Source organism: Canis aureus, chromosome 11 (genome assembly GCF_053574225.1).
Source record: "Canis aureus isolate CA01 chromosome 11, VMU_Caureus_v.1.0, whole genome shotgun sequence".
Taxonomy (NCBI): domain Eukaryota; kingdom Metazoa; phylum Chordata; class Mammalia; order Carnivora; family Canidae; genus Canis; species Canis aureus.
The window spans coordinates 9,475,186-9,618,712 of record NC_135621.1 but is presented as its reverse complement, the minus strand read 5'-3'; the positions used below and the strand labels follow the sequence as shown (position 1 = coordinate 9,618,712).

Genomic DNA, 143,527 nt, shown 5'->3' with positions numbered 1-143,527 from the left:
CTTGCATTTTGACTCCACACTTCTTCCTGCCACATAGGCCTCATTGCCTTTTACCTTCTACACCACATTGACATTGAAGAGTCTTGACTTAATTGCCCTCCTGGAATTTACTTTGTTTTTCCCGTTCTCATCACTACACTTAACCCTCCTCACAAAATTCCTTTAAAAAAAAAAAAAAGTTTTTGTGTGTGTATGTGTGTCATTGAAAAGTGTTTTGTTTAGGGGCCCCTGGGTGGTTTAGTCAGTTAAGCATCTGCCTTCGGCTCAGGTCATGATCTCAGGGTCCTGGGATCGAGCCCCTGCTCAGCGGGGAGCCTGCTTCTCCCTCTCCCACCTGCTTGCACATGCTGGCTTTCACTCGCTCTCTCACTCTCATAAATAAAATCTTAAAAAAAAAAAAAAAAGTGTCTAGAAAAACCAAGCCATCTCATATCAAAAATTAGCAATAGTGACTAAAACAATTAAAAGGTCAAGCTTTTACATTTCTGTTGAAAACAAAAATTTATCACTGAAATACCAGGTGTTCAGAACCGAGTTTCTTAGTTCTTAGAGATCGATGTGGTCTGTGTAGATCTGAGGTATCTTCCCCTTAACATGTTCATTGTATTTGGTTCTTTAAACCAGTAGCAGATTCTTTTTTATAGGTGTTTACACTGAAGAGAAAAACCAAAATTGATACTCAGGCACACCAGTGGGGTCATGGAAGTCCTTAATTTATATGTAATACTCTGTATTTTACCTTCATTTTTTGTAGAGTGAGGTTTCTGACCCAAAAAAAGGGGGTCAGATTGCTTACTGATTGCTGCCATAGTTGGCAAAAGAAATGGTGGTCCAATCCACCACACCAGCTCAGGTCGAAGAATTATAAGCGTTTGTGTGATTGCTGCTTCTCATAGAATCTTTCAGTCACCTTTGAAATTGTCTTTGATGCATCATCATTGTTGCAGACATCATCTGAAGGACTTTAGTTTCTTGGCTTAGGGAACAGTTCCTATTTCTTTATTTTACTTGGATGTTATCATGGTGGGATGGACACACTGTTCACAGAAGCACAGGCTGCTCTTTTTAAAATCATTCACTTTAGAAAAAGTGACATTTGGTCAAAACTTTTAAGGAAATGAGAGATGGAGCCATGATGAAATGTAGGGCAAGAATAGATGATGTCTTTGCCTCAAGCATAGTGATCTTTCACCATTAAAAGAAAAATTAGCCATAGATTATTAGAATCGTTAAAACTTTATTTCAGAGCAGCTATATATATGGGAACCAAAAAAGTAAATGACTCCTTAGGATTTTTATGGAAGGGATGTGCTTTGGATGAGTAAAGTTACCCATATTTGGGTGTTAAGACTGGCTGCTGCTTAAGCAGCGTTGCACAGCCCTGACCTGACCAGCCTTGCAGCTGTCCTTGCTTACATCTTAAAAGATCAATGTTAACGTTCAGGTTAGCATGGACACACACATTTTCAGTACACTGTGTTTTCTTGTTTAAGATTTGTTTAAGCATAGATTATGGTTATCGCTGTCCCGGTGTTAGCAGTATGAAAATGACTGTCATTGATGTAGATTTCTTACTTACACTAAAATCTGTGTTCCCATGCAGCCCTGCATCATTTGCTGGCTCTTGCCTAATGCTTTGACCTTAACTCACCCCACAGTCTCCTTTACTTGCTGTGCTGCTCCTACATTTGCCTTTTTTCCTTTCCTTACGTGCGCCTCTTTCCTTCTCTGGCCGCCCTTGTCCTTGCTGTTATTCACTCAGCCTGGACACATCGTCTCCTGGATCTTTGCATGGCTGACCTCTTCATCATGTGACTCTGAGTATCACAGTTATCTCAGGCCTCCTGAGAGAGGCCTCTCCTGACCACCTATCTAGAGTAGTTTCTCCCTCTCCTCCCACCAGCTGTAAGCATGGTGATGCATAACTCATCCTGATTTATTCTGTTGATAGCACTTCACTGCCTGAAATGATTGTTTACTTGTTACTTGTTTAAATTCCCGAGTACAAAGGTCATGAGATCAAAGACCACCTGTTTTTTGTCCACCTTTGCCTAGATCAGTGCCTGGCATACATTAAGTGGTTAACAAATGGGTTATAATCACACAGTATAGTCTTCTGTAAATCAGAAACTCTTCAGTAGTTTTGCCTATTTGCCAGTTTGAGGATTAAGTCCCATATAATCAACTAACATTAACTCACTTTCCCCACTTACACTTTGTATTCTCGTTTCCCCTCCCTGTGTGTCATCATACCTCAGATTTTTTGGTCAAACCAGTGTTTCACTCAGCCTAATATTCTTTACCTAACGGTAGCACCCAGTGATGTTTTGCGGAGTATCATAGTTGGTGACATTGCTGTGAAGATTAGCGAAGACCTTATATATCTACCTATAGCATCTCCTGGGAGCCTATTATGGATCTATTCGTGAAATTATGAAATGTCTTCTTAAATAAGTTAGGATTCTCATCCTTTTGAGCTTAGGGGTTCCTTAGGTTTTTTACTATCTATATAAAACAGTGAGGGGAAGTCATTTATACAGTATTATAAATAAGACCCTTGTTAACATAGTTACTTAGATTATCTTTAAGGAATTATTGCACAATAAGATATACTTAAAACTGCACTGAATATGGTCTTAATTTTTTTTTTTTTTGATCTTAGATTTCAAAGGTACTTCAAAAATCATCATGAACTGATTAATATGATACAAATAAAATTAGAGTCTCTTCAGTGGTCCTTTCTTACTGTCTGGAATCTGAGTAAAGATTATTAGTGTTCACTTTATTTGTATTTAAACGACATTCTTCATACTTTTATCTCATTCTAGGATTTGAGATCAATTCTCATCTATACTGTTTGCCATCTGGTTCAAGTCCTTACCTGAGGTGGTGATTGGTCTAGTGCACAGGTTTTGGGCATATAGTTGGAAAGTGTACATTTGGATTCCACCACTGGATGTGTGATAATCGAGTTGTTTTCTGGGCCTCCTGACCTTATCTGGCTTTCAGAACCTGAGTGTTATTTTTGTTTTAAAGGGTGGAAGGCTCCTTTCATCTCTTATCCCACTTCCTGCTTCTAAAGATGAATTTATGGAGATTTGCCGTATCTATCTTGTAAGGGGGCTGGTGACAAAAGAGAGCACCAAAATTTAGTTACTTTGAAATCAGCACTGCTAGAATAGTGCTGTCAGCTGTGAACTTTCCCTTCCTGCGGGCATTATGACCCTTTTGATCTTTTGCATGGGACATAACTAATTGTAACCAAACCTGTTTGGTTCATCTCCAGAATCACACAGGACTCTTTTGACATTTCTTAGTGTCAAATGGAGCTGATCATTACGAGTAAGATGCAAAAAACATGAGTTTTGGTCTGCGTGTTTTTGTTTATTGGAGGAAATGGATTAACACATAATTATTTATTTCACAGACACCACTAAAGAAAACCAAGGCTCTCATTGGAGAAATGGGGATGACTTTCTCCAGTGCTGTAAGTTTTGAAGCTGACTTACTTTTGTGAGACTTTCTGTTCATATTCCAAGAAGCAGCACTCTTTTTGGGGTAGTCTAGTGGAATCTGTATGGTTTTTTTTTCCTAGTTAGATGCGTGATCTAAAGGAAGGACTTTATTTAAAGTGACTTAAATTCTTTTAATTGAAATATTTTTACTAATTGAACCTTAATTGTAGGTATTTTCTAAGCCAGTTTGATTTATAGCTCAGAACTAGATAAATTTTTTTTAATTTCTTTTTTTATTTATTTATGATAGTCACAGAGAGAGAGTCGCAGAGACACAGGCAGAGGGAGAAGCAGGCTCCATGCACCGGGAGCCCGATGTGGGACTCGATCCCGGGTCTCCAGGATCGTGCCCTGGGCCAAAGGCAGGCGCCAAACCGCTGCGCCACCCAGGGATCCCGATAATTTTTTTTTTTTTAAACCTCACTGTTTGAGGTTTGAAAATGGACTGTAAGAATTAAGTAACATTCATTTCTATGGAAAGGCACAAGGTTAATCAGAATCCGAACAGGATTTTTTTTAGGCCGGGTAAAGTGATTCCAGATTTATCTGGAATTAGAAGTAGGTTAGAACAATCAAGATTATTTCTTAAAGGAGGAAATTGCCCTTCCAAATAATAAAATGCAATATGAAGATACAGTAAACATTGTGACATTGACCAAAAAATAGGTCAGCAGACAAAAAAGCAAAAGGTTTAAAAGGGTTGCCAATATCTAACAAACTTTAAAAAGCAAAAGTAAAAAATGGCAAGTATTTGTAACATGACTGAATCCTTCCTTAACTCAGATTTTCAGTTATAAGAAGCTGATGCCCCAGGAGGAAAAAATATACAAAATTCATGAACAAATCATTCACGTAAACAGTTGGTCAGTATGCATGTGGAGAATGTTCATCCTCAACAGTATTTAAAAATGCCAAATCCAATTTGAAAGGCCAAAGAAATGCAAGTATTTAAAAGGGATACTATGTAGTTTTGGCAAGAGCATGCTTGCATGAGCATTCCTTCCCTGCTGGTGTGAGTATAAACTAGTGTTCTCCATAAGGTGGCTTGGCAACATGTACTAAGACCTATACAAATATCAGGTAGAAGGGGCTCAGCTATTAGAAATGCAATTAGAGTAGAAAAAAATAATCTGTATCCAGTGTATTAAGTGATGTAGGAAATGTATAAAGCTACAGGTTTTCCTGAAAATGAACCTGTACCTCTCAGCTACATTAGATTCAAGTAGTATTCTTTATCTTTGGTTAAGACCTAGCTCCTAGGGGCACCTAGGTGGCTCAGTTGGTTAAGCGTCCATCTCCTGATCTCAGCTCAGGTCTTGATCTCAGGGTTTTGAGCTCAAGTCCCACTTTGGGCTCCAAACTGGGCATGGAACATACTTTTAAAACAAAACAAAACAAAACAAAACAAAAAAAACCCTAATTCCTACCACAAAAATATTTCTTTAGCAGATGAGATTGGAGTAACTCTTATTCTGCAGAAAGAAACCAACTGAAAAAAAAATCTGTTATCTTGGTTTATCTGGTTTACTGTCTCCACTATGTGACTTAAAGCAGATCTAAAGTGTGTCGTATGTTACCAAAAAAAAAAAAAAAAAACACACACACACAAAAAAAAAACGCAAAAAAACTCTATTCCGTGGGAAACTAGAAATTCAAAGTTAGAATATTAAGTAGCTTTGTTTGCTCTTTTTAGAAATGATGAGAAATCCATCTTTCTTGTGTAACTAGGTTTTTTTTTGCTTCTGTTCCCTTTGTAGTATGTGCCAAGTGCTCTTTGCTGTCCGAGCAGAGCCAGTATCTTGACAGGGAAGTACCCACATAATCATCACGTTGTTAACAACACTTTAGAGGGAAACTGCAGTAGTAAGTCTTGGCAGAAGATCCAAGAACCAAATACTTTTCCAGCAATTCTCAGATCGATGTGTGGTTATCAGACCTTTTTTGCAGGGAAGTACTTAAATGAGGTATGTTGAATGATCTAATTATTCCTTTAGAAAAAAAAGCTTGATAAATGTGAATTAATGTAATTCATGTCATTTTTTTAATTATCCATTTGAGTCATGTTAAAATGTTTTTGGTGTATGTTTTCTCCTAATTTGCTCTTTGAACAATTTACTTACATGAATATATTTATATGATTTAAGTACTGTAGTTATTCTTCCTCTAAATGGCCTCACAGCATTTACTTAAAAATTGTCCTGTGACTGCTGCTGTCTGATGCATCTTCCCCTTTCTTCTTTTTCTTCTTTCTTTTTCTTCAAGAACTTTGCATGTCATGTGGCTGTCATGGTATCTTTTTCTCCATTTCCCCTTTATTAGGATGAGAATGAAGAAGTTTTTCCTCCTGCCACCTTTCCTGCACCATAACAGCTTAAGACTTAACTCCATTTTCTAACCTAAAAAAATGTAAAGAGATCGGTGGTAAAGGGAAAGCACCCAGAGCATGGGCTGTTTGGGCCATTAAAGCAAATGGCTTAGTGGTTGATGTGCTGGCCTGTTGTGCATCTGGGTGGAGGGACACCCATTACAGCCCACCAAGGCTAGATTTCACCACACTAGCCCTAGCTTTTAGTCAAACTTAAGGGAAATAGTTTGAGAGTATCTAGGTTATATCTTAGAGTAAAACTGGGAATGCAGGACAAAGATACACATTTACTTATATACTTTCTCCACGGTTGTTAGAGATACTAATATCTGATCTGAATTTTCTGTTCATACTTTCTCTCCCCACAATAATTGGGAGAATTTGCAGCCTTGTGAGGTTGAAGGAAGATAAGTCAGTTTGAAAAGAATCATGAGAAATAAGTATAAATACTAGGTGAGATAAGTCTGTGGTTCATAAACAGAATTTATACTACGCATATGAAAGACCATTTAATGTGTATACAGAATTAAGAGAAATTCATTAAAATAACAGAGATTTCTCATGGGTTAAATTCTTCCTTAAATGGGCAATACTAAACCTGATTGAGATAAAATGTGATAGTTCTGGGGTCACTTATTCATCTCATCAAATAAATTGAGCTCTAAAAGTAGAATTCATCATCAGGACAACTGAAGTTATAGGCTGAGAGCTCATAATCTGATTATTTTGGCTATCGTTAGGCACAAGGTCAGTTGGAGTATTCAGTTTGTGCCATCAGTAGCTCAGGAAATGAACCTTCTGGCCTAAGCCATGCAGACTTTTTCTGGAAGGAACTAGAGGTAAATATTTTGGGCTTTACAGGCCATACATCTCTTTTGTGATGACAGTAGTTTCCCCCTTGCCTACCTTATCCATGGGGGATACTTTCCCAAACCCTCAGTAGATGCCTGAAACCAAAGATAGTACTGAACTCTATATATACTATGTTTTTACCTGTGTATTTGTACCTGTGATAAAGTTTAACTGGTAAATTCGGCACAATAAGGGATTAACAACTAATAATAACAAAATAGAACAGTTAAAACCATATAATGCAATAAAAATTATGTGAATGATGTCTCTTTCAAAATATTGCACTGTACTTTATGTGATGGTGTGAGATGATATAATACCTACCTGATGAGATGAAGTGAGGTGAATGACAGACATTGCAATGTAGCATTAGGCTACTACAGACCTTCTGACAGGAGTTCCTCTGCTCCTGGACTATGGTTGACCGTGAGTTAACTGAAACCACAGGAAATGAAACTGCAGATAAGGGGGGATTCCTGTATTGGACTCTGCCATTGTAGCATGAAAGCAGCCATAGGCATTACACAAACCAAAATGAGTGCACCTATGTTCCAAAAATCCCTCATCACTGAAATGCCAATTTCCTCTGTCACAAAATATTCCTCTATTGATTGCTGTTGTTTTTTTTAATGGTTGGAAAAAAATCCTTAGCTTGCTAATCATACGTAACAGTTGGCAGGCTAGATTTGGCTTGCTGGCCATAGTTTGCAAACTCCTGCTTCAGAAGTTCCTAGGATTATAGTGTTCTTTACTTGTTGACTGGGTTTTATGTGTTTGGGAAAATAGAGCACCTTGTTTCAGGCCCTGATCAAAAAGGATTCTAAAAGTTTCCTCTTTCTTTCTGATTTGGTCAAGTCTGAGTAATTCTGACGTCCTACTTGTCTTGCTTTTCAGTATGGAGCCCCAGATGCAGGTGGACTAGAACATGTTCCTCTAGGCTGGAGTTATTGGTATGCCTTGGTGAGTGATTATTGAAATCAGCGACAATTATACACAGCCCTGCAGATGTAAAATATGTTTACTCTCTAATTTAGCTCTAATTTTTACATGAGTTGCTTTGCGTTTATGATTAGCTATTTTATCTCCTTAAAGTCTATTGATCTGTGAGTCACTCCTCTGAGGGATGTTTTTCCTGCATCACATAAGGTTTAGTTACGTATTTTGCTGTTTTATCTTATCCACTCGTGGCTCTTCAAACTAGGACATATGATTGAAACTATGCTAGTAGTTAATAAAACTCTAGTCAAAAAATCCAATGCAGTACTAACTTGAGTAATTATATATATTTTTAAATGTCTCCTTTTTTCTTTAAAGATTTATTTGACCCAGGGTTAGAGAGAGCGGTGGTGTGGGCAGAGGGAGAATCTCAGGCTGACTCCATGTTGAGCGTGGAACCTGATGCAGGACTCGGTCTCACAATCCTGAGATCACAACCTGAGCCAAAATCAAGAGTCAGATGCTTAACCAGCCACTCCACCTAGGTGTCCCAGATTGTCTTGTCACTATTTAAACAGTATGGTTTAGCCCAGCACGATTTCTGACTTTTCATTTGGTGTGCTGATCTCTTAACAAATCTTACTTTCCTGTCTAATAGGAAAAGAATTCTAAATACTATAATTATACGCTCTCTATCAATGGGAAGGCACGGAAGCATGGTGAAAACTACAGTGTGGACTACCTGACAGATGTTCTGGTGAGTTATCAAAGCTCTGTCCTCTCATGTGTGGCTCACAGTTGTTGAAACCTCTGCCTAGAAACCCGTTGGACTTGGTCATGTTCACTAACGTGAATGAATAATAACTTCATTTAATTGCCAAAGAATATTTCCAACTGATTAAAGACTCCTGAGGGTGTTTTTCTTTGTATATAAGCTAGGCTCAGAGCTAATGTTCTTGAAATTCCAGCAACAAATCCTTTTCCAAAGGCTAATCTCTGAGACTGTAGAGATTATTTTGAAGAGGTCTTACTTTAGAGGTTCTTACTCTTGACCCCAGTTTCACTCACAAGCTATGAGATGCAGCTTCACTGTGAGGGTGGGGAGCTAGGGACTGGGAGTTCCTAAGGCTTAAGATTTATATCTGAATTTTTATTTATATATATAAATACATACTATAAATTTTATTTATAAACATATATAAATATTTTTATTTTTATACATAAAAATTACTGAAACTGGGTGAATTTAGGACTTGCCTTTCCTGTGTTCCTAATGACAGCCCTCCACAGAGTATTCATTCACCAAATTTTTTAGCACCCAGCATAGCAGGTGTTCAGTGAATGAAGCAAAGTCCCTCTGGGTGATCAGATAGAGAAATAAGACAGGGTATGGGAGTTACTTAGATAACGTTTAAAGAGGTGTGAGTGAGCTGTGTAGATCAGGGGAAAGGGTCCACAGAGAGAGCTACCGGTTGTGGGGGCACTGAGGCAGAAGTGTGCCCAGCATTTGGGGGAACGCACAGCTACTGACATTGCTAGAGTAAGCAGGTGGGTGGGATGGTGAAAGGAGATTGGTTCAGTCAGTACCTTTTGAGTATAGTGATGGGAATAAGTGAAGCTGTAAATCAACTAGAACAATTAAACATGTAGCATGTGTGTGGGATGCTTTCATTTTGATAACATATCTCCAGATAAGCAAATGATGAATGTAAGTCGATATAAATTAAAATCCTGGTGTGATGGATTTGGATTTAGTTTAGCTGTTTTAGCTGGTGTAACTTGGGATGTCTACACTGCATGTATTTTTATAAGATTAAGATAACTTAATCCACTGGTCCCACTGGGTGAATTAGATTAACACTCTCTCTGTATATTTTATATACTTTCAGGCAGTTGTATTAATGCAACCTAATCCTTAAAAGGTCAAATTACTATTTTTTCCTTTATGAGAAGTATTAACAATTGTTAGATCGTGTATAAGATCATTGTAATCTTATTTGTTTTCCTAGGATGCTATGCTTTTCCCCTTTTTTTAAATAAGTATTGCCTAAAACCCAAATATATGTTCCTACAATACACTTGTAAATAACTGTGATGTAGGTTGTGTTAATATTAAGATTGTTAAAAGTGGTTAAAAATTAAAGATTGTTTAAAAGCGGATATGACCCTGTGCCGCCTCCTGTATACCTGAGAATGTGCATCTCTCAAGTTCTCCACTGTTGGGTAGAGTAGAAGATAACAGATCTTTGTGTATCTCAGGCTAATATCTCTTTGGGCTTCCTGGACTACAAGTCCAACTCTGAGCCGTTCTTCATGATGATCTCCACACCAGCACCTCATTCTCCTTGGACAGCCGCACCTCAGTACCAGAAGACCTTTCAGAACGTCTTTGCACCAAGAAATAAGAACTTCAACATCCATGGAACGGTAGCTTCCCCTAATCCTTGAATGAAGCCATACTTGATATAAGTAACTGTATATTATCTTGTCAGGGAACCTTTGAGCCACGTACTTGATTTTCCTTCCAGACCTTCTAAAGGTAATTTTACCTGTCTTAAGTATAAAGATAGTATAACCTTGCTTCAGAAGTACAGATAAGCTTCCTGCCACACATCCAGTTAGCAACTAAGAGAGTCCAGAGGAAATATTAAAGCAGCGCCATCTTTCCTGACTACAGGCTCTCCTGCTAATCTCTGTGCTGGCTCTCCTCCTGCGTGGCGGTGGCTGAGACCTAGCCCTTGGGGCTGAGCGAGGCCTGCAGCAGCTTCCTGTGGGTGGCCCTCGCCGTGCCTTAGGCATAGGAAAGAGGCAGTGACCTAGTGCAATATGGCTGGAAGAGGAAGTTGAATGGAGAAATGAGCCGGAGCGGGGAATATAATTGAAGGCCACAGCCTAAATATTTGCCTCCTACACCAGTTACTTATACTTCCCTTGGCACACAGGGTGGGCTGTTCACTGGTTCAAAGGCAGAAGTTCTCTATTGCCTCATGCGTGTTGCCCAGAAATCTTCATTGCTTGTGAGATGGTAGAATGAGTCTGGGATTAGACTCAGCACTGCCACTTCTGAGCCGAGTGACCTGACCTTGGGCAAGATGCTTAACTTCTGCTTTTTTATCTAAAGTGAGAGATCTAAATAAATAAGGTGGGAGGTCTTACTTCCTCGTGCAGCTACAATATGGACTAAGGAGCATAGAAATATGCAGCATGTTGCCTGGCACACTGTAAGCAAGTGCTTAAGTAGGATTTTAAAGGCTGAGAGAACTGAGTTTTGAACTAGAGGGCCTTTCTCTGTGTTCCAAAAGAAATTAATAGGATTTCCTATGAGCAAATAAGTAGAAATTTTAAATCAGTCACTCTGTTACAGAATTTCTTAGAGTTATTCCTGTTCCAAGATGAATTTCCAACAGGAGGATATACCGTATAACATTTCTCAATACTAAGTAAGAACCCTTTGAGACTGACAGTTTGGGAGATGGTGGCTTAGGACTTTATGAATAGGGAGGAGAAAATTAATGATGTATGGGAATGTTTATGTTTTATTTTATTTTATTTATTTATTTTTTGGTTTTTTTAGAACTGCAAGTGATTTAAATGAGAAGAACCCTCTAGATTTGAGCTTGAGGTTTTAGGAAATTGTAATGATGAGTTTTTTCCCAAAGTTCTAGGACGATCAGTATCTTGGGCAGGAAAATAGAGGGTGTTAAGAATGGTCGCTTATTAGGGCAATACTTAATGGAAGGTAAAATTAATATTTACCCTTTTGTAGTTTGGGTAGTAGATCCAAAGCATAGACTCAATGTTAATAAACTTAGTCTCCTTTTAGCCAATAGTCCTCTAATATCTTTCACTAAATCTTTTAATGCTGATTAATGCTGCTAACAAGGAGCCCAGGCCTTGTTTCATTAGAGAGCTACTGGGAAGAACCTAAGAATCAATGATAATCTATAGAAAGTATTTTTAGGAATATATGGAGCAGGGGAGGGGAGGTCTGAAGTTGTTCAGATGCTCTGGTGAATTCCTTCTTGGTAGAAGTATAAAATGCTGCTTTTCATTATGTATTCTGGTAGTAGTTTATTTGATTGTATTGACTTGGTGCTAACATTTTTTTTTCTTTTAAATTTTAGAACAAGCACTGGTTAATTAGGCAAGCCAAGACCCCAATGACTAATTCTTCAATACAGTTTTTAGATAATGCGTTTAGGAAAAGGTGAGAGCTACTACTTTCTCAATCTGGATGGATGTTACGGACCTTCCAAGTCAGCCCATGAACAGGGGGACTGCACAATGTGGTTACCTTTGAAACAAAATCAGAAGGTAGCAGGTTGGTGGGAGAGACTCCTTGATTGGGAGTCTGCTCCCCCAGAGGTATAGGAGATGGTCTTTGGACTTCAGGACTAATAAAACAATTCATTTGTATAACTTGTTAAAACATAATTGCGAACTGGAGCCATTTGGTACAAAAAATTTTTCCCTGTGTCTGAAGAAAAGATCACTTTGTGAAAAATTAGACCCAATATTTGTATAAGACCCAAAGGCTTAGGGCACCCGCGGTGGCCCAGCGGTTTGGTGCCGCCTGCAGCCCAGGGCGTGATCCTGGAGACCTGGGATTGAGTCCCACGTCAGGCTCTCTGTATGGTGCCTGCTTCTCCCTCTGCCTGTGTCTCTGTCTGTGTGTGTGTGTGTGTGTGTGTGTGTGTGTGTGTGTGTGTGTCTCTCTCTCTCTCTGAATAAATAAATAAAATCTTTAAAAAAATTTTTTAAATTAAATTAAATTAAATTAAAAAAAAAAAAAAGAGCCAAAGGCTTAGAATAGAACAGAATATTTGCACTTGCTTTTGGAATTTTAAGGAATTTCCTTAAGTCAGTTCTTAAAAATCCATTACACTCTCTTAAGATGTATTTAGATTATACCAGGAGTGAGGAAACTTCTGTAAAGGGCCAGACAGTAAATATTATAGCCTGACAAGCCAAATGGTCTTTGTCACAGTTGCCCAGCTTTGCTGTTGGAGCAAAACTAGGCAATATATGAATGAACAATATAAAAACAGTGACTTATTTAATGGGTACAGAGTTGCAGATTTGCAAGAAAAAGTTCTGGAGATCTGTTCCACTGTGTGAATATACTTAATACTAATGATTGTACCCTTAAAATTTGTTAAGATGGTAAATTATATCTCGTGTGTTTTTTACCGCAATTTAAAAACAAACCTAGGACAGCCCCAGTGGTTCAGCAGTTTAGTGCTGCCTTTGGCCCAGGGTGGATCCTGGGGACCTGGGATCGAGTCCCATGTCGGGCTCCCTGCGTGGAGCCTGCTTCTCCCTCTGCCTGTGTCTCTGCCTCTCTCTCTCTCTGTGTCTGTCATGAATAAATAAATAAAATCTTAAAAAAAATACAATAAAAATAAAAACAAACCTAAATAGTGGACAGGCTGTGGCCCATCACTAATTGCTTGCCCACCCCTAGTTTAGATCCTGAAATGTTGTAGTGTGGGTCTGTCTGAATTAATCTGTGTTAATCAGTACTGAATTGACAGCTTTCCCTTCCAGTTGTTTCTGCTCTCATCACTCATTTTAGTAAAGCTAACTGGTTATTAAAAGCTTCACTTCTGGGATCCCTGGGTGGCGCAGTGGTTTGGCGCCTGCCTATGGCCCAGGGCACGATCCTGGAGACCCGGGATCGAGTCCCACGTCGGGCTCCCTGCATGGAGCCTGCTTCTCTCTCTGCCTGTGTCTCTGCCTCTCTCTCTCTCTCTCTCTGTGTGTGACTATCATAAATAAATAAAGGAAAAAAAAAAAAAAAGCTTCACTTCTTTAGAAATGGTTAAATTTGGAATGAACTAATTGTGTTCTGGGATTTTTCTAATTTTTTTTCAGTGAGTGGTCTGAGGAAAGGACATTTGGGTTTTGAGCTTTCCGGGAGTGTGGTTTGGGGGCTTTTGTATTATTTTGATTTGAATTTCACTCCTGCTCTGTTGGCAAGATACATTCCCTCAGCCATTGTTTCTGAAGTCCCCTTGTCACCCTCTGTGTACATCCAGGTGGCAAACTTTACTGTCAGTTGATGACCTTGTGGAGAAACTGGTGAAGAGATTGGAATTCAATGGGGAACTTAACAACACATATATCTTTTATACGTCAGACAATGGCTATCACACAGGTAAGGGACGGACTGGGGTATTCCTGTGACCTTGATGATGTGCCTTTTTCACCTAGTCAGTAGCACTGGCAGGGAGCTCTAGTCCTGTTGTAGCGGTGGACAGACCAAAGGGAGGGTGCCCCCTTCAGGACCCCTGTGATTAGAGGGCCAACACATTCGCCCGTAGAGAGACCAGGTTTCATTATTTGCTATTTCACATGCTAAATTACATGATGTTCGAGGAGTTGGGAGCAGAGTGAGCTTGCTAGATTGGAGGCAGGCAGAAGTAAGAAACTTAACTAGATTTAAAGGGCAAATAGACTTTATAGAATGGAGGTAAGAGATTTTTTTTTAAGTACTCAAAATAGAGACTGATAAAATAATCTCCATTATCCAGCTTCGATTTTCAGCTACCTGTGGCCAGTCTTTTGAATTTTTCCTGCCTTCCCCATGTTTTTGTTTTTTAGCTAGGCAGTATTGGAGAAACTTCAAACATTGTGATTCTGTACATCAACACTACATTGTCCATCTGACTAGTTTATTATGTATCAAAATCTGGACAAAGTCCACATCCTACCTGGTTTTTGTTTGTTTTTTATGTTCCCTGAGGCTGTTATTGCCACTGATTTATTGGAAAAGGGGTTTGTTGTTGTTGTTCTTTAGAATATCTCACATTCTCAAAAAAAAAAAATTTCACATTCTCGATTTGGCTAATCCCAGTCTTGTGATGCCTTGTGTACTTTTAGTCAGCATTTTCTATAGATTGATAGTTATAGAGTCTGAACAGAAATTCATATTTTCAGTGAGAATGCTTTCTTGGTGATACCGATTTGTACTTCCTATCACATCACTTCATGATGGTGTCTGGCTGACCCATTTAGCAATGCTGCTATTAATTGATGGCTCATGTGGTGTCAGTCTGAGCCTGTCCTATGAACCTTTTGTGGCTGAAGCTTCTGTTGATGACTGTTGCTTTAATCTCCTATTCTTTCAAAAATGGCAAAATGTTGACTTCATAACTTTGTCCCTCCTTTTGCATTTATTAGTTGGAACTCCTTAGAGAAGAACTCAACTGTTTGGTTATCTTGAAATGCAGATATAAGAAAGCCTGGATAAATGTTTTTGTCCCTTTATTTACACTTTTTTTGAGTAACCTCATTCAATTGTGGTCAGATTGAGTGTCATCCATAAATTATGTATTTGTGTTTCAGTACTTTCCAGTCATTGTTTTGCCAAATTTGTCCTGTCATAAACCAGAGGAATTCCCCTAGGCATTTGTTTAAAGATGATAAACTCATTTCCTGCCTTGTAGTAATAAGAAACCCAAGCAATTGTAAACTTTCCATTAAGGCACCATAAATAGTATAACAAAGTTGTTTTCATTCTTACTATCGATTAAATGAATGAATGTGTGAGTGACATTTCTATCCTGGCTCCATCTTTATCCTCTGTATTTTGTTTTCAGGACAGTTTTCTTTGCCAATAGACAAAAGACAGCTGTATGAGTTTGATATCAAAGTTCCACTGCTGGTTCGAGGACCTGGGATCAAACCAAATCAGACAAGCAAGGTAGGTGCCTGAGAAACTGATGGTGTTTACAGATAGCACTTGCCTGAGTAAAGAAGGCTGGAAAGGAGGCTGACTAGATTTCTCCTCATATGAGGATGACATCTGATTGGCTTAAGATCTTGTAAGTGTGTATATATAAGCCTTGGAAATACTGGTTTCCTTTTTTATTTTTATTTTTTGAACCCTTGGCCACGTTCTATTAACTGTATTCCCCCCCCATATGCGTATATATACATATATCAGTATGAGTAGTTTTTACTTGACCTTGAAGACTATATAAATCTTTGTCTTGAAGCAGTGACTCCACCGTGGTCCTCATCAACATCACCTTCTGAAATTGTGAAAGGTTCAACATCCAGAATGGTTCTAATGGACTCACTTGGACTAAAATGGGGACCCAGCCTCTGCTTTTGTCCTTCAATCACAGATGATTCTGAGAGGCCACCCAGTTTGGGGCCTACTACCCTGTAGGTCAGAGCTCCTTAGGCGGATCCCCTTGGGTCCTTGTTAAAATTCAGATTCTGAGTCTGCATTTCTGACCTCCCAGCTGATAGCTGCTGCCGATCTGACTCCACTTTGAGTAAAAGGCTATAGAAAGCATGTCTTCTGAGGATTTCATCCCTCTCTTTTGGGACTCTTCCTACTAATGCATTTCTGTTTTACTGATTCTCTCTCCAAAAGTATCATAATATACCACTTTTCTTTTGGAAATGTTGCCATTTCCATTTGATTTCCGTGTCTTTTTCCAAACTTATTATTTAATATTGAGGCATTTTGTTCCTGGAGATTGTGGGCACTCTGAACCAAAACACTTTGGTCTAATGCTTAGAAGATAAGAATTGATAAACTCCACTAGTTATGTTCTCCTCTTTTCTGATAACACAAATCAGTCCCAGCTCTGTGAGACAAAAAAATGAGCAAATACATCATTTAAGCTAAAATTGAAAAATGGGCCAGACTTTCTGGGTATACTGGGTACTTCAGTTTAATTTTGGGGTTTAATGTTTACTTTGTTTAAAAGTCTGCAATTCACTTATATCCTTTTGTAATGCTCATGATAGAATTCTGTTGAAATTCTTTCAGAATGGTAAAATGGCCTTCATAATTTCCCTTTGAGTTTTCTTTTTCTCTTAAGACCTGCTACAGGGGATCCCTGGGTGGCTTAGCGGTTTAGTGCCTGCTTTCAGCCCAGGACGTGATCCTGGAGTCCCAGGATCGAGTCCCACACTGGGCTTCCTGCATGAAGCCTGCTTCTCCCTCTGCCTGTGTCTCTGCCTCTCTCACTCTCTGTGTCTCTCATGAATAAATAAAATATTTTAAAAAATAAATAGCCTACATTTCTAAAGCCAGTCACTTCCCACTATAAATTCAATACCCTGTAAATGGGCCTCTCCTTTCAAAGGGCATAGGTGGGTTTGGAGGACCATTAAGTCTAAAAGTGTTTTATTGATCTTGGTGTTGGGAGTTGACTCAAGAGAACCTGTCAGCAGCTCTGCATTTCCAAGGAGCAGGGCTACCTAGGGCCACTTTTAACCAGTGTAGGGAAGGAGGCTGAATGAGAATAGAATGGAATGTGTCAGCCAGCTGCCCATCGAACAGACTGTTCCTTTTGTCTTCAAGATAACAGTGGCATGTAAATGTTAACATCAGAAAAGTTCACCTATAAGCAGTGTAAATAAAACCTGGTTCTTAGGAAACCATTTCAATAATAATATCTATATAATACTCAGGGCAGCCTGGGTGACTCAGCGGTTTAGTGCCGCCTTCAGCCCAGGGTGTGATCCTGGAGACCCCGAGTCGAGTCCCACGTTGGGCTCCATGCAGGAGCCCTCTGCCTGTGTCTCTGCCTCTCTTTCTGTGTCTCTCATGAATAAATAAATAAAATCTTTAAAAAGTATATCTATATAATCAACAATATCAAAATATCTATTGGATGCTTAGTTTGTGACAGGTGCTGTTCTAAGTGTATTAGCTATATCAACTCACTTAACTTCACAACCTTATAAGATATAGGTACTCTTATCACCCTGCCCCCTCCCAAAAAGATATTGTTATCCCCATTTTACAGATGAGGACACTGAGGTACAGAAGTTAAATGATTTGCCCAAGATAATGTAGCTAAAAAGTATCAGTCTGGCTGCAGAGTCTATACTTAACCATTAGAGTATAACTCAGGAAACATTTAAGTATCTTCTTGCGCCAGCAGCCTTGGATACACAGCATCCAAAGGAGGATTGGTTCTTAACATGTCAGGAGAGCCAGATATTTTAGCTACAGTTGTCAGTGAAAGCCTCTGAGGCATTTGAAAGGAGACCTTGGTGTTGAGAAGGATTTAGTCCCACAGAGATCTGTGGGAGGGCATTCTGAGCAGAACAGTAAATGTGAAGGCACAGATCTGAGAATGAGCTTGGCTTGTTCAGGGAACAGAATGTGGCAACTGTACTGAACTACTTACTTTCAGTAGTTCACTTCTAAGGGAACTATCTCTCTCACCTGGCCTTTGTATGGCTGATTGCTCTTTCTGTTTAGATTGCTTCCCCCTCCCATGCCCCTTCCTCCTTACCGATTGTCCTTTAGAGCTTTGGTTGTGGGCTTCTGTCTGGAAAGTCACTACATACCCCTGCCCCGACTTGGAGTAGGTGCTCTTCCCGTGTTCCTGGTGGGCCTCACACTTACCACACCCTACTGGGTTTGTGCTAAAAGGAATTCCTCAATGGCTAAGCTTAGAATACCCAGCCCTTAATACACATCAGATATCTATGTTGCTTGAGTTATCACCACCAGGGTCACATAGTGGCAGAACCAGGACTGAAAATTAAGAGTGTCTGTTCTCAAAATCCATGTGTGTTGCGCTGCTGTGCTGACAGATGTAGCTTGAGAAGTGTGAAATGCTCGGCCTCCACCTAGCACAAAAAAACGTCAGAGATGGGTGAATCTTCATGTGTTGGCAGTGTAGCTGTCTCAGCGCCAGTTGTCCTATGCGAGTGGCACGGGGTTATGAGTTAGGCATAATAAGCTGAGCTGTCAAAAGATGACGGCCCAAACAGGACCTGTTTTGACCAGCAGGCTTAGCTTTGTGTTAGCTGTTGGAGAGCAAAAGCAGGTGGTTTGTGCGGATGCCAAAGACTGGCTTATCAAGGTTTCCCCCTGACTGGAAGTTAATCTAGCTTTAGATTTGGTAGTAGAAATTCTTCAAAAAGAGTTTTAAGAAAGAAAAAGGTTAGTAGGGAAAAAAATGACCCAGCACGATCTGGGTGAAATAGAACTGTACTAAGGGGCCAAGAAGACAGCATATTGGCTTTAAGACAGGCCGAATAAGCCTGGTTTCCCTATGTGAAAGTGGGAGAATGGTTAAGTGGAAAATTCTCCAGTGTAACTCAGTGACACCCTGGCTTCTTCCTTGTAGGGCATTAATCCAGGTGAAGTAGCCCTAGATGTGGGGAGTCCTCTGCTTTCTTATGCAGTTCCACTGCTTTTCACCACATGGATTTTCTGCTGTGCTTGGAGTCTTTCCTTTGATAACTCTACATGAATTCTTTAAAGATCAAGGCTTAAATGTCTATTTGGAAACCTGATGTATCCTGCTGAGAGCAGTCTTATTTTTTTCCTCAGTAATTCTGTAGCACTGTCATTCTTCTAGAGCTAACAAGCAGCTCCAAGGCACGATATCTCTTGATATCATGCCCCAGAATTTTCTAAGAGGTTTTATTTGATGAGAATACCTACATACATAAATCCTGAGAACATTCCCAAACATCTGGGAGCCTGTGGTTTATGAAATAATTTACTTTTGGTCTTGTTAGGGCTTTTCAAAAAGTTCCAATCCATAAATGAATCTTTAAGTTTATACTTCGTGGTAAAAGCAGTACCATTTTAGGAACTTGAATTGCTAGTATTTCTAGAAGTGCTTATGATCATGGGTCTGTAGTATCCATTCTAATTCTTGTTTGTAAAAACCAGACAGGTAGAAATCTCTGAGTTCTTTTTTTAAAAAGATTTTATTTACTTATTCATGAGAGAGACCGAGGGAGAAGCCGGTTCCATGCAGGGAGCCCGATGTGGGACTCAATCCCAGGTCTCCAGGATCACGCCCTGGGCCAAAGGCGGCACTAAACCACTGAGCCACTCGGGCTGCCCTCTCTGTGAGTTCTTAACTTATACTCTGTATCCACTAGAAGTCTCCTATCTTCTGACCTAGCGTTCTAATTTTGAGATTCTTCTTATTCAAACCAAAGCCTCGAAGGGAAGAGAATTTGTTATTTTTAGGGAAAATGTTATTATTGCAGATATCTGGGAACAAATAGTCCTGGGATAGCGTTTATGGTAGTTGGGACAAGTCTTAGTGATCTTGACTTGTACTGAAACTTACAGACCTTACCCCTCGTAGAGGGGACTGCCGTTGGAGAGAGCCTCCCATCATACAGCTAATGGCTCTTGAGGCAACTCCTGGTGAAATAGGCAGTCACCATTTTATGTCTCTGTGGGTTTTGTTATTTTGGTGTTTCCTTTTTTTTTTTTTTTTTTTTTGTCTCTTATAAAACTGCCTTGGACATCTTAGTAATACCTGTGAATTTGGCTTCATTCATGTTCTAGACCTGACTGAAGATCTTTTAGCGACACATCCGGGTCTTATTACCTTGATCTGATTCTGGAGATTGTCTCTGCTTGTCTCTTCTTGCCTGTGTGATCTTTTCTGTATTCATACCTACTCTGTGAACTATATTCAAAGTGGCTCAGCTTGCCTGGGAGACTTGGAATTAGGAAGATATCTCTTACTCTGGGTCCTGTATAATCCCTAGAGACAACGTTTTTGTGGGGGTTTTCTCAGTAACTTTTATACTTAGTGATAAAAGCAGTACCATTTTAGGAATTTGAATTACTTACTAGTGTCTCTAGAAGTCATTATGATCATGGGCCCATAGTATCCATTCTAATTCTTTAATCTAGAATTAGAAATCTAATTCTAATTTTCTCACTTTTATCACTTAAGTATAAAGGTAAGAGAGGATTGCTTTTCCTATGAGTGGCTTGCCACTGAATAGTAATTTCTGACAGCTGCAAGGTTACCCTAATTGATTCAGACCCCAGATAAGTTTATTATTATGCCTTATAAGAGCCATCGTAGCTGCCAGGAAACCTGACCCCTGATGAACAGTGCTCTAAAGATGTATTCTTGGGACGCCTGGGTGGCTCAGTGGTTGAGCGTCTGCCTTTGGCTCAGGGCGTGATCCCAGATCCTAGGATCGAGTCCCACATCGGGCTCCCTGCATGGAACCTGCTTCTCCCTCTGCCTGTGTCTCTCTCTGTCTCTGTGTCTCTCATGAATAAATAAATAAAATCTTGAAAAAAAAAATAAATAAAGATGTATTCTTGCCTTTTATGTCTGTACTTTTGATTTTGTTTTTAAATGAAAAGTTCCTGGATTAAGTTTTATTTTTTTAATCTCCCCTTGGCCTTGCCTAAGATGCTGTGAGTTTTCTCAGCAGTCCTGAAGACTGTTATATCCTTTCTTTTTTTTTTTTTTTAATTTATTTTTTATTGGTGTTCAATTTACTAACATACAGAATAACCCCCAGTGCCTGTCACCCATTCACTCCCACCCCCCGCCCTCCTCCCCTTCTACCACCCCTAGTTCGTTTCCCAGAGTTAGCAGTCTTTACGTTCTGTCTCCCTTTCTGATATTTCCCACACATTTCTTCTCCCTTCCCTTCTATTCCCTTTCACTATTATTTATATTCCCCAAATGAATGAGAACATATAATGTTTGTCCTTGTCCGACTGACTTACTTCACTCAGCATAATACCCTCCAGTTCCATCCACGTTGAAGCAAATGGTGGGTATTTGTCATTTCTAATAGCTGAGTTGTTATATCCTTTCAGTAAATGGTAGCTTTTCAATTTTAAGCCATTGATTTTGTTTCCGTTACTTCTTTCATTTCCTCATCTGTAAAATGGAAATACTGCATCCTAGGGTCATGGTGAGGATTAATGGATAAACCATAAGGACTGGCCCAGAATAGATGCTCAGTAAACATTAGTTCCCCTGGTTTCCCTGGTGGATTGTCTTCACCACTCTGAAAGCTTTTTTACTAGCCTGTGATTTAAATGACTTTAAGTGTATGCTTAGGTCCTATGTATGTCTGCACTGTCCACTACAGTGGCCACCAGCTACTGTGCCTGTTGAGCCAAAACATATGGGATAGTCCAAACAGAGATGTGTTATAATTATAACATTCCAGATTTCAAAGACTTAGTTCAAAAATAAAAGATAAAATCTCATTAAGTTTTTTATATTGCTTACATTTGAAATAGTGCCATTTTTGACATATCAAGTTAAATAAAATATACATAGTGAATTTCTGCCCCTTTTTCTTTTGACTTTATGTGGTCACTAGACAATTTTAAATTACATATGTGGTCCCATTATATTTCTATAGGACTCTACTGGTTTAAGTCCCAAACAGGATTTGTATATAGAAGGAAAATCATCTCATAAATGAAAGGAATAAGGCAAGGCATAAATGCAGGACAGTAACCTTTTTTTTTTTGCAGGACAGTAACCTTAATTTCTAGAGTTTATTTAGCACATCTAAATTTTGTGCTCTTTAAGGAAACTTTTATCGATGCAGTGTTGGAATGAGTTTTCTCCAGTCTCCAAAGCCATTTGCAGACATTTTTTTTAATCCTCCTCTTCTACCCGCTATTGCAAACATTTTTTAGTAGTGTTATTACTTTGAGAAACTAAAAAAAGGGCTAATATCCTCCTTGGTAAGAATCATTCAGCCTTCTAGGATTTCAAAAATACCAGGAGCCCATTTGAAATCAAGTTTAGTGAACTGTAGAAATACAGGCTATAAATACTTTGTATAAAATAACTAGCCCAACATTTTCTCCTGATCCATCAGACTTCAGGCAGTCCCAAAGAAATTTCGAAAAATGTTTTGATCAATAACAGTATGGGTTGAATAGGTACACAACTTCCCAGGGGCGTGTATTACAAGTCTTATAAACCTTTATGTTTTGTTTTTTGAATTACTATATTTGAATCAATGAATCAGTAACACCTTAGTAAGTCTGGACTGTACAAAAAATAATAATAGTAAATAATAGTTTGTCTCATGGGGTGGGGGGAAGAGCTTTATTATAGATAGAAAAGGAAAACCAGACCAACTGTGTATTAGATATCTTGTTTTTTCCTCATTCTCATAGATGCTCGTTGCCAACATTGACTTGGGTCCTACTATTTTGGATATTGCTGGATATAACCTGAATAAGACACAGATGGATGGGATGTCTTTATTGCCCATTTTGGTGAGTATAAAGCCCTCAATCATGCCTGAGCCAAGACTCTGAAATAAATTCCACATTGTACAAATTTAGAATTAAAAATTTAAATTTTAAACTATGAAATTTGGGGAACAGAGAAAGAATTTTTCTCTGTGGTGGGAAGGAGTCTTCTAAAAGACTGGACCACATATAAACAGATATGTATCCTCCCTTCTTCCTCTTTACCCCTCCTAAAAACCTATCCTAAACAAAGTGAGGGCAGGTGACAAATGGGGAAAATATTTGAGACATATATGAAAAAGGGTACTTGGTCATAATAGATTAATAGATGAGTTCCTAGAAAGCAAAGCTTAATATCCCAGTAGAAAAATGAGCAAAAAAAAAAAGGAACTAATCAACTCACAGAGGATTTAGAAATGGCCACAGTGAATGCAAAAAGAGCTGATCAAAGAAATGCTTAACTGAAGGAGGCCTTTATTGCCTTCAGAACTGGCAAAGACTAAAAAGGTTTATACCCAAGTATTTGCCAGAGTCTGAGAAAATGAAAACTACTCAGTCTGGGTTCATTAAAGTGTAATCATTGTGAGCTATCAGGAGGCTAAATTGACAAGACCTTTCACTTTAGAATTCATATCTTAAGAGGCACTTGGCTGGCTCAGTTGGTAGAGGATGTGATTCTTGATCTTGGGCTTTTGTGGGTTCAGGTTCCATGCTGGGTGTAGAGATTACTTAAAAATAAAATCTTAGGGGCGCCTGGATGGCTCACTTAATTAAATGACCAGATCTTGATTTCGGTTCAGTTCATGAACTAAGGGTCCTGGGATTGAGCTTGATGTAGGGCTCTGTGCTCAGCGGAAAGTCTGTTTCTCCCTTTTCCTCCGTCCCTCCCCCTGTTCTTTCTCTCAAATAAGTAAATCTTTAAAAAATTAAAATCTTAAAAAAAAAATGAATACATACATTAAGCGGTTCCATCTGGAAATTCATTCTAAAGAAAATTAACTCAGGAAATACTTGAGTATCTACTGTGTGCCTCGCACTGCACAGAACTAAGGATCTGTGAAAGGATCAATATTCACTTGAAAGGATCAATATTAAAATATGATAGCCATTTATGATGACTCATTATAGGTGACTATTATTGATTTGTCAATCTGTTAGAATTTATTATTCTATGTTCATGTTCACATGTTCACAGATGCCTAATAATCCATTGTATGAACGCACACAACTTAATTATCTGTTTTCTTGTCAGTCAATAGACCTTTCTGTTATCCTAGTTTTGTTTTAGGAATAGTGCCATTAGAGCCTTTTTATACATGTCTTTCAGTGTACATGTGTGTATACCAAGGTACAGGAACTGCACATTGTTCATTTCTACAGATATTTCCAAGTTATTTTTATAAAATGGTCATCAATTTACACTCCCACAAGCAATGTATGAGAATTCCCTTTGTTCTCTATAAGAAACTTTGAGACAACTTAATTTTTGCCCATCTAGCTGGTAGAAAAGACCAAAATTCCATTTGGTCCTACCATGCATTTCCTTGTTTATTGATGAGATGAATCATTTTAAACAGTTTTTAATTCACTTAATTCATACAATTCACTGAAGTTTGTAATTCAAGTAGTTTTTGGCATATTCAGAGTTGTGCCACCGTACGTAATATAAACTTAGAATATTTTCAGCATCCCAACAGGAATCTGCAGATACATTAGCAGTCTCTCCCCCATTGCTCCCTCTCCCAGCACCAGGCAAGCACTGATCTACTTTCTAGTGCTGTAGATTTGTCTATTGTGGACATTTTGTATAAACAGAATCTTGCATATCTGTAGCCTCTTGTGACTAGCTTCTACTAAGAATAAAGTTTGAGAAATCATCCGTGTTGTAACATGTATCAGTATTTCATTCCTTTTATTACCAAATAATACTCCATTGTATGAATATTCCACATTTGTTTATCCATTCCTCACTTGGTAGGTTGTTTTCCCTTTATTGCTATTATGAGTAATGCAGCTGAGAACATCTTGTATACAAGTGTTTGTGTGGACAAATGTTCTCAGTTTTCTTGGGTACATAACCTATATACCTCATAGAATTGCTAGGTTGGATGGTGATGTATGTTTAACTTTTGAGGAACTGTCCGACTGTTCTAAAGCAACTGCACAATTTTATATATTCCCACCAACAGTGCACAAGAGTTCAAAATTTTCCACATCCTTGCCAACACTTGGTAACTGTCATTTTATTACATTGTAGTGGGTACAAGGTAGTATCTCATTGTGGTTTTGATAATGCATTTTCCTAATGAGTAATGATGATGAACATCTTCTGTGTTTATTGGACATTTGTGTATCTTCTTTGGAGATATATTTATTCGAATCCTCTGCCCGTTTTTTAATTGAAGGTTGTTTTAAAGATTTTGAGAGAACAGGAGAGAGATGAGCAGGGGATGGTGGGTAGAGGGGCAGGAGAGGAAGAAGCAGATTCCTTACTGAGCAGGAAGCCTGATGTGGGGCTTGATCTCAGGACCCCAATATCATTACCTGAGCCAAAGGCAGATGCTTAACTGACTGAGCCACCTAGGCACCCCTTAACTGAGTTTTTGCTCAGTGAATCAGTTTTTCACTTAAGCTTTTTGTATTGCTTCCCTCGTGAAGTGCCGCTTATTGCCCATCCTGTTCTCCCTGTTTGTGACTTGTCTTTTCTCTACATTAAGATGAGAGAACACAGAGCACCTGGGTGGCTTAGTGGTTGAGTGTCTGCGATCCTGGGGTCCTGGGATCAAGTCCTACATCATACTCCCTGCAGGGAGCCTGCTTCTTCCTCTGCCTGTGTCTGCCTCTCTCTCTCTCTCTGTGTCTCTCATGATAAATAAATAAAATCTTTAAAAAGATATGAGAACACAGGAGTTAAATGTATAAATCATCTCTTTTATGGTTTGTGTTCTTTGTATCTTGTTTATAAAATTGCTTCTGATCCTTGAGATCAAAAAACAATTCTCCTAGGTTTTCTTGGAATAGTTTTGTACTTCTACCTCTTACATGAAAGTTCTCGATGTATCTAGAAACCATTTTCTGGTATGGTATGAGTCAGAAATCCAATCTCATTTTTTTCTCCATATCTACTTGGTTGTCTTTTCTGTTCCACAAGTCTGTCTATCCTTTTTACCACTATCATTTTGTCTTATTATAAAGCTGTCTAATTAAATCTTTATAAAGGCAAACCTCTCTGTCCTTGTAGGGATCCTGGCTACCATTCTTCCATATAAATTTTGAAAACGGCTTTTAAAATTAACTGAAAATTCATGTGGGATTTTTGGTTGGAATTGCATTGAATCTATAGGTCCAGTAAGAGGAAAATTTATATCTTTTAATGTTCCCCATGCAAATTTTATTCTATGTGCCTTACTTATTTCTAGTTAGGAAAAAAAATCTTCACTGTGGAAGTGAAATTACGATGCATTACACAGTAAACTACTATGCAGTTGATTCTTGATTGACATGGGTGTAAATTGTGTGAGTCCACTTACACGTAAATATTTTTTGATAAACATTGGAAAACTTTTTTGGAGATATGTGACAATTTTTAAAAACTAGCAGACATACCACATAGCTTAGAAGAATTGAAAAAATAAGAGAGATATGTCACAAATGCATAAAAGTAGAAAGTTAAAAAGTTAGTAGAAAGTTAAAACTTACACAGAATATACACGGCACTGTTCAGTCAAGAGAAATATAAATAAACAATGTAGTATTAAGTCATAACTGCATAAAATTAACTGTAGTACGTACTGTGTAATTTCCTAGCCGCCTCCAATTGCTGAGTTTAAGTGTTGTAGCTGCTTAAAATCCCATGTGATGCTAATCATCTCTGCATGAATGGCTTGTCTCTCCAATAAATTGGGGATCATGGTAAAAAATTCTCTCTTCTGGTTCTCGTGTATTTTTCATTGTATTTTCTGCAATACCATGAGCCTTGAATAACACCATGGAACCGATGCAAAATGCCACTGGGGATGCTGGAAATGCTCCCAAGAAGCTGAGAAAAGTCATGACATCATAAGAAAAAGTTGAATTGCTTGATATGTACTGTAGATTGAGGTCTGCCACTGTGGTTGTTCACCATTTCAAGATAAATTAGTCCAGCATGAAGACCACTGTGGGGGGAAAAAAAAGGAAATTCAAGAAGCCATCACTGTAGCTATGCCAACAGGCGTGAAAACCTTACACTCTTTGCAAAATATCTTTTTATCTTGTATTGAAAATGTAGCTTTCATGTGGAAGCAAGATTGCTATAAGAAAGGCCTATAGATTCTAATATGATTTAAGAAAAAGCAGAGTCCTTATATGAGAACCTAAAGCAAAAGGAAGATGAAGGATCTAAAGATGGAGAACTTAATGCCAACAAAGGACAGTTTGATAATTTGAGAAAGTAGTTTGGCTTAAAAAATGTCAGTGTAACAGAATAAGCAGCTTCTGTTGACCAAGAGGCAATGGATGAGTTTCCCAGATGCCATTAAGAAAACCCTTGAGAGACGCCTGGGTGGCTCATTTGGTTAAGCATCTGCCTTCAGTTCATCTCATCTCAGGGTCTGGGGATCAAGCCCCTGCATCAGGCTCCCTGCTCAGCAGGGAGTTCACTTCTCCCTTCCCCGCACCCCACCCCCCCAACCTGGCTTGTGCTCGCTCTCAAAAGCTAGAAAGAAAGAGAGAAAGAAGGAAAGAAGAAAGAAAAAGAAAATAATTGAGAATGTCTGCCTGAACAGGTTTTTAATGCAAGTAGAAATTCCCTATTCTGAAATATCAGAAAGGGAGACAGAACATGAAGACTCCTAACTCTGGGAAACGAACTAGGGTTGGTGGAAGAGGAGGAGGGCGGGGGGGTAGGGGTGAATGGGTGACGGGCACTGAGGGGGGCACTTGACGGGTTGAGCACTGGGTGTTTTTCTGTATGTTGGCAAATTGAACACCAATAAAAAATTATTTTAAAAAAATAGGAATTCCCTATTCTGGAGAAAAATGCTACAAAGGACATTTATTAGTAAGGAGGAGAAGCAAACATCAAGACTGAAGGCAGAAAGGGAGAGGCTAACTCCTATTTTGTGCACATGCAGTTGGATTTATATCGGGAATACTGAGCCATTAAGGGAAAAGGTAAATACCAGCTGCTAGTCTTTCGGTTGTATAAGAAGACCTGGACAGTGAGGAACCCATTTTCTGGATTGGTTCCATCAATGTTTTATTCCTGAAGTCACGAGAAAATACATTGCTAATAAGGGACTGCCTTTTAAAGTCCTTTTGACATTGGACAGTGAAGATGCCCACCCAGAACCTTGCCCCCAAACACAGTGTCTCTAATTCAGTTTCTAGGTCAAGGGTCATAAAAACCTGTAAGGCTCATTACACACAGTACTCTATGGAAAGGATTGTCAACACTGGAAGAGAAGCCTACTAGTAGAATATCATGAAAGTCTGGAAAGATTACACTATTGAAGATGTTGTTATAGAAAGAGCCATCAAGGCCAAAACAATAAATTCCTGCTGGAGAAAAGTGTGTCCAGATGTGCCTAACTTCACGAGACTTAAGAATAGAGGAAATTGTGAAAGAAATTATGGATATGGCAAAAAGTACATGGGGGTGTTAAAGGGTTTCAGGATACGGATCTTGGAGAATTGACATCAGACAATCTGGCAGAAGGGTTTTGATTATTCAAGACTGCTTTTAACTTCTTTAGTGACAGGACCCTTCTATGTCAATCAGTAGAAGAAGGATTGGTACCATATGGAAACATTTTTAGAGAAATGAAAAGGCAAAAAAGACAAAAATTAGGATGTTTATTTTGTAAGGTTACACTGAGTGCTCCTGCCTCCTCCCTCCTCTGCCAGCACTGGGACAGTGAGACCGACCCTTTCTTTTCCTCCTCAGCCTAGTCAACAAGATGACTAGGATGAGGACGTTTATGGTGGACTGTTTAATAGTTGAACAGTCATCATGCCGTACAGTTAATACGAAGGTCTGTGTCTTTGTGTTTAAAAATATAACTGTGGCAAGAACTGTATCAGCATCATTGCCCAAGTATTCACCATGTAGAACACTGTCTACAAGACTTGTATGGAAGTGGATAGCCTATCCTTACATAGGCGTAAGGTAATTTTATATTTAATATAAAATTAATAATGTGTTAGTTTGCTTACTGTTTTTGCTTTCAAAGAATTACATTACTGTGCCCATGGCTCTCTTGCTCTCTCATAATTGGAGAAACTGAATATCAGCCTATCATCACCGGTAAGAATTTTTTAATGTAATAATGTTTCCAGTGCTATGTTATGAATATGACTATAACACTGTGTGCCATAAATTTCTTTTGCCATAAAAATTTTTATAACCATTCATTGAGCTAGGCTACCATGAAGCAGTTGTGTCACCTACACTAGGTTACCATCAAAAGCAACCATATTTCTGCTTCTTTGTTACCAGTGCATGAATCATTATATCTGTAAATAAACATGAATTTCTTTTTCATGTTTTTTTAATTTTTCATATCTAGTGCTGGCCATATATATAAGATGTGCAGTGCCTTGTATCATGTAAGACAGTATTAATATAGGCACGAAAGAGATCATCTTGTAAACAGAAGACAAACTTACCGGTGTGGGAAATTACAGTACCGTAAATATATTTTCTCTCCCTCGTGATTTTTAAGATATTTTCTTTTCTCTAGCTCACTTACTGTAAGAATACAGTATATAATACATACACCAGACATGTGTTAATTAACTGTGTTATCAGGGAGGCTTTCAGTTCACAGTAGGCTGTCAGCAGTTAAGTTTTTGGAGAGTCAAAAGTTATATTCGGATTTTTGACCACGCGGGGTGTTGTGACATTCCCTTAACCCCTGTGTTCGAGGGTACCCTGTAGTTAATTTCTCTGCATAGTTGTGGAAATGCCATTAGGACTTGGTTCTTTTTTTTTTTTTTTTTTTTAAGATTTATTTATCTATTCATTCAGAGAGAGCGAAGAGAAGAGGCAGACACAGGCAGAGGGGAGAAGCAGGCTCCCTGCAGGAAGCCCAATGTGGGACTCGATCCCCGGTCTCCAGGATCACACCCCGGGCTGCAGGCAGCGCTAAACCGCTGTGCCACTGGGGCTGCCCAGGACTCGGTTCTTTTCCTTGTTCCTGTTTTGTTTTGGAAGTTATTCTAGTGAAAGTACTGATGTATTCTGCAGAGCAGCAGAGTCTGCATTGCCATTACAGCTCTAGCTCTGCCCTGATTAGTAGCTACCAGCCACATGTGGCTATTTAAATAAACTAAAATCAAATGAAAAATTCACTTCCTCCGTGTCACTAGCCACATAACCAGTGCTCAGAAGCCATTGTTTTGATTATACAGATACAGAACCTTTCTATCAGAAAGTTTGACCCTATGGGCCAAAGTTAGCCCACCCACATTTCCATAAATAGTGTTCTATTAGAACACAGCCACATTCTTCCATGAATATATCGTCTAGGCCTACTCTTCTGGTACAACTGCAAAGTTGAGTAGTTACAGTAGAGACCATATAACCATAGACCCTAAATATTTACTGTCTGGCTTTTGACAGAAAATGCTTAATGACCCTTCCAGACCATTAGTCTCAAACTTGGTCCCACATAGTATCACCTGGGAAACTAAAATACAGTAGTCACCCCTTATCTGTGATTTCACCTTCCATGGTTTTAGTTACCCATGGTCTGGAAGCCGATGATCTTTCTTCTGAAGTGTTGTTAGAAGGTCAGTAGTAGCCTGACATTACAGTGTCCGTAATACATCACAGTGTCTTGTGTCATCTTATTTCACATCGCAAGAAGAGTGAATACAGTACAAAATATACTTCAAGAGAGAGACATCACATTCACATACCTTATAGTATAATTGTTTTATTTTGTTATTGTGAATCTCTTATGCCTTACTTATAAAATAAGACTCATAGGTATGTATGTATAAGAACAAGTGGTATACCTAGGGTTCAGTACCCTCCATGGTTTGCAGCATCCATGGAGGCGGGTCTTAGAATGTACCCCCCACAGATAAGGGTGGGGACTGCTTACTTTGCCTGGGTCCCATTCCCAGGATTCTGATTAGTCTTAACATTGAATATAACCTGGCTCTGGGGACTTGTAAAGCTCCCCTAGTGATTTTTTTTTTTAAGATTTTATTTATTTATTCATGATAGACACAGAGAGAGGGGAGAGAGAGAGGCAGAGACACAGGCAGAGGGAGAAGCAGGCTCCATGCCAGGAGCCCGACGCGGGACTCGATCCTGGGACTTCAGGATCGCGCCCTGGGCCAAAGGCAGGCGCTAAACCGCTGAGCCACCCAGGGATCCCCTCCCCTAGTGATTTTAATATGTAGCAAGGTTTGAGACTGCTGCTCTAGACAGATAAGCTGTTCCCCAACTCCCAGCTTCCATGGCTCAGAGTTGGCATAGCGGGTACTTATAGAGGAGCTGTTGGCTTCTGAACTCTCCTGTGACTTAGATTTCTGAGCCCCTGACCTGCATGGGGTTGTTCAGGATTCACTATAGACCAGAGGTTAGGAGATGCGTTCCTTTCTCTGCATCCCGCTTTCCAGGCAGCTGTGGCATTCCTAGGCCTTGTACAGGTTCTCCCTCATGCCTGCTGTGCTCATCAGATGAGTCCACTTACATCCTTAGTGCAGCTTAGCATTCACCAGAAATGGTTTCCCAACTCAACTAGGAATTAAGAATTTCCATTTGCAGTAAGTTTTCACATGATGCTAATGCTGCTGAGGGAGCACCTTGAGAACCACTGTTTCAGTGATGCTTCTCACATTTTACTGTGCATATGAATCACCAGTGGATCTTAGTAAAACGCAGACCCATTACCCATGAAGGAGAGAGTGGGGCCTGAGATTGTGCATATCTAACAAGCTCTGGGGGATTGCTGGTAGACTGCTGTTAAAAATCCAACTGAGTAAATTTAGAGATCAAATTGGCTTCATTTAGTGATTCATTACTTGGGCAGCATCTCATCTGGTGATAGAAAGGAGCTCCGCCAAGCTATTAAAAAACCAAAGGTTTTTAAAGGCAGAAAGGGAGCAGAAAAAATTAACAAAGAATGAATTGTTTCAGGCAAGGTCGCCTCCTAAGTGGAATGGAAGGGCCTAGTGGTCAGATTACCTCAGTAGTAGTGACTGGGTAATTCCAGCTTGACTGATTAAAAATTAAGGAGGCGTGAAGGGGGAGAGGGGTGGTGAAACTGTAATTAGGTTAGGTATTAAGTTTTGGTTTGCTGATGTGGGCTTTAGCACAAGTGACTCCATTTGGGACCGATTATCTCTTTTAACAGTTTACTTCCTTTTGATCAGACTCTCAGCTTAACTGAGAGATGTGATAAGAATTTAAGGCGGCATCAGTGTTGCTCTCAGCTTCTGCTCTAGTTCTCGCAGCTTTTGTCCATCCTTTGTGTGGTATGCACAGGTCATGACGTCTTTTGCTTATTATTCTGATACTTGCAAGCCATGACTTCAGGTTGACCATCTTTAAATCAGTCCTTCTCTTCATCCCATTTCTGACATTCCAATCTTGGGGAGGTTATTTGCTTGATGGTTAGTGGCAATGAACACACACTTGAAGCTTTTGAGAAAGCACAATACGCCAGGAAGATTGTTATTGTTATTATGAACAGGATTAATTCATAATAACTCATAATTAACTCCAATGTTTGGAGTCCCCAAGACCCAGACCAATCAAAATCAGTCAAAGGTGAAGGAGTCACCTTTTTGAGCTAAGTGGCTTACTCAGTAATCTTACATAACTGAGTTTCAACTTCCCCAGAAGTGTTAATCCAGCACAGAAGTTGGTTTTGGCCATAGCTCAGACACCTCGGTGTTCAGCCAAAATATAATCAGGGGCTATTCTATTAACAAGAACAATTTTGGCCAGAGAGTCTAAGGATCTTTATTGGACAGCTTTGTCTTAGCTATGGATTCTGCAATATTTTTGAGTTAAGGAGAAGTTTCTAATCATATTCTAATTTATATTTTCTGAGAATAAGACAAGTATGCCCCTGCCAAAGGAGGTGAATCCTGAGTCATGAATGTCTCCTGGTAATTTCTTTCTAACTTGATGTATAAACCCAAGGGAGTCAACAAATGAGGTATTCATTCATTATGAAAAGTTAGGGGCACAGATAACCTAAAACATTGCCCAGCAATGTGCCAGCTGTCTAGGCATCCATAGGCCTAAGGAGAGTGATAATCACAGAAAAAGACAAACCCTGTCTGGGTTAAAGTGGTCGTATTGATGGATTCATTTACAGTTTGTGACATTTACCCAATCAAGCCAGGGGTCAGTTAGGTTTTCAGCACAGATGGGAAGAAAATCTCCTAGCTTGAAATAGAGTCTTTCTAAATGCCTTGCAACGATGTGTGCTGTTCGTGAGATCTTTGCGTGAAAAGGAACAGGTATGACCTACGTGATCATGAGAACGTGGTGGTGCAGGTGTACTAAGATTTACATAGATACTTGTTTCTGATTGCGCACATAATAGTTATAAATGGAGAAAGGTAAAAAGGCACAGGATAGTCTAACCATAAGATTTGAACTTGGTCAAAGCTTTTTAAAGGGGGTGGGGGGATGGGTAGTAACATTGGGAAGAGAAGAGAAATTGGTCACAGGGAGACCATGGGATCTCTAGCCTCATGGATAGATTAGAATTTTTGATGATAAATCCAGCGGTCTGAAAGGTTATCTTCCTTAGGACTGGCCTGGGAGATAACAGATCAAAGGCATTATCTTTCCAGGTCAAGACCAGAGTAAAGAAAAGAAGAAGGAAAAAAATTTTTCTTTTCTTTTCTTTTCTTTTTTTTTTTGAGAGACACAGAGAGGCAGAGACAGGGGAAGCAGGCTCCATGCACAAAGCCTGATAGGGACTTGATCCCAGGATTCTGGGATCATGCCCTGAGCTGAAGGCAGACAGTCAACCGGTGAGCCACCCAGAAGTCCCAAGAAAAAATTTTTCATGTTCAGTTAAAGTATGAAGTCTTGATCCAGGGGGAAGCAGTGTACTTTGATGTCACCTGCTTCTGTGCTTCTGCAGTTTGATTTGGAAGTCCCTTTTCAGCTAATTGCTATAGGTTAATGGAATCCTTATAAACACCTTTGGTAGCTGAGCATAGAAAGAGATGGTCTGCATATTGTAAAAGGATTGATCTCCCAGGGAACTGGAGGATAATGAAATCTTGATGGAGTACATGGGGATGATAAGGGACCTTGATGAATTCTTGAGGCATGCCTGTCCAGGTGTATTATTGATTGTTTCAAGTAAAAGCAAATTGATACTGGCTGTTTCCAGAGATGCTGAAAAGGCCAAACCGGTCTTCCAACAGTGAACCATTTGAGTCTGGAAGAACTTGTGACAAAAGGGTGTTTGCATTTGGAAGAACTGGGAAATAGGGAATAACTCAGTATGACTCTGAAGTCCCAGACAAATTGCCATCCCCTCCCCATCATGTATCCAGACTGGCAAAATCTGCATGTTGCAGGGGCTGGAACGGGGGATGAGCGACCCTGGGGCAAGGTGTGCATGCCTTAATGGATATTGGGGCAATACAGGAGTAAGTTTAATCCTATCTGTCTGAATTTCTATAGGGTCTGCATTTGTTATTCTCCCAATGTCAGAATTTGAAGTGGCCCACAGATTTTTCAGGCATCTCAGTTAAAGTAAGAGATTTCGAGGATCCCTGGGTGGCTCAGCGGTTTGGCGCCTGCCTTTGGCCCAGGGCGCGATCCTGGAGTCCCGGGATCGAGTCCCACGTCGGGCTCCCGGTATGGAGCCTGCTTCTCCCTCCTCCTGTGTCTCTGCGCCTCTCTGTCTCTCTATGTCTATCATAAATAAGTCTTTAAAAAAAAATAGATTTCTGTTGGAACAATTCTTCATCTGTAACAAAGACAGATTATAAGGAACATCAGATCAGGTTCAGGTTGGTCAGGAGATTCTAAAGTGAGGTCACATTAGCAGCAAAATTTTTTAGCCCTTTTAATTTAGACAGATCTCTATAAATTGGGGCTGTAATGCAGAGTGAAAAAGGAGGCTTTTTAGTAAAAAGTCCCAAAATCATTTATACTGATCAAGATAGAAATTCTGTCTTTATTAGATACCTCTAGTAATAAACCTTTTCACTCTTAAGGGATTTGTTGCTATGAGAGCGGGGTTTGTTGTTTTGTGTTTTTTTAAGATTTTATTTATTTTCAAGAGCACATATGCAAGCAGGGTAGGGGTGCAGAAGGAGAGAGAATTCGAAGCAGACTCCACATTGAGTGCAGAGCCTGATGTGGGGCTCGATCCCACAACCCTGAGATCATGACCTGAGCCAAAATCAAGACTTGGTCATGCTTAACCTACCGAGCCATCTAGGTACCCCAAGAGTGGGATTTAAAATATAAAGTATAGCCCTGATATCTATCAAAATTGAGCAAATTACTTGATTAGTTTTATTTTCCCCTTGGGTGCTTAAGGGTATTACTGATAGCAGTTTACTGGAGGGTCCCTTGGAGCCCTGTCAGTTTTGGGAATGACCCATATAGGAGCTCTTTCTTGAGGACATTGAAGATCTGTGTAGGGCCTTTGAGGACAGTTTCTGTAAAGTGCCCCAGTTGATTACAAATGAGATATTTGGCTCTGGACCAGCCATTTGATGATGGATTTTTCTAGAAGGGTATGATGTGGGAGACCCAGTAAGGCCCTTAGATTGGCAGACCTTTGTTTATGATCTTGGTCCAAATCTTTTCAAAGTGTTTGGCTGAGGTCACAAGTTCAATCAGGCCGGTGGCCTCTCATCCTGTTTTCTTTTTTATTAATCCATTCATTTTAGGAAATAATCCATTTACAAACAGGGCAGCTTGAGCAGGTTGTATGGAATCAGGAGTACATAGGAAGAACACCTCCAAACAGGCTTCAGATTCTGCTGCAGATTCATCTTTTATTTTCATGTTTGAATAACAGACCAATGAGTGTAGCAGGGAAGACTGTAGGAATGGCTGTTAAAATACCAGTTTGTATGTTTCCAGGTTTTTGTGGTCCATAAGAGGACTGTGTTGGTGATTGAGGATCTTGAATATCATCCTTAGGATTATGCCATTCTGCTTCCCAAATACATTTTTGGCCTTCATGAGGTTCTACCAACATGTGTACAAGCTGATAAATCTCTAGCAGCCTGGGGTCATAGACCCTCATAATGATTCTAAACCCCTCAGAAAACTTGGATTTTCTTCCTGAGGTTTAGGAAGTTCTTTTAGCTATGGCCCTTAACTCAGTCTTTGACCAAGAAGTGAAAGAGACCTGAGAAGGATCACTTGCAACCTCAGGTGGTTGTGTTTTGTTTTAATTTTATTTATGCATTTGAGAGAGAGTGCATGCACATACGTGAGTGGGGTGAGGGGCAGAAGCAGACTCCCCACTGAGCAGGGAGCCCAACTCAGGATTCGATCCTGAGACTCCAGGATCATGAACTGAGCCAGAGGCAGACCCAACTGATTGAGCCATCCAGGCGCGCTCAGGTGGTTTTATTTGTTTTTGTTTTTGTTTTTTTAAGGTGGTGGTTTTATTTGTAAAGGTAGCTGGTTAATAGTCTCCTTGGAGTGGAAAGGCATTTTTGACAGAACTAGTAAACACAGGAGTACTCACGTTAAGAAGGATAGAGAGGAGCATAGGAGTCAGTCCTATCATCTTTTATTTTAGATACCTCTCTGTCTTTCATGTTTCCTTGTCTTCTGAAATGAATCTTTTAGTGAGGCTATTTTGGAATCTTGAAACCTTTTGGAAGCCTCTTTATACCGATTAAAATAGGTCTCCCATTCTTTTCATTTAATTCAGGAACCCTTACTTTCAAGTACAATTTTTTTAAATTGAAATATAGCTGATGTACAATATTACATTGGTCTCAGGTGTACAGCATAGTGTTCAACAGTTACATAGGAAACAAAGAGATCACCACAGTTCATCTAGCTACCTTCCATCACCATACAAAGTTACTACATTAATAACTGTATTCCCTATGTTGCACACTGCATCCCTGTCTTATTTATATAATAACTGGTAGTTTGTATCTTTTTATCCCTTTCCCTATTTTATCCACCCCCTCACCATCCTCCTTCTAACAACCACCAGATTGTTCTCTGTCTCTAGGAGTCTGTTTCTGTTCATTCAGATTTTTTTAGATTGTGCATAGAAGTGAAATCGTATGGTATTTGTCCTTCACTGACTTCCTTCACTTCTAATTTGAATGCCTTTTATTTCTTTTGCTGGTCTGATGCGACTAGGACTTCCAATCCTATGTTGAATTAAAGTGGCAAAAGTAGGCATCCTAGTCTTGTTCCTGATCTTAGGAGAGAAGCTTTCCACTTACTACCATTGACTATGACATTAGCTGTGGTTTTGTCATACATGGCCTTCATTATGTTGAAATGTTTCCTGTATACCCACGTTGTTGAGTTTATTATAAATGGATGTTGAATTTCATCAAATGCTTTTTCTGCATCTGCTGAAATGATCATCTGACCTGATCGTGACCTTAGCCAAAGGCAGACACTTAACCAACTGAGACACTCAGCACCCCTGATTCTTATCTTTCTTTTTAGTAATGTGGCATATCATGTTGATTGATTTGCGGGCCTTAAACCATACTTGCTTCCATGGATACTTGACCATGGTGTATGATTTTTTTTTTTTTTTAATGTATTGCTTAGTTCAGTTTACGGATATTTTGTTGAGAATTTTTGCCTCTATGTTCATTAAGGATACTGGCCTATAATCTGTGTGTGTGCATGCGTGTGCATGCATGTGCATAGGTATGGGAGGGGGGTGGTCTTGGTTTTTGGTATCCAGGTAATGCCAGCCTTGTAGAATGAAAAATTTAGAAGCATTCCTTCCTCTTTGAGTTTTGGAAAACTTTGAGAAGGATATGTATTAATTCTTCTTTAAATGTTTGGTAGAATTCATCTGTGAAGCCATCTGGTCTTGATGGGAGTTTTTTGATTACTAACTCAGTTTCATTACTAGTAATTGGTCTGTTTAGATTTCCTACTTCTTGAATCATTCTTGGAAAATTTTATGTTCCTAGGAATTTACCCATTTCTTCTAGATTGTCCCTTTTAGTGTAACTTCTCTTTCACTTCTGATTATATTTATTTAGATCCTCTATATTTTTTTCTTTTTTTTTTTTCTCTATATTTTTTTCTTGATGATTCTTACTAAACATTTATAAATTTTCTTTATTTCTTCAAAGAACCAGCTTTTAGTTTCACTGATCTTTCCATTGTTTTTTAGTCTCAATGTCATTTATTTATGCTCTGATCTTTGATTATTTCCTTTACTAACTTTGGGCTTTGTTCTTTTTTTTAAATTTCTTTAGATGTAAGGTTAGATTGTTTGAGATCTTGGTTTCTTGAGATGGGCCTGTATCACTATAAACTCCCCCCCCCCCCCTTTAAGCATTTTATTTATTTGAGAGTAAGTGTGTGTGTGCGCGCCTGCACAGAGTTGGGGAGGGAGAAGCAGACTCCCTGCTGAGCAGGGAGCTTGATGTGGGTGGGGCTCAGTCCCAGGATCCTGGGATCATGACCTGAGCCAAAGGCAGATGCTTAACTGACCAAGCCACCCAGACACCCCTAAACTTCCCTCTTAAAATTGTTTTTGCTGTGTCTCCTACATTTTGAACTGTTTTACTTCCATTTCCATTTGTCTCAAAGTACTTTTTCTTCCTCTTATTTCTTTGTTGACCCATTGGTTATTTAATATCATGTTGCTTAGCCTGCATGTGTTTCTTCCAGTTTTCATCTTACTTTTGTTGTTGTAGTTGAACCTATTATTAACCTACAAAAATTTATTACTTTTAGGTGCATATCCTAGCGATCTGACATATATGTACATACACTGTGAAATGGTCACCATGGCAAGTGTAGTTACTGTCAGCATTCATGACAGTACTGATTACGTATATTCCATTTGCTGTGCTTTTCATCCACATGACTTAATTATTTTATACTGAAGTTTATCTCTTAATTTCCTTCATCAACTACACTTATTCCCCTACATTCCCCTCTGGCAGCCACCAGTTCTCTGTCTCTATGACTCCGATTCTGTATTTATGTTTGTTTCTTCAATTCCACATGTAAGTGAAAGCATACAGTATGTCTTTCTCTGACTTATATCACTTAGTATAATACCCCCTAGATCCATCTATGCTGTCAAAAATGGCAAGATCTTATTCCTTTTTTATGGCTGGGTAGTACTCCATTGTATATATACACATTTTCTTTGTCCATTCATCTATCAATGGACACTTAAGTTGCTTCCATGTCTTGGCTGTTGTAAATAATGCTGCAGAGAATAGGGGTGCATATATCTTTTCAATTAATGTTTTAAAGTTCTTCGGGTAAGTACCTAGAAGTGGGACTGCTGGAGAGTATGGTAGTTCTGTTTTTAATCTTTGGGGAACCTCCATACTGTTTCCCATAGTGACTACACTTCTTGTAGTTGATTTCTAGTTTCATACCATTGTGGTCAGGAAAGATGCTTGATACAATTTCAGTCTTCATAAAATTCATTGAAACTTGTTTTGTGGTATAACATGTGATCTATACCAGAGAATGTTCTATGTGCACTTGAAAGAATGTGTATCCTGCTGTTTTAGGGCTAGAATGCTGTGTACATATCCATCTAGCCTAAGGTGTCACCTAAGATCAGTTTATTGATGGATGATGTATCCATTTGATGTAAATGGAGGTGTTAAAAGTCCCCTACTATTATTGTATCATTGTCCATTTATATCTTTGTTAATATTGGCTTTATGTAGTTAGGTGCCCTTATGCTGGCTGCGTAAATATTATATGATCCTGTTGGACCGATTCCTTCCTTATTATGTAGTGCCCTTCTTTGTCTTGTTCTAGCCTTTAATTTTAAAGTCTTCCCCTGTAAGTATTGCTACCTCAGCTTTGTTTTAGTTGTCATTTTTGTGGAATATCTTTTTTTCCATCCTTTTGCTTTCAGCCTATGTGTTGTTTAGATTTGAAAGAAGTCTCTTGTAGGCCACATATATATGGTCTTGTTTTTATCCATTCAGCCACCCTGACCTAGGTGTGTTTTTTGATTGGAGCATTCAGTCCATTTGCATTTAAAGTACTTATTAATAGATATGTACTTATGTCATCATCTGTTTTCTGGTAGTTTTTGTAATTGTGTTCTTTCTTGCCCTTGTAATTTGGTGACATTCTTTAGTGTTTGTTCCTTTATTTTTTGTGTATCTGTTACAGGTATTTGGTTTGTGGTTACTATGAGGTTCATGTAGAACATCCCATGTATATGGCAGTCTATTGTAAGTTGATAGTTATGTAAGTTCAACTACATTTTAAAAGCACTACATTTGTAAAACCCCCTCCCCGGGTTTTATATTCTTGATGTTATATTTTATATCTTTTTGTATCCCTTGACTAATTATTGTAGATCTAGATTATTTTACTACTTCTGTTTTTAACCTTTAGGTAGGTAGGTGGTTGAGTCACTATCTTTACTCAGCAGTGAGATTTTGACACTCTTAACATACTACCAGTGACCAAGAGTGATTTACTGGGGACTGGCCAAGAGAAGGCTGTGCGCACCACCAGCAGGTCCCAGTATGGACTAAACCAGCAAACTCCAGCAAATGGGGACTGAGGACTAGAAAGAGATTCCATATAACTGTGGAACTGCAGATAACCAAGGGCTGGGAAATTGAGTCCTGAATGGAACATTCTGCTAGCCCAAGGTGACCAGCTAAGCCCTAGACAGGAAAGCCAATTAGATGAGGATAGCAACCCACAGCCCTCAGAAATGGTGAAAGAACCGTGAACTCAAAAATTAGGTTTGTGAGGGAGCACCTGGTTGGCTCAGTTGGTTGAGCATCTGGTTCTCGGATCTCAGCTCAGGTCTTGATCTTAGGGTTGTGAGTCAAAGGCCTATGTTGGGCTCCACCCTGGGGATGGTGCCTATTAAAAAAAAAAAACCAAAAACAAAAAACGGGTTTGCAAGTATCATGCCAGTGGTTCTCACTGTCCCAGAATGCTGTCAGAAGTTTGGTTGAGCTCCTGGCACTGCCACGCAATCTGTTAAAAATTTATTCAGTGATGAATCAGGCAGCAGCTCCTCTACAATAGAAGGTAGCCTCTGCAGAGCTGTAGAAGAGGGAAAGTTTTTAAGGTAGAAAGGGGGTGCATAATGGAAATTATTAGCAAAGAATGCATTGTTTTGGGTAAGGTCACTCTCCTGAGGGGAACGGAAAGGCGTATGGGGCAGATTACCTCACTTGTGTTAACCAGGCGATTTCAAGTTAACTGGCAAAAGTTACATTCCTGGAGGATTAAAACTGCAACTAGGTTAGGTATTAAGTCCTGGTTTGTTGGTGCGGGTTTAGCACAAGTGACTCCATTTTGGGCTTGCTGTCCCCTTTTTAAAACCACAAATCAGACTTTGATTAGTAAGAGTATAGACCATTTTAAGAGTACATTCTGACCTGATCTCCCTATATTCATCTCTCTACTCCGTCTCTAGATTCTGCTACTAGGATGACCTTTCTAAAGCAGTCTTGAGTGTGTTCCTTCCCCGCTTAAAAGCCTCCCATTGCTTTCCACCATCTGCTCTTCTTTACAGAACAAGTAGCCACAGCAGCCTCCTGTCAGCACCTTTTTCTGTATGGTTACCACGTCTTTCTATTCCTTGTCTGACAGCTGGATTTCAGGAAACTTTCTACCAAGTGTTCTGCTTCCTTCCAGTGTTAGTATTGTCCTTTTATTTTTTTTAATTTTTATTTATTTATGATAGTCACACAGAGAGAGAGGCAGAGACACAGGCAGAGACACAGGCAGAGGGAGAAGCAGGCTCCATGCACTGGGAGCCTGACGTGGGATTCGATCCCGGGTCTCCAGGATCGCACCCTGGGCCAAAGGCAGGCGCTAAACCGCTGCGCCACCCAGGGATCCCAGTATTGTCCTTTTGATACAAAACTTCCTTTATTTCTTTAGCCATTTATGTACCTGTCCTGAACTTTCCCATCTCAAATGCTTTTGCTTCTTTCCTTTCACTCCACTAATGTGCAGTGAAGAATAAATGAGTTCATGTGTGTACAGTATCTTCATTCTAACCAGAAGAACTTTGAACCAGCCATGTTTATTTAATTTTTGTCCTTGAATTAGGCTGTGAATTTCTTCATCAGAGTTTAGAAGAATTTTTTTTTTTAAGATTTTATTTTAGAGGGGAAATGCCCGGGAGTGGAGACAAAGATAGGGAGAAAAACCCAAGCAGACTCCACCCTGAGTGCCAAACCCAATGCAGGGCTCGATCCCACAACCCCAAGATCAGACCTGAGCTGAAACCAAGAGTCGGGCACTCAACCAACCACACCATCAAGGCACCCTTGGAAGAATTCCCAGACTTTATGGCTTCATTGCCAACCTGCTTCACAGAAAGTCTTGGGAAGTAACTATTAAATGCTCAAAGCATTGGACTGTCACTCGTAAGGCTCTGCACATTACGAAACGTGATACTCAGAAGCCTTTGCATCAAGTTCTGCCGTTCTCTTTAGCTACTTAACAGTCCAGTGAGTTTGGACTCCCACATCCCCTTTAGCAGTAAGAATATATAACTTTGTGATCCTTATCACAGTCTGTATGCCTCACAGAAACCACTACTGCTCTTCCTTCCAGAAGGGTGCCAGAAATCTGACTTGGCGATCAGATGTCTTGGTGGAATATCAAGGAGAAGGCCGTGATGTCACCGACCCAACCTGTCCTTCCCTGAGTCCTGGAGTATCTGTAAGTAATGGCTTGAGTTGGCTTAGACAGCTTCCTTAGCAATAGCACAGCAAAGCATTGGTTTAGAGGGGTCAAGAATTAAAACCCTTAATCTGAGTCTCAATCCTTTCACTTGGTCAGTTGACTGTAGAGATTTGTAGACAAACAAGGCAAATTTAATAATCCTGAAAATGTTTCTGACCTATTGTCAGAATGTCCACCTTGACTTCTTCAGTTTCTGTAACAAGTTACGTGTATCTACCCATGTTATTTATTCCCCGTGTTTTTCTACCCTTCCCAAAAGCAGTACCATTGTTTTTAAGGGAGGTTATCAGTGGCATGGAGTTAGAGATGCAGGGTTGCCACAGTTATATCCAAGTGCCATCATACGTGTCTTGCTTGGGGGCAGCGAGGCTGGCCCCAGAGGTGGTAAGGGCAACGTTGGCCTCACTTTGGATAATGGGAAATAGGAAAGTCTGGGAAGCCTAATACCAAAGTGTAAGGAATAGCAAAGAACCAACCAAAAGTTGGTAAGGAAGACATGAAGAATTTACCTGCAGCTGATTCCACAAAGCTCACTTGAGCCTTTTTCTCCAGCCCGTTAATATACCTTAGACATGACTGAATAGGAGATTGCTTTGGTCTCCATCCATTTTCCAGTTGCTTGCTACAACAGATTCTAGTCAGGAGATCAGCAGACGGTCTATACAAACCACCACAAACATGGTCCTTAATCAAGTTAGCCACAAGTAAGGAACAAAGCCCACATCTATTTGTAATTGACTTCTCTGTGGAAGGTTTCCTCATTTCTGTCCAGTGGTAGGTCTGGCTTGAGCCAACTTGATTACCCCTGAAGGCAAGTGGTATTTGTTACTATAGAAGAATTTTCTTGACTTAACTTTTTAAATATCCCTACAGCAATGTTTCCCAGACTGTGTCTGTGAAGATGCTTACAATAACACCTACGCCTGCGTGAGGACCATGTCAGCACGGTGGAATTTACAGTATTGTGAGTTTGATGACCAGGAGGTAAGAAGGCCCTCTGCCTCCCCTGCCCCTGCGTGTCCTAGTGCCAGTGCCTTATTAGCTGGACTTGGCAGCAGAAGAGCAATTCCAGGGATGTTCCCTAGGGAAGATAGGTTTCTTATCTGTACTTCCACTCAGGCTTCCTTCAGTTAAGAAAATAGAGGGGCGCCTGGATGGCTCGTCGGTTAAGCATCCGACTTTTGGTTTTGGCCCAGGTTGTGATCTCAGTGTCCTGCGATTGGGCCCTGCACTCGGCACAGTCGGCTTGGGACTCCCTTCCTCCCTCCCTCCCCGCCCCCCCCCCCCCCCCCCCCACTGCACACACACCCACGCCCTCTCTGTCTCTCAAATCTTAAGGAAAGGAAGAAAAGGAAAGAAAGAAACAGAATTCCACAAAGCCATACTACACCCCTCTAACTGTGCCCTTTCTGGATGAGATTTTCCTCACCCCCACTACCACCCAAACATGCTTTAAACGCACCATCCACTTTTGAGATTGCTACAGGTCTGGTCTGTTTGCTTCCCTAATAGTTTGGGATCAGAGTAAGACACTTCTACTCTATGAAGGTGAAAGGAGTTGGGACATTTGCTAGAAGGCTTACTGGCAACCAGCTTGTTCAGAACCTTATGTCTCCACAGCATCGCAGTCCAGAGCTGCTCAAATAGATAAGCAGGGGGCATCAAAACCAAGACCAGGAGGCCCCATCCATGTAAGAAGGTGGCTTTTAGCTACCAGAGATCAGTATGGATTGTCTGAGGATCTCATGCACTGCAGTCCCTTGTGGTTTCTACTGTTCCTCAGCATGTGCTCATCTGGCAACCCACGTCTTGCCATATGGAGCCGATGCTCATTGTGTTTCTCAGAAATGGACTCACTTGCCACTCGTTTGTGGCTCATGAGCACTTTGGACAGCAGGCAGAAGAGCATCGTTCGGAATCAATTCTTGTTCCTCCTTCTCCCGTGACATTTACCTGTCATCTTCCTAGCGTATCACTTAACTCCAGTTTGGAGAACAAAGTACAGGGGAGGGGGAGAGAATGGTGATACATTCGATATATCTAATGTCAGAAACAATGGGATTGTGTCCTTTCCCAATTGGTGTGGGACATCCAAAACTGCTTTTTAAGACAGGAAACTTCAGCATCTGTACAACACAGGTTAGAGAACTTTCCATATCTAACTTAACAATTCTAAGGCATCAATAAACCTTCAAATGTCAACTCACTTCTGAAACAGTATTACCACCGAGTCTACTTTCTGTGACCTTGCTATTTGAGGGTCCTGCATTCTGTTCTTGCTCTTATAAGGTAGTTTGTCCTCCTGCCCCATTTAGACATAATCCACACAAGGAGTATTTCAAATATAATGCTTGCCCTTTTCTTTCCTCCATCTTTTCATTCTTATAGGTGTTTGTAGAAGTCTATAACCTGACTGCAGACCCAGACCAAATCACAAACATTGCTAAAAGTATCGACCCAGAGCTTTTAGGAAAAATGAACTACCGGCTGATGATGTTACAGTCCTGTTCTGGACCAACCTGCCGCACTCCAGGGGTGTTTGACCCTGGGTAAGTTTCCATCTTCTTCGATGGCTTTGCAAAGTTGTCTGTTGCAGTCATGTCATTCTTGAAGACATTAAGGGAGCCTGATGGCCCTTCTGGCCTTCAGCTAAGCTGTGTTTCTCATTGTTCTGCTTTATAGTAGGAATGCTGTGTCTTAGTGCGTTACCTCTTGTGCTGGGAAGATTTTTGCTCTTCGGTGCCAGTCGCTGCTTTAGCTGCAGGCCTAGCCCTATTCCCTGCCATGTGGGACTCTTCTTCCTCCTCTTCGTCGTGTGATTCTTGTCATGGTACCAACTTGATTGCACTGGTGACCGTGGGGTTTCTTTAAGCCAACCAAGTGCTACCCTGTTCCATAGCACTTCCGAGAGGGGGTATGCCTTCATTTCATTTCGGAGAAAACCCAATTAGACTGAATGCTTGCCAGTAAACTTAATATGCTAAACACACAAAATGAATTAGAAGCTCTAGACTCTGAAATGTTGAAATACGTAAGACCACTGTAGTATATGAAGGCAGAAAAGATTTTTATCACCTACTAGGCCAGCTCTGTTCCTCCCACTCACTCCTGAAATAGGAACTTTTCACCAGTGACATTGGGTCACAGGACACCATACATTTGAGCTGCCTGTGGCATGAAACTTGTCAATTTGTGCTTGAAGATTATGAAACCTCATTATTTCAGTTCTTCTATCAATTATAGGAAAGAGGGGGAAATTCGTGTCCTAAGCTGATGGAAAGTAGTAACTCAATTACTTAGCTGTCTTAGTGTGAAATATCCTCAGTACACATTAGAGAGTAATGTTTGTGACTGAGCAGAAAAACTGTGTATAGACTGTTAAGTTTAGGGGCACCAGGATGGCTCAGCCAGTTAAGCGTCCCACTCTTGGTTTCAGCTCAAGTCGTGATCTCAGGGTCATGTTTTAAGCCCCGAGTGGGGCTATGTGCTCAGCTCAGGGAGTCTGCTTGAGATTCTTTCCCCTTCTCCTCTCGCATGCTCACTCACTCTAAAATAAATCTTTAAAAACAACAACAACAAAAAAATCTTTTGCTTCTAAATGCTATAAATAGAGCCAAAGAGACATGGAGACCAGTAGACTACAATTAGGTAACAGTATAAAAAGACCACATTTTTAGACTTTTTTTTTTAGAAAATCATAATTTTCTATCACTTAAGGGTTTTTTAAATACAGATAACCCTGTTAATGCTATAATTGGTCAGGCATTCCAACTGCCCAGCTTGGAGCTTTCCTCCACATTAGTGAAATGCGTCCTCTTATGCCAGTGTCAGTCTCTAAAATAGTTGACAAATGATGATTTTGCAGTTTGCAACAGTTACTTTGCTCAGAATGTTTTACCAAATAAAATTAGAGCTCTAGAGCAGTCTCCGGATGACTCTTGGAAGAGGGTCAGGTCTTCTACCTCTTGGTGTGGTGTTTGGCCACACGGTCCCTGCCCAAGCTGCTGCTAGAACACGCACCTACCTGCTCTGCGGCAGCTGGTTGGCCGGATGCAGCATCCCCCTTGGTTCTCTTGAGCATCAAGCCGCAAGTGTTAGGACTTAACCATAGAATTTCCATCCAGCCTTTAGAGCCCTTAGGCACATTTGTCCAAGGGTCACCCTGTCAGAAGAGATACAGCAAGACCTCGTGACTCTCAGGCAGGCTTCATTTGTGGTAACTATAATTGTCTTGCTCGTGTTCTAAGAAGCATATTACTGACACTGTAGGTGCTGGCTTCACTAATGTTAGCCTCAGCTATTTAAACCACCTGATTTCTTTTTAAGCTCCTTAGCAGTCATTTATTCTTTCCCACCAAACACTGAGGTCTGTAGGATCCTTTGAAAATGGGGGTCAGCAGGCTAGATCCTACAGGCCCAATCCAGTCACCACTCTTTGAAAACAGCCACAAACATTCGTTTACATACAGCAACGAAGTTGAATGTTGGGACAAAGAGTGTATGGCCTGCCCTTGGTCTAAAATAATGCTAAATAATTTATCCCACAGATTGCAGGTAAAAGTAAAATACGACGTTGTGTCTAGCCTACACGTGTAACATATCTTTGCAGCCAATCTACCTTCTTTAATTTTACCACCCAAGGAAAAGAATAAATGCTGATACCTGACACTTGGCCAACTTCTATGATGTGCCAGATAGTTTACGTGAATTGCATTGCCTTACTATTTTCTTGGTAGCCAGAGCTTAATGACTTCTGTGAGTTCATAATGAGCCAGCTGGAAACATGTCTGGATGTCTGGGGTGCACACCTGTGTTCTTACCTGTCATTCCGTCTGAACTGTGAAAGAAAGGGCTTTGAAGCTGCTGGTAGGGCTCCAGCAAGGGCTAGAAAAGAAAACACCTCAAATCTTGCCTCCTCCTGATGCCTTGAGATTAACCTTGCTTATTTTTCTTCTCTCTGCTTGCTACTGCATTGTTTTGTGCTCGCTTCCTTGGATGGAAACGCTCTCACTTATGCAGTACTTCTGTTTTGTACTGCGGCCTTTACCACTGGATTCCTCTCTGGTGATTTAATTGTTCCTTTATCTGCCTTCTGCCATCCTTTCCACTGAACATTCTGAGTGAAGTGCTCAATGTGACATCCTTTTTTTTCTCCTCCCACAGATACAGGTTTGACCCTCGTCTCATGTTCAGCAATCAGGGCAGTGTCAGGACTCGAAGGTTTTCAAAACACCCTCTGTAGCAACCTCTGCAGTTGGATCCCTGCACGCCTCTGTCTGATGAAGTGATTGTAGTAGGTATCTGTAGCTAGTCCTCAGGACCACGCCTGGAAAAGTTTCTGGACTGGCTCTAAGTCCTGTTGAAAAAGCAACCCAATCAGCTGACTTCCTTGTGCAATGTGTTAAACTGTGAACTCTGCCCTTGTGTCAGGAATGGCTGGCCCTGGTCCCTTCATTCAGCTAATAAGGAATGCTCCTGAGGTCTTTGTCCTCACCATACCCTTTCTGTCCTGGGGTTAGAGTTCTTGATTATTCCCCATGAGGTCAAAGTCTGAATTTGTAAATCCATTCAGATAAATGGCAATACGTAGGGCTGGGGGGCGGGGGGGATATTTTAGAGCTTGACCACTTCACTATCAAAAATACCAACATCACACAGCTTGAGTATCCATCAGAGCAAGAACAAGTACCGCCATTTCCAGATTAGTAGAAATATATTGTTTATAATATCCATCACAATGTGATAAGGTCACAAATTCAAAACTTGCCTGTCAACCAAGCACTGGGTTTTTTTTGGTTGGTTTGTTTTTTGTTTTTTCATCCTGGGCTGGTGCTACACTGAAATAGAACAGTAAGGTTTTGGTAAAGGCTAATTCCAAGTAGTTATTTTTTGGTAAAGACTAATTCCAGGTAGTTTAAAAAAAAAAAAAAAGTGATCTTTTTATATCTCCTTCCTGGTGGCTGCTAACCACAAGAAGGAATGTCTTTTCTCTCGATAACTACCCCTCCAAGATCTGCAAAGCAAAGTGGCTTAGTATCTCAGCAGAGAAAAGAACTTCCAGGGGTGGTGAAGGTCGCATTTTCTGAGGGCCCTGGTAGACAGGGCTCTCGGGGTGACAGGTGGAAGGGCTGTAGTTGGGATATAGTTAAGTGCCTGTCTCGCAGGGAGCCTCGGTTTGTTTTGACTCTCTGCATTTTGTTGACATTCTGTTCATTTGGTATAGTTGGTGCAAAGTTCCAGCTGCTTTACACCCTCCTTTCTTTCTTCCCTTTCAGAGTTCTTTGTGAGTGGAGTCTTGCATATTTTGGGGCCTCACTCACTCTTCCCCTGTCAAAGCCAGATGTTGTTGACATTTCCTCACTGTTCAGAACACCTACAGTTGTAGGTTTCTGGGCTCCAAAACCAATCCCGTTTCTATTGTTTTCTTCACAAGAAAGCTAATCTGTGGTGGGACGGCAGGGCGAGGAGGAAGAGCTGTGGTTTATAACCTGTTCAACTCAGGCAATAGTGATTTTAGCTTTATTTAAGGTCTTAGGTTGAGCTTTAAGCACTTTGTAAGACTTGGCTGTAAGCAGCTTCTCTGTCAGAACTCCAGAGAGCCACGCTGGGTTAATAGCCATTGGGTTTGTTCCTTTACCTCACACAATCCCAGTTAACTGTGGTGGTATTTAGAGGTGAAATAGGCAAGTGAGATGAACACCTCTGCTGTGAATGTTTTAGGGAGAGAAATTCTAAATATTTTGTAACTGAAAGCCAACTACAATGTTAAATATGGGTATCAGCTTTATTCTACACTTTGATTCTTAACATTTCTCAGTCAACTTCTACCTTCATGAAAGTTGACCATAGTTATTCCTGAATAAAAAGAAATCAACTCTTACCAGGTGGTATATTGTGATGTCCTATTATTCAGTTTTATGATGCTGGTTCCTGAGAGCAGGATAAAGTCGTAAGAGTGACACAAGTCAGCTGCCCGTAGTGAGTAACCCTGCCACACTGCTCGTCCATCCAGCGGACTTCTGCGTGGGTGGTAGGGATGGGATGCCTGCTGTGTCTACCTCTCATGTACTTGGTACATCTCCTAACTTGGGAATGGCCTATAATTTGACTTTCTCTTAGACTGGCTTTATTCTGGATATGGGCCATAGCTTAAGAGACTGTAAAACACGCCGAACTTTTCCGAATGTATATGTACAAGGAACACACTGCAAGAGGCTCGGCTTGTTTCTCCCTTAGTTGTACAAACTTGGATTTTGATTACTTTCTCTTTTAAGAAGGCCTGGTCTGGACTGGTTGGTGCCCTTCAGAGTAGAAAACTATATAACCATTAGCAGTGATCCAAGGCCACAGAATGAACAGAGATTTTGCCTTATAAGATGTCCTATTAAAAGCTGTCCTTCAAATACCAAGCGGGGGAGAACCCCTTTTGAGCATCTTTGAATTTGACCAACTGTACTGTTCCAAAGTACATTTTAATTCACAATACCAAGGTTTTTGTACAAAATAGTAACCGTAGCCATGGAAGTTATACCTTGGTCTGTGAGAAACTTGTTTATTTCTGGTGTCTAAGGATTGGTGCTTTAACAAAAGACGATGGATTGCTCCAGGGTCCTCACTAAGAGAACACAAAGGGTATTTCAGCTGGTGTATCACTGAACGAGATGGGAATACTTGGGTTCTTTACTTTCACCACCACTTAGGTCCCACTGACTTCTGTGAATTCCTGTGTTTGTGTCATCTGTTCCTAGAAATTACTCTGCCCTGGCTTTGTGTCATCTCAGTCACCTGACTTAGAAAGTGCCCTTCAAAAAAGACCCTGTTCACTGCTGCACTTTTCAACAAATTAAAATTTATTTCTGTTCTAGTGGGAATGTGTCCTTTGTTTTAGTCCACAAGTAGTAATTTTGACAGGATGTTTTTTTTCTTTCTTGATGCTGGTTAATGTTTGCATTGGTCACCTAAGACTGGAGGATGGGCCATTTCCTCCTTGGGTGCTGTAATCTCTACCCGGAGCATTCTTCTGTACGTGGTCTCCTGCTGACCTGAATGCGTACCACAGAGAAAATAGGCATTTACAGTTTTGCTGGGAAAAAAGGTCTTATCTTGGCAGACTTTTAAATCAGATAAGACTAAGCTGAACTTCCAAGATGCTTTCTTTTGATGTCCACTCATGTGATCCACTGCCCTACATGAAGACAGACTTATTCTTAAAGGAACGTCTCTGTCACAACCATTTACCTCTGCTCTTGGAACACAGAAAGTAGCTCTGGTCAATACGTAAAAGAATATGAGTGGTTGTGCTTGGTAAATGTTATTTACCGAAACAGGTCAAGATTTTGCCAATCCCTGACCTAGGAGGTTGTCACGTATCTTCCAAATTATGAAAACCAGGTAGAAAAAACATGTTAGAGGACACCTTTAAAGTTGCCAAATCTCTATCAAAAAATAATCTGAGGGGCACCTGGCTGATTCAGTTGGTAGAGCATGCGACTTGATCTCGGGGTCATGAGTTTGAGCCCCACTTTGGGTAGAGAGATTACCTAAAATCTTTTTGAAAAAAGAATGCTTAGCTAAATTCTAGAAAAGTAACCTGAGTATATTACAAGGTGAAGCCAACAAAAAACATTTATTTGTATAGACAAAGTAAGGTAAAGTACAGGCTCTGATGGATCAATGTTCTTTAAGATTTTTTAAAGTAATCTCTCCACCCAACAACGTGGGGGGGCTTGAACTCGACCCCAAGGAGGAGAGTTGCATCCTCTAAAATCTTAAAAAAACATTCTCTGAACCTGCAGATCTGATGCTGATAGGATCGGGAGACTCAAAGGATGTTCGTAATCAGTACTTACTGTGCTAGAACACCTCTGCAGGATGGGTTTTTTCCTTATGCTGCATTTACCCAAGCTCACAAAGTTAGAGAATAAGGATTCCAAAGAAGATCTGGCTTCAAAGCCATCTTTCTGCTAAACTCCACTGTCTCTGATCAAAAAAAGGGTTTTTCCCTCTTCTATTACACATCTGAGTGCCTACTGTGCCCGGCAGTGAGGTAGATTATGAAATGGAATTATTCTGTCCATGACATCTAGGAAAGCATATAGACTGACAACAGATAAACTACCAACCAAGAGGACTCTATCCAGCAAAGTTATTCAGAACTGAAGGAAGAGAGTTTCCCAGAAGACAAGCAAAAGCTAAAGGGGTTCATCACCACTAAACTGGCCTTACAAGAAATGTGAAAGGGACTTTTTTTTAAAGATTTTTTTTAAATTTATTCATGAGAGACAGAGAGGCGTGGAGAAGCAGGCTCCATGCAGGGAGCCCCACATGGGACTTGATCCCCTGGTCTCCAGGATCACGCCCTGGGCTGAAGGTGGTGCTAAAGTGCTGAGCCACCTGGGCTGCCCTGAAAGGGACTTTTTTAAGCTGAAAAGGGTGCTAATTAGCAACAAGATATATGAAAGTATAAATCTCACTGGTAAAGGTAGTGGATCAATCTTAAAGCTAGTATAAGGCTAAAAGGTAAAAGTAATAAAAGTAGGGAGGCCTGGGTGGCTCAGCAGTTGACTATCTGCCTTCCAGCTCGGGGCGTGATTCTGGAGACCCAGGATCAAGTCCCATGTCAGGCTCCCTGCATGGAGCCTGCTTCTCCCTCTGCCTGTGTCTCTGCTTCTCTCTCTCTCTCTCTCTCTCATGAATGAATAAAATCTTTTTAAAAAAATAGTAAAAGCATAGGTACAATAAGGGATACACAAGATAAAATATGTAAAATGTGACATCAAAACCATTAAAAGTTGGGGGAATAGTAAAGATGTGTTCAAGTTACCAACATAGACTGGTATAAATATATGTTCTCTGTAAGCCTTGTAGTAAACATCATGCAAAAAAACACTAGTAGCTGTAGAAACCACCACAGAAAAGTCACCAAACCACAAAGCAAGAAGAAATAGCTATAAAACGGCCAGAAAATAACAATTGGCAGGAAAAATAATAAAATTTTTAAAATGGCAGTAAGCACATACCCGTCAATAATTACTTTAAATGTAAATGAACTGAGGCTCCTGGGTGGCTCAGTTGAACATCCCGACTCTTGATCTCAACTCAGGTCTTGATGTCAGGATCTCGAGTTCAACACCCATGTTGAACCCCTATACCCAGCATGGAGCCTGCTTAAAAAAGAAAAAAAGTAAAAGAACTAAATTCTCCAATCAAAAAACACATGACCAGGAATCCCTGGTGGCTCAGTGGTTTAGTGCCTGCCTGCCTTTGGCCCAGGGTGTGATCTTGGAGTCCTGGATCGAGTCCCACATTGGGCTCCCTGCATGGAGCCTGCTTCTCCCTCTGCCTGTTTCTCTGCCTCTCTCTTTCATGAATAAAATCTTTAAAGAAAAAACACACACGTGACCCACCTACATGCTGCATACAAGGAGCTTACTTCAGCTGTAAGGACACAGGAAAGTGAATGGATGAAAAAGCCATTCCATGCACAAGCAACCAAAGGAAAGCGGCAGCTATACACCCATCAGACAAAATGGACTTGAAGCAAAGGCTAGTAGACCAAGCGGCATCACCTAACACTTAAGGGGTCAATCCAGCAAGAGAAGGTAATGTTTCTAAACCTTTCCTTTTTTGTTTGTTTCTAAACATTTCTGTAACATTTGCATACCCAACACAAGCGCATGTAAAGATACAAAGGAAATATTAACTGAATGCAAAAAAAGGGGGAACCTGTCCCCACTACCTGGATTTACAGGGAAACTAGTCCAGACTAAGGGGGAAGTAGCCACAACCGTACAAGTGGTTTCCTATCCCCACTCCACAGCATGGTGGTTGGAGAGGTCAAAACAGCTCCTTTTTCACACCTCCTGTATTTCCAGAACAGCTGGGGTAAGCCAGCAGCCAGGATGGCTCCTAATGATTCTGTGTGGTGCCTTTCCACATGCCAGCTGGCTGGTCCACGCACCCAATAGGGCAGGCATGTGTGGCAGGTACTGGGTGACACCAGAAGCTAATCATGGAAGACCCCACCACTTGTCCTTGTCCTTGCTCGCTCTATCGGATGGCTCGGGAGGAAACCTGCTGCCATATTATGAAGACCCCAAAGCAGCCAGATGGTTGGGTCTCTATGGTGAGCATCCGAGGCCCGTCAGTGAGCAGCCCCGGCTTGCCAGCCAGCCATGCAAGCAAACCACCGTAGTCTTCCAGCCCCAGTCGAGACTTCAGATGCTGACCAGGGCTGCCATCGTCTGAACTACGGTGTCCCAAAGAGACGCCCAAACCAAAGCACCCTCCAGCTAAGCTGCTTCCCAAACTCCTGACCCACAGAAACCATGTGACAGAACAAATGTTTCAGCTGGGGTATGGGGCGGGGGCGGGGGGTAGCTCAGCGGTTGGGTGTCTGCCTTCAGCCCAGGGCATAACCCCGGGGTCCCGGGATCGAGTCCCACATCAGGCTCCTGCAGGGAACCTGCTTCTCCCTCTGCCTGGGTCTCTGCCTCTCTGTGTCTCTCTCTCATGAATAGTCTTTTAAAAAAAAAGGTTTAAGCTGATATTGAAGTAATTCGTCATGCAGCAACATAGGACTCCTATGATGACAAAATCTGGTTTACCAAGTGAGCAACCGAGGCGAGGCAAGCCTTCCGTCAAAACCTACTCAACTGGGCAGTCCCGGTGGCCCAGCGGTTCAGCGCCACCTTCCACCCAGGTCATGATCCTGGAGACCCGGGATCGAGTCCCACGTCGGGCTCCCCGCAGGGAGCCTGCTTCTCTTTCTGCCTGTGTCTCTGCCTCTCTCTGTCTCTCTCATGTATAAATAAATAAAATCTTAAACAAACCTACTCAGCCGAGGGTGCCCAAGAGGGCCATGCTGTCCGGGGCCGAGGCTCACCTGGTGTCCAAGGTGGGCGAGAACCGTGTGTCACATAGAGGAGGCTCCCGGCTGTTGCCCCACAGCCAGGCCAAGGCTTCCTGCTGCCACGGTCGCCTGCCCGGGCTCGGCACACGTCAGGCCGGGGGGCTCCGGCCGGGGTGGGGTTGGGGGGGGGGGGGGGACAGTGCTGCGCGGCCCGTCGTCCAGGCCCGTCCCAGATCAGGGGAACGGCAAGGTCGCTGAGCCCGCGGTCAGCGGGACACCCGGGACTCGCCACCACCCGTCAGGTGGCCTTGGGCCTCTGCGCCTTCGCGGATGCTCCCCCAGCAGAGGAGGCGGGGGTCCCGAGCGTGCCTGGGGAGCACGGTTGGGGCCCGCGCGGAGCCCCGAGCCCGGCCAGGTGCAGAGGACACCTGTTCCCAGGCAGGAGCGTGCAAGCCGAGCCCTGCAGCCGGGACCCCTGCCAAGTGGCTGCAGGCCCGGAGCCGTGCTGGGGGTGGAGGGGCTCCCACCGGGCGGTGCTCGCACCCACACCCACTAGAAAGCAGGCTGAAGGCCCCGGGGGCGCCCACGCCGCCCGTGCTCTGCGTCTCGGCATCACTGGCCTCCGGCAAGGGGCCGGCCCGGGTCTCCCTGTCCCGCGGCTCTAAGGCGTTGCCGGGCAGCGCAGGCGGCTGGGGACAGCCCGGGCTCCCGGGCTCCCGACCTCCCGACCGCCTGGAATCTCGGTGTGTGATGCTCATCTCACGTGCTGCCCAAGGACGGTCTTCAGAAACCGGTCCCCGCTGTGTCGAGCATGTTCACGTAGGGCATGGGACCTGCTAGGCAACGCCTACTCCTCAAGATCTCAGCTCTAAATCGCTTGCAGAAGGCAGGCCTCTCCCACCCGTTAAATGCTCATAAGGCTCTGTACGTCCCCATGACAGCACTCACCAGTTTGTATCTCACATGGTTTCCGTGAAGCAAGGGGCTGTCAGGTTCTTTCCCACCATAATCCACCCAGTACCCAACATCTCCAGGGCGATCTATAGGTAGATGGCGAATGAAAGAAGTTAAAACACTCCGCGTGCTACTCTAACTTTTTCTGCAAAGAACAGAACAAAGCAGTAGAAAGTGAAAGTTTAAAAAAATATACCAACAGGCGGTTAAAGGATATAGATATCGCAGAACCCAACGGGATGTCAGATCGACTCCTTTTTCTCTTTGTGTTATGTAAGCTCTTATACCCAACAGGGGGCTTGAACTTCCAACCCCAAGGGCAAGACTCACGTGTCCTGCTGGGTGAGTGAGCCAGCCAGGTGCCCCAGACTGACTCACTTTTCAAATATAATTAATTCCAAGCTGTTGGCTGGGAAAGGAAAAAAGGGGGAAGCAGAGGGGAAGGAGGAGGGAGGGAGGGAGGGGGAGGAGAGGGAGAGAGAGGGATGGGGCAGGAGGGAGAGAAGGAGCCATAATAAGAATTGTCATTTTGATAAGCCTAAACCGCCTGTAATTCCAATCATACGAAAGGCAAAGGATGTTAGAATATCACTGATCAAAAAAGGGGGGGAATCCCTGGGTGGCTCAGCAGTTTAGCACCTGCCCTCGGCTCAGGGCGTGACCCCGGGGTCCCAGGATTGAGTCCCGCTTCGGGCTCCCTGCATGGAGCCTGCTTCTCCCTCTGCCTGTGTCTCTGCCTCTCTGCGTCTCTCATGAACAAATGAATAAAATCTTTAAAAAAAATTTTTTTTTTTTCAAAAAATTCCAGTTGATCAACAGCCTGTACCAGCCAAAGACTCAGGTAGCCACCGGGCCGTACTGCGCGTACAGCTCCCCTCCAGAGCCAAGGGCCTGGGGTCACGGAGCCTGTGTGCAGCCAGCCCACTACGCTCAATTTAAAATTTGTTTAAACAGGTACCATGTGATTTCACATGTATGTGGAATCTAAAAAAAAAAAAAAGCAAAAAGAGACCCATAAACACAGAGAACTGGTGGCTGCAGGAGGTGGGGGAGGCGGCTTGTGCAAAACAGGCAAAGGGGAGACATGGGCTTCCAGGTAGGGGATAAACAGGTCTGGGGACAAAGAGCCCGCAGGGGGTGCAGTGTGTGGTATTCTAACTGCCTGCGGCCCAGGCCATGACCCCGGGTCCCGGGATTGAGTCCCACATCGGGCTCCCCGCAGGGAGCCTGCTTCTCCCTCTGCCTATGTCTCTGCCTCTCTCTCTGTGTCTCTCATGAATGATCTTAAAAAAAAAAAAAAAACAACCGTGTTCTATGGGGACACACGGTAGCTGCACCAGGGGGACACAGCAGGTGTACTTGTGGGCTCACTGTGCTGTGCACCTGAAACTAACCTAACCTTGTGTCAACTGCAGTAAGAAAGGGGGTTTTATAAAAAGCATCCAGAGGGATGTCCGTGCCCACGGATGTGTCCCTCCAGCCTCTGGATCCCTCGGAGGGCCCGCAGTCAGTGTACGAACAGTTCGGGGCGCTGGTGAGGGCGGCAGATCCTCAGAACCCCGTGCTGGGGGAGACGCAGAACAATCAACTAACAGCAGCACCTCCGGGAGGTGTGGGGACAGTCCATGAAGGGCACGGAAAGCTCATTTTGCCCTGAAAGCTCTTCCTACAGGTCCCAGGCTGCCCTTCCCAGGCGCCAGCTTCCTCCGAGTGCATGTCCTTCCCGAGACCGACTGTACCTCCGCTGCCTTAGGTACAAAGGAACTAATCTGCACCAGTGAGCTGGGGGTGGTGGGCACAGGGCCCCCCGGGGAGCAGGAACGGTGTTCCTGGCCACACCACACCCCTCCAGGTCATTGTCCTCGGCGCTCACACCCCTCCCGGCACAAACTCCATCTTGCAGGAAGGCGACGGCAGGTGGACTCCTCTGAAGGCCCACACCTGGGCGGCCCGGTCACCAGGTGTCTCCAGCGTCTTTCACCGAGGTGGCGTCAGATGCTACCCCGACTGCTGCACCTGAAAATCACCAACTCTGACCATTTTCCGTGAGAGATGACACGTGCAAGACAAGACTTGAGGCGTCCACCCTTCTGAAAAGGATCTGAAGACCCACTGGGCTCAGTGCAAACCACTCGAGTTTTAAGATGTTGCCTTGCGATCAGCAGCAGCAGTAATTCAAGGATGCTAGCAGCTCCAGGGTTCCTAAAATTTAAGTAAATCTTCTTGCATCTGAAAACCAGAAAGCCCTCGGGATGCCCAGGTGGCTTAGTCAGTTAAGCTTCCTAGTCTTGGTTTCAGCTCAGGTCATGGTCTGGGGGAGTGGGGGGGCCGACCCCTGCATCAGGCTCTGCGCTCAGTGGGAAGTCCACTGCTTGACATTCCGTCTCTCTCTAAAGGCGCGGGGCGTGAGAGAAGAAAATCAGAGAGCAGGAGAGCAAAGCCGCCTGGGGCTCCACTTCAGAGAAGGAACTACACAGGATTTCATTAATCCCTCCTGCTAATAAAGGCTGCCAGAAACAAGGGGGCCCCCAGACACCCCCCCACCCAAGACCCAGATGCATTAAAAAACTAAGACTCACGTAGAAAGATGTAAAGGAACTACTCTGGTTGCAGTAACGCCCTTCCAGAAGCAAAGCCAAAAACCCCAACTTCCTTTGAAGTGTACAAAGAGCTCCGGCGCTCCACTGTTTGTGTATAAACATTTAAAAATTCCAATATTCACATTTCCAAGAGGGGAAGGAGAGAGGAGCTTCTGGGGTCCAGCTGCTGCCAAGTCCTACGTGAGCCGCACATGAGTCACAAGTGTCCTTGGAGACTGCTATTTGAGATCAAAAGGGTCTGTCCTCCACCCTGCCACCCTCACCTTGCAGAACTCCAGGGCAAGGGCTGCCCCAAACCAAAATGAAACCAAAAGGCACCAACCAAAAAACGCAAGCAAAACCAACACAACCCCACCGATGACGCTTCACCTGGAAGTGATTTAATGCAACCCGCTCCCATCCCCATCCCTAATCTGTGCACAAGGCTGCTCTTCTGCACACCCAGTTAGGCATGTGGTCAGTCACACCAGACAAGTGTGCACTTTGAGGACCCTGAGTACTTGGTTTCCTGTGCTCCTCTGGAGAGGCTCATCCTGCACCAGGGAGTGGAGCTCCCGCCTCCGCCATGGGAACCCTGCACCGTGGGAACCCTGCACCCCCCCAGCCAGGCTTCTAGTGCTTCGGGGGTACGGAGTGCATGGGGGGTGGGACACACTGGCCCAGCTCCCTGCCCCGTCGGCCCATCCCACACAACAGAACCTGTGGAATGAAAACGCACGTGGATGGTTCAATACCGTGTGACCTGTAATCCCTTGGACGGGATGCTAAATGCACAACCACAGGGGAGGACGGTTGTCCTTTCATGTCCCCAAATCCCCACTGCACCGACTGAGAGGCTGGCTTCCAGACGAACTGCTCGTTCTGGGCTTTTAATTGGCAGGTGACCTGGAAAACTGGATCAGAGCCCCCAGGACGGGGGAGCAGCGGGGCAGGACCAGGCAGGTGGACACCCACCTCACGGGGGAGAAAATGAATGAATACGTGTTATTAAGGTTTTTAGAAGGATCCCTGGGTGGCGCAGCGGTTTGGCGCCTGCCTTTGGCCCAGGGCGCGATCCTGGAGACCCGGGATCGAATCCCACATCGGGCTCCCGGTGCATGGAGCCTGCTTCTCCCTCTGCCTGTCTCTGCGCCTCTCTCTCTCTGTCTGTGACTATCATAAATAAATAAAATTAAAAAAAAAAAAAAAAAAAGGTTTTTAGACTAACGCCCGGCACACCGTCAACACTTGGTTTGAATTCGTGCCACAGTAAAGGGACCTTCCCCTTCCCTTCACACGCACGCACAGGATTGCCATTCACGAGGATTCTGCAAAACAAGGAAATTTAAACAAGTTACCAACTGGTGACAAATTCTGACAAAAAGCCTAGAGCAAGAAGCTAACCAACTCCCTTTAAAAGATAAAAATTCCTAAAAACCCACCGTGTCCTTGGGTAGTAACCCAGGCCCAACTCCCAAACTAGGTTCCCTTGGCTAATTCACCAGAGACCTATACCAAGCCGTCCTTGCTAGCTTGATATTTTCACTTCTACAACAGCTTTGGGGGACACCCCGGTGGCTCAGCGGTGTAGCCCCTGCCTTCGGCCCAGGGTGTGATCCTGGGGTCCCGGGATCGAGCCCCGCATCGGGCTCCCTGCGTGGAGCCTGCTTCTCCCTATGCCTGTGTCTCTGCCTCTCTCTGTGTCTCAAGAATAAATAAAATATTTTAAAAGATAAATTTAAAAATAAAATAAATAGGGATCCCTGGGTGGTGCAGTGGTTTGGCGCCTGCCTTTGGCCCAGGGCACGATCCTGGAGACCCAGGATCGAATCCCACATCAGGCTCCCGGTGCATGGAGCCTGCTTCTCCCTCTGCCTATGTCTCTGCATCTCTCTCTCTGACTATCATAAGTTAAAAAAAAAAATTTTAAAAATAAATAAATAAATAAATAAAATAAATAAAACAGCTTTGTGGGGGGGCACCTGGGTGGCACAGTCACTTAAGCATCTGCCTTCAGCTCTGGTGGTGATCCCAGGGTCCTGGGATCGAGCCCTGAATCGGGCTCCCCGCTGGGGGTCAGGGTCTGCTTCTCCCTCCCCCCCTGCTCATGCTCTGGCTCGCTCTCAAATAAATAATAAAAATCTTTATAAATACATCAATAAAGCAGCTACGGACCCGAAATGCTTTCCCCTTGCCCAGGGCCACAGCCTCGCTCCTGCCCCCAACCCCCCGCCTCCAGGGGCCGTGCAGCCGGACACACGCCGGCCTGGAGCAGGTGCCCAGGTCACCCCCCATGTCAGCACCCGGTGCCCCTTGCTGACCACCACATGCCCCCCATGCCACCACCAGGGACACTCACGCGGACACACACAGGGTGAACCCAGGTGGCTGTGCGTCAAGGACGGGAGGCCTGAAGGCGGGAACGGAGGGCACAGGGCGAGGCCTTCTCAGGAACCCGCAGGTGCCCTCCCGCCACCGATTCTTGGTTCACCCCGACAGACGGAGACCTCACGATGCAACTGTTCAGGCCGCGTCTGGGAGCAGAGCCGCCGCCAGGGATCCCCCCGAGGGGTAAGAAAACAGGAGAGGCAGCACCTGGAGGGCGCGCGGGCCCCCATGCCCAGGACACCCTCCTGCAGCTCGTCCCACTCCCGTGGCCTCCGTTTACCCGGCACGTTATTATCGTAAATAAAAACACACGAACAAACATCAACGAACAACTTCGACTTTTAATAAATGGAAACAATTTGCCATTCCAGGAACAACTGTAGGGAAGAAAAATCTTCCCTATAAAAATAAACTCATCAAAATTATAAATATACTTTTTTTTTTTTTTTTTTAAACTTCTGCGATTTAGATTGCTCCCCTGCAATACTACCCCCCCCTTCACTTAGACAACATTCCGGTACCATCACTTATTGAAGAGAAAACAGTATTACAGCAAAGCTTAGTTTAATTTAACATAACAATTTGTACAATGATTTTTTTTTTTAAATCTCTGGCCATCGTGGCCTTTCTTCTTTTATGCATGAAAAATGCTGCTGCAGGAACCAGTGTTTGGCAGAGAACATCAGTATCGAACTATATTCACTGACAGATTTTTCAATACGGCAAGTTCTCCAAACTGCAACTTGTAGTGCACACGGCAACGAGCGAGGTTCTGGATACTACGGAGGAGGATGCCTATTTTAGACAATCTATTTCAAGTAAAAAAAAAAAAAAAAAATTCACAGATAACCATCAGCTACTACTTTAGGTTCTAACAGTGTCTTAATCTGAGAAACAAATGCTTCACAAAATATAAGCTTACTGAGTGGGCAACCGAAAGACCAGCTGGCTGATAACAGTATACGCAAACCCAAGCCACAGTCTGAACAGTAAAACCAGTATAAAAATCATGAAGGCATTCCCTGAACAATAAAGGTAAAGTGTCGGATGACGATGTCACTAAAACCTCATCAATGCACTAAAAAGAAGTTCCATGCAAAATTAAACAAGATGTGCCATACATATTTTATAGCTAGTTCTACTTTATTTTTTTTTCCAACTCTCCTTAAAATGCTTAGGAAGATATGATTGTCTCAGTAACTCATGTGGCGCCGCAGAACCACGGCTTACACCTGCCTCCACCAGGACGGGCGGTCTCTGAAAAGTCAGAAGCGCCACCAAGAGGGGAACAGAAATGCAATAAAAGGCACAGTTCACTTAAGAGGCAAAGAAATGAAGCACCTTGGAATTTCAAAAAGAATCCATTAGGTGTCACCAGAGTGTTGACAATTCCTTGGGAATTTATAAAACAAAATATATCTAGACTGAAAAGTAGATTATAAGGCCCCTTTAGAACCACAGCACATCTTTCCCATTGTCTTCAGATTGCTGCAAAGAAAATGAGGTTATTTACTGTGCTTTAAAGGAAGGCTTCCATTGCACATGCCTTTCTTTGGTGGGTAGGAACATGCACTTTTGTTAAAGCATTTCCGCAAAGAACCCCTCTTGTGTGCTTGGCTTTTGGGGGCGGGGGGAGTCCTCCGTCCCTGGCCACCCTCCTCTTTACAGACCAGGACTCCTGGCAGGAGGATCTGAAGGCCCTGAGTCTATAACTATATCCTCAGGTAAGCAGAGGGCAGTCGCTGAGGAGGGGGAGGGGGAAAGAGGTGGGAGTGGAGCAGGAAGAGGGGAAAGTGCGAGGAAGAAGGAAAAATAGGGAAAGGAAGGGATTGTGACTGTCACACATGGATGCTATGAGCTCTCTACCTCCATCTCCCAGCTAGCAAGAAAACTGCCACCACCCCTGCCCCCGGACCCAGAATCCTCTTCAACTCAGAAAACAGCTGGGGGGGAGGGGCGCATCACAGGACAGAAGTTAGCAGGTGATCACTGCACCCCCCCCAGGCCGGTCCTCAGGGGGCGACCCGGCTGCAGGGCTCCCCCTCCATCTGGGCCCACGAGCTCCACCTGCCAGAAGGTTCAAGTCTCCGGTCAGCTGCAGACTTCCCATTCCTCCTCTGGGTCCAGCTCCTACTTTCTTTGGCTCTGCTCCCACATTTCACTTACCAGCAAATCCAGCTATCCTACAGCAAGCTTAACCTCAAAACCATAAGCCTTCGCGTCACCTACATGCACCTGCCCTGTGCACCTGCCCTGCCGAGGCCACTGCCTCCACACCTGCTCGGCACCTTCTCGGTCGAGCTCCTAGTCTCCCTTCACAACCTCCTCAGGGTCCCTGGTCCTGGCCTCTCCACTCCCACAGATCGCATCCCCTGACATCTAAAAACAAGAAGAAAAACGTCACCCGGACAGGTAACTTCAACACGGGACAAGTATTCGGATAGATTCCTTGTGAAGCCTGGAAAAAATCACCTGCATATCCTGAAGCTGAACGTCCTCATCACAGAATTAACTAAAACAGAGTAAGGAAATAAAACCCAAAAACAAAAACCCCAGAGTCCCTGCTTCCAAGCAGCCTGGGCGGCTCCGGGCCACACGAGCAGATTCACAGCTTGCCGGGGGGTCGGTGCCGCAGAACCACCGAGAAGCTGCCCGGCAGCGGGCCGCCGAGGGGCCCAGGCGACAGCCGCGATGACAGCCGTGACGACAGCCCCGACGACAGCCCCGCGGCAGCCGCTTCGGACACAGGCCCCGCGTCCTAGTCGGGCTTCCACACCTCGCCCAGGGCTTCCTCCAGCTTGTGTCTGTAGGCCGCGTAGCGCCGCCGCACGCTCTGCAGCTGCTCGGCTTCCTCCTTGTCCAGGATGCGCAAGAAATTCTGCAGCTCCGGGAGGCTGAAGGCTTCCCACTGCGGGGACACAAGGCGGGGACGGAGGGGGCGGCCTGAGCGCGTGGGGGGCGGCCACCCCTCCCGCTCCGGCCCTGCCCCGGGGAGGGCACCCAGGATGGCACCCAGGCCCAGGCCCGGCCCCCAGGAAGGGCACCCAGGATGGCCCCCTGGGAAAACATGTAGGCCCAGCCCCAGCCCCGGCCCCCAGGAGGGCACCCACACAGCCCCGGGCCCCCGGGAGGGCACCCAGGCCAACTCAGGCCTCCCACAGCTCTCCATACCAGCGCTCACTGGGGCCGAGGACAGGCCTCGGGGCCCCAGGTACACTAGACACTTTGGCCTCTGACCTGGCCCCCCTCCACCTGAGCCCAGAAGCAACAGGAGCCACTCCCCCCGCCCTCTCCCTGCAGCCCCCACGGTCACTGCTGCCTCCCCACCCCCCCATCTCACCAGCTCCTAAGTGGCTCTCCAACTGGCCTGCTTTTCTCTGCTACCTCTGCTGCCCCCTCGGTCACTGCCCTCTTCTCCAGGCCCCGGAAGAACCCGCCCCATGACCCCGACTCCACTCTTACATTCCCCAATCTGTTCCTCCAACAGCCAGCCGGACTACTCTCTGGAACACGCAAATCCAGGCATGCCCGGCCCCTGCTATAGCTGTTCGATGGCTTCCCCTGGTTGTTCCTGCTAAGTCTGCAAGACTCTAACCTCTCGGCTCCCCTCTCTCACGCTGTCCTACTCACATTTCCCTCAGTAGCTCTGCCCACGCTCTCCACGCTGCCTGGCGAACTCCTACTCAACCTTCACGTCTCAGCTTAGATGCCACTTCCTCAAAAGAAGTTTTCCACGATTTCCTTCCTCCTTCCCTTCCCACCCAGGACGTGGTCTACTAGAAGCCTGCACTGAGCAATGACAGCCCTGATCACAAGAGATTTAAAAATTATGATGATTATTTGCTTAGTATCTCCCTCACCTACACTTTACCCACGCTGCAGCTGTGGAGCTTCTCACTATCCAGGCTGAGCCTCTTGCCCGAGTCTCTGACTTGTTTCCACAATAGCACCGGGTACACAGAAGGCACAAAATAAACACTGTGGGGTTTAAAATTTTTCTTGATTGGGATCCCTGGGTGGCTCAGTGGTTTAGTGCCTGCCTTTGGCCCAGGGCGCGATCCTGGAGTCCCAGGACTGAGTCCCACGTCAGGCTCCCTGCATGGAGCCTGCTTCTCCCTCTGCCTGTGTCTCTGCCTCTCTCTCTCTCTATCATAAATAAATAAATAAAAATAAAAAATAAATAAAAATTTTCTTGATTGATCAGTAAAGGTCAAGAAAGGTGCTTGCCATCACTAGGGAAGATTTTGGTTTTTTGTTTGTTTTCCAACCACCACATCCTCCCTGGGACCTCCGCTGAGAATCACTGCCTTAACCAGGAACAATTTTTCTCTCTCTCCTTTTTTAAGATTTATTTATTTATTTGAGAGAGAGAGCGTGAGTGAGTATACGCACATGAACAGGGGGAGGGGCAGGGGGCGAGAATCCCAAGCCTGACTACCACTGAGCAGAGAGCACAGACCCCATCCCATGCCAGGCTTGATCTCACAACCCCAAAACCATGACCCAAGCTGAAACCAAGGGTTGGATGCTCAACTGACTGAGTCACCCAGGTGCCCCGGGAACAACTTCTGATGGGAACTCCCAGGGGCGTGAGGAGGGAAAAGACAGGAGACAGCCTAATACAAATGGGACAGATGCAACAGAAAGAATGAAACCACCAAGTAGGCACAATGGCAGAAGGCTTCCTGGAGAAGAATTCTGACCTGGTTATCAAAGAAACATGGAGTAGGAGGAAAGAACTTTCTACTTTCTATTAATTAAAGTAGCAGTCTTCCTAAAACTCCCCAAATCAGGTTGCAACTTACAGATCTAGGACCATAATTTACAAGGCATGTTCACATATATTTTTAATTTGTGACTCAAAACCACCTTTTAAAGTCTTTAGTCCCACTTCACAGATTTCAAACCCGAGGACTGAAAAGATGAGAAATTCTACCCGAGGTCATGCTCCTCAACTAACAAGAGGAACAGTAGGAAGCAGAGGCCCGGTTTCCTAGCTTTTACCCTGGAAACTATTCTCACTGCATCACACAATGTTGCACACGGACAATTCATACCATTTCCTGTTCAGACAGCAGACAGACACCCAGGGCTTACAAGATTGACTCAAGTGTCGTCTTAAAGCTGGCATTTGATCTAGAGAAGGACTGTATGAAGGGCTTTTCTTCCTCCAACTGAACTGGCCTAAATTCAATCCTCCCTGGAGAGAAAATGGCAAATGATGCACATACAAACGTAATTTCTAAATCCCTTTGGCAAAAAAATAAAAATCATTTTGGCAAGAGAAAAAAAAAAAAAGATTCTACAAAGTTTTATGTCCTTCATGGTTTAAAAAAAAAAAAAAAAAGGCTGCATTTCCTTTTTGTGCGTAGGACATTGTACTTTTTGATTACATTTCCTTTCATTTCCCTTCAAACGAAGGAGCCTGGAGAGGTCTGTTAGTAGCAAACATATGGAGAGTATCAACTTTCATGGTTTAGCTGGATTAGGCTAATTTGGAGGTAGAAAGAGTGAAAAGGGCTCTTTGGGTGGGAGGAAAGTTTCTTACTCGCTCTCTTCCCACTTCTGAGAATTACAAACCAAGACAATAGATATTGCAAAAAACGTACAGACCTAGATATCTGTATTTTGTAGATACATTGTAGGCTAACTTTGGGTTCATTTCTGGCAATTCAAAAACACACAGAAAATGGTCCTCTGCAGACCAGCTCTCCCCATCCCAAGAGATACAGACAGACGGCCAGACGTGCGTGCACATTCTCTCTCCTCCTGTTCCCCCTCATCCCCACCCCCCACTGGGAATACAGCAGTAAAACAGAGCCAGCTGCTCTATGTGGTTTAAAGGAAGAACGAACAATCACTTACCTCTCCGATTTCATGTTCACGAAGAACGAAACTCAGTGTGTCTGTCCTGGGCCCAGCTACCAAACGCAGGTAGAGCGGATGTTCCCGGTCTGAGAGCTTGCAGGCATAGACTGCGTAAGGAAGCAAGGAGCCCGTTACACAGCATCGCGCCCTTCCCTGGACCCCACACCCAGCTCTCTATCCCCTCCTCCCGACCCAGGCCACAGCGCACGACACCCAGCCCCCAGGTCGCCCTCCTCCTCATCTTATCCCCTTGAACGGCCGGCAGTGGAATGAAATCTATGCTATTTACGTTCCAGCTGCACAGTATATGCTGTGTCTTAATTAGAAAGGAAATGATTCTCAGGAGTGAATTCAAACAGGTATTAGTTAGTCCCAAGATGGGCTCAGAACGCATTCTGCTGCTCCATTTAGAAAGCAATACGCTTTACACAAGCACCTGCAACCCCTTTAAGAAATAGTAATAAATAAATAGATAGAAAAATAAATAATAAATAAATAAAACAGTAAAAATATACCATCCAAAGAACACAAAATCAGAGCAACTCTCTCTGTAGATTAATTTAGAATTATTAGCAGCTGCAAACAAACCAAGCAGTCGGAACGCAAGCTCTGATGGCTTTAGGCACAGCTGTGCGTGTCTCCTGTGAGAGAGACAGACACACACACACGAGGGACCCAGCACCGCCTGCACTGCTGAAAGAAGCTGCCGCCCAGGAGGGCAGTATTTCCACAGGATGCTCCTGCTGTCCGTCTGTGCAGCTCAAGTCCAGGCGGGCAGGCAGCACAGCCGGCAGGACGCGATGCCACCCGAGCTCGTGCACGTTAGTCCAGCGCTCCTGGAGGGAAGGGCCTCAGAGCTGCGGGCTTCCCTGCAGGTGTAAATCCCCTCGCTTGGAGCCTGGGCCTGTGGCTCTTTGCGTGCTGCAGGGCCCAGGCCGCAGCTGGGGCGAGGTGCACGCTCGGCATCCAGCTGCGCTCGTCCCCGGGCAAACGGAGGACACCTCGAGCGTGTCACCCCAGCAGCTCTTCCTCCCGCAACAGCCCAGGTAGCTGACCGCCGCACACACGGACACACTCAAGGGAGCCCCTGGTGACCAGCGGACCGGGCCTCCACCGCGGGGGACAGCCGCCGCTCAGCGCCTCTTCCAGTGTTGGTTCGCTTAACCGTCTCGGCCTGCCCGCTGAGCGCGGTATGAGGTCAGAGGCCGACGGCAGCCGAGCGTCCTGCATCCCCCGGACGTGCCCCTGGGGAGCCCGATGCCGCTGCCCAGCCCGGGAGAGAGAACGCGGCTGCCTCTGCGCAGCAAGTCTGAGGCCTGCGGGGACGCGCGTGCGCCTCCCCATCCTGGAGGCCCCCGGGGCAAGGCCCCAAGCCATTCCTGGTGGAGTGCGCTCGTGCAACCTCCAAGCACAGAGGCATTCTTTTTTTGTCCTGACGGGCATTAAAGTTAAGGCTTAAAAAAACTCTAAGCTATGCCCCCCACCCCGTGCACACATCACAAAACCCGCCGCAAATGCCCATCATGTGTGGACACCTCGGAGCTCCCCGGAGCCACAACTGCCCGGCTCGAGACTACGGAAGGCCGGGAAGCACTGCCAGGGTACGCCCCAGTCACCGTGGCTTCCCGAATCTGTCCCTGGGCTCTGGGATCCACACACCCAGCCGTGTTCCCTCTGCTGAGGAGGACAAAGACCTGAAAGCAGAGGCCACTTCATCCCAGGCCTGGCAGCGTACCTTGGTCTTCCCTATGACAACGCTTATAAAGTGCAAACTTGGCAGGGCTCTCGGTCACGAGAAACTTCTTGAGCAGGGCCTCGATCACTTCCCCGACGGTGTTCGTGCTGCTGATGTGAAGCGTGTTCATGCAGCCGTTGCTGCTGGGAGCGAGCTTTCCAGAAGTCTGGGGGGGGCTGCAGAGCTCCATCTGGACTTTAATGAAGCCAGTGTAAATCCCATTTGAATTCTGAAGCAGGAAGAAAAAGCGCACGTTGGTTGGGCCGCCCGTGGCCTTCTAGAGAAGGAGGCTAGCAGGACGGAAGACTAGGAGACCCCCTTCCTCTCGATCTGAGATCTGAGCTCCTACAGCCGTAGAGCTTCACTAAAGATTGCCCCTAAGGGCAGGATCTGGGAGGGAGGTCAGCGCCACCGGGCAGCAGGCAGTGCTTCCAGGGACGGACGGAAGGGGTCTGCAGGACAGATGCGGCGACAGACGCTTCCTGGTGCTGCGGGGACCAAGCAGAGACTGACGCCTCTGCGGCCACCGGTGGAAGGTGGGGGTGGCCGGAAGGGTTCCCGTCCCCCAGAGCAGGGGCCTGGAGCAGGGGCCAGAGACTCCCAAGGGGCACTTGTGCGTGGGGGACACGTCGGGGCAAGCTGCTTAGAGCAAACATCTGCAGCTGGGGGCCAGCTATCACCCAGAAAAGGAAGGTCACGGGGCGCCTGGCTGGCTCGGTCAGCTAAGCACCTGCCTTAGGCTCAGGTCCCGATCCCGGGGTCCTGGATGGAGCCCCTCATGGCTGGGGGCGGGGGTGTCCTTGCTCAGTGGGGAGCCTGCTTCTCTCTCTCCCCCTGCTCAGCTCTCTAGAAAAGAAAAGGAAAAAGAAAAGAAGGGGAAAGGGAAAAGAGAAAGAAGAGAAGGTCGCTAGGGTACCTGGAAACAGCCAAGCAAAGCTGGAGGGGACAATATGCAAACAAGCTAGCTCATCCCCCCTCCTTTTTTTTAAGATTTTATTTATTTATTCATGAGAGACACAGAGACACAGAGACAGAGACAGAGACCCAGGCAGAGGGAGAAGCAGGCTCCCTTGGGGAGCCCGATGTGGGACTCGATCCCTGGCCCCCAGGATCACGCCCTGAGCTGAAGGCAGGCGCTCAACCGCTGAGCCCCCCAGGCACCGCACACGGTGTCATTCCTGGTGGCAATAATGGGTGTCCTAAATCAATTTCACTGAAATGTCCAGGCACAGCATTTGTCCCCTACAGCGTGGGGCGCGGGATGATGCATCTCGGGTGCCTCCAGCAGCAAGTGTAAAACAAGTAGAAGCTAGTGTGACCTGTGGATATTCTAAGCCCTTGTCCTTTTTGTCTTGCCCTGTATTTATACCTCCCTTCTGGATACTATTTTCTGTTTTATTGAGGGATGCTTTTTATACAGGAAAACTGCACATATTTAATATACACGACTTGCTGAGTTTATTAGTATTTGTCCTAAATGATGGTAGACTTACGGTCTCTTAGTTGCCAAAAATAATAACGATGGCCTAGTCTTCACTTTTTTCTAAAACTCTTTTTTTTTTTTTTTTTCTAAAACTATTTCTAAATACACATCCAGTGTATTTAGGGGGGAAAAAGTATTCTAATGTTTTATTTTTTTTTTTATTAAAACAAATCATCAGGTGTCATATAGAAATGGGACAGTTAAACTAAAACTTTAAAAAACCTCCTTTTAAGCCCATTTATTTTTCTTCCTTTCCACAAGATCAATTTACAACACTGATTGACTTGCTCGTTCTTGTGCAAAGTATCACACAACACTTAAAACTTCTAGGTTTGGGGATCCCTGGGTGGCCCAGTGGTTTAGCACCTGCCTTTGGCCCAGGGTGCGATCCTGGGGTCCCGGGATCCAGTCCCGCTTCAGGCTCCCTGCAGGGAACCCTACTTCTCCCTCTCCCTGTGTCTCTGCCTCTCTCTTTCATGAATACATAAATAAAATCTAAAAAAAACCCAGTCTTCTAGGTTTGTAATGAGATGCGACCTTGCGTGTTTTAATCTCCACGGGGGAGGGAAGAAGAACCCGTGGCAAGCAGAATAGGTCTCCTTCGATGCAAAATGCATTTGAAACCAGAGAAGCATCACTGCCAGAGTAATGAAGACTAATCTTGGGATCGTGTGTCCGGCTCCCCGCTTTCGGGGGAGTCCCCCTGGGGAGGGATGCTTTCTCACGAGGTTTTATAGGTCATGCTCCTTCCCAAAGGCCTGTCTAAGCGAGTCGCCCGGTCCTCTGCTGAACGGTCAGTTCACAGTCAACGGCCTGAGAGGCAGGAGCCCAAGGGCCCCGGGGACGCACCGAGGGCTGGCAGGTGCAGCCAGAGGCCGAGGCAGACGCCAGGCCAGGGGGAGGCCCGGGATACTCCGGCCTCGCTGCGGGCTCTCCGTCCAGGGCACTAAGGCCTGGGCCTTCTTCCCCCGTACCCTCACTCCCCACGGCCCTCGGAACAACGGTGGGTAGCAGCTGAGGGTTACCTCTGCCATCTTCCAGGACAACCAGCCCCGAGGAGTCTTAGCTCAACTGTATTCTAATCCAGGGCCATGAAGTCCTCTTGCCGCCACTTGCAAATGTATTTGCCCAAGATAAAACTTATCTAAGCCTTACCAGAAGGAGTTACCTCCTGTGTGGTCAACGGGCAACGGCTATACTCAACGCCAAAAATCCTCTGGAGGGGTCACACAACTTTTACAATAAATCTTGCCAGTGTTAACTGATGTAGAGAGAAAGCTACTTCAAGAACAGCTTTAATCTGAGCGCTGCAGAGATACTCCCACGTTACTGTCCCGCGTGCCTTGACCATTAAACTTCTGCAGATGCTGTTCATAGATTTTTTAAGATTTATTCATGAGAGACAGAGACAGAGAGACAGAGAGAGAGAAAGAGAGAAGCACAGAGATACAAGCAGCGGGAGAAGCAGGCTCCACCCAAGGAGCCCTACGTGGGACTCGATCCCAGGGCCCCAGGATCACGCCCCGGGCCAAAGGCGGCGCTAAACCACTTAGCTACCCGGGCTGCCCCGTTCAGATATTTTTAAAACATACAGATGGGAACACCGACGACTGAGGTTTGTCTTTTGACATGTGTCAGCGTAAAGAATACTATGGGTGCTTACCAAGGTCATCTTCAACTTGTCTGTGACTGCTAGGTTGTATTTGTGAACTTTCTCTTGGATTTCCTCTTTGCTGAGGTAATTGTGCGTCTCCTTCTCTTTCTCCACATCCTAGAAGAAAAATAGGCCATGCTGCACATGAACAGGCACAGAAAGAGATGCAGATAAGCTGGGATTCTTTTCTCATCCCACACAAGGGCTCGGAGCACTTGACCTTGAAATCCACAGACACTAACACACATCCCTCCCCCCCCTTCAACTCTCAGGGTCACACACCAAATACAGCTTTCATTCCTCAGGCCAAGTCTCCCCGAGGGCTGTAGAGCCAATAAAACTAATCTGTCAGCAGCTAAAAGCAACACTTCCCTCAACGTGGTCCTTTGGTCAGACCGTCTTTGCTGAATTTCCCTTCTGCACAAGCACCATTCGCTGCGAGCACCTGCAAGACTGGCTATTTTCATTTGAAACGACATTTAAGGACACCTACCGAAAGCTTCTCTAGCACATTCTACCAACTTTATGGTCTTTACAGCTTCATCCCATTTACAAAGCAAAACAAAGCACAAGTCCCATTACAAAGCAGAAGGGGACCTACCGTCCCCCAGTATGGGACTTAATGACGTGACCTGGCACGAAGCAAGGACCTGGTTAAGGACACCCACCAGAGGGTCACTTCCGTTCCAAACAAATCCTCGTGTCCGGATTTCCCCTAACCGCCCATTCTCACAGGCCCCAACCTCTCTCTACACTGCGGGCAGGACGGTATTGGTTGAACCCTCTTACCACTGAAGGATTCGCCAGTGGTGTACGGTCTCAAGAGCTCAACCGGTGTGGGACGTTGTGCAATGGCTAATATGCAGTCACAGGGCCCAAGCTTGTGTGCTACAACCCCCCCGGAGCCAGCTGGACAAGACACCTGGCGTGTACTGCATTTAAGTCTCCCACCAACCTAACCAAGACGACATTGTTCCAGTTTCCAAAGGAGATCAAGTCCTAAGTGAATTCACCTGCTAAGAGAAACTTAGCTGTTCTGTGGCAGTGATGGAACTTACCTGAAGCCTGGTCCCAAAGCCCACCAACCCTCAGTCACTCCCGTTCCTGAGGTGACGTGGCTTGCCGGGGCCAACCCCACTAGTTAACACACCAAATCCAATTTTAATCCAGGTCCTCTAGGGTCTGTTTCCACGAACACAAATAGGTCCCCACTGTTCCCCCATGGGTGTCTGAAAACCTGCAGAAAGGCTATGGATCATACTCAACCCTGAGTAGCACCCAAAGGACGAAGCATCCTAACAACCTTCAAGGCAAGAAGAGGAAGAGTAACTAATATGAACTGATATATCGCCCACAAAACCCCCAGGCAGGTGTCTCTTTTTGGATCATCCTCGCAGCCGGAAGCTACCCACACCAGTCTGTGCCCACCGTCCCCAGGAGCTGGTGCCACAGGCCCCACGGAGTGGCTACCAAGGAACCTGTAGGAACACGTTACAAAAGAACCTAAAATGACTCTAGGGGCGCCGGGGTGGCTCCATGGGTTAGCTGTCCGGCTCTGGATCTCAGCTCAGGTCATGATCTCACGTCATGGGATGGAGCTCCTCATCCCTCTCGCTCTGCCCATGCCCCCTGCTTGCAGGTGCACATGCGTGTGCTCACTCTCAAATACATACAATCTTTAAAAGGAAAAAAGAAAAAAAAGGGTGGGGGGAGGCTCCCTGGGTGGCTCAGGGGTTGAGTGCCTGCCTTGGGCCCATGGCGTGATCCTGGGGTCCCGGGATCGAGTCCCACATCGGACTCCCTGCATGGAGCCTGCTTCTCCCTCTGCCTGTGTCTCTGCCTCTCTCTGTCTCATAAATAAATAAAATCTTTAAAAAATAAAAGAGAAAAAAGAACATAAAATGGCTCTTGACCATTCAGGTCGTGAGTTTCTTGAATTCACACCCTGAACTGGCTGAGGTGTGCGGACTATAAAGTATGTCGGTAACTTCTCAAGTTCAGTGGCATCCAAGTCCAGGTGTCCCAGGGGTCAGTGGTGACAATGCTGGGGAACTAGCACGAGACACCTGCTCGTTCCCTAGCATGAGGAGTGAGCCCCAAATCCCTTGGGGACCATTCTGTCTGCCAACATAAAACCCCAAAGCAATCCTATTTTTGGTGTCAAGGGTTATTAGGAAAGAAAAAAAAAAAGCTATAGATTGAATTTTTCAGAAGCTTCAATGATTTTTTTTTTAAGATTTTATTTATTTATTCCTGAGAGACACAGGGAGAGAGGCAGAGAGACACAGGCAGAGGGAGAAGCAGGCTCCGTGCTGGGAACCCGATGTGGGACTTGATCCGGACCCCGGGGTCATGTCCTGGGCCGAAGGCAGGCACTCAACCACTGAGCCACTCAGGTGTCCCTTCAATGACTATTTCTAAAGAAATTCAAAAATATTGCATCTTTCTGCTTGTCCGGCTCTTTCCAATCCACAATTAGCAGGCCACGAGCCATAGCTGAAAAAAATAATGAGGCTTTGTTCCGACATTTATTTTTCAGTCCAGACAGTCCAAAGACTCTTCAAAGCCAATACTAAAAAGTAGACAGTGAGATGGGGCACGAGGGTGTTATGAAAAGTATGCCCAATACCAGCAAGGCCAGGGCTCCGATCCCAAGTCTGTCGCCAACTAATCCCATGCCCTCAGCTCAGTGACCTGAGTCCACTCCCTCATTTCCGTTCAAATAAAGGTACCAGAGTGAATCATCTCGAAAGTGCTTCCTGGCCTAACAGGAGAATTTTGCAGAGATCTGAGGCTGCTCTCACTCATGTGTGACCTGTAGAGCAGGATGGTGCCATTTAAGGAATCAAGGCAACCAAAGGCCCATCATTAAAGATGTATAAAAAAATTTTTTTAATGTACGAAGATAGGGACGCCTGGGTGGCTTGGCGGTTTAGCATCTGCCCTCCGCCCAGGGCGTGATCCTGGGGTCCTGGATGGAATCCCACATCGGGCTCCCTGCAGGGAGCCTGCTTCTCCCTCCTCCTGTGTCTCTGCTTCTCTCTGTGCCTCTCTCATAAATAAATAAATAAATAAAATCTTAAAAAAAAAAAAAAAGGTATGAAAATAAGGGCACCTGGGTGGCTCAGTCAGTTAAACATCCGACTCCTGGTATCGGCTCAGGTCATGATCTCAGGGTCAGGGGATCGAGCATGGAGCCTGCTTGTGATTCTCTCTCACCCTTCTCCCTTCACTCCACCTCCCCCCCCCCAAAATTTTTTAAACAAATAAATAAAAATGAACAAAATAGCTAACTGCACAAATACTGGAGCATATGTCCAGTCTCGAGGCTTGCTGCCTAAATAAGAGATGATCCTAAAAATGAAAAGGAAGGGGGGATCTCTGGGTGGCTCAGGGGTTTAGCACCTGCCTTCCGCGCAGGGCGTGATCCTGGAGACCCGGATCAAGTCCCACATCAGGCTCCCTGCGTGGAGCCTGCTTCTCCCTCTGCCTGTGTCTCTGTCTCTCTGTGTCTCTCATGAATAAATAAACTCAAAAAAAAAAAAAAGAAAAAAAAGAATGAAGAGGAGGGAGAAGAGTGGTTAAGAGTGAAGAGGCAGGGTCAAGACAATTCAGTAAATTGTTTCTTTGTTTTGTTTTTAAGATTTTTTTTTTCTAAAGCAATTTCTACACCCAGTGTGGGCTCAAACTCACAACCCCAAGATCAAGGGCAGTGTGCTCTACTGGCCAAGGAGCCAGCCAGGCATCCCTGGGGAGTTCTTTTTTATTTTTTTATTTATTTATTTATGATAGTCACAGAGAGAGAGAGAGAGGCAGAGACACAGGCAGAGGGAGAAGCAGGCTCCCTGCAGGGAACCCGATGTGGGATTCGATCCCGGGTCTCCAGGATCGCACCCTGGGCCAAAGGCAGGCACCAAACCGCTGCGCCACCACCCTGGGGAGTTCTTAACTGCAGGTGCTGAGCTCAGCACCCAGGCCTCCCAGGAGCCTGAGGAAGACTGAAGGAGCGAGCTGGCTGGGAAAGAGAAACTCCCCCTGGATCACCCACACAGGCGTGAATGAGACACGCTGGTGCCCCAACTCTCCTTCCCTCTCAGAGATCAAAAGGCCAGGAAAGAGGTGACCCAAGGGACCTCCTAGAGCCTTTCAAGGCAGACCCCTCTCGTTAAAGGGTCAGCTGGAAAGCAGATCCCAGAGAAGCAGCTGACACCTAAAAGGCTGCGACCCTGATTTTTTTTTTTTATTATGAAGACAGAACTGACATAGGACACTGCACGTGTTTTAGGTGCCCTGCGAAAGGACCGGACGGGCGTATGTACTGCAGCGACTGCCACAAGTAACAGGCATCCTCGCCTCACGTGATTACAATTCTTTATCCCTGCCATGAGAATGTTCAAGATCCACCATCTGCTGGGACCCTGCACTGTTCAAGTCCACTGATGTCGCCCAGCACGGCCACAGAGCAAGGCCTGCTGCCCTGAGCAAATATTTGCTGAGCTTCTGCTGGGCGCCAGGCCCTCGCCCAAGCGTGGGGATGTCAGGCACGGCACGTCCACCTGCACGGTGCTTACCGTCCAGCACAGTGGAGTACAAGGGGAGGGAGGAAAGGTGGGGCGGAAGCTTCTGGAAGCAGAGGGACAGGCACATGAGTCCCAAGCTCAGGCCCTGGAGTGGAGAACACTGGTTTCTTTCAGTGTCAGGACTGAAGGAAGTCTCTAGAGCTGGAGAACTTCCAAATCTTTACCCCTTTAAAAGAGACTGCACCCCCCACACACACCAGGAAGAAGCCTCCTGCCCCTCCTCCTGCGGGCACAATGCCTTTGGGAAGCGGCATGCAGCAGCCCAGGAGGCCAGGGCTGGGCACAAGGGTGCAAAGGTGCAAAGGAGGAGGGGGTCTTTAAAAACCTGCATGGGGGGATCCCTGGGTGGCGCAGCGGTTTGGCGCCTGCCTTTGGCCCAGGGCGCGATCCTGAAGACCCGGGATCGAATCCCACGTCGGGCTCCCGGTGCATGGAGCCTGCTTCTCTCTCTGCCTCTCTCTCTCTCTCTGTGTGTGATTATCATAAATAAAAAATTTAAAAATATTTTTAAAAAAATTTTAAAAAATGGGAGTGCAGAAGAGATAAAACAGTACAGACACTGACCTTGACCTGGGAGGGCAGGAAACGCCCGGGGCAGCGTCCCTATTGTTGTCCCGGCCACGCCCAGGTGCTCCAGCAGCCACGGGTCCTTTTTTATTCATGAGACACACACAGAGAGAGAGGCAGAGACATAGGCAGAGAGAGAAGCAGTTTCCATGCAGGGAGCCCGACGAGGGACTCGATCCCAGGTCTCCAAGGTCACACCCTGGGCCAAAGGTGGCGCCAAACCGCTGAGCCACTGGGGCTGCACGGGCTGCCCGGGTCCTCTCTTCTCCCAGCTGCTTTGCTTTCCCAGTCTCCCCACTATACCCTCCGGTACACCCATTCCCCGCCCCCCCCTCGGCGGCGGGGGGGCGGGGAGGGGGGCATAAACCCCAGCCTCGCTAGTGTTTGCCTCCAGCAAGCCCGGGGGCCGCTCTGGGGTTTGCTGGCTCCTGGGGGTCACAGAGCTGGGCTCCCCCGTGGACTTCCCCAGGGCCGCGCCCTGCCTGCGTCCCTATCCCCGGGTTAGAGCCACACACCGCCCCAGAACCTACCCCTCCTACAGCCTGGGCCCAGGGTCTGAGGGCTGTTAATGCCCTTCCTGCTAACTCCTCTGTAACTCGAAATTTTAGCTCAACTTACAGGTTTGAGCTAAAGAGCTAACAACAACCAGAAGCTAAAGCACCCGGAGGACCCGCTGCGCTGCCGCCGCCTGGGATGAGCTAGGTCCTATCACCTCTCGGCCCCGTCCTTGCTGTGTGACCGAAGGCAGGCCTTTCAACCCCTCTGTTCCACCCCCCCGCACGACGAGCAGGCCAGAGCTGCAACAGCACAGAGAACACCAGGACGCCCAGGGGCTCAGCGGTTTGGCACCTGCCTTTGGCCCAGAGCGCGATCCAGGAGCCCCGGGATCGAGTCCCGCATCGGGCCCCCTCTGCCTACGTCTCTGCCTCTCTCTGGATTTCTCATGAATAAATAAATAAAATCATTAAAAAAAAAAGAAAAAAGAAATAAAGAAAAAGAAAATATAACACAACTCATTATTCAACAATTCTACTGAGTGCCCCTGGCGCCCGGCTCTGGGCCAAGCGCCTAAAGCTACAGCACAGTCTTGGGGCCGCGGCCTCTCCCTCCTTTCCGGACTGACAGCCTGATGCAGTTGGTCTTACTCCTGCCCCACCCCCCTGTTTTCTTTAAAATAAAAAAATAAAAAACCACTGACCCTTTATAAACCACCACTAGCATAGTGTCTCTGACTGGGTGGGGAACAACAGAGGCACAGCACCTGACAACGGACGGACAGACGCCAGGTAAACCTCTCTGTCACCACCTCTCTGTCGCTGGTCCTACAGCTCCGTGTGGGGCCGCTCGGGCTCCTGGCTGGGCTGCAGCTCAGCCCATGCCAGTGGAAAAGTGTGTATTTACCTGGCCAACAGGTGCTCACTCCAAGTGAGGTGAGATTCCAAATTCACAAATCCCTACTTTGAATGTCACCCTCCAGATGTGGAAACAGGGCAGTCACCTACTGTGGTCCCAAACGGACTGGGATACCCAGGGGCACCAGCCACGGAACAGGTGCCAGTCTTGGGTACAGAAGAGAAATCAGGCACCCGGCATCCGACCCGTGCCCGGTCTCGGAGCAATGGGCCCCTGCTGCAAACGGGATGCACAGACAGCTCGAGTGGAATGGAGTCTTGATTAATGACTTTTTTTTTTTTTTAATTCATGAGAGACACAGAGACAGAGAGAGAGGCAGAGACACAGGCAGAGGGAGAAGCAGGCTCCAGGCAGGGAGCCCGATGTGGGACTCGATTCCGGGACTCCAGGATCAGGCTCTGGGCTGAAGGTGGCGCTAAACTGCGGAGCACGGAACCCCATGCGGGGCTCGATCCATCCCCAGACCCCACGACCGTGACCTGAGCTGAAGGCAGATGCTTACCCCAGAGTCCCCTGGACCCCTTCTCCCATTTTTATTATTTTTAAATAATCTAAATGTAAATACTGATGTGTGGCCTGGGGGACTCGACTGGACAATGTGAATCTGGACTATAACGTGCACGGCTGCCAACGAAGAGCAAGACAGGGAAACCCTAAAAGGCAGCAATGTAAAATAATAGGTCAATGTAAAAAAGACAACCATTCTGGAGCAAACGGAATTCTATTCCTGAAAAAAGAATAGGAACACTTTTTCTGGGGTGCTCGGTGCTGCTGTTCTTGACCTTAAAAGTACAGGGCGCTGCTTGCTGCCATGGTCTCAGGGCACCAGCGCGGACAGTCGGCCAGATGCCACGTCCAGAAGCTCACGCTTATCTTGGGGCACGGCCATGGCACGCGGATTCACTCTGGCCAGTCCAGTTGCTCCCCCTGCCAGTTGGGAAGATCTTTTATAAATATTGGCTATAGGGCTGGGGCTGAGGGCTCAGGAACCATCCTGCCCGACTTCAGCTTGTAGCCTCTGCGCAGCCAGGAAGGACGTAGGCCGTTCACGTCTCCAACAGCAAGAAAAAGGGAACGATTCTCCCCCCACTCGGCCTCGGGGTCGGGAGACCTGCACCACTGCTAGCTCAGGGCAAGGAAAGGCAGAGGGAAGAGGAGGGGGGTGGCTGAGGGGACACTGCTCCCCAAGCCAGAAGGGCGCCTTCCTCCTCCTCTGCCTCCGCCCTCAGAGGCCCCAAAGCACATTAGGATGCTATAGGATCCGGGAAGACCAGCAGGTTAAAACCAACCGGTATCAGCACCCGGCAGGAAACTAAGAAAACAGACCGGCGCCACTGCTGGAGGTGTGAGCTCATTAATTATGAGCAGATGGAACATTACATAACAACGGACATTTCTCTTATCAATTATTCACCTCGTGAGCGGATTCTGTATCCGTTCGGGGATATTAGCGCACCCGACCCGCACCTGTTGAACTTGACCGCTTTAAACCACCTTTGTCTCAAGGCTACTTGTGAAATAACAAAGAGAACAGCAGAAGGGAGTCTAGGTGGGTGTTTTAGAGGACTTTTTTTTTTCTTTCAAAGGGACTTTGAAAATAGAAGCAGGCAGCAACCTTATAAGGATGGAACAGTGTAGTAGGCCTCTCTTGCACGCACGTGTGCCATCTACTGCCTTTCAAGTCTCCCAGCCGCCCCCCCCCCAGCCTCGCCCCTTCCACTTGTCCAAGAGCACTGCACCACCCCGCGCCTCCCCTGGGACCCCCCTTCTCGGGGTCCACCCCACTAGGAAGCTGTCCTAACCACAGGAGCCCCCACTGCTCTATCCCGGGAGCCCCCAGGCAACCCCATCCATGCATCCCGGGCCCTCCGCGGTGGGTGGGCTGCTTGCGGTGCTCCCTCCTGCCTCCAAGGAACCCGACAGCATCTTTGAATTTTGCACTCGGGGATCCTGTCCTGGGACGGGCTCGATGCCCCAAAGTGGCTGCCACACATTCCTTTTCAACCGGAATCCAGCGGGTCCGGAGCCCACATCTACAAGACTGCATTTGCAATCCAACCCCGCTTGTGTACATTCTTATCAATCTGCATGAGGTTTTTTGTTGGCTTCTCAAAACTAAACGGATCTGCAAGGGCACACAAAAGGCCTTTATGACACCAGACAGAAAGTCTTCTATGCTTCTGTTCCCTGTCTGCACCACCGAAGGGGGAGCCCCTGGCCACCCCCACACGCTCGGGACAGGAGAGCAAGCACGGGCCCAGGGTGTTAATAAGATTAACTGCAGTTGTGAGCCACCCGAAGCGTCCCATCTGGGCCTCCCATGACCTCACTTCTTAAACCCCCCTGGTTACCAGTCCGCAATACCCTATATGGTTGTACTTTCAAAACCGGGTCGTGTGCCAATCGTCAAACAGCCACTCGTTTGTCTGGAGCCAGAAAACAAACTTGGAGGTGGACCAGTCTCCTCGGAGTGCCCCAGCTGGAGAGCCCAACCTCCAGGCATGCCCGACCGCACTCGGACTCAGAAACCCCAGGCTCAGAGGGGATACACTTTCACAACTGGTTTTAGGGCTCTCAAATTCTGGGTGAGCTCGGTGACAGAGTATTAGCAGCCTCAGAGATAAGCACATCCAAATCCAGCCACTCAGCTGTGATCATTAGATCATTAGAATGAGGCCCCTGGGGAGTCAGCACCCCCCTGAGGTTTGGGGCAGAATGGGAGACGCAGTGGACTCTTGGGGGTTTCCAAAGAAAGGTGCATCCTCCTCGAAGGACAGCTTCCCTGATTATTAAAACACCATTGGACTATGGTTCCTGTCCTTTTCCGCACTGAGTTCTCTAATATATATTTTTTAATTTATTTAAGAAATCTGCACACCTACTGTGGGGCTCAAACTCATGAGCCCAAGACCAAGACCCACACATGCTCTTCTGACTGAGCCAGCCCGGCACCCCAGTTTTCTAATGTTCTATATTATATACACCACTGCCCTAATCAAGTACCTACAAAGTAAGGGTATTAGGAAAATTAACTGGAAAAGTAATATAAGGAATCACTGAGAAGCCAGGAAGGAAGTGAGAAAGGCAAAGGCACCACATTGGTAAGTGGTGACACGGTGTCGACCCTAAGTGACACTAAGTTCTAGATTAAAACAGCTCACTGGGGGAGCCCCGGTGGCGCAGCGATTTGGCGCCGCCTGCAGCCCGGGGCATGATCCAGGAGACCCAGGATTGAGTCCCACGTCGGGCTCCCTGCATGGAGCCTGCTTCTCCCTCTGCCTGTGTCTCTGTCTCTCTGTGTTGCTCGTGAATAAATAAACTAATTAATTTTTTAAAAATAAAATAAAATAAAACAGCTCAATGCTCAAGGATCCGAGGGTCATCTGGGCACTGCCTTTGGCTAAGAGCAATTAAAACTGTAGCTCCGGAGATGCCTGGGTGGCTCAGTGGTTGAGCGCCTGCCTTCGGCTCAGGGCCTGATCCCGAGGTCCTGGAATTGAGTCCCGCGTCGGCCTCCTGCATGGAGCCTGCTTCTCCCTCTGCCTGTGTCTCTGCCTCTCTGTCTCTCATGAATAAATAAATAAAATCTTTAAAAAAAAAACTAGCTCCAGAGCCACAGTCCTAGTTCAGCTTAGCCCAGGGACACTAGAGGCTCTTACAAAGGTCAGAGTTTGCCAGTCAGGTCTGTGACCTTCACATCCTTTGATTGGTTATGGAACCTTTGAACCTTGGCTACAAGGGGAGGGAGGTTCCAGAGAAAGGAAATGAGCAGGCTCATTTGGAGGGGAGCCAGACAGGAAGCGTGAGGGACCGAAGGCTGCAACAACCAGGGGGAGGCAGGTGGAGCCGGAGCCCAGGGAAGCTGCGCAGGCGCCGGGTTGCTCCAGCTCCACCAACAGCAGGAATCTGAAAATCCAGGGCAGTGGCTTCCCAGCAAATAGGAGCCATCACCTAATTTGGATGGAGAACGGAGTGTCTCAAGTAAACCAGAAATGTGGGCGCCTGGGTGGCTCAGCCGGTTAAATGTGTGCCTTTGGCTCAGGTCATGATCCCAGGGTCCTGGGATCCAGCCCCAGGTCACGCTCCCTGGCCAACTGGGGAGCCTGCTTCCCAGTCTCCCTCTGCCTGCCCCTCCCACTGCTTGTGCTCTCAAATAAATGGTCTTTTTTTTTAATTATGTAATTTAAAAAAATTAGAAATGTCTATAGGTCAGCACTCCAAGAAAAATTATCAGCAGCAAGCTTCTCCAAAAGATACCTGGCGATCTTCCTTGCCAATTATAGTCTGGAGTCTAGGTTAACACCCCATAAAAAGATGTGAAAGCAACTGGCACCACGAGAGGAAGGGAGAGAATCGTCAGTCCTTTCAGGCCAGATGTCCGGATGAAGAAAGATTTTAATTAGACAAACTTGAAAGTCCGAAGGGGGCCGCAAGGGTTAAAGCTGCTTTCTATCCCTCCAGTTCCCATCCACTCCCTCTCCCAGCAGCCTCCCCACCACTCCAGGCTGCTCTTTTGAGTAAGTCTGTTCAGAGCTCTTAAAAGGCTCCACTGAAGTGTTTGAGGACTGGTTCTTCTACACCACAGGCAACTCGGGATGAAGGACAAAGAGAGAGCCCCCCATTTTTACAAATGCTGCCCCAGGTGAGGAGTCACCTTTTGTCTTCCGACCAAGGAGTTAAAAGTACTCTGGAGTCACTAAGAGGTTAGATCAATTCAAATAACGACTCAGGCGAATTATCACCTTAAAAGCGTTTGACATAAGCAGTCGGTAGACAGTTTTTTCTACAGAAATCCTCCCCTGCCCTCCTGCTTAGTTGCAGAGGGGGTGAGAAATACAGAAGTCACCAGAAGAGGGGCTGTGATCCTGGGATCCAGTCCCCGCAGGGAGCCTGCTTCTCCCTCTGCCTAGGTCTTTCTTTGCCTCTCTCCATGGGTCTCTCGTGAATAAATAAAATCTTAAAAAAGAAATTTTTTTTAAGTCACCAGCAGTGTGTCAGGGATACAAGGCTGGCCACAGTCAGAGGCTTGGGTGAATTAGGTGACACCCAGAGATGATCAGAAGGAGAGAAGCTGGGAGAAGCCCCTGCCAGAAGGATGCCCAAGGGCCTGGTGCACGGCGCCCACCGCACCCACCCACCCCCAGCCCAGACCTACTGCCTCCCCTCTGAGAGCTGCCCTTAGTGAATCTGATCACCAAACTCCAGACTCTGTGCCACCCCCTTCACAACCAGACTCTGAAGTCTTCTAATAACCCTATAACTGGGTACGCCACTATTAGCCCTATTTTGCTGATAAGGAAATGGAGGCTTACGAGGACGTGCAGTTAGTGCAGAAACTAGCAAGTAAGGTTCATAGCGGGTCCGTCCGATTCAAAGCCCATGAAGCCAAGAAAGCAGGAGGAGGAAAGAACCAACCATGAACTTCAGATGATGAAAATAAGAGGAGAGACCCTCGGGTCTATGCACTGCTGGCTTCCAAAGGCTGTTCTGATAACACTGTGTCCAACCTAAAATTTGGAAGAGTGAAAACCTAATACAACTAGCAGTTTATTAGAGAGTCATATGAGAGCACCTGGGTAGCTTGGTCAGGTCACCATCAGACTCTTGACCTCAGCTTAACTCTTTTTTTTTTTTTTTTCCCCCCAGCTCAACTCTTGATCTCAGGGTCATTAGTTCAAGCCCCTGTGTTGGAAAGAGGAAGAGAGAGAGAGAGAGACTTAGTAATCTGGCCAGGACCACAGAGAATTAAAAATCAGAAACTGAAAAAAGAAAAAAATCAGAAATTGTTTCCCCGCATTAAGGAAATAGCTAAATAATACTTCCAAATCTCAAGAGGGGCCATACAGGAGCTGTTAATGGGAACCCTACAGAAGACTTTTTAATGGGAGGAGAAAAAAAAAAATTGGAAGAGAAACCGTAAGACAAACTACGTGCCTAGCTGGACACCAAGCCCAAAGTGGAGTCACTTGTGCTAAGCCCAAGTCCCCAAACTAAGATCAAATACCGAACTTACAGTTGCAGCCTCCCCCCAGGAGTGGAACCTTACACCAGTCGACCCGATTACACCGGGTCAGCACTAGTGAGGTCATCAGCCTGAGAGATCCCTGCTGTCCCCTAAAGGAGGGTGACCTTGCCACAATCTGCCCCTTTTGCTTTTTCTCTCTCGCCACAGTTCCATGTGCCTCTCCCTGCAAGTGCCACCGCCACTGTGCCCACCACCCCAAAATCTTTTCCTCTTGTTACAGCTCTTCAGAGTTCCGATGGGCCAGATGGGATGCAGCTCACTCAATTCCTGAATCACGGACCAGAGCCAGTGAGATCATGGAAGATTGACTCGGCTGAATTTTGTCTTTTAAGGTGTCAACGTGCCCACGGACAAGAGAGAAACAAGCCAAGATGTTAGAACCGTGCTTACGCCAGTCTGCTGAGATTGGAGGTGGGTTTTCTTTCTACACAAAACTTCCCACAAAATTTTCAAGAGCTTCTCTGGAAGTCTGTAGGACTGTTGATCGGGAAAATAAAAAGACTTCCACGCATTAAAAAATTAGATCCTTAAAAACGAGTAAAAACAAACAAGCAATTCAGCACGTATGTCAGCATAAATGGACACTCTGCTCCTCGGCGGAGGGGCCACCTCGAGATATTCGGGGGCCCCTGGGGGGCTCAGGGCGTGATCCCGGGGTCCAGGATCAAGGCCCCCATCGGCTCCTGCAGGGAGCCTGCTTCTCCCTCCACCTGTGTCCTGGCCTCACTGTGTGTCTCTCATGAACAAGTGAATAAATTACTTTAAAAGAGAGAGAGAGAGAGAGAGAGAGAGAGAGAAACAAGTTCAAGAGGAGGTGCAGAGGCTGCAGCACAGCACCGCGAGGCTCCCCGTGACCCGTGCACAGCCCGCCGCACCCACACCCCCGCCTGGGAGGCTGCCAGGGTCGGCACCCAGAGGTGCCAGGTGAGAACAGGCCCTCGGAGGGCCGGGGAGTGAGGGAGCCTCTCTGCGTAAAAAACAAAAGCCAAACTGTTGCCAAAGGCTGTCAAAGGGAAAAGCCAGGTCTTTAACATCACCCCATCAAGGCAACCAATTTCAATTTATAAAATCAAAAAGCTCCCCTCCCCTCCCCTCCCCATCCCCAAAAAACAAGCTACCCTCCCAAAAACTGGCCCGGAAATCCAGCTGCCAGCATGCGGGGGGGGGGGGGGGGGGGGCAGCAGGAGGGGGGCAGGGCGCTGCTGGTGCAACCCTGAGGATTTGCACACCCTCTCGGGCCTGCACAGGAAGTCCCAGGCTGCGAGGAAGTGCCTTCCTGCCCCACCTTTCCTCAAGGCTGGAGATCGCCTACCCCCACACTGCCTACCCCCCCACACCAGCCCAGGGCGGTGCAGGGGGAGCTGCCTGCAAGGGGGAGATGCACACAGGCGCAGAGAGCCCCAGGCAGCCTTGAAGTGGAAAGAAGAGAGGCCAAAGGAGGCTTATTAGCATTAGGGTTTGGGGCAATCCTCCAGCCGCGCGTCTCTAACCTGAAGACCTGCAGGGGGAGGTCAGCACACGCAGCAATGCACGCTGCGGGGTCCCTGGGGGCCGGGAAAGGGACCTCCTGAGAAACGCAGATGTGGGGCTTCATCTTGCACGGTGGACCCCAGGTCCCCAGCACACAGATGTCAAGGTTCCCTCTCTCATCCTTTCTCCCAGCCACCACTCCACTCCTCTCAGGGAGGAAAACCAGGGAAGGTTTTCACAGTCCTCTAACATGTCTAACACACCTTTTAAAACCACCACTTCCAGAATGCTCTAGAAAAGAACACTTGGTGTTGAACAGCATCTGATCCCCAAGGGCCACGCTGTCCAGGCCCGACTACACGACCAATTCCAGGCCAGTCCTATGGTGCGTGTGACATGTGAGAGTCTTCCAATTTAGCACTTTCCTTCCTTAGGAACGGTTTCCCTTCCCAAAAATATCAAAATTTAAATACTCCATTTCCAAGTCCCACTCTGCCGGGAACCCCCTCCCGATCACCGGGTCTCCTAAGGCCCTGAGGCAGGATTAAGAAGAAAGGACACATGGACTGGTACATGCTGGGTAAGCTCTGCACTGCTCCTTAGGACACGGAGTTCTGGGCCAGGTCCAAACATGGGTTACATGTGTCGCCCTCCCCAGAGGGCCCTGACCTGGGAAGGCTGTTGACCCCTGATGAGGATGCAGAGGCCAATGCAAAGGTCACCGGGGCAGCATGCTCCTCCAGGGCCTGGGAGGAAAATCAGTTGCCAACCAGCTTTGTGTGCGACTTAAGAAAGGAGGCCTCGTCCGTCCACCCGTGGGCCACCCATGGGCCACCCGAGGGCCACCTGTGGGCAGGGCTGGAGGGGAAATCGGGTGCGCAGACCTCTGCCCCTCCCTCCGCCCTCACTCAGAGCCACCACTCTGCTCTGAACGCGGAGGGGGGCCACCTCAGCCCAGCCCAGGAGGTCACCCCGGGAAGGGACCTGCCCACAGACACAGGCCACCAGCTCCCTGTCAGCCTCCTCCGCTGTTGGCAAAGAAAGTTAAAGCAAACTTTGGTCCCCATCTTCCTTCCCCACCACCGGATCCAGAACTCAGGGGGGGCACCGGGATGACAGGGGATCCTCCCGGACTATCCCAGCTGGTACGAAATGGGACTATTTCTAAGATAGAGAAATTCTGTTAGTCTCAGACAATGAAAGACCCCTTTTTTTTTCTTTTTCTTTTTTTTTTTAAGATTTTATTTATTTATTCATCAGAGACACAGGCAGAGGGAGAAGCAGGCTCCATGCAGGGAGCACGACATGGGACTTGATCCCGGGTCTCCAGGATCTTGCCCTGGACCAAAGGTGGTGCTAAGCCACTGAGCCACCTGGGCTGCCCTTTTCTTTCTTTTTTCTTTTTTTCTTCTCTTCTTTCTTTCTTTCTCTCTCTCTCTCTCTCTCTTTCTTTCAAGATCTTATTTATTTATTCATCAGAGACCCAAAGAGAGGCAGGGACACAGGCAGAGGGAGAAGCAGGCTCCACACAGGGAGCCCGACGCAGGACTCGATCCCAGGACCCTGGGGTCACGCCCCAGGCCAAAGGCAGATGCTCAACCCCTGAGCCCCCCGGGTGCCCCTAGGACCCCCCCTTCTGTCAAGGGATTTGAAGAGAAAGCACACACACTCCAAGCAACTGAAAAAACGGTTTCAGAAACTGACAAATACAAACCGTAACCTGGGTGCGCCTTTCACAAAATCACTGTGGTTTCCCACCTGAGGCAGATAAGCCACATTTTTCAAAACCTCGTGGTATTTTCAAAACATAAACACACCTTAGAAGTGTCCAGTGCTGGGCAGCCCAGGTGGCTCAGCGGTTTAGCACCACCTTCGGTTTAGCACCACCTTCGGCCCAGGGCGTGATCCTGGGGTCCCGGGATCGAGTCCCACGTGGGGCTCCCTGCGTGGAGCCTGCTTCTCCCTCTCCCTGTCTCTGTCTCTCTCTGTGTGTCTCTCATGAATAAATAAATAAAATCTTAGAAAAAAAAAAATGTCCAGTACCATCTAGGGCTGGCGGAGGAAAGGGAGCTCGGGGCGTGTGCTCAGCCCCCAGGCACAGGCCTCTGCCTCGAGCCCCGCACCCTGACCTCCCACCACCTGGGAGCCGCTCCCAACCTCAACTAGTATTTCTCTCTCTCTCTCTCTCTCTCTCTCTCTGGCTTTTTCTTCAGTTCCCACTTCCTGAATTTGCAGGTCTCTGTCAACACCACCACCAAATCATGTTTTTCCCTTTCTGCTCGGTAAATGCATCAATTCTGACAGTTGACAAATATTTGCCAAGCGCCTAATATTTAGCAAATAGCCGCGCGAGGCCTGGGGTGGAGCAGGGAGCAGAGCACAGGTTCTATGTGCTTGGGGGTCGGGGTGGGACATGGAAAGAGGTATCATCGGGGAAGACGGGGGACAGAAAGGAAAGCAAAGGAGAGAAACAGCTTGGGAAGGCTTCCTGGGAGAGGTGAGATCTTAACTGGATCCAGCCTCAGGTGTTTATAAATTCTTCTGTCAAAGATAAAAGTCATTCCTGGTTTGCTTCCCCATCAAACAAGTTACCCAGAGCCCATAAAACTAGAGAGAGAAGCGGCCAGAGCTCCTAATGGAAGGATTTAGAAAACCAGACGACAGACCTCAAATCAGCTAATTTTAGACAAAGAGAAAATACTTTCTGTGCTGCTACAGGGTATTTTTAGAAGGCTGTTTCAGTTAACCACTCTGAACATCTCATCAGGAAAAAAAAAAAAAAAAAAGAACAAAATTTCAAATTTACAAAGCAAGTTAACGGCTTCCTTTGTGCCTCATGGCTTTCATCCTAAACAGAAAATAAACAATCGGCATTCTGCAACTAATTCCATTCTATGCCTAAACACTCTAAGTACCTGCTAAGCACTTAGGGAACAAAGTTGACTCTAGCTGTTCTTTCTTACTGTATTTCTTAAGGAAACACTGAACAGGGGATCCCTGGGTGGCTCAGCGGTGTGGCGTCTGCCTTTGGCCCAGGGCCTGATCCTGGGGTCCTGGGATCGAGTCCTGCACTGGGGCTCCCTGCATGGAGCCCTCTTCTCCTTCTGTCTCTCTCTCATAAATAAATAAATAAAAATCTTAAAAAAAAAAAAAAAAAGGAAACACTGAACGATGAAGCACATATGAGCAACAGGCAATAAATTAGCACAAAATGCTAAGTTTTCCCTCCCTTCCCAAACCACCCAAACACAGTTTAAACAACACTTCATAAGCAGAGAGCAACGCCAAGCCTATCCACTAGGCTCTTAAAACCTGACTACTGGCTCAGCCTGAGAGCAAATCAAACTCTGAAGTTTAGGATAAGAAGTTCCAGAAAGTTCAGCTTTCACTGCGCACAGTGGCACCTGCTTATTTTCTGCAAAAAATACATCAGTCTTGGAGATTTGGACTGGACCACCCAAGGCCCTGCCACTCCTTTTTCAGATGTTACAATCTCAGCCTAATTTCCTGAAAATACCCATGAGGCACCAAGCAGACTGCCCCTGGGTCTTGGATTCCTGCCAGCCAGGAAGCCTGCAAGGAAAACACAACAAGCTCACTCTGAAATGCTCGCTGCTAAGACCCTCAAATGGTTGTGCTATTCATATTAGTCCCATTCATTCAACAGGTTAACGAGTGCCCAGCCCTGTGCCAGGGCACTTCCCAGATATAGACCCTGCCCTTGAGGAGCTCAGGGAAGGGAGAGAAGCAGGTGGTTTCTTGGGAACGGCTTCCCTCTCAGCAAATACTGTGCACGCTGCCACGTGTCAGGTACTAGTGCAGACACCGTCCTGGCCCCAGTGCACTGAAGTGCACCCCCTGCATGGGGGAGGTGGGGGGGGCCTCATCCATTTATTTTTGTAGAACCTTTTCCAAACTGACGACATGATGACACTCCACATCCTTAAGCATGAATCTCTGAATAAGGCTGTTCTCCTACATCATCAAAACCCCTTTATCATACCTGAGAAAACTGGGAAGAGCTTAATCTCCATTCCGTATTAAAAGTTCCCCATCTGTTCCAGAAATACCTTTTATAGCTGTGTTTGATCCAATCAAGGTGCTCCTATTGATCTGTTAGGTCTCTTTGGTCTTATTTTAAACCACGGTTCAATCCACTTCTGTTTTCACTAAAATGTCAGCGTTCAAAGATGAAATAGGCACAAACATAAAGAGAAAAAATACTGCTGCATTCTAGAACTCAGAATTTTCATTCCCAGGTAACCAGGGTATCAGGTGTATCAAAAGTTCTAGATTGCTAAGTGTAAGGACAGCCAATTGCCGATGCACCCCAAGCCCCCAGCAGCCCAGAGAACCCGAGCGAACGTCAGGCATCCCGAAGGACCATCCGCACCATGAGCGTCTCCGGCCTGCCCAGAGCATCTGGTGACCCAACTGTCTGCTGCGCTGTTCCGGCCTACTCCCTTCCCTGCGCAGAGATTACAGGCTGGCCTCTCAACCCTGGGGGAACTAATAATAACCAGTGGTAAAGCCAGTGATTTCCCAGGTGGACAGATCAGCTGTGAAGAAAGCAAAATTAGACACTTTCTGGGAACTTTCAGCGAGACTCTGCAACCACACCAGACCTTCGGGATGCCATTCAATCGGCCTTCAAAGACCCCAATACCATGGGTGTCCACGTGGCGGGCAGAGCAAGGCCCGGCTTCTGTCCTGCAAAACACTGAAATGCTTCCAGAAGAAAGTTCCCGCTGCCAACTATTATCAGCAACCTCCCGTGACTTTTTAACTCACGTACTCTTGACCAACAAAAAGTGATCGCTTAACATTCCTCTTTCATTACCTTCTAAGTCTCTTCACCTGCTTGTCAGCAAAAAGGATCATCATAAAAATACCTGCCCTCAGAGGGTCCTTGTTGAGAGTAAGGGAGGTAACACACATGAAGCCCTTTCCAGTGTCAGGGCCTACCGTCATCCTTACCACTGCTACTGGCACCTTTTTTAAAAAAATTATATTACTTCTTTAAGCAATCTCTGCACCTAACGCGGGGATTGAATTTACAACCCCAACATCAAAAGCTGTGTGCTCCACTCATGTCTCTCATGAATAAACAAAATCTTTAAAAAATAGATAATCAATCAATCAGTCTAACTTACTGACAGCGCACCTGGGGGCACAGTTGGTATAAGCATCGGGACTGTCGGTCTCAGCTCTGGTCCTGATCTCAGGGGCCTGGGATGCAGCCCTGCCCGGGTCTCTGAGCTCAGCAGGGAATCTGCTTGAGCTCTTCCTCTCCCTCTGCCCGTCCAGCTCACGCATGTTCTACAATAAATTCTTTAAAAAGCAAAAAACAAAAACTGACTTAGTGACAACTATTAAACTGGGGCAGACATAATGTATAGAGAACTGAAAAAATTAGCAGTGGCCTTCAATAAAGTTTAATTTTTTAAAAAGATTTTATTTATTTATGAGAGAGGCAGAGAGACAGAGAGAGAGAGGCAGAGACACAGGCAGAGGGAGAAGCAGGCTCCGTGCAGAGAGCCCGACGTGGGACTCGATCCCGGGACCCCAGGATCACACCCTGGGCTGAAGGTAGCGCTAAAACCGCTGAGCCACCCAGGCTGCCCAGTTTTTTTTTTTTTTTTTAATACCAGTAATAGAACCCATATTCCTTGAACTAAGAAAACCACCACCGAGGAATAATGAGAAACTGAAGGTGTAAATCGCACAGAGCAAGCTCCCATCCCCGAATGGATTCCTGTTAATTCCCAAAACTCGCATGTAGCTGTGTCGTAAGGCAGGGCTCAAGTCGAGGGAAAGCACTGCTTTTGCTGTTCCACCAACCAGCAGGCACCACACCTTCCCTAGGGCTGTTATCCTCTTCTCTTTATCCAAGCACATTTTGTTAGAAACCTGACGGCTCTGAAAACGTGTTTCTTCCTTCTGCCTGCGGACTCAACAGAGAGCAACACAAGATGGTCTTCGTTACGTACATTAACCATGGTTCCCGCCTCAAAATCTATTCCTCCAGATGCCCACAGGGTCATTTCAAAAGGGAAGAAAGGGGAGAGGAGCGGGGAACTGGCGGGAGGAGGGTCCACAGTTATGTCTGGGCTCCAAATCTCACACTTAGGTCATTCCTGCTTCCAGCACTGGGCAACTCCTCCAAGAAAGCAGCCCCTGTGGTTTCTATTTAAAACTTTTGAGTTTTCCCACAGAAGACACAGAATTAGCTAGGCAGCTTTAACCTAGAATAGCTAAAACTTACTAAATGCTTGAACTTTCCAGGGTATACCCAAAGACACCACAAACATGTACCTCTCAAACCCTTTGTTCCTGGAGCCTGCATTCCCAGCCTGCCAGCACCAGGCCCACGCCCTCCCAGAAACATCCAGGGACAGCAGAGTTCCGCTTCAACAAAGAGGCAAGTTTTGGCCTCCAACCGAAGCATAAAGACCCATTACACAGGGCAACACCAGGCAGCTACATTACGGGTTAAATAACTCAGTATTTCCTCCTTCCCCCACCCCAACACACATACACACGCTCCATGCTGTTTTACTCTCTTCTCCTTACCACTACCACTATTTAATATATAATTTAGGCATTTATCTTATTACAGGCTTCCCCACAAGCATCTGAGTTTCTGGGGGACACAGGTATTTTTTGTCCCGGTTTTGGTGTCCAAGACCTAGAGCAAAGCCTGGCATACAGATGGTGCTCAATACACATTAAAAAAAAAAAAAAAAAAAAGATTAATTGATTCATGAGAGACACACAGAGAGAGGCAGAGACAGAAGCAGAGGGAGAAGCAGGCTGCCCAGGGGGAGCTCAAGGCAGGAGTCGATGGGAGACCCGATCTCGGCACCCCAGGATCACGCCCTGAGCTGAAGGCAGATGCTCAACCACTGAGCCGCCCAAGCGCCCCTCCATACACATTTCTGAACGAAAGAAACGAACAGGTTTTGCTGGGCATAACCTCAAAGGAGAGAACACTTTCTGAAAGCCTGCTATGCATCGAGCAAACGCTAGAACTTTACCTAAGAAACATTAGTGCCCTTCCACACGAGAAGCCAAGGCCAACCTGTGGGTCACAGACACAGCTCCACTTGGCAGGAGCAGAATCTGAACCCAAAGCCTCCCACCGGAGGGCTCTTCCCCTGTACAGAAAGCCCCAGAGACAAACCCTGAGAACAGACCTTCCCAAGTACAGGGCTGGGGCAGTAGGTTCTGCTGACTTCTTTAGTTGACATTTTATTTTAAGTAACCTCTACCCCCAGAGTGGGGCTCAAACTCACAACCCCCCCCACCCCCCACGCCCCCCCACTCCCCCCCCACCCCCGCCCAGACCAAGAGTCGCATGTTCCACCCACTGAGCCACCCAGGTGCCCGCTGACTTTAATGTTTAACAAATGCAAAGTAAAGCTTCTTGTGCATCCATGGAGACAGGGGGTAGATGGGGTGAGGCTCCGGGACTGCCTCCCAAATCCTCCGCATTCAAGAGGCCAGAGAGCAGGCAGGGAAAGGACAGTGGTGTCCCTGACGGGCCCTCTGCGCAAATGCATCATCCGAAGCAGAAAGGACGGCTAGTCTGGATTAAAGCAGACCAGCAGGGACGATGCTTCCTCAAAACACAACCAACAGTTATCCTGAAACAGACTGCCTGAAAGGAAGAGAGTTTCCAGAAACTTCTCCAGCTTTTTTTTTTTCTAACTTCCAAGTATTGTGCATTGAGTATGTGTTATCTTAGTCACTGCATCAATTTTAAAAAAAGAAATTTCCCTGCGTTTCAAAGATAAAACAAATGACAGCACCATCACCTACTTAAAATTAAGATCTGGGGATCCCTGGGTGGCGCAGTGGTTTGGCGCCTGCCTTTGGCCCAGGGCGCGATCCTGGAGACCCGGGATCGAATCCCACATCAGGCTCCCGGTGCATGGAGCCTGCTTCTCCTTCTGCCTGAGTCTCTGCCTCTCTCTCTCTCTCTCTCTGTGTGACTATCATAAATAAATAAACATTTAAAAAAAAAAAAAAAAAAATTAAGATCTGATGTTGGCCTCCTCCTTAAAGGTCAAGAAATCAGATTAATGACCTACTGGTAACTTTACTCAGGAAATACGAAGCTGCGCTTGTCCCTAATAGCACCTCTCCAGGTTTGGGCAGCAGTTGTCTTACAAGACAAGCCAACATAAACCTCTCAGGATTCATACCCTTAAACACAATGAGCTAGTTCTTTAAAATAATTTCCTTTTAAATGCCTATTACAACAGCTCGTAAGGTCACTGGTGAAGGATAATGGAATTAGCAAAGAGAGGTATTGCTTTTAGTGGAATTATTTTCCTTTTTTAAATAATTTATTTATTCATGAGAGATAGGGCGGGGGGCAGAGACACAGGCAGAGGGAGAAGCAGGCTCCATGCAGGGAACCTGGGCGGCGCTAAACCGCTGAGCCACCTGGGCTGCCCGTGGAATTATTTTCTAGTGTCCCTTGGGGCGGGGGACAGGATTTGTTTCCAGAAACATTGCTAATAAAAATTTTAAAAACTGGGGATCCCTGGGTGGCGCAGCGGTTTAGCGCCTGCCTTTGGCCCAGGGTGCGATCCTGGAGACCGGGGATCGAGTCCCCCGTCGGGCTCCTGGTGCATGGAGCCTGCTTCTCCCTCTGCCTATGTCTCTGCCTCTCTCTCTCTCTGTGTGTGTATGACTCTCATAAATAAATTAAAAAAAAAAAAATGGGATCCCTGGGTGGCGCAGCGGTTTGGCGCCTGCCTTTGGCCCAGGGCGCGATCCTGGGCACCCGGGATCGAATCCCACATCGGGCTCCCTGCATGGAGCCCGCTTCTCCCTCTGCCTGTGTCTCTGCCTCTCTCTCTCTCTCTCTCTCTCTCTCTGTGACTATCATGAATAAATAAATAAAATCTTTAAAAAAAATTTAAAAAAATTAAAAAAATTAAAAAAAATTTAAAAAAAATTTTTTTTAATTTTAAAAACTAAAAAATTTTTAAAATTTAAAAAAGAAACATTGCTAATAATTCTTAACCCTTAGCATTTGATTTATCTATACTTTCTTTCAAATTTTGCTATATTAAAAACACAAGGGGCGCTGGGTGGCTCAGTCTGTTAGGCATCTGCCTTCGGCTCCGGTCACGATCTCGGGGTCCTGGGATCGAGCCCCATATTGGGCTCCTTGCTCAGCAGGGGGCCTGCTTCTTCCTCTCCCCTGGCCTGCAGCTCCACCAGCTGGTGCTCTGTCTCCGTCAAGTAAATAACTGAATAAATCTTTAAAAGACAAGCAAGATTTGCTGTATGTTGAAAAGGCACACCCCCCATCTCCCCCCACCCCTTGGAAAAGTGACAGGGAAACAGACTCATTTACTTTTATTATAAAATTCGCAAACAGATCAAATCAGGATAAAGTACTCCACAAAAACCGATCCCTCCCGGATCCTAAAGTGAACTGCACGGGGGCTTAGGACAGCCTTGGCATTCAGCCCAAGAGCTAGGGACCCGGTCTCTCTAGGCTTGGCCACTGTGCTTTGACTTCTTCATTACTCAGAGAGCAACCACCAGTTGGGGTTTAATTTAGGAGGAACTAATCTTATCAGGAAATTGCTTTGTATTTCAAACTGTTCCAAAAATATCTCACCCCTGCCTCGCTTCACCTCTCTGCCACCTCCCTCACCTCCTCCTCCCTGGGGAGAAGAATTTATTTAACAGATGGACTGCCTCTGAGAATGAGCTCTCCCTAAAAACATTAACGGCATAAAAAATGTGTTTTGAAACTAGACTGTCCAAGCTCATGGTCGCTGACCCATCGGCCCCTCATGCCTCCCTCGCATAATTTGTTCTTATCAATTTTCAAATAATTCTATTTTGCTCTGTGCTACAGACGGGGTGTTCGCATCCTCCCCAAAATGTGTACGTTGAGGTGCTAATCCCCAGGGAGATGGCATTAGGGGGTGAGGCCTTTGGGAGGTGATAGGGCCTAAAGGGATAGAACCCTCAGAGAAGAGACTCCAGAGAGTTCCCTCGCCCCCGACCACCCAGTGAGGACACAGCAAGCTGTGAGCCAGAAGCAGCACCCGCCCCCCCAGACACCCCATCTGCCAGGCCCCTGGTCTCCGACTTCCAAGACTCTAGAACTGTGAGAAATAAGCTCCTGGGGTTACATGCCACCTTGCCCATGGTTACAGGACCCTCTGTAAGCATGTGCTGCCTCAGGTGGGCATTTCGCTGCCCTCCACTGCCCGGCCCATCAGTTCCTCAAGGAGCTGCCTGGGTTTGCCTCCTGCTGCCTCAGGAATAGGAGCCACCGGATAGCTCGCCTCGTCCTCATCCTGGGGACTCCCACAAAAAAATTCATTGCTCTTCTGGCACCAGAGGATTTTTACCCCCCCTAAGAATTTTCAGGCTGCAAACTCTTATTCTTTTATAGACACGGTCTTTTTAAAGAGTGCATCTGTGGGTATCAAATTTCAGCCATGTATTGATTTTACTACTTTAAATTAGATTTCCAGACACTTCACAGTCAGCCCCCAAATACTACCTAAATAAATAGTGCCACCCACACTTGCACCACAGATGAGCACTATGCAACGTGACACTTTTTAAAAAGCAAATGCATCTCTCCCAAGCTCCCTCAGGATTATCAATGCCTTGGAGCACACTTTCATCTTTCTCCAGTGCAGAGCTCAATTTCGGGGACACGGGAGACGCTCCACAAATGACAGGTGGAAGGATCAGAAGCAAGATTACAGCAGGTGGAGGCCTCACTGAGCATCTGGCTGGTCCCTCACACACACTCAGGGCAGGAGTGGAGGCTGAGCCACTGGAACCGGTGCCCAGTCCGGTAGGGAACCTGGACACCATGTCCCACCCTCTCTGCTCCTAAAGTGAATTTACTTTAAAAAAAAAAAGGGGGGGGGGGATCCCTGGGTGGCGCAGCGGTTTGGCGCCTGCCTTTGGCCCAGGGCCTGATCCTGGAGACCCGGGATCGAGTCCCACATCGGGCTCCCGGTGCATGGAGCCTGCTTCTCCCTCTGCCTGTGTCTCTGCCTCTCTCTCTCTGTCTCTGTGACTATCATAAATTAATTAATTAATTAAAAAAAAAAAAAAAAAGTAAGCTCTTGGGACGCCCGAGTGGCTCAGTGGTTAAGCACCTGCCTTCAGCCCAGCTCCTGATCCTGGAGTCCCGGGATCGAGTCCCATGTCAGGCTCCTTGCAGGAAGCCTGCTTCTCCCTCTGCCTGGGTCTCTGCCTTTCTCTGTGTCTCTCATGAATAAATAAATATTAAAAAAAAGTAAGCTCTATGCCCCAGCGTGGAGCCCAACACTGGGCTTGAACTCAGGACCCTGAGATCAAAACCAGAGTAGAAATCAAAAGATGAAAAAAAAAAAAAAAAAAAAAAAGAAATCAAAAGATGGAGGCACAACCAACTGAGCCACCCAGAACCCCCTCAAGTGATCGTACTCTTGAGTTCCTTTTATGTGTGGTCAAATACACATGACATAGAATTTAACCTTTTACCCATTTTTAAATTCTTTCAAGATGTATGTATTTGAGAGAGAGAGAGAGCATGAGTGGGAGGGGCAGAGGAAAAGAAGAGAATCTCAAGCAGACACCTCGCTGAGTATGGAGCCCGACGTGGGGCTCAATCTCATGACCCCGAGATCAAGGGTCGCACGCTCTGAACCTGCCAGGTGTCCCACACGCTACCCATTTTTAAGTTCAGTGGCCTTGAGCACGGTTCACAGTTGTAAACCCTACTTAATGTGATCACCAACACCCACCTCCAGAATGTTTTCTTATCTCCCCCTCTTCCTCTCCCTCCGCCTGACAACCACCATCCTACTTTACCACGTGGAATCTGACTACTCGAGGCAGCGCAAGTCAGTGGAATCGCAGTCTTCTTCTGACTAAGCTTAATGTCTAAGGTTCCTCCACAATGAGGCAAGTGTCAGAATTTTACTTTAGACAATTACTTTGTTGACAGCCTGCAATGAATGGTCCATAAATTAAAAGGACCAGTATCAGGAAATCCCAGATTTTCCATGGGGCAGACAGGCCCGATTCTCTGATCACTTCTTGCCTGAATGAGCCTTCAGCCTGATTTTTCTTATCACCGGGCTTACAGACGCAGGCTTGTGTAAACAGCTTTCACTGCACAAATTCACCCCCATTCAGCATTTCCCCACCACCAGTAGATAAGAGTGTTTAATGTTCTTTATCTTTCAACTACTTTGGAAGGTCTGGGGCATAGAAAAAGGAAAGCAGGAAAGCACAAGCAATTCTGCACTCTTCTTTGCACTAAAAATTCATTAATAAGATCTCTTTCTTAGAGTTACTTAGATAAGAGTCCCATACCAGGGGCACCTGGGTGGCTCAGCGGTTGACCATCTGCCTTTGTTTGGCTCAGGTCGTGATCCCGGGATCTGAGATCAAGTCCCACATAGGGCTCCCTGCAGGGAGCCTGCTTCTCCCTCCGTCTATGTCTATGTCTCTGTCTCTCTCTCTGTGTCTCTCATGAATAAATAAAATCTTTAAAAAAAAAAAAAAAAAGTCCCACACCATAAAATTCACCCATGTGAAGCATACAAGTCAGTAGTTTTAGTATTCTCACAATATGTACCAACACCCCCAAGATCTAAGTTCACAATATTCTCAGACCCAGAAAGAAACCCTGTCCCCAGGGGCAGCCTGGGTGGCTAAGCAGTTGAGCGTCTGCCTTTGGCCCAGGGCCTGATCCTGGGGTCCTAGAATCGAGTCCCACATTGGGCTCCCTGCACGGAGCCTGCTTCTCCCTCTGCCTGTGTCTCTGCCTCTCTCTGTGTGTGTCTCTCATGAATAATAATTTTTTAAAAAGAGAAACCCTGTCCCCATTAGTACGTGGACCCCACTCCTTCCCATTATGCCACTCCAGAGTTTCTATCTAATAGTCTTACATTCCAGGAACACCAGGCTGGCTATGTGAGTAGAGCACAGTGACTCTTGATCTTGGGGTTGTGGGTTCAAGCCCCACACCGGGTGTTGAGATTACTTTGAAATCTTGGGGCACCCGGGTGGCTGAGACGGTTGGGCATCCGACTCATGGCTTCAACTCGGATCATAATCTCAGGGTGGTGGGATTGAGCCCTGTATCAGGCTCCATGCTCAGCAGAGTCTGCTTGGAGATTCACCCTTTCTCTCCCTCTCCCCCCACATGTGCATGCATTTTCTCCCTCTCTCTCTCTCTAGCTCTAAATAAAACTAAAAATATATATTAGTCAGACTAGTGGCCAGATTATTGTGCCAAGCTAGAAATTACTCCTCCCACTGCTGCTAAATTGATTTTATTGGGTTTTAGAATGGAGAAAACAGAGGGAGAACTGGCATTCTGACAGTGAACAATAACAACACCACTTTCCGAAATAAATTTGCTCTTGACTTGGAGAAGCTCCACTAACAACTGCCCGCTACCAACCTGGTGATGCCTGAGGGTAAACCTGAGCTGGGAATCCATGGTCATCACCCTTAGACATCCTTCCATAGACATGCTGCTGATTGGTTCCTGACGATCCCAAGACTTTAAGGAGAATTATGCTGAGAATTATATACTGAAACAATCAGCTTTCTAAGTAACGAAATCATGAAGCGATAAGTATGTGATTTCTGTGGTAAACCTGACATAAGGTGACCACATATTCATAAACTCTCCTGGAGTTAAGAGGAAGCAAAAGACAATCCTCCGTAAGTCAAAAGAAGTCCCCAAGTCTGGGGGCTGTGCAAGTGCTGGCTTGGAAAATCATCTTTCTTCTACAAAAGACTTAGTGCCCATAAAGCCCTGGTCCTAAAGTGTGTTAAAAACAAAAACATGGGCCCCTGGGTGGCTCAGCGGTTCGGCATCTACCTTTGGCCCAGGGAGGGATCCTGAGGTCCCGGGATCGAGTCCCACGTTGGGCTCCCGCAGGGACCCTGCTTCTCCCTCTGCCTGGGTCTCTGCCTCTCTCTGCGTCTCTCATGAATCAATAAATAAAATCTTTAAAAAAAAAAAAAAAAGCCTGAGGCCTGGCATGAAGCGAGCACCGTACCACAGTGTACACTGAACAATACAGAAGGTTTAAAAACAATGCCTTGGAAGGAGTCACAGATCTGGGTCTACAAAGCAAAACATATGGTCATATTTCCGTATGTCGTCTTCTCAGAAAGCTACACTACTCAAGAAACCTTCAGATGACCACGTTTATTTGTGATTAGCACCTCAGCTCTTTACCTTGTAGCTTCTATTCCACCCTCCTCCATCCCTCTGCACAAAGGAAATTGCTGATACACCGAAAAGCACGGTTATCACCAACTGGTCTACTGTACATTTCAAGCTGCTGCCTTAGCACTTCCAGTAATTCAAAAAGACTGTCTGGGGGCGCAAGGCTGGCACAGGGGGTGACACATGTGACTCTTGGTCTCAGGGTTGTGAGTCTGAGCCCCACATTGGGTGTGTAGAGGTTACTTAAAACTAAAACCTTTAGGGGGAATCCCTGGGTGGCTCAGCGGTTTAGCGCCTGCCTTTGGCCCTGGGCGTGATCCTGGGGTCCCGGGATCGAGTCCCACGTCGGACTCCCTGCATGGAGCCTGCTTCTCCCTCTGCCTGTGTCTCTGCTCCTCTCTCTATGTCTATCATGAATAAATAAAATCTTAAAAAAAAAACTAAAACCTTTAAAATATTTTAAAAAACATGTTGGGGCACATGGGTTTGTTCAGTGGTTGAGCGTCTGTCTGCCTTTTAGCTCAGGGTCATGGTTCCAGGGTTCTGGGATCGAGTCCTGCACTGGGTTCCCCGCAGGGAGCCTACTTCTCCCTCTGCCTGTGTCTCTGCCTCTCTGTCTCTCATGAATGAGTAAAAACAAGTCTTTAAAAAAAAAAAAATTTCCTGTCTTCTCACTCTCCTGCCCGTAGGATGTGAGTGTGTCCTAGAGGTCACAAGACCCACTTTCCTCACTGACTCCAACCTGCAGCAGGGGGAGAACAAGTACGTTAGAATCAACGGAGGCATTTTTTTTTTAAAGATTTATTTATTTATTTATGTTGGACATAGAGAGAGAGAGAGGGAGGCAGAGACACAGGAGGAGGGAGAAGCAGGCTCCATGCCGGGAGCCCAACGTGGGACTCGATCCCGGGACTCCAGGATCGCGCCCTGGACCAAAGGCAGGCGCTAAACCACTGAGCCACCCAGGGATCCCCAACGGAGGCATTTTTAAAAATCCAAGAGGCTCCTGGGCCCCAGAGCCACCAATCAAAGCTCCTGGGCAGACCCACCCAGTACACTTCCAAGAGCTTTTAGGAGCAATTCAGACGCCCACCCTTGGTGAACTCTACTTCTCCAGAGCTCTAGCCAGGAGCCCTGGTCCACTCTCACAGCCACAGCCAGTGGCTGGCCACAACCCTTCTGACCTTCAGCTCTACTGCAATGTCCTTACCACTGCCCCATGCATCTTTCTGAAGAGGGAAATATCTCAAAGGCTTCGTGGCCACAGAATCAAGAAAGCACCTCCAGGACCTAGTCCAGGACTGGGGGCCAGGTTTACACCTGCCACATATCTCATGTGTGCATCAAACACAAGAATCCGTCGGGGAAAAAAAAAAAAAAAGAATCCGTCGGGAGCACAGACCCCACCCCCTAGCCCAACCTCTAGTGCCCCCATGTCTGAGGTCCAGCTGCCTTTCAAAGTACAGGCCTCATTCCTCCTTCTATACAGAGCCTGGTACCAGGACAGCACAGCACACCATCAGGCCCTTTCCTCCGCACTTCCTGTGTCATGGTCAGCCAAGTGCATTTCTTTTTTTGGGTACCTCATACAGCACTCTTGAAAACTGGACCTATTTCCCACTTACTCTGTTTTATACTCCTAGAAGAACCCCCCCCCCCCCCCAGAAAAAGAACAACCCTGTGAATAAAACAAATATAGGCCTCATTTACTTTTGATGAATAATAGATCACATGACATAGCACTGGGCAAAAGACGGCAGCTGCAGAAAGAATACTGAATTATTTCATTTATATAAAAAGTTTGGGATGAAGCAAAGTTAACTCATAGTAACAGAAGTCAGAATAGTGGTTCTAGCCAAGGGGTGAAAGGATTACTGATTAGGAATAGACATGAAAGTGTTTGCTTCAGAAGCACATAAACTTTTAAAAATAAATAAATTTAAAAAAAGGAATGGACACAAAAGAACCTTCTGGGGTGTCAGAAATGTACTGTATTTTGAGCTGGGGGGTAGTTGGTAGGGGAAGGTGGAGAGAAAGAGACCCTCATGAAGCTGTGATGGAGATTTGCACATTTTACTTTATATTAGTTATACCTCAAATTTCAAAATTCAAATACATAAATGAAGATTCTGTGTCTGAAGATAAAACAAGCTCCATTCTTAACCTCAGAAACAACGTGGGGTTTTTTTTCTTCTCTTTTTTCTTTTTTTGGTAAGAGAAGGCAGGCTAGAAGGCTAGTAATAGAGTTTTACTTTATAAAACCTATACCTAAAAAAAAAAAAAAAAAAAAAACCTATACCTAAAAGCACCCAAAAACTTTAAAAATTAAAAAAAAAATTTTAATAAATTAAAAAAAATAAAAAATAAAAATAAATTTAAGATTTTTTTAATTTACTTATTCATGAGAGACACAGGGAGAAAGGGAGAGACACAGGCAGAGGGAGAAGCAGGCTCCACCCCAAAGCGGGTCTCGATCTCAGGACCCAGGGATCACACCCTGAGCCAAAGGCAGACGCTCAACCGCTAAGCCACGGGGTGTCGTTCAAAATGAAAATATTTGTACAGAAAGGATAACTTCATCTGTAACGTCCTGTCCTGTAAAGGACAGTGGGTAACAATGCCAATTCTCACAGGGTTGCTGTGATGCTAATCAACAGAGATAACATAATAAAGCACTGAATACAGTGCCTACTGGTCAGTACAGTATCTACTCATCACTTTATCAACTTGCAGGAATCATCTGTCCATGTCCTTCAATCTCTTTCAGCCCAGCCCTCAAAAGTTCTCAGCCTAGCAGGCATCTGATAGGGGGAGAATAAACTCAGAAGCTCTCTGAAACCATGCAAGCCATAAACAATCCCCACCTGATTCCAGGATACCCAAGCTGTCTAGGCCACACTTATCATACCTGGGTCTATAAAATCCTCTGGGCACGCCCAGGTGTACCAGAGGTCGTTGGGATAAAGCTGGCATATAAACCTGAGGCAGGCTTACTTACAACTCAGAAGAAAACCCATTTATATTTAAGCTGACCTTAAGACTACGTTTGCTAACACACAGCACTGCTGAGAAGTCGTAAGCTCCCAGCTGCAGGCACTGCGAGTGTGGTTCACTGGCCCTCACTCCTCCAGACCCACTCTTGTACTCTTGCTCTCCCCACCTTCATTTCTAGAACAGTTTTAATAGCATGAACACCAGGAATTTAGAATATTCCTGGCTCTCTACCTTAGAAAGCTCTTATCAAGGTACTCATGGCTTTGTAGGCAATTTTAACTGATGATGGTTTAGGCTATTTCCTTGAATTATCAACACCACTCTCTATGGCTTACTGACCCTGCAAAGCAAAATATTTATATTCAGTAATGTCGACATGCAAAAAATCCAAAGAACAGGAAACTACAGTTAAGAAAAACAAAATACCACAATAAGATTAACAAACTATATGCAATTTTAAGGACACCCTTAGGAAGTTGCCTTTGTATGAAAGCATATTTTGGACACAACTGTTTGCATGCCACAATGAATCTTAACTTCATTTAAATGATTAGTCAATCAAGGGGAACAAATGAAACTCTGATAAAGTGAAAAAATTAAATAGTCCTTGTTTAGGACTAAACTGCCAGGAACCTCTGGGTAATTTTTACCCACAGGCACCAAAATAAAATCATATGCAAATTTTTTCTATTACAAAAGAAAAACAAGACAATTACAGGAGGAAAAAAAAAAAAAAAACAGAAGCCAAATGAGATTAACCTATCATCCGAAGAGGTAAAATTTTTGGGGTTTTTTTATTTTCCCTAGTCTTGTATTTAAATTATACATGCTGTTTTTAAAATCTTTTCCGGTTAAAAAGTTTTGTAGTATCTGTGTACTGAATACTTTAACAATCTCTAATGTCTGTTGGTGAAAGGGTACAGAGTTTCTATTCTGTAGAATGAGGGAGTCTAGAGAATGTCCAGGCAGGATAACTATAGTTAATGTTCTACTGCACACAGGAAACATGTTACCACGGTTGCTCTCATCCCACAAAAAAAAAGGTCAATGTGAGATGACACGTTAATTAGCCTGACTGTTAAATAAATAAATAAATAAGAATTAGCCTGACTGTAATAATCCGTACACTGTGGATACCTAGTCATGTTGTAGATCTTAAATATATAAAATTTTTATTTGTTGATTTTTAAGGATTTGAGAGAGAGAGAGCAAGAGAGTGAGTACAAGCAGGGGGAAGCAGGCTCCCCCCTGACCAGGGAGGCTGATGCGGGGCTCCATCCCAGGACCTGGGATCATGGCCTGAGTTGAAGGCAGATGCTTAACTGACCAAGCCACCCAAGTGCCCCATAAAATTTTTATTAAAATAAAAAAACATGTAATAGGGCAGCCCTGATGGCTCAGTGGTTTAGTGCCACCTTCAGCCCAGGGTGTGATCCTGGAGACCTGGGATCGAGTCCCACATCCGGCTACCTGCATGGAGCCTGCTGCTCCCTCTGCCTGTGTCTCTCATAAATAAATAAAATCTTAAAAAAAAAAAAATGTAATAGATAATATGTGAATGTTATTTTGGACGAGGCCCTGTCTATGTTTTTTACATTCATTAACTTTGGTCACATTCAAAATGACCTAAAGAAAGCTGTGATTACAATTATCAGAGCCATTAAGAAACTTGCCCACATGGGGATCCTGGGTGGCTCAACAGTTTAGCACCTGCCTTCAGGCCAGGGCCTAATCCTGGAGACCAGGGATCCAGTCCCTCGTTCAGTTCCCTGCAGGGAGCCTGCTTTTCCCTCTGCCTGTGTCTCTGCCTCTCTCTGTGTCTCTCTCATGAATAAATAAAATCTTTTAAAAGAGTTGTTTAGGGATCCCTGGGTGGCGCAGCGGTTTGGCGCCTGCCTTTGGCCCAGGGCGCGATCCTGGAGACCCACCAGGATCGAATCCCACATCGGGCTCCCGGTGCATGGAGCCTGCTTCTCCCTCTGCCTGTGTCTCTGCCTCTCTTTCTCTCTGTAACTATCATAAATAAATAAAAATTTTAAAAAAATTAAAAAAAATAAATAAAAATAAAAGAGTTGTTTAATCTTTTTAAAAAAATGCTTGATGAGCCTTTATATGACAAATCTTTTCATATATCCATGGGTTTTGGTGGGTTTTGTTGTTTTTTCTTTTAATTGAAGGATAAATTTTGAGAAGTAGAATTGCTAGGTCAGAGGAGAAAGCAAACCACTTAAGAAACCAGGTAAGGGGTGCCTGCCTGCCCCACTGGGTAAAGCATGGGACTTCATCTCAGCACTGTCAGGTCAAGCCCCATGCTGGGCACAGAACCTACTTCAAGTAAAAATTTAAAAAATAAATATATAAGCAGGTGATTTATCAACTTGAGCTTATTTTACCAGCTTACAGGAAGCCTAATACAGTAGAGAAAAGATCATTTGCAACAAATAACTGCAATTTGATGGCTCCAAGTATTGGACTAAAAGTCACTATGTACTTCAGGGAATCAAAGGAGGCTAAAGAGGATGAAGGAAATGCTGTTCACAACACATTACCTGCCCATTAAATCCCCTTGTGTCGGGCAGCCGGGCCGCCTTCAGCCCAGGGTGTGATCCTGGAGACCCGGGATCGAGTCCCACGTCGGGCTCCCTGCATGGAGCCTGCTTCTCCCTCTCTCTCTCTCATATGAATAAATAAATAAATAAAAATTCTATTTTTTTAAGATTTTTTTTTTAATTTTTATTTATTTATGATAGTCACACACAGAGAGAGAGAGAGAGAGGCAGAAACACAGGGAGAAGGAGAAGCAGGTTCCATGCACCGGGAGCCCAACATGGGATTTGATCCCGGGTCTCCAGGATCGTGCCCTGGGCCAAAGGCAGGCGCTAAACCGCTGCGCCACCCAGGGATCCATAAAAATTTTATTTAAAAAAAATATATCACTTCTCAAGCCCAGTCTTGACAACTGTGCACTCGTTGGACCCCACATCCACAGGATTTCCCATTTGTTCTCTATTTTGACCATCACCTGCTTTAAAGTTTGTAGTATAAACTAGCAGGAGAGTGGAGAATCTGTAAGAGGCCCACGAAGCCTCAGATGATCAGTCAGTGACCGACACTAAATCCGCAGGAACGCAAAGCTCACCCCTCATCTCCTCATACAACGGCAAGGAGACCCTTCATTCTGTATTCCTGCACAAAGCCTCTGTCAACAATGACAAGATTCACTGAAGGACTTGTAGCCAAGGTCTTGTCTTGTCATGACAGGATTCATGAGAAGTAGCTCTCTGATTCCTGCCAGAAGGAAATAAAGGTTTGGAGAAACCACTAAACCATAATAGCAAATGGTTTTTGGATGTGACTGAAAAGAGAGCTGCATAGAAGTTCTTTAAAAAGTTGTGGGGGGCGGGGGGAAGGAAACGCCTGGGTGGCTCAGTGGTTGAGCGTCTGCTGTCAGCTCAGGGCGTGATCCTGGGGTCCTGGGATCAGTCCCACATCAGGCTCCCTGCAGGGAGCCTGCTTCTCCCCCTGCCTATGTCTCTGCCTCTCTCTCTGGGTCTCTCTCTCTCTCTCTCTCTCTCTCTCTCATGAATAAATAAATAAAATTTAATAAATAAATAAATAGTTGTGGGGGAAGGAGTGCCTGGGAAGCTTAGTTGGTTAAGTGTCCAACTCCTGATTTCAGCTCAGGTCATGACCTCAGGGTTATGAGACTGAGCCCGTGTCGGGCTCCACATTGGGCATAGAGCCCACTTGGGATTCTCTCTCTCTGCCTCTACCCTTCCCTGTACCTCTATTTAAAAAAAAAAAAAAAAAAAGTCGTGGCGGAAATATCAAAGAACTGATTAGAATCAGCCTAAAGCCAGTCCAACAGGTCTCCTGGAAACCACAAACTAAACCTAGGCAGCCTGAGGAAGACTATGATAAGAAAAAAGAACCCTCTTTCACCCAAAGGGAGCGCGCTAGGTTACTTCAAAAAGATCCCATCAGGATTCATTCCATTCTGCTTGATCAGAGATAGGAGGAGGACAGAAGAGATTTGCAGTACAGCTTGGACACTGAAGTCACTAACACTGTGGCACATGTTTGAAAGTGGCTCAGAGAGTAGCAGCCAAAGTACTTAAGCCCTTAGGTTCTCAGGTCAAGAAAAATCATTCTGTAACAAGGTAAAGTGATTTGATGATCATTTTGTAACATATACAGACACTGCATCATTAGGTCTACACCTGAAACAAATACATGTCAATTATACCTCAATAAAAATGTTTTAGTATTTATTTATTACAAAGAGAGAGAGAGAGAGAGAGAAGGAGAGGGAGAGATAGAGAGCGAGATGGAGAGTATGTGTGAACACACAGAGGGAGAGGAGAAGCAGGCTCTCCACTGAGCAGGGAGCAGGACGCAGAGCTCCTCCATCCCAGGACCCCGGGATCATGAACTGAGCTGAAAGTAGATGCTTACCCGACTGAGCCACCAGGCGCCCCAATATAAACTGTTTAATTTAAAAGACCATCTCAGGGACACCTGGGTGGCTCAGGGGTTGAGCGTCTGCCTTTGGCTTGGGACATGATTCCAGGGTCCTGGGATTGAGTCCCATGCTGGGCCCCCTGCTCGGTGGAGAGCCTGCTTCTCCCTCTCCCTCTGCCTCCCTCCACACTTGTTCCCTATGTTAAATAAATAAAGCCTTTAAAAAAGAAAAGAAAGAGGGGCAGCCCCGGTGGCTCAGTGGGTTTGGCGCTGCCTGCAGCCCAGGGCGAGATCCTGGAGACCCAGGATGGAATCCCACATCGGGCTCTCTGCAGGGGGCCTGCTTCTCCCTCTGCCTGTGTCTCTGTCTCTCTCTCTGTCTCTCATGAATGGATATATAAAAATCTTAAAAAAAAAAAAAAGGGGGTGGGGGCAGGGGATCCCTGGGTGGCTCAGCGGTTTTGCGCCTGCCTTTGGCCCGGGGCACGATCCTGGAGACCCGGGATCGAGTCCCGCCGTCGGGCTCCCTGCGTGGAGCCTGCTTCTCCCTCTGCCTGTGTCTCTGCCTCTCTCTCTCTATGTCTATCATGAATAAAAAAAAATAAATCTTTAAAAAAAAAGACAATTTCAAATAAATTATAGAAAATTTAAACACCACAGAAAATATTATCTAATCCAAAGTCTCTCTTGCCCCACCAAGCCACACGCCATGTCACTTCAGGTGAGCACAGATAACCAAAGAAATACAGCTTAGGAATTTCTTTATAGTCTTTCATTGTAATCCTAGGTGAATATATGCAATCACACAGTATCCATTTTTTTTTTTAAGATTTTATTTATTCATGAGAAACACACAGAGGCAGAGGGAGAAGCAGGCTCCACACAGGGAGCCCGACACGGGACTCGATCCCGGGTGTCCCTGGGCTGCAGGCAGGCTCTAAACTGCTGGGCCACCAGGGCTGCCCACAAAGTATCCAATTAAATGGAACTTTATGCAAATCACCAACATTAGATATCATTAGCACATAATAAATATTACCTATTCTGTATTGCAAAATTTCCTCAAAACACGTATTTCCATAGGTCCACGACAGTTTCAAGAAAATATTAACATACAAATTAAAAAGAAATAATTAAGTCCTCGAGCTTCCCAATGCAAAGACGGAACCGAAGAACCTACCCAACAAACTCATGAAGACACACACTCCCTTCCCCGTGACTAAAGCAAGTCCACTCCTGGGATTATAACCTACAGAAAGTCTCGCGCCCACGTGAAAGGAGACACGTAACGTATTGCAAGGTCATTTATAATAGAGAAAAATGGGAGGAAATAATAATTAAATGTCCATCAACAGAAAAATGGACACACTATCGTGTTCAGCAAGTCAAAAGAATGAACTGGAGTGGCAAGAATCTCAAAAACAAAGTTGAACAATGGAAGTGAGCCACAGAAGAAAACATGGAATATGACACCACAGCCACAAAAAAAAAAAAAAAAAAAAAAATAGCAAAGGAACACTAACTCTGATGATTAATATTTACATAGACACCAGTAATCAAAGTATTAAAGACACGGACAGCAATGGTAAGAAAAGAACTGGAGAGAGAAAGGGGAGAGAACATGGGGCCAGGAAGACCCAGGGGCTTTAACTCCGTCTGCAAGGTGTTCTCTAACGCTGGGTGCTCGGGGCGCCTGGGTGGCTCTGTTGGGTTGTGTCCACTCTTGGTTTCCCCTCAAGTCACGAGCTCAATGTGAGGAGACTGAGCCTCCAGACAAACTGAGCACTCAGTGCAGAGCCTGCTTGGGCTTTTCTCTCTCCTCTCCCCCACCCCGCCCCACCCCCTATACATGTGCAGGTGCACACCCGCCCACTCATTCTCAAATAAAATCTAAAAAATAAATAAAGCTGGATGACAGCTATAAAGATATTCATGCTGCTTTTACATCATTACTGTGTCACCAATTCACTGCATATGCGTCAGGCTGAGTACTCAGCCTGGAGGCCACTTGGGTTTCTCTCCCTGGCCCTCTGCCCCTTCCCCTGGCGCCTGGGTGGCTCAGTTAAACATCTGCCTTGGGCTCAGGTCACGATCCCCGGGGCCTGGATCCCATTCCGGGGTCCTGGGATCAAACCCAGCGTCTGGCTCCCTGCTCAGCAGGGAATCTGCTTCTCTCCCTCTCCTCCCACTCCTCTCTCTCTGTCACTATCTCGGTCTCTCTCAAATGAATAAATCCAATCTTTAAAAAAAAATAAAATCTATGAAAAAATAAATGCCTGTTGATACCATAAAAGCAGGATTTCTCTCTTCTATAGCATTAAATCAAAAAGTAGTACAGACAGTTCAGAAGAGTCTAGAGGCTGGGGGTAAGAATAACCTCAATCACCCACATGTCTATACAAATTCTAGAGCACCCACCACACTGCTAGAACTTCCAAAGGATCCTAAGACTGATTTCCCCCAAAACGGGGGAGGGACCAAGGGGGTGGGTGGTGCCTGGCTGGCTCAGTTGGAAGAGATAGTGACTCTTGACTTCCAGGTCGTGACTTTGCACCTCAAGATGGGTATAGAGATTAAATAAAAATGTAACTTAAAAAATTAATAAAACTTAAAAATAATAATAAAGACTTAACTTCTGTTTATTTTTTTAAGATTTTATTTATTTATTTGAGAAACAGAGGCAGAGACACAGGCAGAGGGAGAAGCAGGCTCCATGCCGGAAGCCCGACGTGGGACTCGATCCCAGCGCTCCAGGATCATGCCCAGGGCTGAAGGCGGCGCTAAACCGCTGCGCCACCCGGGCTGCCCTTAACTTCTGTTTAGTTGTTAACATTTCCACAGATCAGCAATATTACTTGCTTCTACATTTTGGGAAGACAAACAGAAAAATGCCTATTTTATGGCAGATCCAAAGTAAGGGTCTGCAAACCAGTATTTAGCTAAATACAAACTATAATCAGTCTATTTCCTGAAAACCACTTTAGTATGTTATTGTTATTTTTTTAATCTATCTCTGGGGGTACACCTGGGTGGCTCAGTCAGCTAAGCATCTGCCTTCAGCTCAGGTCACGATTCCAGGACCTGGGATTGAGTCCCACCTTGGGGTCTCTCTCCCCAGCAGGGAGCCTGCTTCTCCCTCTCCGTCTGTCTGCCACTCCACCTGCTTGTGCTCTGTCAGCAAAATCTTAAAATATACATATATAAATATATTGTTTATACATATAAATAAAATATATATATATATAAAATCCATCTCTGGACATTGCATTAGAATATCTAATTATTAGGTATCCACTGCTGCCAAACCTGGGCAATAAAACATGGTGATACCACAACTCAAGACAGTGTATTTCATCTTCAAAGATTTTTTTTAAAGATTTCATTTATTTATTCATGAGAGACACAGAGAGGCAGACATAGGCAGAGGGAGAAGCAGGCTCCCTGCGGGAAACCTGATGCAGCCGGGACCCCGGGATCACAACCATGACTGGAAGGCAGATGCTCAACCACTGAGCCCCTTAGGCGTCCCTTCAAAGATATTTTTAAAATACAACTAGTCCCCAGTTTTCTCAAATCTCTCATAAAAAAATATATATATATGTATATATATATTAACAAAGGGATTTCAACCTAATAGAAAAAAATATATATATAGATAGATAGATTAAAACATTTCTATAGGGATCCCTGGGTGGCCCAGCAGTTTAGCGCCGCCTTCAGCCCAGGGCCTGATCCTGGGGTCCCGGGATCTAGTCCCATGTCGGGGTCCCCCGCATGGAGCCTGCTCCATCTGCCTGTGTCTCTGCCTCTCTTTCTCTTTGGGTCTATCATGAATGAATGAATGAATGAATGAATGAAATATTTTTTAAAAAATTGTTTTTCCTATCAAAACCTTCTTGAATTTATTTCCTGACATCTTTTGGTTCATTAATTTTGAGCTATTTGGGGAACACATCCACATTGTGGTCGTCAAAGATTTTATTCTAAGAAAGTGAATAATATACTGAAACGGCCTGAGAAGTTGACGTTTTACAGTCTATATCCACATCAAGATTTATCTTCCTCTTGTTCCTTCAAATAAATCTCAACCACTTCCAATCCAAGGACAATGATCTCATGCTTCCAAATCCGTCTCTTAGGGGATCCCTGCGTGGCTTAGCGGTTTGGTGCCTGCCTTCAGCCCAGGGCCTGATCCTGGAGACCTGGGATCGAGTCCCACATCGGGCTCCCTGCCTAGAGCCTGCTCCTCCTCTGCCTGTGTCTCTGCAGCTCTCTGTGTCTCAAATAAATAAAATAAAATCTTTAAAAAAAAAAAAAAAAAAAAAAACAAATCCGTCAACAAATCCGTTTCTTGCAGAGACCTCCACCCTGAGCTTCCGGCCGGGACTCTAGCTGCCAGCGGGACGCTACACCAGTGTTCTGAGAACGTGCCTGGATCGGAGCTGCCCACCACCTGCCCGGCCTGGCCTCTGGCCCCCGGTCCCACGAGGGCAGTCCCAGCCTCGCCGCCCCACACAGGCCTTCCCCCTCCTCTCCCTCCCCACCTGCTCCACCAGGTGCCAACCCACCTGCCGCCGTCGGGACCCTCAGAGCCCTCCCACTGCAACTGGCCCATCAAGCCCTACTGACCTTCCCCGGGTTACCGCGACGGCCCCCCCCATGACAGCCCCCCAGACGGTGGCCCTGCCCGCAGCTATCGGCGGGATCGTGGGTCGCACCTCACTACTTCTCCCTAAATGCTTCCTCCTTATCCAGAAAAGAAAGTCCAGAGTCCTGGGCCCGGCAAGCAAGGCCTCTAGAGCCTGCCTCCCTCCTGCCTCGCACCACACCCTCAGGAGCCCTTCCCCCTGCTCCACCCTGGGCGCGACCCGGCCCTGGGGAGCTGTGCGCCCCGCCTCTGCCTCCGCGCCCCCGCCTTCTCTGCACACACCTGCCTCGACTCAAGCTGCTCGTCACCACCACCTGTATCAAGCCTGCTCCTCCCTCTGCCTGTGTCCCCATGTCTCTGCCTCTCTCTCCCTCTCTCTCTCATGAATGAATAAATAAAATCTTTTTAAAAAATAAAAAAAATAAAAAAAAAAAAAAAAATAAATAAAAAAATAAAAAAAATAAGGGGATCCCTGGGTGGCTCAGCGGTTTAGCCCCTGCCGTTGGCCCAGGGAGTCCCACATCATTCCAGCCTGACCCTCCCCCCCCACCAGCCACCTCCTTTCCAAGCAGTCCCTGTCCTCCTGGGTCCACGCATCACAGCATCATCCCTTCCGCTGCTGCCGAGGCAGCCGACTGCTTCAAGGGCCCCCACCTCCCGTGTCCTCCAGTCCCCAGCCACTTTCCTTCTACTCAAGGGTCTCATCTAAAAAGGATGCCAGCGAGCCACCGCCTCCCTCATCGGAGGCTCCGAAGCGGGGCAGCCCGTGTCCCCCACCCGAGAGGCGCCCCCAGGGCCCCCTGGCTCCCCTTCAGTGCCTGGCTTCTGTGCACGCTGCACTCGTCCTACTGACCAAGGCCCAGCTCTGGACGGGGCCGTCCCTGGGCTCCCCGAAGGCACTGCCCCGCCCGCCCAACCCTCCAGCCCCGCTCAGGGTTATCTCTGGGGCACACCCTGCGCGGCCTACCGGCACTGTGGGGGTGGCCCCTCGCCTGGTCCCCCCCCTCCAGCACAGGCCGCAGCCGTCTCCCCAGATCTGGCCCTCCTCCTCTCCTCTCCTCTCAACAAACTCCGATGCCCCACGGGCAGCTCAGAGCACTACACCCGGTCCCCTCGCTCATTCATTGGCCGCTGGAGTCAGCACACTGAACGCGTCGCACTCCCAGATCGGAGTTTTCTTCTGTTCCCTTTCTTCTCTATTCCCTCCCTTTCTTCCCTTCTCTATCACCTCCTGAGTCACCCAAGCCAAGAAACCCAGGACTCGGGGGATCCCTGGGTGGCTCAGGGATTTAGCACCTGCCTTCGGCCCAGGGTGTGATCCTCGGGTCCTGGGATCGAGTCCCACGTTGGGCTCCCTGCATGGAGCCTGCTCCTCCCTCTGCCTGTGTCTCTGCCTCTCTCTGTGTGTGTCTCTCACAAATGAATAAATAAAATCTTAAAAAAAAAAAAAAAAAAAAAGAAACCCACGACTCACCCGTGTCCTTTCTCACCACCCCGACACCCACACATCCAGAGCTACCAAAGCCCCCCCCACAGTTCACCAGTATCTGCAGCCTGGGCCTCTTCACTTTATCCCACCTCAGTAACTGGACAGCTGCTGAGCCTGCCCAGAACTCGCTCCCGCGAGCCCTGATGGCCACAAAGCACAGGTCAGTATTTTGAAGCAGCTTTTTAACTCCACGTGTTTACCTTTTTCAGTGACATACATTATACAGCTGGGGGGAATCTATTACTTTATAGTTCAGCCCACATTTTCCCTTTTGATCATTAAAATTGTTAAGAAAAAAAAAACCAGGGATCCCTGGGTGGCGCAGCGGTTTGGCGCCTGCCTTTGGCCCAGGGCACGATCCTGGAGACCCGGGATCGGGTCCCACGTCGGGCTCCCCGCAGGGAGCCTGCTTCTCCCTCTGCCTATGTCTCTGCCTCTCTCTCTCTCTGTGAGACTATCATAAATAAATAAAAATTTATTAAAAAAAAAAAAGAAAGAAAAAAATTCAGTGCCTAAATGAATGTAAGGCCTATATATAAATTCAGAGATACTTCAAATAATGTTTAAAAATGTAACATTAACGAGTCTTGGTATCCTACTATGCCACAAAATGCTAATATAACATTTTAGTTCATATAAGCCATTCTAATACAATACTCCTTTTCATACAGCCAGCATTTCAAATTAAAATGAACACAGACACACAAAAATAAAATAAAATAAAAAAATAAAATGAACACAAAATGTGAGCAGCTACTAAACCTGCCATGTGGGCAGCCTGGGTGGCTCAGTGGTTTAAGCGCCTGCCTTCTGCCCAGGGGGTGATCCTGGAGTCCCAGGATTGAGTCAAGCATCAGACTCCCTGCATGGAGCCTGCTCCTCCCTCTGCCTGTGTCTCTGCACCCCCCCCCCCTCTCCCAGTGTGTCTATCATGAATAAATAAATAAAATCTTAAAAAATAAATTAACCCTGCCATGTGTATTATCACATCACACATTTTCCAAATCTAAAACGCACCACAGAATTTCAGGGACATGAGGACGTGCTTAATGAAAAGAACAGGAGTCACTAGAAAAATACTTTTTTTAAAAAACAAAACTTCCGGGGGATCCCTGGATGGCTCAGTGGTTTGGTGCCTGCCTTCGGCCCAGGGTGTGATCCTGGAGTCCCAGGATGGAGTCCCACATCGGGCTCCCTGCATGGAGCCTGCTTCTCCCTCTGCCTGTATCTCTGCCTCTCTCTCTGTCTCTGTCTCTCATGAATAAATAAAATCTTAAAAAAAAAAATTTTAAAAACAAAACTTCCTAAAATTGCACACTGAAGCATGATCCTTCTAACTAATAGCAGAAAACCTCACTCTTCACATTAAAAGGAACCATTCCACCCAGTACATACCTTTAGAGTTACAGTGAGTCTTCCTAAATTATCAGAAATCCCTCAAGTATTTAAAAGTCCAATTTTAGGGGTCCTTGGGTGGCTCAGCGGTTTAGTGCCTGCCTTCGGCCCAGCATGATCCTGGAGACCCGGGACCGAGTCCCACGTTGGGCTCCCTGCATGGAGCCTGCTCCTCCCTCTGCCTCTCTCTCCCTCTCTCTCTCTCATGAATGAATAAATAAAATCTTTTTAAAAAATAAAAAAAATAAGGGGATCCCTGGGTGGCTCAGCGGTTTAGCCCCTGCCGTTGGCCCAGGGAGTCCCACATCGGGCTCCCTGCATGGAGCCTGCTTCTCCCTCTGCCTGTGTCTCTGCCTCTCTCTATCATGAATAAATAAATAAAATCTTTAAAAAAATAAAAAAATAAAAGTCCAATGTTAAAAGAATATCTTTCCCTATAGGGTCTTGCTGAAGTATCTCCTAAAGTCTGTATGAAATTAGAAACAGATGAATGTTCTAAATGAATTGCTCAGATTAAAAATAACTCTTCTCAGTAAAGACAATAATGAATCCAGTTAACCATCCCACTCACACATCATTCCATACGGCCTCTCTAAAGCAAAGACCCCTAACCCTCAGGAGTTTTCATTCTTGTCAGGAAGGTGATACTTCAAGATTACCTGTAGCAATCAGAGGACAAGACACTGTAGGAAAGAAATGAGCCTTGAACTGGCCATCCATGGATCGGTGAATGGAGAGGCTGAGCGAGGCACTCTATACAGGGTGCGGGCAAGGGGACAGAAGCCTCTGGAAGCCTCACATTTGGATGTATTGTATTAGACAATAGACTCTGATGTTTTTTTGTTTCGTTTTTTAAAGATTTTATTTATTTATGAGAGAGAGAGAGAGAGAGAGAGAGAGAGAGAGATGCAGAGACACAGGCAGAGGGAGAAGCAGGCTCCATGCAGGAGACCTGATGTGGGACTCGATCCCGGGTCTCCAGGACCAGGCCCTGGGCTGAAGGCGGTGCTAAACCGCTGAGCCACCCCCGGGCTGCCCAACTCTGATGTTTTGTAATAGAATTTAACTTGCTAAAAGAAATCTGGAACATTTACCTAGCAACAGTAATGCAGACCAACTGGAATAAAAGAGACACTGGAAACAAAAGACAAAATTTAATCTTCCAAAGGAAATGAATATACTTCCTCACCCCCAAGTAGGAATGCACACCTGCCCACAAGCACTCATTCTTCAGGAAACTGCCCCCACTGCCCTAGCATTCTCCCTCAGAACAGGACTCTCACAAATTCATCCTGTCCTATTTTGAGGAATGTGGCATTGCTGGTGGGCTTTCTTAAATAGTTCTTGACACTGTTTAAAGCTCCTGCAATCTAGAAGTTCAGAACATTTAAGTGTTCCCTTTGGCTTACATGAAACCCATTCTTGGCTGGCACTATACAGGGACGGATTTGATAAACCAGCCAGGACTCCCTTGATTTCTTTCCCAAGACATTTTCCCTCTTTAGGAAAAGAAATAATTCTGAGGATCCCTGGGTGGCTCAGCGGTTTAGCACCTGCCTTGGTTCAGCCAGGGGTGTGATCCTGGAGTCCAGGGATCGAGTCCCACGTCGGGCTACCTGCATGGAGCCTGCTTCTCCCTCTGCCTGTGTCTTTGGCTCTCTCTGTGCCTCTCATGAATAAATAAATAAAATCTTAAAAAATATTTTATCTTGAGGCGCCTGGGTGGCTCAGTCGGTTAAGCATCTGTTTTTAGCTCAGGTCATGATCCCAGGGTCCTGGGATTGAGCCCCAAGTAGGGCAGACCCCCTACAAAGTGGGGAGTCAGCTGCTCCCTCTCCCTCTAACCATCCAGGCTGCTCATACTCTTGTTCACTCGCTCTCAAATGAATAAAAATACTCCTTTAAAAAAAAAAATTCTACATATTCCACTCATTTCTCAAACACCCATGACTAACCAATTCACTTAAGTTCAACCCCACCCAACCAGATATGACCTAATGCAGCCGTTTCCAAACTCATTCATTTGGCATCTCAATACATTTCATGGAATCCCTTTCAAGACTTTTATCCCTTTTAAGACTTACTTTTCCTCCAATCAGGAATTCAGCTCTAGAATCTATTAACCATTAACTTCCAGAGTTACTTCCTTTGGAACAAAGTACAAGCCTAGGACCCAGGTCTCCCCATCCCCAGCCCAGCGTATTTTCCATTTCACCTAAATGGCTCACTTTCACATGACACAGAATTTATTACCATTGGTTTATGATTATATCCCCTGAAATAAACATGTTCCATTGCCTTCACCCAACTTCTTTTTCTTGATTAGGATTCTGATACACATCTGATCAAATGAAAACTAGGTGATCAATTAACGACGACAGGGCACCTGGCTGGCTCAGGGGAGCATGTGACTCTTGGATCTCTGGGCCCTGAGTCAGAGCCCCACATCAGACATGGAACCTACTTTAAAACAAACAACCAGGAGTGCCTGGCTGGCTCAGTTGGCGGAGCATGTGACTCTGGAGCATGGGGAGTTGTGAATTCGAGTCCCACAGTGGGTGCAGAAATTACTTAAAAATAAAAACTTAAAAAAAAAAAAAAATCAAATGGGGCCCCTCCCTGGGTGGCTCAGGTCATGATCCTGCAGCCCCAAGATCAAAGAGACTGAGCCCACACCAGACTCCCTGCTTAGTCTGCTTCTCCCTCTCCCTCTCCCTCTGCCCTGCTCATTCTAATGAAATCTTTTAAAAAACTAATTTTTTTTTTTTTACAGAACAACAGACCTCACTCTATGCCCTGTGACAAGTACCACTCTACAATGAACGTATAGTGGTGAACAAGAGAGACACGTCTGCACTTGTGAAGCTCACAGGATAACAGGAAGGCTTAAGGACCACATTTACTTGAAGCCCCCAACGCATTTGTTCCATAATGAGCTAGAAAATCATCCTTCTCCAAAGCATCAGAGTGCTTCATAAACACCATTCATAAGGTAACTTAAACTTGCTGCTTAGATGTAAAATGTTCAGGTCCCCAAATACAAATCACTACCTCGCAACTAAAAATAGACCTATGTGAATGAGCCAGGGGAATACATTCATTTTTCAGTAACTATCAAGTGTCATCTCCAATACCATAGGTTGAGAATTTATAAGACAATATATATTAAGAAAACAATTTTATAGTACTCTCTAAACACACTGGTGATGTAGTCATATTTGCAATTATAATCTAGGAATATTTCCACACACATTATTTTACTTAACTCCTCTAGAATAACTGTTTTAAAGATTAACAAGCTGATACTCAAGGAACCTGTCCAAAGCTCCCAGATCTGGCAAATGACAGATTCGAATCCAAGATGATTTCCCAATCCACACTATCTTAGTAAAAGCTCCTGCCAAATTGTTTTTAACTAATAATGCAGGGGAAGACTATTAGAAGCCATAGTTAACATTTATTGAGCATGCACTCACATATGGGATTAAAGTCCCAAGTTTTTTATACGAGTGAGGATATTTACATAAAGTATATCAGTAAAATTTACAGTTCAGCTAATTTACAATTCAAGCGATTAAAAATACAGCAGCGGGGATCCCTGGGTGGCGCAGCAGTTTAGCGCCTGCCTTTGGCCCAGGGCGCGATCCTGGAGACCCGGGATCGAATCCCACGTCAGGCTCCCGGTGCATGGAGCCTGCTTCTCCCTCTGCCTGTGTCTCTGCCTCTCTCCCTCTGTGTGTGACTATCATAAATAAATAAATAAATAATTAAAAAAAAAAAATACAGCAGCGTTCAGAATATAAAGCCAGTTTTAGACAATCAATTTATTGTAAGAAACACAACCAAAAGGAAGGGGAGACTGGGGACAGAGAGGGAACAGCAAACCCCAAGAGGCTCACGTGGTCCGAAGGAAGAGGTTTCCCACCAGATTCCAACACTCATGCCAGTTTTATAGAGCATACATGATCTCTGAAGAGTTGGCCAAACAGATCACATGACAATGCCTGTGCTCACACTGTACAGAAGTGGGCTTGTTTCCAAATTGTGGCCTTGGCAGCAGTGCTGACACGGGGTCCGGGTGGGGGGTACTGGGGCGCTGGGACCCCAGCCACTGCAGTGGACAGCCAGACAGCCCTCCCTCGCAGTGAGTGACACAGTTCACACGCATTACCTCATTTGATCTGATCTCATCAAAACCAGAAACAAAACAGTGACTAAGTCCCTAAACAATGAGCACAGGGCGATTTACACTTTCTGGAGGAAAAAGGAAAAGCCCCCAGGAAGAAGCAAAATTGTCACCAGGCCAAGCCAGCAGCCAGTCCTGCAGGCAGGTAAGAGGGGAGAACAGAGGAAGTTCAAAGAAAAAGAAAAAGAAAAAAAGAAAAAGAAAAAGAAAAAAAAAAAAAAACCAACAATTTGGACACCTGGGTGGTTCAGTGGTTGAGCATCTGCCTTCTGCTCAGGTCATGATCCCGGGGTTCCTAGGATCCAGCCCACATTAGGCTCCAAGCTCAGCGGGGAGCCTACTTCTCTCTCTGACTCTCCCTCTCACTCTCTCAAATAAAATCTTATTTTTAAAAAATTAAAAAATAAGAGACGCCTGAGTGGCTCAGTTGGTTGAGCGGCTGCCTTTGGCTCAGGGCGTGGTCCTGAGGTCCCAGGATCAAATCCCCCATCAGGCTCCCCTTAAGGAGCCTACTTCTCCCTCTGCCTGTGTCTCTCCCTCTCTCTCTCTCTGTGTCTCTAATGAATAAATAAATAAAATATTTTTAAAAAAATAAAAATCTAAGGGCAGCCCCGGTGGCGCAGCAGCTTAATGCCGCCTGCAGCCCGGGGTCTGATCCTGGAGACCCAGGATCGAGTCCCACGTCGGGCTCCCTGCATGGAGCCTGCTTCTCTTTCTGCCTCTTTCTATGAATAAATAAATAAAATATTTTAAAAATAAAAATAAAAATTTAAAAACAGCAAACACTTCACTAGTTTCTTAACCTGTACATAAACTCTTTTAAGTAAAAGGGCAGCACTTGCACAGGCCGGATCATCCTCTTCCTGCTGGGCTGGCCTGCTTTAAGGGGAAAAAGAAGTTGGTTAAGATGTTGATAGGTGGCCTCAGGCTTGGTCAGGAGACAACTACCCCTTTACTAGAAAACAAAGGAACTACAGAGAGAATCAAAGCGGCTTTTAAAAAAGGGGGGGGCGGGGGATGCAGCCTCCAGGAATGAAGCTTCTTCCTGAAGAGGACACTGTGGTCAATAAAACCAGAGACACACCTAACTTCGCGCTACCGGTCATTCTTTGGCTTCACATCTCCCATCCATGGTCATTCAGTTCTCCACTCAGCTCAAAACTCAAATGAAGTCTGTGACCACATAGGAAAGAACCTTTTAAAAATAAATAGCTAATTTTTTTTTTAATTTGCTAATATTTATCACAGATTATGTGCCAGGCATTGCTGGACTTGCCCAGAACACCAGCCTGCCCGGATTTAAACCCAGGCTGCCTTACACAGCTGCTTGTCATCAATCAAGAACACACCCCCTTGTAGCCCGTAACAAAATCCAGTTCCCCTTTTTGTTTTCAATAGGCCTCGCCTCAAAAGACCAAGATCCACTGTTAATTAAAATGCTACAGAACCACCTCCAGGGAAAATGAATTTTAAGTTGATTTGCTGATACTGGCGCTATGTTTGCCTTTTTGAAAGGTACTACTTTGCCCTACATGACCTACCTCCACTCCTCTGCACCAAATAGCAGGGATAATTATGCTTTGAGTACAGTTCCTAGAACACATTTCCCCTGCCAGACAGAGACCAACAGGACAGCCAAGGATCAAACCCCATCGGAGCGCAGCAGCAGCAGCAGCCCCACCACCACACTCCCTCCAAAGGCCTGCACCACGGGGCCAATGCTGGTCATTAGAGAAAGCAATTTTCAAACTTCAGAAAGATCTGAAAGGGCAGTAACTTGCCCCCAAAGGAAAACTGGCAAGAAAAAGCTATCCACAAGCCTGTTTAAACAAACAGAAACAGACCTTAAATGGACAAAAATATCACTGTTGCTTTAAACCACCTACATAATATGTACATTTTCCCATAGCTGGGAAGTCACTGACTAGTCAAGGATCCCTGAATTCACCTCTGCAATGCCATTAAAACCTGAAATCTGAAGGTCTAAACCAATAAAACTGTAATTGGTTTAATTTCTCCTCTCCAAATTCTGAGATTAGAATCCAAATAGGGGATCCCCGGGTGGCTCAGTGGTTGAGCATCTGCATGTGGCCCAGGGCATGACCCCGGGGGTCTGGGGATCAAGTTCCACATCGGCCCCCTGCATGGAGCCTGCTTCTCCCCCTGCCTGTGTCTCTTCCTCTCTGTGTGTCTCTCATGAATAAATAAAATCTTAAAAAAAAAAAATTAGAATTCAAATAAACCAACTGCATTTTAATTCCCTTCCTTGGAAAGCTCCATCAACTGTAAAATACCGTGGAATGCTAAACTTCATTTTTAGTATTGGTATTTGTTTCCTCCTATGAAATGCATACAGCTATTCTGTTTTCTATTTTCATACAACTTTTTTGGGTTTTGGTTTGCTGCTTGAGAACTGTGATCAGATACACATAAATTTCTAGGACTTCACTGGCAAAATATCAAAAAATATTCCTTGAAACAAAAATGTATAAGAAATTTGAGTGTATTTGTTTGAGTTGCCTACAAATATGAGGACTGGGGCCCCTGGGTGGCTCTCAGTGGGTTAAGCATCTACCTTTGGCTCAGGTCATGATCTCGGGGTCCTGGGATGGAGCCCCCTCCCTATGGGCTCCCTGCTCAGTGAGGAGCCTGCTTTACCCTTTGCTCCCCACCCCCCACTGCTTGTGGTGTCTTAAATAAATAAATCTAAATCTTTAAAACAAAAAAAAGAATATGAGGATTAAGGATGGCTCATAATCTAAAGTCAGAAATAATGCTTTACATCTCTTTAAAAGATTAATTTAATTAAAATATTCTGAACAAGGGGCATCTGGGTGGCTCAGTCCATTAAGTGGTTACTGGCTGCCTTAGGCTCAGGTAGTGATCCAGGGTCCTGGAGTGGAGCCACAGTCCTCAGCAGGGAGTCTGCTCCTCTCCCCTTCCCTCCCTCTCAAAAAAATAAATAAAAATTTAAAAAAATAAAATATTAACAAGAGAAAAAATTAAATGAGGGCAAACCAGGAGTTAATCAGATTATAAAAGATTAAACAAAAAATTTTCAACACAGGCAAGGCTTAAAGTAGACAGCAATGCCAGATTCCATCTAATTGCAAGGTTTCAACAAAAGACAGTAAGCTTGTAAGTAAACAGTATAAAAATCCTCTTTGTAGGTGGAGTTTTTAGTTTGTCCTACAACCCTTTTTTCAATACCTAGTCTGTTTATAAAACAGGTTCCTCTGAATTCTATCGGGTGGCTGGAAAACTGGCACTAAATTTACTGAAATTCAAAGATAAGCAGGCATGTTCCGGCACTTTTTTTTTTTTTTTTTTTTTTAACATGGTTAGTAACAAAACACATCATCCAGCTCCCACCCTCTGTATTCCACGGTGTATTCTTAGGACACTGATGCTTTCTTAGTAATGCCTTTCCTGTGTCATAATTACAGGAGTAAGGCAAGTTTTCTTTGCTCCAAGTTTCAGTGATGTCAGCCTGAGACACACTCTAAAGTATTTCAAAATGCCAGAATATGTAATGTCCCTTTGGAACAAACAGGGCAAGTCAAAAATAACCTGAAGTTTAGCTGACCGCAAAAAAAGGAGAACCAGCTACCCAGCTAAATATGCACAGGGCTCAAGAACTGTGTTCTCTGGAGACTTCCTGCCCACCTCGAGTGGTCAAAGGCCATGAACAATGCTCAGAGCAAGAGGAAGAGCCACTCAGAAGTACAGAAAGACATTAAATTTACTGTTAAAGGAATACAAATTAAATAAAAATAAGGTGCCTTTACAAAATTTTTCCTCTATGTTTTAAGTATACTGTAGGCCCACTGTGAGGCTTGAACTCATGAACCAAGAGTGGCATGCTCTCTGGACTGAGCCGGCCAGGCGCCCCAGCGTTCCCTCTATTTTAATGACTATACTCAGTGGAGCTAAGGGCACAACAAAACTAGTTATGCTGCCTTCAGCAGGACGTGATCCCGGAGACCCAGGATTGTGTCCCACGTCGGGCTCCCTGCCTGGAGCCTGCTTCTCCCTCGAGCCTGCTTCTCCCTCTGCCTCTCTCTCTCTCTCTCTCTGTCATGAATAAATAAATAAAATCTTAAAAAAAAATCTTTAAAAAAAATGGCCATGCCATCACTGCCAAGCAAAATTCCATTTTGTACATCTATCCTGAAAAGCTAAAATTTCAGGAAAGGATGGAAAAGGTTTCTCGTTCATAATGTTCACCAAATTGTTATGTATAGGAGCAACAAAAAAAAAACAAAAACAAACAACAAAAAAAAACCAGCAACATTTCAGTTTTCCAATATTTGGAAAATAATGCCCGTTTGATAAAATACAAGGCAGGCATGAAAAGGATAGCTGTGCTAGCTGAAATCATTCAGCAAGAGCTCATAATTTTTTTTAAAGATTTCACTTATTTATTCATGAGAGACACAGAGAGAGAGAGAGAGAGAGGCAGAGACACAGGCAGTGGGAAAAGCAGGCTCCACACAGGGAGCCCAACGTGGGGACTTGATCCCAGAACCCCAGGATCATGCCCTTAGCTGAAGGGTGACACTCAACCGCTGAGCCACCCAGGCGTCCCAAGAGCTCATAATTCTAAGTTTAAATAGCAAGATTCAAATTTGCTGGGGCTGAATTTCTTAAAAAACTAAAAATATAATTACCATATGATTCAGCAATGCCACCTGTGGGTTTATACCTGGAAGAGCTGAAAGCAGGGTCTTTAAGAGTTACCTGCATACCCATGTTCATCGCAGCTTTATTCACAACAGCCAGGAGGTGGACGCACCCAAATATCTGCTGACTGATGAATGGATGAGCAAAATGTGGCATATACACGCATACAGTGGAATATTCTACTCAGGGAAGTATCTATCACATGCTACAGCATGAACCTTAAGGATCTTGCACTAAGTGAAGTAGCCGGTCACAAAAAGATCAATACACTGTATGATTTCCCTTATATGAGAGATCTAGAATAATCATAAGCATAGAAACAGAAAACAAAATGCTGATTTCCAAGAGTATTTGCAGGGGAGGGGATCCCAGTTTACTGGAGACAGTTTCAGTTTCCAAGATGAAAAAGTTCTGGCAATTGGAGACATAACAATGTAAAGGTACTTAACACTACTGAACGCTTAAAATTGTCAACAAAAACTGTTTAATGACAAATTTTAGGTTAGGTGTATTTTAACACAATTTTTCAAATGGGATTTAAAAACTCAGTATGATTATATGCACATAAAAAGACAAGAGAGGGGCACCTGGCTGGCTCCATCTATATAGCATGCGACTCCTTATCTTGGGGTCGTGAGTGTAAGCCCCACATTGGGTGTAGAAATTACTCTAAAAAATAGACAAATAGGGCAGCCCTGGTGGCTCAGTGGTTTAGCGCCTGCCTTCAGCCCAGGGCGTGATCCTGGGGACCCGGGACTGAGTCCCACGTCAGGCTCCCTGCATGGAGCCTGCTTCTCCCTCTGCCTGTGTCTCTGCCTCTCTCTGTGTCTCTCATGAGTAAATAAATAGAATCTTAAAAAAAAAAGACAAATGAAAAAACTAGGAAACAATTCTACAAAATAGTATTTGGAATAGGACAGTAAGATATTGGACCATTTTCCTCAAAATTATATGATGCAATTTTTATAGTACTCTTATTATCAAAAAAACAAGCATACTGCTCTAGGGACCCATAAAATCTTAACACATTTCCAGCAAAAATGACATGCTTATGAAAAATTATTTTTAAAAAAGAATTTTATTTATTCATGAGAGACAAAGAGAGAGAGAGGCAGAGACACAGGCAGAGGGAGAAGCAGGCTCCATGCAGGGAGCCCGACGTGGGACAGGATCCCCAGACCCCGGGTTCACGTCCTGGGCCAAAGGCAGATGCTCAACTGCTGAGCCACCGAGTGTCCCATTTTTCCTTGTTTTGGCATATACAAAACAAAGATGGGAGCCAAATTTTGGACTAAGATCTTGTTCTTTACATGGATGAGAAATGACCTATACAGACTACGAGAGAGAGAGAGAGAGAGAGAGAGAGAGAGAGAGAGAGAGAGAGAATATGAGCAATGGGAGGGGCAGAGGCAGAAGCAAACTCCCTGCTGAGCAGGGACTCAATCCCAGCACCTGGGATCATGACCTGAGCTGAAGGCAGACACTTACCTGACTGAGCCATCCAGTGCCCCTAAATCTTTTTTAAAGATTTAATTTTTAGTAACCTCTACACCTAACATGGGGCTCAAACTTACAACCCCAAGGATCAAGAGTCACATGCTCCACTGACATAGCCCACCAGGTGCCCCGAGACTTACAAAGTAAACAGCAGGTTTCTGTTTTGTTCACCAAAACCCCAGCACCAGCCTAGCATATTGAGAATATACCATATACATGGAAATGAATTTAGAAAAACCACCTTCGCGATTTTAACACACACTTTGCCTAACCCACATTAATTTCATGAAAAACACCTTGCTGATTGCTTTCTCAACCTCTCAAACCCAGATCTTCTCAATCTATCCTTCTAGTCTCCAATTCCCAAATTCATCTTTCCTCCTCTAATTATCTCACTGTTCAGCATCTGGGAAAAGAACTGAGCGCTGCAATATATAATTAGTAAATTATTCTTAGCTCACTGAATCATGTAGCAGCAGTTAGCAATTACAGTCCATAAAATGTGGATCACTCTTGCTGTTTTAATATTCTATGAAGTAATGACCCCCACCCTCCGTAAACTCAAGGCAGAGTTGCAGTCTGAAATACCATTAGGACAGTTTTATCCTATCAGCTCATGTATCAGAAAAAAGGGAACTTCCCCACGCACAGGTTTCACAACCTCAAAATGCTGGTACGCATGACCCAAGATAGGGTGAAAAACTATTCCCAACAGTAAAGGGCAAGTTCCCCTTCATGCAGAGAAATCTTCCCAGAGTGCAAACCCATCTGCAGCCACTGGAGGATGGAGATCGAAACCCCTGGCAAGAATTAGCTGCTCCGCTTTAGCAAAAAGCACTGTCCAGCAGAAAACAGAAAGTGGGCCACAGAGATAAAGTTTAAATTTTCCAGTAGCCATGTTAAAAAACAAACAGGTAAAAATTAATTTTATTTAACTCAGAATATCCCAAATATTACTTCAACACGTAAGCAATATTATGATTTTTCTTTTAAGATTTTATCTATTTGCAGAGACAGAGAGAACACAAGCAGGGGTAGTGGCAGACAGGTGGAGAGAGAGAAGCAGGATCCACCCCGCTTCCCCCCGCCTCACCCGCAGCAGAGCGGGGAGCCTGATTCCAGGGCCCTCACTGTGATATATTTATATTCTTTTTCTTTCTCTTGGAAATCCAGTGTAGTTCATACTTACAGCACCTCTCAATTCGGGCAGCCACATTTTAAGTGCTCAACAGCCGCAGGAGGCCAGTTACTACCATACTGGACAGTCCAGTTTTGGAATGATGGTCACTTCTAGGGCTGCGCGAGCGGCGCAGTTAAGCATCCTACTCTTGCTTTCAGCTCAGGTCATGATTTCATGGGTCCTGAGATCCAGCCGCATTCTCAGCAGGGAGTCTGCTTGAAGATCCTCTCCCCTACCCCTCACCCACTTGCACATGGGCTCTCACACACCGCTCTCTAAAATAAATAAATAAATCTAGAATGGTGGGCTCTTCTATTCCTAATATTTTTACACGCTATCACATGTCAATCATTTTTTATGAGCTCAGGCATCTTTCCTACTGCATATCTGGCCCTCTCCATTAAAAAAAAAAAAAAAAAATTACCAAGTAACCAAAAACCATTTGACTAGCCACTGATAGCCAAACCGGAAGTATTAAGAAAAACCTGGAAAACAAACCTCATTTGAAAAAGTTTGGTAAACCCTGGTTAGTGGTATTCATATTAACTCTCTTTAATGCACTTCATATCCTCATGGATGACGAGGTTTCTGTTGGAACACAATCATCTATAGTTTCTGGACAGTTGTCAACAGGAAAATGTGACTTGTTTTACAGGGATACACTTCTCAGTAAACCTTTCCATCTAAACAGATGTACAGCTTTACCACATTTTACACAATAGAGGTGTTCCCTGAAAAACTGTCAACAGCAAGAGTTTCCTTTGCACTAAAGGAGCAGCTCTGTGGGGAAAAAAAGGAGATATTCTATTTGCTAGCTTTTTAAAAATATTACTAAATTGGGGGCACCTGGCTGGCTCAGTCGGTGGAGCATGCGACTCTTGATCTCAGGATTTTGAGTTCGAGGGGATCCCTGGGTGGCTCAGCAGTTTAGCTCCTGCCTTTGGCCAGGGGCACGGTCCTGGGGACCTGGGATCGAGTCCTACATCGGGCTCCCTGCGTGGAGCCTGCTTCTCCCCCTGCCTGTGTCTCTGCCCCAACTCTCTCTCTGTGTGTCTCTCGATGATTTGGGATGAATAAATAAAATATTAAAAAAAAAAAAAAAAGGATTTTGAATTCGAGCCCCACATTGGGTGTAGTATAGTTGGGTATAGTATACTACAGTATAGTATTTTTTATTACTTAAAAATAAAATCTTAAAAAAAAATAAAACAAAGTAGGCATCCCTCCCCTCCTAAAACCCTCTGTTCTTGGGGCACCCGGGTGGCTCAGTAGGTTAAATGCCTGCCTTCAGCTCAGGTCCTGATCTCAAGGTCCCAGGATCCAGTCTGCCTCTTCCTCTCTCTCTGCTACCTCCTTCCCCCACCCCCGACTTATGTGCTCGCTCTCTCAAATAAATAAAAATCTTTAAAAATAAATAAAATCTTAAAAAATAAATTGCACTTTCCCTCCATAGCAAAAATGTTTGTAAAATAAATTCAATAAATTATTGAATGAATGATAGGCTTTCTTAAAATAAGGGGGAAAATATATGAAGTGCATTTTGCCTAAATTAATAACATTTATTAACAATAGCATCTGTTTTTTTTTAAAGGACTACTAATGTGTAAGATACTGTGGAAGCTATGGTCTAGTTGGGAGAGAGGGAAAAATTGTGTACATTTGTGTATAAAGGAAAACTCATGGTACCAAGTACTGTGACTTCCAACCAAAATCAGCAGGCTTTCATTCCTTCAGGCACCTACCTCGATGCTTACATCGAGCATTTCTTTTATGAGCTCAGTGAATATGGCAGTCTCTGTCCCCATTGAACCAAACATATTATAATTTTTACTATGAAAAGAGAGAGCAGGAGCTCCTGGGTGGCTCAGTGGTTGAGCATCTGCCTTGGGCCCAGAGCATGATCCCAGGGTTTTGGGATCAAGTCCCACCCCACAGGGAGCCTGCTTCTCCCTCTGCCTGTGTCTCTGCCAATCTCTCAATGTCACTCGTAAATAAATAAAATCTTTAAAAACAAAAACCAGGGACTTTATCACCAAAAGACAGCTACCTATGTGGGCGGCTGGGGGTAGGCAAGAGCTGGTGCGCAGGGCTGAGTTGGGGACCACGCCACAGTACAAAGCACTCAGTCTGCCTCGGTTTTTTTCTCCCAGAAAATGAATGTTTACAAGTATGACATGCACTGTCTGCCAAAGGAAGTCTAAAAAGAATAAGCACATTATTGGATATTTTTAGCTTTTCTTTTCATAAATGTTTTGTGTCACTGCTTTCTAAATAATTCCAAATCTTGCAAGTTGGCCAGAAGAAGAAATGGGGTAGAGCATGTATTGTTCATAGAAGAAGGGACTAATTTTCTCTTGAAATTGAGTTAAAGGAATGTCTTTGTGAGTCCTGCGCAAACACAAAATTCCAGTGGATTAATATGTACCGTGTAAGAACAGAATTTATCAGACATGGAGATGAAATGGGCAGATCACTGGGCACCAAGCAAAAGGACTGGTGGGAATGTTTGTATTTGACAATATAGGGATTAAAAATTAGTGCAAGAGTTAGTACAGCCAAAAATCTTTGAGGTTGTAAACCATTATTCTTCTACACACACAAACCCACACCTGTGACTTATCACCAAAGCCTCTAATGGACACACGGAATAAAACAGTGCAACTCATTACTGTTGATTCTAGCAGAACCAAACAGCAAGTTAGAAAAATATTTAAATTATAAGGAGAGTAATCACAGGGCGAACTGGAGACCTGCTAAGTGAAGTCTCACAGGCCTGCCTTATTAAACAATTCTTCAGTATAACTTTGTTAGAAGTGTGAGTGGCTCAGAGACAATTTTAAGACTTCTTGACTATTCTGCTAAAGCAAAAAGTGTCTCATTTCCTTATTCCTATTAACTCATGGTGCCATTACTTAACTACCCAAGACTCAGGAAGAAAAGTGTTTACCATAGCTTTGGGGTAAGATTATGCCCCAATAGACGACATTAAATAATTTTGGCCCATTTCTACTCTTGGAAGTCTGAATGTGTAGAAAAGGAGAATTATGAGTTACAGAACCACCCACATTCTTGGTCCCGCATAAAACAGCAGCAGTGAATTCACAAGCGTGAATTATGGACACTGTAATGAATATATATGCAAAAAAAAAAAGAATATATGTGCAGATTGGGGGGGTCAGCATTTTAAGGAACTCCTGAATTAGAAATGTCCATATTTGCAAAGAGAAAATCAAATTTTAAAATTTGGGGGTGGGGGGCTGCCTGGGTAGCTCAGTTGGTTAAGCGTCTGACTCCTTGATTTGGGCTCAGGGCTGGGAGATAGAGTCCCTGGGGGCCTCCCCTCTGGGCAAGGAGCCTGCTTAAGATTCTCTCTATCCCTCAGCCCCCCTCTGTTTGCACACACATCTGCACACATGGGCGCGCGTGCACACACACACACGTGTTTTCTCTCAAAAAAAAAAAAAAAAAAACACGTGGCTGAGAATTAAAAAGGAAAAGTGTGTGGGCCCTTTGGTGAATCACTTAACAAGGCCTCACCTTTCAGTAAGTTAATTTTCCAGGGGGTTCTTGGAAGAATCACAAGACAGGGTGCATCTGAAAACCTGTAATGTGCCAATTATTATCAAACCAGGAAAGCATGCATTCATACAACTAATAATCACTGAGCAGTCACTGTGTGTCTGGTACCAGTGGAGGCCCAAGGTACAGCAATAAACAGGACTTCCAAACTGCCACAAAAAGACCACCTCTCATTCCTGTTTATATCCTCCAGACAGGTTTTTAGGCCTTTTCCTTTTTTTTTTTTTTTTAAGAGGGTACCAACATAAGGGAGATAACAATAACATTTTCTTTATATTCATGATTTTTGTTTTTGTTGGAGACAAAAATTGGGCTAAATTCCTTTGCCTGGCAAGAGAAGAAAAGAAATTCCTCATCCCCCACCCCTTTTTTCTCTATCCTACATTTACCACAAACATCTTGCTTTCTCTGGATACTTTCAGAAGTCCTAGAAACTGAATTTTCCTGGCTTTTTTTTTTTTTTTTTTTTTTTTATTTATGATAGGCACACAGTGAGAGAGAGAGAGGCAGAGACACAGGCAGAGGGAAAAGCAGGCTCCATGCACCGGGAGCCCGATGTGGGATTCGATCCCGGGTCTCCAGGATCGCGCCCTGGGCCAAAGGCAGGCGCCAAACCGCTGCGCCACCCAGGGATCCCTTCCTGGCTTTTTCACCAGGTGGTAAGCACCCCCCAAAAAATTACTATGATCAATAATAGACCTTATGACATCTCCACCTCTCTAGAGAAAGGAGAGGGGATCCCTTGGGTGGCTCAGCAGTTTAGCGCCTGCCTTTGGCCCGGGGCGTGATCCTGGAGTCCCAGGATCGAGTCCCGTGTCAGGCTCCCTGCATGGAGACTGCTTCTGCCTCTCTCTCTCTATCGTGAATGCATAAATAAAATCTTTAAAAAAAAAAAAAAAAAAGAGAGAAAGGATAAATTTCACCTTATGCTGTCAGAAATGCTTATCTTATTCTTATAATCACCAGCATAATAAAATGAATAAGGCAGGGCACCTGGCTGGCTCATGATCTAAGGGTCACAAGTTCAAGCCCCACTGGGGGTAGAGATTACTTAAAATAATCATAAAAAGAAATAAAACAGGCATCTCTATTAGCTTAGGTAAGAGAAGTGTTCTATACTTAGAATGCCTGCTTTTAAATTTGCAAGTTTTATACTTCTTTAACTCACAAATCTTATCAAGAATTTAATGCGCTCATTCAGTCACTTTAACCAAAGAGCCCACAAAAATTCAGTTTCAAATACTTCTGCCACCTGGCAATTAAGTCCTGTAACTCAGTACTTTGCGTTATTATGTTAGGAGGGGTAATACACAGGCCATAAAGCTTTGGAATATACGGAACAAGCCCTTTAAGCCAAGAACTAGGTCTTGCTGTCCTGATTTTCACCACAATCCTTGAGAAAATATTATTACTGTTAGACCTATTCTAAAAGCTAAACAGGTAACATTATTTAATAAAGATGCTAGATTAGTGAGCAGAAACACTGTATATGTAAATGCAAAAAAAGAGATGTTTTTACTTTTCAAAGCACTACAACATTCTCACACAATTTTTTTTTTTTTATGGAACACCCCATACCTGGAGAATCTGAGAACTAGCAAGTTTTCTGGAGGAGAGCCACCTCTGGAATCCACTTCAAACTAGCACAACCACCTCGGTCAAGTTCTAGTCAAAAGGTGACAGTAGTGTAACCGGCAGGAGAAAATACAAAGGAGAGGAGAGGGGAAAAAAAAAAAAAAAAAAAAGGAGAGGAGAGCAAGACAGGGGAGGAGGCCAAGAAAGAAAAAGCCAAGTGAAAGACACACAAGGAAAAGCAATTCTTCCCTAACCAACAGACACGAAACAGTATTTCTGCCTTCTAAGCCTCAGAGCGAACTCACGCTGTTAAAAGACGCCCTACTGAAAAATCAAGAATCAGCTATGAACCGAATGTTTGCAGATCCTCCTTGTAAAATTCAAATGATGAAACCCTAAAAGCAAAAGGACTTGGAAGCGGCACCTTTGGGCAGAATAAAAGGCCACGAGGGTGGCCTCCCACGATGGGATCAGTGTTTTTTTTTTTGTTTGTTTGTTTTTTTAAATTTTCAGGCATTCTTTTTAAGATTTTGTTTTTTATTTATTCAAGAGAGACCCAGAGAAAGAGAGAGAGGCAGAGACACGGGCAGAGGGAGAAGCAGGCTCCCTAGAGGGAGCCCGACGTGGGACTCGATCCCTGGACTCCAGGATCAGGCCCTGGGCCAAAGGCAGGGGCTCGACCTCGGAGCCACCCGGGCGTCCCTATCGGCGTCCTTCTAAGAGGAAGAGGCTGGCCCTCTCCCCGCGGGCCAGCCCTTGCTTCACCGCCAGCAGCAGCCGCCTCCAAGCAGGAAGCCCAGGCAGGAAGGGGCCCTCGCCCAGACCCCAGCAGCCGGCCGGGCCCCCGGACCATCTGCAGCCGCCAGGGCCAGTGCTGCAGCCCCCGGGCCTGCGGCGGGTCACAGCGCCCGGCTACGGGCCCGCAGCCCTAACGTAGCGACCGCAGGGGGCGGCCCGGCGGCTCAGCGCCCCAGCGCCCCAGCGCCCCGGGACCAGGGCCACAGCACCCGCGCCCTGGGCCGCGCCCCCGCCTCGGCTTTGGGACTGAAGAGGGTGAAAAGACTAGCATTTCCGAATCCTAAAAAAAGAAACTTGACCTCAGAAAGCGGTTGGGGGGTGGCGGGCGGGGAATCCCGGGGTGGCTCAGCGGTTGAGCGTCTGCCCCCGGCCCAGGGCAGGATCCTGGGGTCCCGGCATCGAGTCCCACGCCGGGCTCCCTGCAGGGGGCCTGCTTCTCTCTTTCTGCGAATCTCATGAATGAATAAATAAAAAGAAATCTTTAAAAAAAAAAACTTTCTGAAGTCTCCCAATTTGGGAACGCCCGGGGGGCTCAGCGGTTGAGCGTCTGCCCCCGGCCCAGGGCGTGACCCTGCAGACGCGGGATGGAGTCCCCCGCCGGGCTCCGTGCAGGGGCCTGCTTCTCTCTCTCGGTGTCTCTCATGAGTAAATAAATAAAATATTTTTTTAAAAAGCAAGAGAGCGGCTAGGGTTCAAAGGAGTGGCGAGGAAGCCCCGGCGCTACTCCGCCCCGCGGCCCCAGGCCCCCGCTCCGGTCCCGGGAGCACGTCCGCGGGCAGGGCTGGGGCGCGCGTGGGGGCGCCCGGGGGAGGCTCCGGGCCCGGCGGGGCCGCCGCCGCCAGCCTCCCGCCCCGGCCCCTCCGAGCCGCGCTGCCTCCAAAAAAGGAAGACGCCGGCCTCGCGCCGCGCTCCCGCCGCCGGTGGCCCCCGGCCCGGCCCCGGCCCCCCACGTGCGCGGCCTCCGGGCGCGACCCCGGGCCCCCGGCGGCCGCCCCCGTCCCCGCCCCGCCCCGCCGCGCCCTGCCCTGCCCGCGGCAGCCCCGGCGGCCCCCGGGAGCGCGGTCCCCGCCGCGCGGGCCACTCACTTGCTGGCCGGCGCGGGGCTTGCCCTGGGGCGCCCTGCGGAAGAAGGAGGTCCTGGCGGTGAAGAAGAAGTCCTCGGCGTCCTCCTCCAGGCTGCTGTAGCCGCTGCTCATGCTGCTGCCGCCGCCGCGCGCCGCCCGCCGCCCCGGGGCGCAGGCGGCCAAGGCAGGGGGTGCCGCGCCCGCCCGCCCGCCGCCACCCCCGGGCCGCCGTCCCGCTGCAGCTGCGGCCGCCGCTCACTCCGCCGCCTCCGCCCCGGCCCCCGCCCCCGCCCCCGCCCCCGCCCCGGCACCGGCCCTGGCCACCCGCCCCGGCCCCGCCCCGGGGCCCGCCCCCGCCGCTGCGCCCCTCCCCTCCGCGGGGGCCCCTCCCCCGGGGGCGCGCCTCTGCCCCTGGGGTGCCCCTCCCCTCCCCGAGTGCCCCTTCTCCCCCCGGGTGCCCCCTCCGCTCCCCGGGTGCCCCTCCCCCCAGGCACCCCTTCTGCCCCCGGTGCCCCCCTGCCCCCCGGGGTGCCCGTCCCCTCCCACCACGCGGCCGCAGGTGTGGGGGCGCAGCCGGCGGCTCCCCGCCGCGTGGGTGCGAAGCCGGAACGCGCACTCGGGACGCCCGCGTGTGGCCGGGCCGTGCCCCGGGTCGCCCCCAACCTCCCGCGCAGTCCGCGGTGACCCCCGGGTCTGGGGAGCCTTGGGGCGCCTTGGGGAGCCCCGCCCCGCCCCGCCCCGCCGCGCCCGGGCCGCAGCCTCGGCGAGGTGACACCCGGTAGACTTTATTCAAAAGAAAACTTCCTTTCTGGGCGCCGGGCGGAGGGGCGGCTCCTGCGGCCTCCCCCGCCGCGGCCCCGGGTCAGAGAACGGACGCCCCAGGTCGCCGGGATCTCGGCGGCCCCCGGTGGAGGCGGCGGGGGGCGGGGGTTCGTCCTACGGTTCCGGTATCTATTAAGTCAATGTGCGTTTTCAGTGTCAGGGTTGCTGTGATGGGGTGATGGGTTCAGGGCACTCTATTCCCCAAAAAAGCCATATTTTCTGAAATCCTACCAGGAGGTTAATCCTTTTATTTTTTTAAATCCTCTTTTAGAATGCAACATTTTCTTCCTAGCCACCTGTGGGGACCATCTACACCTTGGGGTTACTGAACTGATTTCAATCCTGCTAGTTTCCTAGCGGAGATCCTGCCCGAAAGGAGGCGGTCTTGAAGTTTCACCACCGCTGCTGCGGTGAGCTGCCTAAGTTTAGAAGCTTCTTTCTTTTTTATTTTTTACTTTTTTAGAAGTGTCATTAAAAGAGGAAGAGAAGGGCTGCCAAAGAGAATATTCGGCCATTATCCTGGAACTTTCTATGCATATTTCCTTTCGTCCTCAAAACAACTCTAAAGTAATTAGGACTAGGGATCCCTGGGTGGCTCGGCCGTTGAGCGCCTGCCTTAGGCCCAGGGCGTGACCCTGGGGTCCTGGGATCGAGTCCTGCGTCGGGCTCCCTGCTTCTCCCTCCGTCTGTATCTCTGCCTCTCTCTCTCATGAATAAATAAATAAAATCTTTAAAAAAATAAAATAGTTAGAACTAAAAAAAAAAAAAAAGTAGGACTAATTTCTGCTCATTTTACACCCAGAGCAGCTGAGGTTTTTAAGAGGAAAGTAGGGACGCCGAGGTGGCTCAGCGGCTGGGGCATTTGCCTTTGGCTCAGGGCGTGATCCCGGGGTCCCCAGATCGAGTCCCGCGTGGGCCTCCCTGCATGGAACCTGCTTCTCCTCTCTCTGTGTCTCTCATGAATAAATAAATAAAATCTTAAAAAAAAAAAAATAAAGAGGAAAGCAGCTGCAGGTGGTAGGGCTGAGGGCCACCCTGATTTGCTGTTTGTCTGAAGTCTGCAGCGCCCCTTCCAGGTCCTCAGCGTGGCCTCCAGTGGGCTGTGCCTGTTGGTGCACCAGTGACGGGAGAGCTGGCTCCTGAGTCAACCTACCGCAGGCGGAACTAAGCCTTGCAAACCTGCTCACCTTCAGGCTTACACACCCAGCTAGCAAAGCTGTGCACTACCCCCGAGTGATTCACGGCTGCTGCGAGAGGCTGGCCTCGGAGTTACCGCCCATTTTGAAGATGCTGCAACCTTAATGCCTTCTTCCCAGCCACACAGCTACTGAATAATTAGAGACCAGGAATTCTAACTCCGCATCTTATTACCCAGTCTAAACTGATTCCTGGTGCCATGCACATAACCCAATGTTTTAATTACTTTATGATAGATTTTTGGTTTTTGTTACTACATTCACATAATCTTTATTAAATACCTCCAATTTAAAAAAATAATAAAATAAATAAATACCTCCAATATAAGACTAATGTGTAGGTTAAAGATTTTAAGTCACTTATTTTATGGTGGATGGGGACAGGGAAATAACCCAACCTGGGCTAATGAAAGTTTCTGAATACTTGGCAGAAAAGTATTAAAAGGAAAAATGCATTAAAGTGTTTTAAGATTGGGGCACGTGGGTGGCTCAGTGGGTTAAGCGGCTGCCTTCAGCTCAGGTCATGAGCCCAAGGTCCTGGGACAGCCCAGCATCAGACTCCCTGCTCAGAGAGGAGCATGCTTCTTCCTCTCCATCTGCAACTCTCCCTGCTTGCGCTCTCTCTCTCAAATAAATAAATAAAATCTTTTTAAAAATGAAGTGTTGGGATCCCTGGGTGGCGCAGCGGTTTGGCGCCTGCCTTTGGCCCAGGGCGCGATCCTGGAGACCCGGGATCGAGTCCCACGTCGGGCTCCCGGTGCATGGAGCCTGCTTCTCCCTCTGCCTGTGTCTCTGCCTCTCTCTCTCTGTGACTATCATAAATAAATAAAAATTAAAAAAAAAAAATGAAGTGTTTTCTGATCCACAATACCATAAAAAGGATTTTTTTCATGGTGTCATTTTTAAGTCCCAAAGGACTAGATCTGTCAGCACACCATCAGTATCAGTTATAACAAAGAGGCATAACTGAATAATGAAGTAGAAGCCCTACTTTCAGGCAACAAAAAGTAAAAAACGAAGGAAGGAAGAAAGAATTGGCATTCTGATTCCCAAAAGCATAATAATCATATTTCTAAATATTTCTTTTTTTTTTAATTTTTATTTATTTATGATAGTCACACAGAGAGAGAGAGAGGCAGAGACATAGGCAGAAGGAGAAGCAGGCTCCATGCACCGGGAGCCCGACGTGGGATTCGATCCCGGGTCTCCAGGATCGCGCCCTGGGCCAAAGGCAGGCGCCAAACCGCTGCGCCACCCAGGGATCCCATATTTCTAAATATTTCTGATGGTATTCTTGATTAAAGAATTTATTGAAATTTGGTTCATAAAATTAGAATTTGTAAAAATTCAAAATGTCACATTAAACAACTAGACATTTTTACCATTTAGAATTCAAGGAAGGGGGTGGAATAAATAAAATGTATACAACCAAGTTCAGTTTTGAAAGAAGTTACTGTCAAACACAACAGGACTTCTAAGGGGACTCCATTATCATAAATGTTCCAGTAATATTATGAGAGCCTGATGATTTAAATTTATAGACTAGTAACCTTTTATTTCCATGTTCAATGGGGGAATATATTTTAAACAGAATAAGTATATGCAAAAAATACACAAATGCTTTGCAATTTTAATCATCCTGTACATCAAATCATTTTCCTTCAATCAACGTAAAAGGAGAGGCTTTAGTAACGGTTTAACCCTTCTTGTTCACGCAGTAAATCCCTCCAGGAGAGGAAGAGCATGTGACTCTTGATCTCAAGGGTTGTGAGTTTAAGCCCCACACTTGGGTTAGAACTTAACAAAAAAAAAAAAAACAAGAAACAGGTGAAAAATAATCCTATAAAAGTGATTAAATAAGTTCAAATCATTATTCAGATTCTTTAAGCACTGTATATCCACAAATAGTAGAAACTCAAATACATATAATCAATGTAGAAAAAAAAAGTTTTTGGCACTGCTCACCCTTTAACTAAAATATATTTAAAAGTAAAACTCTTCTTTTGTTAACTTGTCCTAATAAAACACAAGATCATAAAGGAAAAGATTTCTAGATTTGTGTAAACTGCTTGGCAGGGAGTCTGCTTCTCCCTCTCCCCCTACTCCCCCCGACCACAATCACGCTCGCTCGCTCGCTCTCCCTCTGCGTGGGCCTCGATTTTGTTTATTTGAGAGAGAGAAAGAGAGAAAGAGCACAAGTGACCCTGGGATCATGATCTGACCCCAAAGCAGATGCCCAACTGACTGAGCCACCCAGGTACCCCCTAAATAAATAAAATCTTTTTTTTTTTAAAAGGAAGACCCTCCTTTTTTTTTTAATTTTTATTTATTTATGATAGTCACACAGAGAGAGAGAGGGGGGCAGAGACACAGGCAGAGGGAGAAGCAGGCTCCATGCAGGGAGCCCGACGTGGGACTCCATCCCGGGTCTCCAGGATTGCACCCTGGGCCAAAGGCAGGCGCCAAACCACTGCGCCACCCAGGGATCCCTGTAAAATCTTTAAATAATAATCATAATAAAATTTTCACTCAGTCAACAAATATTTAATGAGCACATACTATCTACTAAACACTGACCTCAACACAAAGGCTACATCACTGGATAAAACAGACAAAAATTTTTGTCCTAGTAGTGCATATGCTTTAGCGTGGGTTAGGAGACTGGCAAAACAAAAGAAGACAATTACATAGTATGTTCAAAGGTAATAAGTAGTCTTGCATAAATCATGGACAAAAGATAAAGAATGTTTTATAGAGACTTGTTGTCTAAGCTCTCGCTGAGAAAGTCACCTTTCAGCAAAGCCATATGGGAGTTAAGGGAGCTGGCCATGCAGATATCCTTGGGGAAAGTATTTCATGCAGAGAGAACAGCAAGTGCAAAGGCACTGAGAAGGAGTGTGATGGCATATTTGAATAAGAGCAAAGAAGCCAGTGTGTCTGGGTGGGTGATTGGAGGATAAAGTCATAGGAATTTCGGTACAAAAGGCAACAGGGGGCAGCCCCGGTGGCTCAGTGGTTTAGTGCCGCCTTCAGCCCAGGGCCTGATCCTGGAGATCCGGATGGAGTCCCACATCAGGCTCCCTGCATGGAGCCTGCTTCTCCCTCTGTCTGTGTCTCTGCCTCTCTCTCTCTCTCTCTCTCTCTCTCTGTCTCTCATAAATAAATAAATAAAATAAAATCTTTAAAAAAAAAAAGGCAACAGGGATAGAAAGCTTACTGTTTCTATAATGCCATGAGAACACTTACAGGGGTTTTGCTTTTGTTTCTACTTTGAGGTGAATAACCACTGGAGATTCTGAGCAAACAAACAGCATGATTTGACTTACTTTTTAATTATTTTATATTATTTTATTTTTTAAAAAACCATTTTTAAAAATATTTTATTTATTTATTCATGAGAGAATGGCGCTAAACCACTGAGCCACCTGGGCTGGCGCTAAACCACTGAGCCACCTGGGCTGCCCCCAAAAAACATTTATTTATTTATTTATTTATTTATTTATTTATTTATTTGACAGAGAGAGAATAAGGGCAGGGGTAGTAAAGGGAGAGGGAGAGGGAGACTCTCCATTGAGCAGGGAGCCCCATGCGAGGCTCCACCCCAGGACCCTGGGATCACAACCCAAGCCTGAGGCAGATGCTTAACCGACTGAGCCACCCTTAACCGACTGAGCCACCCAGGTGCCCCTTGACTTACTTTTCTAAAGGACTCCTTTGGTTGCTGGGTTGAAAATAGACTACTAAGACTTATGAAAACTCGGGACACCTGGGTGGTTCAGTCCATTAAGTGCCTGCCTTCAGCTCAGGTCATGATCCCAGGGTCCTGGGATCAAGCCCCATGTCTGGCTTCCTGTTCAGGGAGGAAGGAGTCTGCTTCTCCCTCTGCCCCTCCCCCTGCTCATGCTCTCTCTCTCTCATGAATAAATAAAATCTTAAAAAAAAAAAAACTTATGATAACTCAAGCAAATGAAAAGAACAAAGTACATTTTCCACCCATGAAATTGGTAAGGTTTGGGGTTTTTTGGTATTTTTCATTTTCTATTTTAAGTAAGATCTATGCCCCATGTGGTGCTTGAATTCATGACTCAGGACCCTGAGATCAAGAGTCACTTGTTCTGCCCACTGAGCCAGCCAGGTGCCCCTGAAATTGGCAGGTTTTTTTTAAAGGATTTTATTTATTCTTAAAAGGAGAAGAGAGAATGAGCAAGCACGAGGGACAAAGGGAGAGGGAAAAGCAGACTTCCCATTGAGCAGGAGCCCAATGCAGAGCTCAGTCCCAGGACCCCAAATTCATGACCCACCCTGAAGTCAGAGACACTTAACCAAACTGAGCCACCCAGGTGTCCCAGCAAGTGATTTTTTTTTTTAATTTTTATTTATTTATGATAGTCACACAGAGAGAGAGAGAGAGGCAGAGACACAGGCAGAGGGAGAAGCAGGCTCCATGCACCGGGAGCCCGACGTGGGATTCGATCCCGGGTCTCCAGGATCACGCCCTGGGCCAAAGGCAGGCGCCAAACCGCTGCGCCACCCAGGGATCCCCCAGCAAGTGATTTTTAAAGCAGATCATGAAAAAATAAAAAATAAAAAATAAAAAAATAAAGCAGATCATGAAACAACATGTGTAATGATTACATTTGTATAACTGTAATTGTAGATAATATTCTTAAGATGTGCTGGGAAGAAGAACTAATTTTTCAGGGAGATTTATCACAAAGTTCTCAGTGACAGATAACTGTCACTTTGATACTTATATCATCTGGAAAAGTGTGACCATGGAGGCCTTGGAGGTCAGGCCAACCTGAATGTGAATGATAACACTGTAACGTAAGTCTTGTTTGACCTTTAATTTTTTTTTTTTTTTTTAATGATAGTCACAGAGAGAGAGAGAGAGGCAGAGACACAGGCAGAGGGAGAAGCAGGCTCCATGCACCGGGAGCCCGACGTGGGATTCGATCCCGGGTCTCCAGGATCGCGCCCTGGGCCAAAGGCAGGCGCTAAACCGCTGCGCCACCCAGGGATCCCTTGTTTGACCTTTAACAATTTAATTAGCTTATCTGGGCCTCAGGTTCATCATGAGTTAATGAGAATAACAATTTCCATTTTATGCTGTTAGTTTAAGGATTTAAATCATGAGAGACACACACAGAGAGGCAGAGACACAGGCAGAGGGAGAAGCAGGCTCCCTGCAGGGAGCCCTATGTGGGACTAGATCTTGGGACCCCAGGGTCAGAAATCCTCTCCTCTCAGGGAAGGAGGTCCAATCCCAGCTCAGGAGTAAGGCCGGAGTTCACTCAGTCCCAGTGGTCCCATGACACCTGCTGGGGATTGCTTTAGGTGTGAGGAGGTCTCACAGCTGTTGGGACATTGAGCTCTGATGCAAAGGTGGCTGGTGGCTTTTGGAAAAAGTTTCCTCACCTTGAAAAGAGACAAAAAAAAAAAAAAACAAAAACAAGGACACCTGTGCCTCTTCTCTGTGTGTCTCTCATGAATGAATGAATAAATAAAATCTAAAAAAAAAAAAAAAAGAGGGGATCCCTGGGTGGCGCAGCGGTTTGGCGCCTGCCTTTGGCCCAGGGCGCGATCCTGGAGACCCGGGATCGAATCCCACGTCGGGCTCCCGGTGCATGGAGCCTGCTTCTCCCTCTGCCTGTGTCTCTGCCTCTCTCTCTCTCACTGTGTGCCTATCATAAATAAATAAATAAAAAAATAAAAAATAAATAAAAAAAAAAGAAAGACCAAAAACAAATAAATAAATAACAACCACCAAAAAAAAAAAAAAAAAAACCCAACCCAAACACTTTCTCTTCTTGCACGAGACGATGTCATGCCTAAATGTGGTACCTGGGAATTCTTTTTTTTTTTTTTTTTTTTTTTTTTTAAGTTAATTTATTTATTTATGATAGTCACAGAGAGAGAGAGAGAGAGGCAGAGACACAGGCAGAGGGAGAAGCAGACTCCATGCACTGGGAGCCCGACGTGGGATTCGATCCCGGGTCTCCAGGATCGCGCCCTGGGCCAAAGGCAGGCGCTAAACCGCTGCGCCACCCAGGGATCCCCAAGTACCTGGGAATTCTGTAGCGATTTTATGGACAAAACTGACAGGTTCAATGCAGGATGATGGAGTCACCTGACATGGGTCCTTGAATTACTCAACCCTGAAGCTCCCCTAATTAGGACTCCTTGGGGTTTTTTGTTTCCGTTTTTTAAGATTTTTTTGGGATCTCTGGGTGGCGCAGTGGTTTGGCGTCTGCCTTTGGCCCAGGGCGTGATCCTGGAGACCCGGGATCGAATCCCACGTCCGGCTCCCGGTGCATGGAGCCTGTGTCTCTGCCTCTCTCTCTCTCTCTCTGTGACTATCATAAATAATAAATTTTTAAAAATTAAGATTTTTTAAGATTTGTTTTTAACAGGAGACACCCAGGCATCCCAGGACTCCTTGTTATAATGAATTTTCTTTATTGTCAGCCTATGTCATTCTTTTATGTTCCTATCATTTCTTTATTTTTACTGCTGGAAATGTCCCTCTCATCATACACCAGCCAAGTTCTATTCTTCTCTATCAACACTGGGTAGAATCAATGGAGGCACAGAGAGAATCAGAAATAAGATTTTTCAAAATGGAAAAAAAAGATTTTGAAATTATAGCTAAATTATTCTCCTGAAAATAATTTAGAAAGTTCATTCTCTCAACATTTCAACCAACAAACCCATTGCAAAAGGTCGGTCTTTAAAGGGGTTTATTTATTTATTTATTTATTTTTATTTTTTAAGATTTTATTCATTTATTCATGACAGACAGAGAGGCAGAGACACAGGCAGAGAGACAAGCAGGCTCCCTGCAGGGAGCCCGACAGGGGACTCGATCCCGGGACCCCAGGTAGGGCTCCCTGCTTAGTGGGGATCCACATCTCCTTCTGCCTCTGCCCCTCCCCTTGCTCATGCGCTCTCTCTCAAATAAATAAATAAATAAATAAATAAATAAATAAATAAATATCAGACCCCTATGATGAAATGCAGATTAACACAGTGTGACCCACAGCAAATTGTCTAACCTGCTTGAGCCTCAGTTCCACATTTAGAGAGTGAGGGGTAACCACACGTTTGATGTCTGTGTCCAAGAAGATTTCATCTCAGGCTTCTGCATCCCCTCATTACTCTGATAAGAACTGGCCAAGAGAAAGCACCTACCTGGTGAAAAAGTCCTTCATCCTTCTGATACTTAATCATGTTTCCTTCTATCTCAGACCCTCAAAGCCCTTGATCTTATCATTAAATGATAATTGCCTGTTTCCATTCAAAGATAAAAGACAAAGATGGGAAGACCACACCTCAAATTTAGGAGAGACCGGGAAGAAGAATGGGGAGCAACTGCTAATTGGAGCTGTGGCATTTTATTTTGTTAAAAAGAAAAAGGAAAAAAAGAAAAGAAAAAAAAAGGTTGGGGGAGCCCGGGTGGCTCAGTCAGTTAAGTGTCTGCCTTTAGCTCTGGTCATGATCTCAGGGTCCTGGGATGGAGCCCTGCATAGGGCTCCCTGCTCAGCGAAAAGCCTGCTTGTCCCTCTGCCCCTCCCCGTACTTGTGTGCTTTCTGTCAAATAAATAAAATCTTTTATTTTATTTTATTTTTTTAATCTGAAAAAAAAAAAAAAAAAAAAAAACAAAGGATGAGGGACGCCAGGGTGGCTCAGCAGCTGAGTGCCTGCCTTGGGCCCAGGGCGTGATCCCGGGTTCTGGGATCAAGCATCGGGCTCCCTTATTTATAAATAAATAAGTAAAGTCTAAAAAAGAAAATTGCAATTTTTTTTAAAGATTTTATTCATTTATTCATGAGAGACATAGAGAGAGAGGCAGAGACACAGGCAGAGGGAGAAGCAGGCCCCATGCAGGGAGCCCGACGTGGGACTTGATCCCAGGTATCCAGGATGACACCCCGGGCTGAAGGTGGCACTAAACCGCTGAGCCACCCAGGCTGCCTGAAAATTGCAATTTTTATGTGTCCTTTGGTTTCCTTTTACTATTACAAAATGAAGGAACATCTGAAGCATATAGAAAATACCAACAACACTGCAAAAAAAAAAAAATGTTTCCAGTGCCCATATAAAATAAAATACACATTAACAAAAAATAAATAAAATAAAATAAAATAAAATACACATTAACATTTTGCTATACTTCTTTTCATCCTTTATTATTTTTTTTAAGATTTCATTTACTCATTCATGAGAGACCCAGAGAGAGAGGCAGAGACACAGGCAGAGGGAGAAGCAGGCTCCCTGCAGGGAGCCCAATGCAGGACTCCATCCCAGGACCCTGGGATCCTGACCTGAACCGAAGGCAGATGCTCAATCACTGAACCACCCAGATACCCAAAATACCAGTTTTGGGGATCCCTGGGTGGCGCAGCAGTTTGGCGCCTGCCTTTGGCCCAGGGCGTGATCCTGGAGACCCGGGATCGAATCCCACGTCGGGCTCCCGGTGCATGGAGCCTGCTTCTCCCTCTGCCTGTGTCTCTGCGCCTCTCTCTCTCTCTCTGTGACTATCATAAATGAATAAAAATTAAAAAAAAAAATACCAGTTTTCTAAACAATTACATTTTTTAGAATAATTATATTTTGAGGTGCTTGG

General features: G+C 45.4%; 2 protein-coding genes across 6 annotated transcripts in view; one reads left to right on the top strand and one right to left on the bottom strand.

Moving 5' to 3' along the window:
* GNS (glucosamine (N-acetyl)-6-sulfatase) overlaps nucleotides 1-50,394 on the top strand; it is a 52,149-nt gene extending 1,755 nt beyond the window's left edge. Inside the window, exons 2-14 of the mRNA XM_077913701.1 lie at nucleotides 3,428-3,487; nucleotides 5,273-5,479; nucleotides 7,627-7,692; nucleotides 8,327-8,425; nucleotides 9,928-10,095; nucleotides 11,793-11,875; nucleotides 13,707-13,825; nucleotides 15,270-15,373; nucleotides 22,583-22,684; nucleotides 42,399-42,506; nucleotides 43,404-43,514; nucleotides 44,919-45,079; nucleotides 47,694-50,394. Of these exons, the coding sequence (XP_077769827.1) occupies nucleotides 3,428-3,487; nucleotides 5,273-5,479; nucleotides 7,627-7,692; nucleotides 8,327-8,425; nucleotides 9,928-10,095; nucleotides 11,793-11,875; nucleotides 13,707-13,825; nucleotides 15,270-15,373; nucleotides 22,583-22,684; nucleotides 42,399-42,506; nucleotides 43,404-43,514; nucleotides 44,919-45,079; nucleotides 47,694-47,772 (1,467 nt within the window). The 3' untranslated portion in view covers nucleotides 47,773-50,394. The remainder of the gene's footprint in view (nucleotides 1-3,427; nucleotides 3,488-5,272; nucleotides 5,480-7,626; nucleotides 7,693-8,326; nucleotides 8,426-9,927; nucleotides 10,096-11,792; nucleotides 11,876-13,706; nucleotides 13,826-15,269; nucleotides 15,374-22,582; nucleotides 22,685-42,398; nucleotides 42,507-43,403; nucleotides 43,515-44,918; nucleotides 45,080-47,693) is intronic.
* Nucleotides 50,395-60,625: 10,231 nt separating this feature from the next.
* On the bottom strand, nucleotides 60,626-133,087 carry RASSF3 (Ras association domain family member 3). Of its 5 annotated transcripts, none has more exons than XM_077913697.1 (7): nucleotides 132,904-133,041; nucleotides 90,262-90,428; nucleotides 71,052-71,159; nucleotides 67,906-68,134; nucleotides 66,168-66,277; nucleotides 65,400-65,502; nucleotides 60,626-63,210 (listed from the first exon to the last, which is right to left on the bottom strand). In XM_077913697.1, the coding sequence occupies exons 3-7, from the start codon at nucleotides 71,058-71,060 to the stop codon at nucleotides 62,771-62,773; spliced, it is 891 nt and encodes a 296-aa protein (XP_077769823.1). In that variant the 5' UTR covers nucleotides 71,061-71,159; nucleotides 90,262-90,428; nucleotides 132,904-133,041; the 3' UTR covers nucleotides 60,626-62,770. The 5 variants fall into 5 exon arrangements, with proteins under 5 accessions (XP_077769823.1, XP_077769822.1, XP_077769821.1 ...); XM_077913696.1 differs by having other exon boundaries at nucleotides 90,251-90,428; nucleotides 132,904-133,037; XM_077913695.1 differs by lacking the exon at nucleotides 90,262-90,428 and having other exon boundaries at nucleotides 132,904-133,087.
* Between the last annotated feature and the right edge of the window lie 10,440 nt (nucleotides 133,088-143,527).

Bases quoted from the DNA above. Each gene is read 5' to 3' on its own strand.
- RASSF3 (XM_077913695.1), bottom strand. From the start codon at position 133,014: ATGAGCAGCGGCTACAGCAGCCTGGAGGAGGACGCCGAGGACTTCTTC. The intron at 66,278-67,905 runs GTACGCTGCCAG...TTCCTTACGCAG, and splicing joins TTGTCATAGGGAAGACCAAG to TCTATGCCTGCAAGCTCTCA. The intron at 63,211-65,399 runs GTAAGCCCTGGG...GTGTCCCCGCAG, and splicing joins ACGACACTTGAGTCAATCTT to TGGGAAGCCTTCAGCCTCCC.